The sequence below is a fragment of the Aquarana catesbeiana genome, linkage group LG07 (assembly GCF_042186555.1).
Source record: "Aquarana catesbeiana isolate 2022-GZ linkage group LG07, ASM4218655v1, whole genome shotgun sequence".
NCBI classification, from domain to species: domain Eukaryota; kingdom Metazoa; phylum Chordata; class Amphibia; order Anura; family Ranidae; genus Aquarana; species Aquarana catesbeiana.
In genome coordinates this window covers 93630524-93752419 of record NC_133330.1, presented here as the reverse complement: position 1 = coordinate 93752419, position 121896 = coordinate 93630524, and the positions used below count along the sequence as shown (strand labels likewise).

The window sequence follows — 121896 nt, the reverse complement described above, 5'->3', positions numbered from 1 at the left end:
ACATTTGCAGTGGAGTTTTCTCAATCTTTTGGTGCTGCATTTTCTATATTATCAAAAATTGATATTTGGATACCTCCCTCCTGTATCAGACAGACAATTCCTCCATGAGTCTCCTAGTCTGAATCCCCAGTGAATTCCATTGCTCCGCTTCAGAGTTTGTAGCAGAACAGGCCACCCAGCTCTGCCACAGCTGGGACCTTATTGAACACAAGTAGAATTTTCAGCTGGGCTGCCCAGAGGGGCTGCAGGCCTTTAGGCTGGGAACTTTTCTTCCTGGGCTAGAACAGGGCTGCATCAAGACCCAGACTATTTATGCACCACAGTCATACACTATTACTTCCAGTACTCAACATTGGAGACAAGTGGGATCCCTATTGTGCTGCAGACATAAATGTCTCGCTAAAGGGGCTTTTAAATAATATATATCTACTTTATAAATGTGCTCCTGAAGTTGCTTCCATACCGGCCTGATGGTTTTGCCGACATAGAACGACTTACAGGAGCACACAGTAACACATATGACCCCTGACGTATTACAGTTAGCCTTCTGTCTGCATTTTAAATGTCTACCAGTTGGCAGAAGGTCCCCTTCTATCATATATACACAAAATAACCACATCTGGTTATGCCTGCCCTAATTGAATGATTTAGTGGTTTCCAAAAAACATCCCTGTGTACCAAAAGAGCATTAAGAGAAAGGGTCCTCTTGTTGTGGTCTCTGCAAAACAAACTTACTTAGAGGTATCCTCTCTCAGGAGGTGCCAATGTGAGGAACAAATATTTCTCACCGTGTTCATCCTCTGTGAGTATTGTACACTCAATCTCGTAGGGCCTATACCTGTACTTCCCATCTCCCGTTGTTTGAAAATTAGGGTTTCCCGCTCACTGTCCCTGGCTCTATTGTATGCCTTTGCAAGCCATTTTTTGTTGTAATCTCTGTTCCGAAAAAGATTTTTGAGGACTTTAGCCTCCTGTTCGAAGTCAGCACTATCTGTACAGTTATGACGTGCCCCAAGTATTGATCAACCGGTATGTTTTTTATCAGTGTTTTTGGATGGTAATTTTTCACAAGAAGCAAACTATTTGTTGCTGTTTCCTTCCAATACAATTTAGTTTTAATGTGACCATCAGTTAACATTACCATCAGATTTAAAAACGTTATGCTATCCTTACTGTACTCACATGTGAACTTGAGGTTATAGGGATTATAATCCAAAGCCCCCACAAAATCCTTCAGATCCTCCTCAGATCCCCCCCACAACAAGAGCACGTCGTCAATGTACCTGTACCAGGACAAAATCCTGGACAGGCACACCGACGACGCACCCCTCTTATCGAATAACCAAGTTTCCCAGTCCCCCATGTATATGTTGGCATAAGCCAAGCACACTTAATGCCCTATAGAAGTGCCCTGGGACTGACAAAAGTACCTATCGTTAAATTTAAATTTGTTGTTGTTAAGGAGTAATTCTAAAATTTCTATAATGAATCTGTTGTAGGGTCTCTTATTAAGTGGTCTACTGCTCAAAATGTTATTAATAGTCTGCAGACCCCGTGTATGAGGTATAGAGGTGTACAATGCCTCTTTATCCAGAGTGATTAACAAGGTATTCGGGGGCAATGTCACATTATGCAGTAACGTTAACAAATGTGAGGTATCCTTTACATATGAAAACTGATTAGCCACAAATGGCTGCAAGATCCTATCAAAACACTCACTCAACTTTTCCGCAAAAAGACCCCACTCCTGAAAAAAATTGGATGACCAGGGTGGTCACTCACGGATTTGTGCATTTTAGGAAGTGTAAAAACACTGGTATTTTAGGGTGATCAGCTTTAAGAAACTCAACTGTCTCTTTGTCCATCAAGTTATTTTGATGGGCCGTATCAATTAGCTCAAAAAGTTTCTTCTGGTCTTTCATAATATTTATATTGGGGATAGGCATATTTTACTCTCTATTATTCAAGATGCATTGACTCATTCTAGTATACTTACATCTATCCATAAGAACTATATTCCTTCCCTTGTCCAGTCTTTATAATCAAGTCCATATTCTGGTGTTGTTGTAACATTGTAGTTCTCTCTTCCCGTGTAAAATTGTCTTCAGAAAATTGTTCCCTTCTGTACCTGATCATCAGTTCTCTCCCCACAAATCTCCAAAGCCAGATTCAACATAAGTTCTGTAAATTTGTCCTCATTGTCCTCCTCCTGATCTACATGTCCCTCCTCCCATAGATCTATCAAATCTCTCAATGTATGATATTCCCACCTCATGAGGCTCGACCAGTCTCCTAAGGGTCCTAAAGGGTTACTTGACTTTTTCCTTTCATGTAACATTTGGAAAAAAAGGTTTTCTCGCAAACAAATAAATATTTTTAACCAGGTCAAACAAATGACCTTTCATAGTGGGACAGAAGGTTAAACCTTTCATCAGGAGTGACTGTTGTACTTCCGTAAATTTATGAGTAGACAGATTTATTACTTTTAATTTATCCTGTCCCCCTATGGAATCACATACCTGCCCATCCCGAATTTCTTCATTATCGGGGTGGCTAGGGGCGTGTTGTGAACTCCTGGGGGGTGCAAAATAAGGGCTTGGTGGATTATACACACCTACTAGAGTTGTCAAATGGAGTAGTCCCACTCCGCCACCTCCCTCCATGCCTACGAATCCTCCCCTTTCTTAGTTTTTTAACCCAATTTGGAAGTCTGTGGCTTATTAACATCTGCCCCATCTTCTGAATGGGATGTATAATTGTTTTCTAAATCTTCCAAAACTTTAATTTTCCTTTTTTGTGAGTTACTCTCCCTATCTTGTCTGTTCTGAACCATCTCTCTTCCTCTTGCTCTCCGCCTTACGCTGGTAGTCTCCGTCCACCAAAACGCTGGGGTTCGGATTCAGATTGGCTGCTGTCATCATTGGTGTTATAATTATAGGTCCTACGTTGAGTCCCATATCTGTTACCACCCTGTGTTGTATTCCATTTATATGCCTTATTGGTAGCATAAACAAAAAAAGAGCGACAATTTTGAAAAAAACACAATTTTTTAACTTTTTGCTATAATAAATATCCCAAATTAAAAAAAAAAATACATTTTCCTCAGTTTAGGCCGATATGTATTCTTCTACATATTTTTGGTAAAAAAAAAAATCGCAATAAGCGTATATTGATTGGTTTGCATAAACGTTATAGCGCCTACAAAAGAGGGGATACATTTATGGCATTTTTATTATTTTTTTTACTAGTAATGGAGGCGATCTGCAATTTTTATCGTGACTGAGACATTGCGACGGACAGGTCGGACACTTTTGACACTATTGTGGGACCCGAGACACTATAAATATGCACTGATTACTGTGTAAATGTCACTGGCAGGGAAGGAGTTAACACTAGGGGGCCATCAAGGGGTTAACTGTGTTACCTATGGAGTGATTCTAACTGTAGGGGGAGGGGACTAATGAAGGGAGGAGACCGATCGGTGTTCCTATATACTAGGAACACACAATCTGTCTCCTCTCCCCTGACAGGACGTGGATCCACATTCCTGTTCTGTCACCAGCAATCGCGGGTGCCCGGCGGACATCGCAGCCGCTGGACACGTGCATTGGCTCCCGAGTGACGCGGCGGTGGCCCCCTATACTGCCAGGAAGCCAAGGACGTCATATGACGCCCACCCGGAGGGACAGATTGTTCCTGCGGACGTCATATGACAATGGGCGGGTAGGTAAGTGGTTAATGTAATTACCAAAAAAATTGATATTCCACCAAATCCTGGACTTCTTTTCATTTAGGGCCAGTTCATACCATAGAAACGCAGTCTGGATGCGTTCCAGGTGCTTTTCTGCATGCACGTTTTTGATGCGTTCCAGTGCGTTTTTGGTGCGTTTTTGATGCAGTCCAGTGCTTTTTTTTCCCCCCTCTTTTTTCTTAACCTTAAATAAGGACAAGTGTGTTGCAGTGCGTTTTTGGTGCATTTAGGTGTGTCTGGTGCGTTCCAGTGCATTTTTGATGCGTTTTACAGCGTTCCAGTACAGTCCAGTGCAGAAAAAATGCAGCATGTTCTACTTTTTTTCTGGAACTGGAACACACTGGAACTGCAAGCACTGGTGTGAACTATGCCATTGAAAACCATATAACCTACTTTCCATGTGTTTTTGATGCAGAAAAAAATGCACTGGACTGCATGTGGCCCTTACAGCCCTTACAGTATCTCACAAAAGTGAGTATACCCCTCACATTTTTGTAAATATATTATTATATCTATGTGACAACACTGAAGACATAACACTTTGCTACAATGTAAAGTAGTGAGTGTACAGCTTGTATAACAGTGTAAATTTGCTGTCCCCTCAAAATAACTCAATACATAGCCATTAATGTCTAAACCGCTGGCAAAAAAAGTGAGTACACCCCTAAGTGAAAATGTTCAAATTGGGCCCAAAGTGTCAATATTTTGTGTGGCCAGTTCTCTTCCACTCCTCCATGATGACATTACGGAGCTGGTGGATGTTAGAGACCTTGTGCTCCTCCGCCTTCCGTTTAAGGATGCCCCGCAGATGCTCAATAGGGTTAGGCCTGGAGACCTGCTTGGCCAGTCCATCACTTTTACCCTCAGCTTCTTTAGCAAGGCAGTGGTCATTTTGGAGGTGTGTTTGCTCTGCTTCAGCATGTCACAGTACATGTTGGCATTCATGGTTCCCTTGATGAACTGTAGCTCCCCAGTGCTGTCAGCAATCATGCAGCCCCAGACCATGGCACTTCCACCATCATGCTTGACTGTAGGCAAGACACACTTGTCTTTGTACTCCTTACCTGGTTGCCACCACACACACTTGACACCATCTGAATCATATAAGTTTATCTTGGTCTCATCAGACCACGGGACATGGTTCCAGTAATCCATGTCCTTAGTCTGCTTGTCTTCAGCAAACTGTTTGTGGGCTTTCCTGTGCATCATCTTTAGAAGAGGCTTCCTTCTGGGACGACAGCCATGCAGACCGATTTGATGCAGTGTGGTCTGAGCACTGACAGGCTGACCCCCCACCCCTTCAACCTCTTCAACCTCTGCAGCAATGCTGGCAGCACCTATACGTCTATTTCCCAAAGACAACCTCTGGATATGACGCTGAGCATGTGCACTCAACTTCTTTGGTCAATCATGGTGAGGCCTGTTCTGTGTGGAACCTGTCCTGTTAAACTGCTATATGGTCTTGGCCACCATGCTGCAGCTCAGTTTCAGGGTCTTGGGAATCTTCTTATAGCCTAGGCCATCTTTATGTGGAGCAACAATTCTTTTTTTTAGATCCTCTGAGAGTTCTTTGCCATGAGGTGCCATGTTGAACTTCCAGTGGCCAGTATGAGGGAGTGAGAGCGATAACAGCAAATTTAACATACCTGCTCCCCATTCACACCTGAGACCTTGTAACACTAATGAGTCACATGACTCGGAGGAGACATGGCTAATAGGGCCCAATTTAGACATTTTCACTTAGAGGTGTACTCACTTTTCTTGCCAGCAGTTTAGACATTAATGGCTGTGTTATTTTGAGGGGACAGCAAATTTACACTGTTATACAAGCTGTACACTCACTACTTTACATTGTAGCAAAGTGTAATTTCTTCAGTGTTGTCACATGAAAAGATATAATAAAATATTTACAAAAATGTGAGGTGTGTACTCACTTTTGTGAGATACTGTAGGTTACAATAGCCTATTTTGTTCTCTTTCCTGAACCTCGGTCCTGGATATCCCAGACTGTGTACCTTCAATTTACAAAACATATTTTCTAAAAACTGAGGATCCATAGTTGAAGAAGCAACAAAAAAACCCACTAATCAAAACACCAAAAAATTATCCACTGTTTGTGTTTCATAAATGAATAAATGAATGAATAAATGAATTGTAACACTTAAAGAAAGATCCTCAAGGTACTATCTGTTAATATTGAATATATATATATATACCTGTATATATATATATATATATATATATATATATATATATATATATATATATATATATATATATATCTATCACTATCAAAAAAAGTTTGTTGAATTGATGCTGGCAGATATACACATATTACTAGGTTGATGGTTGAGCCAAATCAGGTTTTTAAGTGTTAGGTTTTGAAGTTTAAATATTTATTGAACCCAGGACTAGCAGAGCTTTCATTGTGCCTCTGGTTGGGATTTGAACCTCCTGTCAATCAGTTTGTGCTGTGCAATGTTGCTTCTTTGGAACTTCATGTATGTAAATCATACTGGAGATTTTGATTTGTATAGGACAGTAGCGTGAATGATTTCCTTATGAAAGATAACTATTGTGAATAATTAGACTGCAGAGAGACTCAGATGTTTCTAGAACAAAACTTTATCACTGTGTAGATTTTACATTATGTAATCTATAATGTAATATAGTGTAATGGGCCCCCAACGTCTTCAGCTCATGAACCCCTTCATGATTTTTTATATTGTTCATCAAACCCCAAATATTTATTGTATGAAAACAATTTAATACATTCTATGCTAAATAATATTGCTATGCATAGTAGTAGTAATAGTAGTAGTATTTATAATAATATTAAATCTTGTGAAAACTTTTATTATTTTAAAAAACAACAATAGTGCTAAAATTTCTTGTGAAAAGTATTGATACTTCCTCTTGGTACCAGCAACTGCCATTATGGTTGTTACAATGCTGGTAATTTAGCAATTGTAGAGCAATCACTTTTTTTTTCACCACTGCTATTGCTATGGGTGTACTCTATTCCACAGTGTTTGAGCAAGGGGAGTACGCTCAGTACTGCGAGTGAACTTGTACATATATCCTTCCAAGAAGGGGGATAGTGGTGGGTCAAAGACACACTACACAAAGCACTCATAAATGGGGCCAGTACAACGCCCAACTGAAAGAAGCAATTCAAGGCCACTCTTGCTGAAGGCTGGCCATCCAACACTGCCTCACTACTAACCACCTCACCTTCAGGACTAGGGACTGGTGTGGAGCTCTACAGAGACCTCAATGGATGAATTGAGCCCAGTTGACCTTTCATCATTTGTTGACCACTTATTGACCCCCAGACAAGTACTGATCCCCTTTGACCTCCATCCATTTTATGAATAGTCCCATCTACCTTTGGGAGTCAACATTAACCACTTTGGCGAACCTTCTTCTAAACTATAGCAGATTTGAAAAGCTCAGCTACTGGTGGACTTAAGCATGCTTGGGTCAAAAGCAAATGGCTTTCCTGCATGGACTATAAGCATTGTTTCAGTGTTACATTTTTTTATTTGAAGAAAATCATACTGAATTATTCATGTGGCCTTGACAAACTGTATAGCTTAAAGGGTGATGCTTCCCTTGTTGTGCTTGAGGGAGTGGAGAGGATGTTGAGTGTCCATATTGATCTACTGCACTATCACTTTGCTCTTAACATCTTCCTTTCACAAAAAATACACTTGCAGTGGGCTGGTTACTGGTTATATGCTTTTTTTTTTCTCTTTTTTTTTTGTTGTTTCCAGTTTAATTTTGTTTTATATGGCTCTGGGAACACTGTATGTATATATATACTGATTTGGTGTTATGTATCTGGTGTGCAGTATTACTGTCCTGTGTAAAGATGGATGTATCATCTAAACTGTCTATTAATGATTCATGTATGTATCATGTGAGGGTCTAATAATTTTTTTTCTGATTTAAAAAAAGGGCGATGCTTCTCTGGAAAGTCTGCAGCTTCCTGTGTCACCTTCATGACAAAGCATGGAAAGGTCTTCTTTGTGCTCTCTCTTTCTTCTGTAAATCTGATTAATCATTTCCCTCTCCAGTCTGCAGTGCCTAAAACATATTTAATGACAGCATAGTGCAGTGCAATAGAACCTGACTGGCAACCAGAGCTGTCATTCCCATTCATGAATGATTTTCTGGAGTGAAGTGGATTATGTGATGTTAAAGCAGAACCTCAGTCCACCTTCCAGGTGGCTCCACCCCAGATGGGGTGCCATTATTATGGCGCATGCATGCGTCAACAGGCTCTGCCTGGACTTTGGTTCCTGGCAGAACCTGTCAGCACATCTGTGCATGCAGAGGTGAATTTTTTGTGCTTGGTTTTGGGCTTCCCTGGATGCAGTCTTTGCGCATGTTCTGGAAACACTGCACGTGTGCAGATGGTAGGGGAAAACCGGCACATGGACCCAAAGTCCTGCTGCAAATCTGTGAGCGCCGGGCGGGGAGAGCCAAACGTGATTCTCACCAAGGTAAGAAATGCAGAAGTTACTTTGTTAAAAAAAAAAAAGAACAATGTCCATTGGTACGAGAGGGTGGGGAGGCAGGGCAGCACAACATGACCTTTAGGGTGAAGATCTACTTTAATTAAAGTGTTACTAAACCCACAACAGTAACATCAGTCTGTATATGCAGTAAAGCATGCTTGTTATACTCACAGTGGAACCTAAAGGGCTAATCCTCTGCATTGTGTAAAAAGGCTGTTTGATCCTGTCTTCTCTGATCCTCCCCTTCTTGCAGAGTCCCCAGACCATCCTCTGATAGAACACAGCTGCACATGTTCAGCTTCATGTGTATTGCTAGAGAGTTTTTTTTATTCTTGGAAGAGTGCATGTGATCAACACAGGGCCAATCAGCACTGTCCAGACAGAGGGTCAGGGGTCCAGCAGCCTCATAGAACAGTCAGAGCAGAATGGAAAATCCTCCTACAAGCTTTAACCAGCTTGTAGGAGCTGCTATATACTGAAGATGAGAAAAGGTATTTAGCAGTTTACAGTGAGGATGGAAAGTATTCAGACCCCCTTAAATGTTTCACTCTTTGTTATATTGCAGCCATTTGCTAAAATCATTTAAGTTAATTTTTTTCCTCATTAACGTAAACACAGCACCCCATATTGACAGAAAAACACAGAATTGTTGACATTTTTGCAGATTTATTAAAAAAGAAAAACTGAAATATCACATGGCCCTAAGTATTCAGACCCTTTGCTGTGACACTCATATATTTAACTCAGGTGCTGTCCATTTCTTCTGATCATCCTTGAGATGGTTCTACACCTTCATTTGAGTCCAGCTGTGTTTGATTATACTGATTGGACTTGATTAGGAAAGCCACACACCTGTCTATATAAGACCTTACAGCTCACAGTGCATGTCAGAGCAAATGAGAATCATGAGGTAAAAGGAACTGCCTGAAGAGCTCAGAGACAGAATTGTGGCAAGGCACAGATCTGGCCAAGGTTACAAAAAAATCTGCTGCACTTAAGGTTCCTAAGAGCACAGTGGCCTCCATAATCCTTAAATGGAAGATGTTTGGGACGACCAGAACCCTTCCTAGAGCTGACTGTCTGGCCAAACTGAGCTATCGGGGGAGAAGAGCCTTGGTGAGAGAGGTAAAGAAGAACCCAAAGATCGCTGTGGCTGAGCTCCAAGGATGCAGTCGGGAGATGGGAGAAAGTTGTAGAAAGTCAACCAACACTGCAGCCCTCCACCAGTCGGGGCTTTACGGCAGAGTGGCCCGACGGAAGCCTCTCCTCAGTGCAAGACACATGAAAGCCTGCATGGAGTTTGCTAAAAAAAAAAAAACACCTGAAGGACTCCAAGATGGTGAGAAATAAGATTCTCTGGTCTGATGAGACCAAGATAGAACTTTTTGGCCTTAATTCTAAGCGGTATGTGTGGAGAAAACCAGGCACTGCTCATCACCTGTCCAATACAGTCCCAACAGTGAAGCATGGTGGTGGCAGCATCATGCTGTGGGGGTGTTTTTGAGCTGCAAGGAGAGGACGACTGGCTGCAATTGAGGGAAAGATGAATGCGGCCAAGTACAGGGATATCCTGGACAAAAACCTTCTCCAGAGTGCTCAGGACCTCAGACTGGGCCGAAGGTTTACCTTCCAACAAGACAATGACCCTAAGCACACAGCTAAAATAATGAAGGAGTGGCTTCACAACAACTTCGTGACTGTTCTTGAATGGCCCAGACAGAGCACTGACTTAAACCCAATTGAGCATCTCTGGAGAGACCTAAAAATGGCTGTCCACCAAAGTTTACCATCCAACCTGACAGAACTGGAGAGGATCTGCAAGGAGGAATGGCAGAGGATCCCCAAATCCAGGTGTGAAAAACTTGTTGCATCTTTCCCAAAAAGACTCATGGATGTATTAGATCAAAAGGGTGTTTCTACTAAATACTGAGCAAAGGCTCTGAATACTTAGGACCATTTGATATTTCAGTTTTTCTTTTTTAATAAATCTGCAAAAATGTCAATAATTTTGTGTTTTTCTGTCAATTTGGGGTGCTGTGTGTACATTCATGAGGAAAAAAAAATAAATTAAATGATCTTAGCAAATAGCTGCAATATAACAAAGAGTGAAAATTTTAAGGGGGTCTGAATACTTTCTATCCCCACTGTATATTTACTAAAATGATTGCATTTCCATGTTCTGTGTACTGTGGGAGACCAGATACAGTGAAGGCAGGGTCCTGGGGTTAGTAACACTTTAAACAGAGTTTAGGCAAATATATTAGTAAGTTTTGAAGGAATATTTAGCTGGATTAAACAGTAGGTTTCTGCTTTTTGCCCACAGGTTTGCTTCAAGTCATAGTGCCACGGTCAAAAAAGTACCCAGAAATTAGATATTGCATTTCATTCAGATCATCATCACAACTACGTGAATGTGTGGTAGAACATTGTAAATAAACTAGTGATTGCTCAGGTGTAGCAACTCTGTTCTGTTTTTATAGAAAGCAGTGAACATGCATAAATATGTAGTGCAATTAGTAAAATAAAAAAAAAGACAAGATGCTTGTGTCCGAGGTGTTTTTGCCCTTTATTGCGTTGTTTTATGCTTAGTTCCAGCACGGAGATCCAAGAGGCAGGGACCAGAGGTGGAGTATAAAACGGGAGCAAAAAAAAAAAGTGGTGTCCAATGAAGGGAAAGCTGTGCACAAATAAGAATGGCGCTTGAACGGCTTAGGATTCAGAAACCAGGGTTACGAACTCTGTGAAGAAATAACAGTGGTTGCGTGAGAAATATACATTTTGCACAGAGAGTAAGATCCAAAGTATATTAAGCATTTTTCAGCCTGTTTGATGGAAATATGTTATTTAGTTTATTGAATAAAATAGTGGAAGGAGCAAAGCACTTCGTACAGACTGCAGTACCTTCGGAGACCAGTTAGAATCCATGTATTAGTTACAATTATGAAAGTGCACTGCACTGCGTCATTTAGCACTTTGATGACTTTCACGGTTTGTAGAATAAAGCCTTTGTGGCTTATACATCTACAATAGATACACAGTCCTTTTTAAAGTAGTAAACACTGTGAACTCATGAGAATAAAATGGTTGTATTCAGAGGCGTAACTAGAACCTTCAGGGCCCTGGTGCAACAAACCATGATGGGCCCCCCTGCCCCCCTTCCATCCAAGCCCCGGGCTTCCAGCGTGACCCCTGGGACATGCTTCCACCGCAAACACAGTGGCCCTTTACCATGTGATCAGCTGATCACATGTAAACAGACTTGCCGGTTATCAGCAGCCCTTTCCTCCCACGCTGTGTCTGTGTTAGGAAAGGACTGCCGTTAACTGTCAAGAATGTCAGTAAATTGTTTACACTAATAATCAATGCCTCAATCATCAGTGCCATCTATCAGTGCCCAGCAATGCCGCCTATCAGTGCCCATCATTTCCACCTACAAATGTTACCTATCGGTGCTCATTAATGCCACCTATTAGTGCCCATCAATTCTGCCTATCAGCACCACCTATCAGTGCTCATTAATGCTGCCTAACAGTGTCCATCAGTGCCACCTATCAGTACTCTTCAATTCTGCCCATCAATATTGCCTGAGTTCTGCCTATCAGTGTTCCTCAGTGCCCATCAGTACCACCTATCAGTGCTCATCAATGCCACCTATCAGTGCAGCTTATCAGTGCACATTAGTGCCTCCTATCAGTGCTGCCTATCAGTGCTCATCAATGTGGCCTATCAGTGCTCATCAGTGCCTCCTATCAGTGCCTCCTATCAGTGCCCATAAGTGCCTCCTATCAGTGCCCATTAGTGCCTTCTATCAGTGCCCATCAGTGCCTTCTATCAGTGCCCATCAGTGCCTCCCATCAGTGCTCACCGGTGCCCATAAATTCCTCCTATCAGTGCCCATTAGTGCCTCCTATCAGTGCCCATAAATTCCTGCTATCAGTGCCCATTAGTGCCTTCTATCAGTGCCCATCAGTGCCTTCTATCAGTGCTTATCAGTGCCCTCTATCAGTGCCCATCAGTGCCTTCTATCAGTGCCCATCAGTGCCTTCTATCAGTGCCTCCTATAAGTGCCCATCAGTGCCTCCTATCAGTGCGCATCAGTGAATGCTATTCATTTCCATCAGTGCCGTCTGCCTTCTCAGGACAGCATGGCTCTGAGCGGAGATTGGTGTCTGTCATGGAAAAGTAGCACAACAGAGACACTAGCATTAACGTTCTATTTGCCAGTCCGTCCTCTCTGGCAGGGGATGAGAGAGGACACACAGCTGATCTCACTGCTCCCCCTTCTCCCCCCTCCCCTCTCCTGTGTGCTCCGCGGGAAATGTGAGCTCATTAGCTTCACACTAGACTGCCCGCAGAGCACACAGGAGAGGGAAGGGGGGAGAAGGGGGAGCAGTGAGATCAGCTGTGTGTCCTCTCTCATCCCCTGCCAGAGAGGACGGACGGGCAAATAAAACGTTAATGCTGGTGTCTCTGTTGTGCTACTGTTCCATGACAGACACCGATCTCTGCTCAGAGCTGTGTGTAAATAGCAACCCTGCTGGGCCCCCCCACAGTGGCAGAATGCCGGCCCCGTCGCAAGTGCGACTGTTGCGACCCTGGTAATTCCACCACTGGTTGTATTGCCTATTGTGGTTTCCAGATGCAGATATAGGGATTTCTTCAGTGCTGCATATGTTTAAATAAGATACAAATGCAATAGTCACTGTTTATAACACTGTACTAATCACTGATGCTGAATGTGTAAACCATCAGTAATGTGTATTGATCATCAGTAAAGCTACAGAAGCTGATATATCAACATGGTCACAGCCTAAGCATTGGAGCTGTGGAAAAAAGTGATTTATAAAGGGTAATAGCAGCCTTTCCCGTACATATGAAAAAGAATACAACCAACCAATCTAGGCAAAGAAGCAGCATACAAAGAGCAAATATTCAGTACAGGAACTTCCTGTACTCCCAAGTCCCTGGGCTGCCTCTGATCACAGGAGCCGGTTCCTATAGTGGTCAAACAGTGACACAGTCTCTACATAGGCTCCAAAAAAAAGGAAATAGAAACTGTTCACTATATTGAGTCTCAGGACAATTTATTGAGCCCTCGTTTCCCTCAGTCAAGAGCTTACTCATAGGTTAATGACCCCTATGAGTAATCTCCTGACCTAGTGAAACGTATTAGTGGGTCTATACATCAGAAGGAGTAGTCTGTATGTTAGATTACTCATCGTTCCTAGACTTTCAATATGGTGAGTGGTTCCTCTACCCTTTTTTGGAGCCCTTGTAGGCAAGGAAGCTGTTTTGCTCTATAGTATGCCCTGTGCAACTTGTCCTGGCACTTCCTGCCTTGGAGAAGCGTGTGATATTCTCCCTTGCTTCCAGCATTGTATTTTTTAGTGCAAGTCACCAAGGAAAAACTTAAGGACCGGGCCTCTTTTTGAGATTTGTTGTTTACAAGTAAAAACAGTTTTTTTTTGCTAGAAAATTACTTAGAACCCCCAAACATTATATATTTTTTTCTAACACCCTAGAGAATAAAATGGTGGTCATTGCATTACTTTCTGTAATACATTTGTTTTCCCAAGTGTGGCTCGGGGGTTATATTTCAGCACCATTAGCGGTAACCCCGAGCCACACTCGGGATTGCATTGCAAGATCAAAAAAAAAAAAAAATCATATATACTATAAAAACAATGGGTTAATCGGCGCTACCTGGAAACCTGTTTGCTAAGCATATACAGGAAAAACCTAAAGAGTGTTTTTTTATTGTTACCTTCTCACACACCAAAAGTATTTATCCCCTCAATGGTGTATAAGGGGGGATTTAATTACAGACACTAATGACTAGTGTAGATGGGTAGGAGGCGTTCTAAATTCCCTACACTGTAGGTGTTTGTAATTGTGCATATGGCGATAAGTATTTGTGTAACCTGTAAACAAAATGGTATATAGGTAAATAGCTGAGTGGGTATAGTAACATTGAGGAGGTACCGCTGTATATATGCTACTATGTATTATAATAGCTCTGCATAGCACTGGTAGGCAAATAACCAGTACTCAGACTTAGAGCTATACCCACCAGTTAAGTGCAACTAAAAATAGTACAATCCAGCTAAAACATACCCTATATTACAATAAACATATCACGGTGATGTATGCTAGTTCATAGGGATAAATCTACATCAACCATATATGTGCATGCATCAAGTCTGTAATGAGAATTATATAGGTGCTTCCCAGTTCATATATTGAGATCCGGACCCAGCATGTATTGCAACAGTTGAACCACAGTAGAATGCAATAGTCCCCTGCCTTTTTCACTGCAACAGGTCAGGAATTCCCAGGGGTGACTTTCGTGCATACAGTGTTGTCAAGTGACTTTTGTGCTCCCCCTTCAGATTTCCTACTCACCGACTCCTGGAACCCCTACAGGGGTATTGGGCCTGTAATACTTTAAAATGGACTTCACTGCTCCCTGTTGCTTGTGATGGGTGCCTCGGATGTATCTAGGTTGGTAGGGATGCGGCAATGCCCTCATACATCAAAAAATATATAAAAAAGGGGCTTCCATAGTATGATAAAGTAAAAAACGCTTTTATTTAAAAACCATCTATTAAAACAAAACAAAAAAGTCCCAAAGAAGTGTGTATTCCCACCCAGTAGTACGCTGGAATAGGATAACAGATCCCGGCAGAGATACAAGTAAAAAGTCACTAAGCCCAGTGTGTGTGCCGAGATGGGGGATGTGACAGCTATGTGCTGCACCTGCGTTCCACCCACTCGTCTGCAAGGAAGTGACGTAGTATGCGTAGTTCCGTCATGTGCGCTTCGTCACTTGACGTCCTCAGCGACGGTACAGAGCTATTATAATACATAGTAGCATATATACAGCGGTACCTCCTCAATGTTACTATACCCACCCAGCTATTTACCTATATACCATTTTGTTTACAGGTTACACAAATACTTATCGCCATATGCACAATTACAAACACCTACAGTGTAGGGAATTTAGAACGCCTCCTACCCATCTACACTAGTCATTAGTGTCTGTAATTAAATCCCCCCTTATACACCATTGAGGGGATAAATACTGTTGGTGTGTGAGAAGGTAACAATAAAAAAACACTCTTTAGGTTTTTCCTGTATATGCTTAGCAAACAGGTTTCCAGGTAGCGCCGATTAACCCATTGTTTTTATAGTATATATGATTGGCAGGGTACTCCTTGTGAGTGCTTTGCATAAGGGAGGCAGCAACCTGTTCTCTTGCCATATACGCTTGTCCTAAAGCGCGGTTTTCTCTTGTAATATTAAAAAAAAAAAATGTCTCTTTAACCTCCCTGGCGATTTTCCCGAGTGTGGCTTGGGGTTAAATTTCAGTACTATTAGCGGTAACCCCGAGCCACACTCGGGATTGCATTGCCGGATCCTGGTGCGGTATACTTACCTTGTCCCCAGGACCCTGCAATGTCCCCCCGCTGTGTCCGTGGGCTCTGTCATCTGCCCGATGCCTCTGTGTGCCGGGCTTCGTTCCCTTGCGAGCGTCGCGACGCACGGGGGCGGAGCCTGGCGGCAAATTCAAAAAAGTGAAAAATCATAATACATACAGTACACTGTAATCTTCCAGATTACATTACTGTATGAAATTATTTCACATCCCTTTTGTCCCCAGGGCTTTGTCCAATGCCCTGCATGCAGTTTTATATTATATATTTTCGGTTCTTTCTGCCTGGAAACTTGAGATTGTCCATAGCAACCAAAAAGTGTCCCTTTGTGTCAAAAGTGGTTTTAGACCAGCTAGAAAACAGCGATAGTAAAGTAGAACACTTGCAGAATTGAGCGATAGTGAATCGTGGGAAAATTAACTTTATTATTTTTATATTATTATTTTTCATAATTATTTATATTTATTTATTATATTATAATTTATGATTTTGTGTTTCAAACTTCATCATACCCGGGATATCTACTAGACTCTTGGTGGACAGCTTTAAGTGTGTTATTGCTAAAAATTACAGGCCTACAATATGAAACGCCAAGTTTCTATGCAAAATAATTGTACGGCTTTGAGATGCAAAAATCTGACATCATACCGCCAGGGAAGCTACGAGCTATGGGCGGAAGTAACATTTTAAAGTTGCTTCCGCCCTGCAATGGTATGGAGACGGGTGGGGGCGATCTTACCCTCACTCATCTCCATACCTAACAGGGAAAAGGACCCAATCGCCTCCTCCGCTGCCGGCGGCTCCAGTAAGCGGCGGAGGGCACCTCAGAAGCATCTTAAAGTGATTCTGAAGGGGTTTTTTTCAAATAACAAACATGTCATACTTACCTGCTCTTTGCAATGGTTTTGCAAAGAGCAGCCCCAATCCTCTTCTTCTCAGGTCACCTGCCAGCGCTCCTGGCACCTGCTCCTTGACCAGTGCCCCCAATAGCAAGCCGCTTGCTATGGGGGGACTGGTGAGTACTTGCTCCCGATCTCCGCTCTATGCATCCATTCACTCTGTCCTCATTGGCTCACTGGCTGTGATTGACAGCAGTGGAAGCCAATGGCTCTAGCTGTTGTGTCTCAGCCAATGAGGAGAGAGATACCAGGGACAGGCGAGGCTCCCGTGCCCATCGCTGGATCAAGAGGGGGCTCAGGTGAGTTTTAGATTTTAAAGACATTTCACCAGTGTAGAGGTGGTGGTAGAGTATATAGTCAAAACTTATTTTATTTGTTTAGTTTTGGATAGAGTAGGAAATAATTGGAACCTTACTCAGATCTACCATTGGTGAGATTTCTCTTAATTTACTGTTCCTGAGACACAACAGGAGAAGCTATGAAACCTCTCCAAAGTGAGGGGAAATTGCCTGTCACCACTCTAAGATTTTCCCTTGCCCACTGTTTTGGTGACAACTGTACAAATTTCGGATTTCCCATAATGCACTGCAATGGTGACAATTGTCACCAAGACAAATAGACAGAGTGAATTTCCCCAGAGGGGACTAAGGCTGGCCATACACGGTGCAAATTTCTTTCATGCAGCCAGGGGTTGCAGGAAAGAAATTTGCACGACTCCCCCGTGAACGCAGACAGTGTTGACAGGGGAATCAGCAATTGTGGGGGAAGTCCTCCCTGCTAGGAGAAGACATAGCAGCCGCTAGTGATAATCGCAAGAGAATCCAGCAGGCTGGTTGTACCCAAGCTGATCGATCGATCAACTTGGTACATTCAGCCTGCCCTATTAATAATTCAAACCATGTATGGCCAGCCTAAGGAATAAAAACTTGAAAGTTGTTGTAATCCTTCCTCACTCTATCTCAAACTAAAATGGATATAATTTAAAGGATAACTATATTAAAGTTATCCTTTAACAGTAAACTTCTTCTCCAATAGATGGCTGTAGCTTATTGTCTAATTGCAGTATAGATATGCTAACATGGTTGTTTTAGACAATTGTAGGGCCTGAGACGTAGCTAAACTCCTCAGGGCCTAATTCAAACTGACAGAGCCCCAGGACATCTCTTTATTATTAACAGCCATCATACACAGAATTGCCTAATGGAATATAACTTTTATCATGAAAGACTGTTCTATACAGCATAACGCACAAGAGAATGTTGGATTGGTGTCAGAGCTGAGGTCCCCAGGGTTCAGGACAGTTGCTACTTCTGTTACCCTTGTAGCTTCTCTACTCAATTGTGGAAATCGTGAATTAGAAGGTAATCCTCTTGGTTTGTCAAATTACTGGTTTTAGAATTTTTTTTTCAAGATCAAAGGATAAAACCTAAGTAAACCCCTAAACTTGACAGTAACTACCATTAATTAGCATAAAGTAACCTTGCCGAGACTTTGCTGTCTTTACTATACAGTAACACAGGCTTCAGTTGCTATAGTTGCCAGTCTTGCAAACATTTTAAGGGATTGAAAGTACATATGATTGCTCTGCTAAACAATGTGGTGCTATATCAGGAATCATTTCTGCATGTCTTCCACTGGGGCTCCATGACTAGATTAATTAAATTTCTAGTGATTGTTGATTGATTAAAGCATATGATGCACAAAGATACACTTTGACACTTTGATGGACATGAAATCTAAAAGAGTGATTTAAAAGCCATAAGAGGCAATGTCTCTTACTAATGCTGAAAAATGTTCTGCTGCTGGATTTGTAATTGGTTATTGGTTTTCTATTATATATCATTGTTAATTTTGAGCAAAAAAAATATACATTTTTCATTTATCAATGTATTTTCCTTGTGTTTTTGTTACAATGTGATGTGGACTGGTTTGGAAATTGTTTTGATGAAATTATTGGCTTTAGAAATATACATTTCACCATTGGACTGAGGGGCGACCCAGGCACTACATTCCTTATATCAATGGAGAAAAAAACAGATTAAATGGAAGGAAAAATACCTGTTTTGCCTCTGAGATTTTTAAGGTGCCAAGAGTAATAGCCACCAAATAATAAAATCCTGCTAAAATCTGCATATTGTATTGTACATGTATGTCAAAAACATGAAACAATTCATGTAATCTTTGTAAGCCATGAAAAATCCAATACTCGTAGAGTAGGCTAATTTGTAGCATGGGAATCTATTCTCTTTTTTTAATTTGAATTTCCTTATTATATCCCTCTATTTATTTCCTCAATTCCCTCACCTGGCTGGTAAAGGAATGGGGGACACATAAGGGTTAATTTACTAAAGGCAAATAGACAATAAACTCTGCAAGAGCAGTTGTCCCAGAACTTAGTAATGAGGTGCAGCATCACATTACAAAGAATACCCAATCACATGTGAGGAAAATACAAAAAAACATTTTTTTGCTTGTACATGATTGGATGATGGAAGTCAGCAGAGCGTCCCTCATTTACTAAGCAATGGCACAACTGCATTTATTTGCATTTTAGTAAATCAACTCCATAGAGTGGTATCCCTAGGAGCACCATCAAATCTATCATATCCAAATGGAAAGAACATGGCACAACAGAAAACCTGCCAAGAGGCCACACACCAAAACTCATGGACCAGGCAAGAAGGGCATTAATCAGAGAGGCAGAACAGAGACCTAAGGTAACCCTGGAGGAGCTGCAGAGTTCCACAGCAGAGACTGGAATATCTGTACATGGGAAGACAATAAGCCATACGCTCCACAGAGTTGGGCTTTATGGCAGAGTGGCTAGAAGAAAGCAATTACTTTCAGCAAAAAACAAAATGGCAAGTTTTGAGTTTGCGAAAAGTCATGTGGGAGACTCCCAAAATGTATGGAGGAAGGTGCTCTGGTCTGATGAGACAAAAATTTAACTTTTTGGCCATCAAAGAAAACACTATGTCTGGCACAAACCCAAAACAACACATCTCCCAAAGAACACCATCCCCCCATTGAAACATGGTGGTGGCAGCATCATGCTGTGGGGATGTTTTTCAGCAGTTGGGACTGGGAAAAGATGGATGGTGCTAAATACAGGCATATTCTTGAGCAAAACCTGTACCACTCTGTGTGTGATTTGAGGCTAGGACTGAGGTTCACCTTCCAGCAGGACAATGACCTCAAACACACTGTCAAAGCAACACTTGCGTGGTTTAAGGGGAAATATGTAAATGTGTTGGATTGGCCTAGTCAAAGCCCAATCCAATAGAAAATCTGTGGTCAGACTTAAAGATTGCTGTTCACAAGCGCAAACCATCCAACTTGAAGGAGCTGGAGCAGTTTTGCAAGAAGGAATGGCCAAAAATCCCAGTGGTAAGATGTGGCAAACTCATAGAGACTTATCCAAAGCAGGTTTTGCTCAAGAATATGCCTGTATTTAGCACCATCCATCTTTTCCCAGTCCCGACTGCTGAAAATCATCCCCACAGCATGATGCTGCCACCACCATGTTTCACTGTGGGGATGGTGTTCTTTGGGAGATGTGATGTGTTGAGTTTGCACCAGACATAGTGTTTTCTTTGATGGCCAAAAAGTTAAATTTTTGTCTCATCAGACCAGAGCACCTTCCTCCATACATTTTGGGAGTCTCCCACATGCCTTTTCCCAAACTCAAAACGTGCCATTTTGTTTTTTGCTGAAAGTAATGGCTTTCTTCTGGCCACTTTGCCGTAAAACCCAACTCTATGGAGCGTACGGCTTATTGTCGTCCTATGTACAGATACTCCAGTCTCTGCTGTGGAACTCTGCAGCTCCTCCAGGGTTACCTTAGATCTCTGTTCTGCCTCTCTGATTAATGCCCTCCTTGCCCGGTCCGTGAGTTTTGGTGTGCGGCTGTCTCTTGGCAGGTTTGCTGTTGTGAATTGATGGTGCTCCTAGGCATACCACTCTATGGAGTTGATTTACTAAAAGGCAAATAAATGCAGTTGTGCCATTGCTTAGTAAATGAGGGATGCTCTGCTGACTTCCATCATCCAATCATGTGCAAGCAAAAAATTAGTTTTTTTTGTATTCTCCTTGCATGTGATTGGGTATTCTTTGTAATGTGACGCTGCACCTCATTACTAAGTTTTGGAGCTGTGATAGCCAAAAAAGGTGGCTCTATAAAGTATTGACTTTAGGGGGTGAATAGTTATGCACAGTGACTTTTTCTGTTATTTTGTCCTATTTGTTGTTTGCTTCACAATAAAAAAAAATTAAATGATGCAAATCCTCAAACAATGCATGTTAATTCCAGGTTGTGAGGCAACAAAACACGAAAAATGCCAAGGGGGGTGAATACGTTTGCAAGGCACTGTACATGTATTTCTTTCCAAGATACTCTTCAATTTAAAGACAAATGTACTTACCTATTCCCACTGGCCATAAGCATATATTCAGTGGGTGGACTTTAAAACCAATCCTTTGCACATATGCATCCAAGGGGAACAGCTTTCTGTGCTGAGAACGTGCTCACTGTATGCTTGAGCACACAAACTAAGCTGTTACTGGCAGCTCCTGGTGCACATTTGCAATCGGAAGCTTTCAATCGTGTGACAAATCCAGCCAGTTCATTAGGTAGAATTTGCAGTATGGACTTAATGGTTGAATAGATAAATACATAAATAGGATCAGAGATACTAGCTGTCACTGTTTTCAATGCCTTCGGAGACATTGGTCAAGTGGATTAGCATGACAGCCAGGGAACTAGTATTTGCAGAAGGAGAGTTAAACGATGGCAGTCTTTTTTTTTTTTTTTTTACCTTAGTAATTTTCAGTTAGGACCAATGGCTCCTGCTGCTATCAATCTATCCAATGAGAACCCGATACAGCGGCTGGAGCTGCTGGGCTCGTTCTTGTCACTGGAAAGATCGGGTTCAGGTATGTAAAAAGGGGGCAGCTGCACCACAAAAGGTTTTTCACGTTAATGCATAGAATGCATTAAGTTGAAAAAGCTTGAGAATTTACAACTCCTTTATTAAAATATGAGAGGGTAGAGGTGCATTGAAATGTTCTTATAAGACTACAAAATAATCCAGCTTAAAAAAAATCTGCAAGCATTTTAGGACTGAGCTCTCATTTACTCTGTCATTGAAGATAATGGGCCACATTTATCAAAGTGCCTCAAAAAAACGATCAGATTTAAACCCACACTATCACACTGACACAGGATAGTTTGGAGAACGTCCACAGCGGCGCAAGGGTGCTGCCCCCCTAATCCATGCGCCTGTCCCCTAATCTACATGCAGAGCACTGGACGCATGGATTCCAAAGGGTTTTTTTTTTTTAAGCACATGATTAGAGCCTGAGGCTCTAATTGACCAGTGGTCTTAGAACCCTGTTTGGCCAGGAAGAAAAGCAATGGCCCCAGAGCAAGGTCTACAGGGACGGCTCACCCGCAGCCACATCCAGCACTCTCAGGCTCAGACAGTGGAGGGAGGAGGAGGGGAGATCAGTGTGTCACCCCAGCTAGGACTTGTCATCTGCCTCCTAAGGTAAGGAGGCCTTAGATCACTGCCTTCCTGTCCGTCCGTCTCCTGCCGGGGGGGAGGGGTGATCACTGCCTTCCCGTCTGTCTCTCACTCTCCCATGAGGGGGGGGGGGATTGTGAGGGATGGCCCCCATCCCCCGTCTGACGGTGGGGTGCCGTCGGTTTGCCCCCCCCCCCTAAAATATTGAGCACCAGCCGCCACTGTTGGAGAATATTATTTCAGATGCTCAAATAAAGGAAGTTCCTTGTTTTTTACTTAACCCCCAGTGTGGTAGATTACTGTGCAGTCAGATTAGTACATGATGGATTCTAATTGGTTGCTATGGGGCACTGCACAAATTGAACTCAGGGTTGGAGAAACATTTCCCTTGTAGTAGGGCCCCCTCTCCATACTGCAAGGGTTAAATGTTCTTCTTGTCTAGGGAAATAGGAATAAGGTGAAATCTTTGGTGCCTGGCCAGTCGCAGCTCTTCCATAGCCATGTCATCATGTACAATGCATAACCAGGGATCCTGCATTGTAAGTGAGGATGCCAAGGGCCCACCCACATTTCCGGCGCATCAGAGAAGGTTGGCTGCCAGTGAATCAAATAATATGGTAAGTAAACATTTTATTCATAATCCCCTAGACAAAATGAGAATTTAAAGTAACACTGAACTCAGGTTTAAAAAAAAAAAAAAGATTCCAAAAAAACTCCACGACAGACTCCATGGCAGCATACGTTTGGGTAGCCTTGCCCTTGCTCCTACCCCATAGGACTCCACTCCCATAAATTTTCAGGCAGAGCCAGAGGCCATGTTCCTTTTTTGTCCTTCTCACTCATACAACCATGTTGTATGAAGTTTTCCTACCCTTTGTAATTATCGGTGACCGGGTCGCATGCGGAGCAGCTGTGCGTATATTAGGAGCATCCTGTGGTCCTGTTGTGTCCAGAAGTCTTCCAGGATGGCTCTGGTGGGCACAGAGTCCCCAGCTAACAGCGGGTTGGTGTTATGGCACACGTGTGCAGAAAATCAATACCTGCAAAACTGAGGCCCTGTCAATGGTGGGCGTTTGCACCAAGTCTGATGCCCTGCTAACAGTGGGTGACCATTAAGTGTGCCCAGCATGGTTGCTGCAATGGTTGTTCCTGCTTCTGGGATCCGAGTCACTCTGCAAATGCATCAATTGCTCTGTGGATATATGAGTATGTTTGGTTTGAGGTCAGCAGAAGGGAGCAGATGCCATGCAGACTCTTATGCTGCATACACATGAGCGGACTTTTCGACTGGACTGGTCTGACGGTCTATCAGACGGACTTTCGGCGGACTTCCGACGGACTTTCCTAACGAACGGACTTGCCTACACACGATCACACCAAAGTCCGACGGATTTGTACGTGATGACGTACGACCGGACTAAAATAAGGAAGTTGATAGCCAGTAGCCAATAGCTGCCCTAGTGTCGGACTAGCATACAGATGAGTGGAATTTTCGACCGGACTCAAGTCCGTTGGAAAGGTTTGAAACATGTTTTATTTCTAGATCCGTCAGACTTTTGGGAAAAAAAAGTCCGCTGGAGCTCACACACGATCGAATTATCCGATGGAGTCCGGTCCGCCAGACCAAGTCTGCTGGAAAGTCCGCTCGTTTGTATGCGGCATTAGGGAGTAACTCCACTTATGTTTAAAAATAAAAATAAATATATAACCAAAATGAAAACATATGGAGATGACTGTGCTCTCCGGGTGATCTATGTGCATTGCAGCATTTTTTCCTTTGCTTTTCTTTTCGGCCCTGAACAGATAACTGTTTAAGCAGGGTTTGCCCTCTGTGTGGCAGGCTCTGTTAATGAATCACCTGCTGGAGTTGATGCTCTGATGTGAGAACCTGCATTGTCAGTATTCATTTAGCAGTAGTTAATCCCTTAGGGGTTTTTCTCACCTAGCAAACAGAAACAACTGTTGCATTGGGGGTTATTCACGAAAGGCAAATCCACTTTGCACTACAAGTGCACTTGTAAGTGCAGTTGCTGTAGATCCGAGGGGGACATGCAAGGAACATAAAAAACAGCATTTTAGCTTGCACATGATTGGATAATAAAATCAGCAGAGCTTCCCCTCATTTCAGATCTTCCCCTTAGATTTACAGCGATTGCACTTCCAAGTGCACTTGTAGTGCAAAGTGGATTTGCCTTTCGTAAATAACCCCCATTGCCTTTTTTGGACAGCTTAGTAAACTTCAGCAGCTGTAGTTGGAATTGGGAAGGTTATTTAATAAATTACCACATGGCTTGAATAGCAATTGTACACGTTATAATATCTTTTTTCTTAACAATGTGGAGTTCTCCTTTTCGCAGTGTCTCTGTTTAGAAGGCATTTATTTCTTGCTGTGACAGGTACTTGTGCATCTGGCAGTCTAATGCCTCTATGTTGTGCCTGCTCTATGCAAGTTATAGCTGAGTGGGGCAGTGTCTTCTTTACTGATACTGTTTCCTGGTTTGTCAGCCCTTCTGTGTGCCTCTTAAAGTTGGTATATGGAAAGCTAACTAATAGACACTTGCTATTAAAGGAGTTGTAAAGGCACAAGGTTTTTTATTTTTTAATACTATGCATTAAGATAAAAAAAACTTTTTTGTGTGTAGCAGCCTCCCCAGCACCCCCTAATTACTTACCTGAGCCCCATCTCTCTCCAGCAATGTCCACGAATGTCTAAGCTGTCTAGAACACTCCTGATTAGCTGAGACACAGTAGCGGCGCCATTGGCTCCTGCGGTCAGTCAGCCAACCACAGGAGAGAGGGGGCGGGGCGGATTGGGGCTCCGTGTCTGAATGGATACACAGAGCTCTGACTCGGCTCGGGTGCCCCCATAGAGAGCTGCTGGCTGAGGGGACACTCGATAGGAGGGAGGGGCCAGGAGCAGCAAAGAGGGACCCGATAAGAGGTGGATCCAGGCTGCTCTGTGCAAAGCCAACTGCATAGAGCAGGTAAGTATAACATGCTTGTTATTTTTATTTCTTTTAAAAACTAACCTTTACAATTACTTTAAGTCTCTTCAGATCTGCATGTATTATGCACACTGTAAACTGGACATTTGGTGCTCATGCCTTGGCAGGCAAAATCCTATATGAATTTCCTGCTTTGTTCAGGCATCCAGGGAGGAAGATGACAGTGACCAGCAGGTTGCCACAGGGAGTCGGTTACAACTCTCCCTGTGCAAGGGTTCTCTACTCTGACAATGTCTAGCTTTTTCCTTGCAGGACCAGTCAACTGGCCAATTTAACCTTCTTCAAACAATTTCTAAAAGGAAGATGCAGATGAGGAAGATCTTTAACCAGGCTTTTATACCTTCCTTTTTGAAAGCTGTTAGGATGCCTAAAATGTAAGATCCTGCAGAGGTACCTGCAATGCAAGTATTTTTTTTCCCTTTGATGTTTAAGCTCATTCTAGAAGAGTGGTGCAAATTGAAAAGAAGGACAGAGCAGCGGAATGTCTTGGTGGTCAGTACCTTGTGGCACTGGGTTGCTCAGTTCGAACCCCAACTAAGACACTTTTACCTGCACTGCAGGATGTCAGATTAGGCACTTATGAGGAAAAAGAATTCAAATTTTCCAGCATATTGGGTCACCTATTTGGTTGACGTGGCCTTTGTGAGCTTAACTATATGCATGGAGTTGTCATTGGAGGATGCTGTGTCCTTCAGGGGCATACTGAATCATGATGATTGGGTGTGTCCTTGGGGGGGGGGGGGGGGTTAGAGTCTTCTGGTGGTAACTTTATGTTGGACTTGTCCTTAGGAGGTATAGCTGTCTGCAGTTGTGGCCTGTGAACCTGCCTTAACCACTTGCCTCTCTTCCAATGCAATGGAAGTTGGGCTGAAGGTTATTAATTCTATCCTAAAGAATAATTCTACAAGTGGGACAATCTTGCCTGCATTGCAAGAGTCTAAGCAGTCCCCTTCAAGGGCTACCCTCATTTGATAGCAAAGGGCTGCATTTAGCCTGGCCTCCTGCCTCAGAGTAAATGTCTGCCAAATGAAAGAAGACTGCAGTTCTAGTCTTCAATGAGGCTAATATCACAGTGGTGTCTTACATCAGGGGGCAGACCAGAACCTACAGGGTAAATCCATTGAGGGGAGGTAGAGATGACTGTGATCTGAGTGGAGTAGAATCTCTCTAATATCTCTTTGAGTCTACATTCAGAATTTCTTGGGAAGAATAGGGCAACAAGTGGTTCCTACATCCAGGTTCCTAGAAGTGGATTTTATCTTTGTACAAGGTTTCAGAGTTAGATCTGCTAGCATCTCCTTACTGTTACAAGCTGGAAAGCTTTTCCCTAGGGGCCTGGGCCAAGCCCTGGGTGTGGATGCTGTGACAAATCAGGAAAGGTCTCACAAGCCATATGCTTTCCCTCCAGTCCAATCCATATTTTGTTTTTTGGGGTCTGTTGCTAAAGACTGTGGCAATTATTGCAGTGATTCCCCATTGGCCAAACAGGCCTTGGTTCCTGCTTTTGATACTGGGTTATCGGATTGAAGTCCTTTCTCTTGTATGAGCTCTTCTGTCGCAGAGGGCAATGCTCCACCCTTGTTCAGCTCTTCCAGTTTCTCATCCTGGAAGAAAGACTGATCAGGCTTGGCGGTCGTCTCTCTAAGCTAATATTTATAAATCCTACATAAGGATATGAATAGCATGTGTCCTTTTTAGACTGCTTTGTTTCTTTTGCTTTAGTCCTTTGGTCAGGTACTCAACTGATTTTAAGCTCTCTTAGAGGGCAGATCTCTGCAGTTCCTGTCATATCCAATGTTTCATTGGTGGACAATCCCTTACTCATCCAATACTTATACTTTGATGGGGGGGGGGGGGGGGGCTGCATCTGAGTCTCAAAGGAGAGCAAGATTCCCTAGCTGTAATTTACTACTTGTTCTGGATTTCCCTTTCAGGTCCAGATGAGATCTCCTTGCAGTCCAGTTTAGATAAAGACTGAGCTATTAAGACATGCACTCTAAGGGCCATCTAACCAGCCAGGAAGTTTGCCAAAATCAAAGCTTTAGGCTAGGAAGGATCCTTTTGGTTTCCTACAGCTCTAGGTGGGATCCCCTCCAGTCCAGTTGGAGTAAGGATTGAGCCATAATGTCAATCTCTCTAGGGCTACATCCTCAGCAGGAAGCTTGTCCAGAATCAGGGCTTTTAGGACCCTTTAGCAGTTTGCTGCTCCAGATGGGATCTCTTTCAGTCCATTTTTGAGTAAAGGCTCGGTCAGCCTCCCTATAGTTCTGTTTTCATCAGTCAGGAGGTTTGCCGGAATCTGGGCCTCATGCCATGAGGGATCCTTGTTGGGTTTCTGTGTAGCACGGGTAGTGTTTATATCCCTACTGGGCAGCAATCTGAGGTGGCTCTGACATTCTATGAGAACAAAAGATTTGTTCCTCCCATATGCAGGACCACCAAGGATAACTGGTTCCATGCCATTGATATTGGGATACTTTGAGCATGCTCTCTAGCTATAGCTTAGCTCGGAGGTTTAGAACATATTTGTCACTCTCTCTAGCAGATCCAATGGGATGAAGATATCATCCAGAATCCTCACTGGATTCCAGCCAGCCAATAAGCTTATAGAGCTTAGGGCTTGATTCCTATGGAAGCAGTCATCACACACTCAACCAGGAGTGTGTAGGCTTTGTGGGCTTCCTGTAAAAGGGTGCTAAGAATATTTGTGGGGGTTGACATGTCTTCCATTAAGGCTGTTCTGGCTCATTGTAGGGTGTAGCTAACTTCCTTATACTGTTATTATCTATCCCTAGGGTTTCTGTTGGCTAAGTGTTACGTTTAAAATACAACTTTTTCGACGTCCCACCCTTGTTTTTTGGGCTAGTTAGTTCCCAAACATATGCAGTCATGGAGTCTGTCAGGAAAATAGAAAATTTCCTATCAAATACTTACCATAATTTTCCTTTCCTGATGGACTCCATGGCAGCAGGAGTTTCCTCCCAGTGTCATGAGTAGGCTAGTTATAGAACACGGCCTCTGGTTCAGCCTGAAAATTTCTGGGAGTGGGGTCCTATGGGGTAAGAGCGAGAGTGGGCTACCCAAACGTATGCTGCCATGGATTCCATCAGGAAAGGAAAATTACAGTAAGTATTTGATCAGTGCGTTATTTTTTTGCTGCAGTGATCTGAATTCTTATTAGAAAGTAGCTGTGTGTAGCTGAATGTTCATTCTCCATGGTCCTGCTGTAAGTAGGAACGTAGCCACCCTCTCTTGCTTGCTCCTGAGATGAACTATGGACTATGGACCATGGAATTTGTAGTATGCATAGAGCAATCCCCCTGACCACAACTTACATACATTGCTTGTTCCAAACAAACCAAACTTTGAGGGAAGTCCGGGAGCTCAAGGAAGACATTACAAGGTGGAAGAAAAAACATTTAAAGGAGAAGTATGGGAATGCAAAAATAGGTAGTACATGCTACTCTCATACCTGCATTGCATTTCTTTCTTTCCTCAGCCCTTTCGTTTTTGGAGAATAGTCTTTTGAAGTGTCCAGAATCAGCCTCTAACGGTTCTCTCTCAGTTTAAAAGTTTCCAGGGGGTGAATACAGCTGCACAATCCAGCCACTCCTTCACTCCCTCCCTCTGGAGGACATGTGGGTGTGCCTGTTGAAGTGGTGCACACCCAGGCTGCTATCTAGAATGAGCACGTTCTTCACATGCCTCTGTTTCTATGGCAGCGATTCCCTAGCTAAAACCCGGAAGCAGAGAGTGTGTGATACAAGCAGTGAAGTCCTCACCTTTCCCTGGCTGTTATCTGCAAGCTGTCCTCTGCGAGACTCCAAACACCTCTCCCCTGGGCTTTGGTGTTCCTGTGTCCTCCGAATTCCCTCCCCCTCTCCCCTCACTCATTTAAAGTTCATGTCTGCTTCTCCTCCAGCCGATGGGGGGAGAGTCACTGAAAACTTCTCATGTACAGAAATGAACACTGGTGAGGTCTCTACACATAGCACTGTGTTATATCAGAAGAGGAGACATGGTGAGGAGCATAGTAACATGTGCCCTGTGTCTGTTCTCTGAAATGTACACAGTGCTATGTGTAGAGAGCATACCCGTGTACAGTACATAGGAGAGGTAGACTGACAACTTCCCCACATCTAAAGTGACCCCCAATATGTCCCCAGAGTCTCCTTTATTGTACATACAAATAATCCCTCTGCCAATGATCCCATCCCCCCACCACCATCCTTCTCCCACTGATGTCATCCTTATCCCCCTCATCCCCTGTACTCCTTTACAATCTCATCATCCCCATCCCCTGTACGCCTATACAATCCCATCATCCCCATCCCCTGTACTCCTATACAATTCCATCATTCCCATCCCCTGTACTCCTATACAGTCCCACCATCCCCATCCCCTGTACTCCTATACAATCCCATCATCCCCATCCCCTGTACTCCTATACAATCCCATCATCCCGATCCACTGTACTCCTATACAATCCCATCATCCCCATCCACTGTACTCCTATACAATCCCATCATCCCAATCCCCTGTACTCCTATACAGTCCCATCATCCCCATCCCCTGTACTCTTATACAGTCCCATCATCCCCATCCCCTGTACTCCTATACAGTCCCGTCATCTCCATGCCCATCCCCATCCCCTGTACTTCTTTACAATCCCATCGTCCCCATCCCCGTATGGCATGTGGTGACTCTGTACGACATGTGATGGCACTGTACGGCATGTGATGGCTCTGTACGGCATGTGATAGCACTGTACGGCATGTGATAGCACTGTACAGCATGTGATAGCACTGTACAGCATGTGATAGCACTGTACGGCATTTGATGACTCTGTATGGCATGTGATGACACTGTACGGCATGTGATGGCACTGTACGGCATGTGATGACACTGTATGGCATTTGATGGCTCTGTACAGCATGTGATCCTGTAATACTCTATTTACAATGAAGGAAATATTATTGCTATAGGGGTACTAGGTAATACACCGATTATGGGGAAGCAAAGCTCTGCCCATGTCTGAGGAGCTTTGGGCTTCAGTAACTTATGTAGGGAGATTTGTTTCATCTCTGTGTATCATTTGAGCCTGTTCACTGCACTGGGTATATGTGAGGGTTTACATCCACTTTAACCGCTTGCTGACCGCCGGCCATCAATTGACGGCCAGGCGGCACGGCTCTCATTGCGGGAGGGCGTCATATGACGGCCTCCCATTTAAACAGGGAATGCGCGCGATCGTGCATGCGCATCCCTGTTCCTTCGGTGGCGGCGTGTCACGAAGACACCGCTCGCCACCGAGGGGGGTGAACAGCCATTGGACATCGCTGTTTACCACGTGATCGGCCATGATGGATAGGTCCACCCCATTGTGCACGGCGCATGTGCGCGGTCGCGAGCGTGCTGCGCGTGCACGTCGGTGGCGGAGTGTTCCCGGGAATACTACTCGTCACCATTGGCTGGCTGTTTACCCACGTGATCGGCTGTGATCCATTCACAGCCGATCATAAATGTAAACACAGAGCGGTAACTAGCTGTTACCAGCTCTTCTCTCCTCACACACCGTTTCCAGTGTGAGGAGAGACGAGCCAGAAGCAGTGAGTTACCGATCTGTGTTCTGTAGTGTCTGCACAAACACCACACCTGTCCCATCACCCCCCCAATTGTCATCTGTCACCCAACAGTCACCACAGTCCCCAATAAAGTGCACCTGTCACATAAGGGACTGCCATCAGTGACCGTCAGCGGTGCACCTGTCACCCGTCACAAATCAGTAACCATCAGCGGTGCACCCGTCACCCATCACCCGTCACCCATCAGTGACCGCCAGCCATCACCCGTCACCCATCAGTGACCGCCAGCCATCACCCGTCACCCATCAGTGACCGCTAGCCATCACCCATCAGTGACCGCTAGCCGTCACCCATCAGTGACCGCCAGCCATCACCCGTCACCCATCAGTGACCGCCAGCCATCACCTGTCACCCATCAGTGACCGCCAGCCATCACCCGTCACCCATCAGTGACCGCCAGCCATCACCCGTCACCCATCAGTGACCGCCAGCCTTCACCCGTCACCCATCAGTGACCGCCAGCCTTCACCCGTCACCCATCAGTGACCGCCAGCCATCACCCTTCACCCATCAGTGACCGTCAGCCATCACTGATCACCTGTCACCCTTTAGTGACCGTCACCCATCACCAGTCACTGTCCGTGGCCTGTCACCCATCAGTGACCATCGCCTGTCACACCGTCATCACCGATCAGTGAACGTCAGCTGCCACCCATCGCACAGCCCATCAGTGACCGTCACCTGCCACCTGTCACATCGCGTCATATCCAAAAGAGTATACAGCAGTGAGGAGGCGTTCCAGATCCTCTCCATGACCGATGAGAGCAATGGGGAGTTCTCATCAGATTCCAATTCTGATTCCGAATCAAATTTGGCATTTGAACCAAATAGTGAATCAGGAAATGATTCGGAGGAAGAATGGGTCCCTCCCAAAAGGGCATGGCACTCTGGAAACCAGGATTATATTCCCAGGCCCAGTACCAGCGCCGCAACCACCAATAGGCCCCAGGAACAAATTCCCAGGCCCAGTACCAGCACTGCCGCCAGCGTTAGGCCCTGGGAACAAATGCCCAGTACCAGCGCTGCCACCGGCGATAGGCCCCAGGAACAAATGCCCAGACCCAGTACCAGTTCTGCCACATCACGCCTGAGTACCAGCACAGGAAATTCCAATCCAACTACTGGAGTGTCACTCCCCCCCAAGAGCCAGGGCCTCTACATACATGCCAGATGGTCTTGCCAACCCAACATGGCTGCCTTACAACTCGGCATCGCCAATTATTCCCCCCTTCACAGCACTGCCAGGTGTGCAGACCAACACCCAAAATTTCTCAGAGATTGATTTCTTTCATATGTTTTTGCCCGACACTATGCTGCAATTTATTGTGGACCAGACAAATTTGTATGCCCAGCAATATATTGCTAACAACCCCCCAATCATTCTATGCCCGTCCTTTTGAGTGGAGAGATCTGAATTTGGAGGAGTTCAAAGTGTTTATGGGCCTCACCCTAAACATGGGGATTACAAAAAAAAATGAAGGACATGCCTCATGGTCCACCAACCCTATCCACAATATGCCCATTTAATCTGCCCTAATGTCCAGGTCCCGATACAAGATGATAATGCGCTTTCTTCACTTCAGCGACAACACCCAGTACCCTCCCCACAACCATCCAAATTACGACAAGTTATTCAAGATTCGCCCACTGATAAATTTCTTTTCCCAACAATTTGCAGAACTCTATGTCCCCGATCAGAATATTTGCGTCGATGAGTCCCTGGTACCCTTTTTCAGGCCGGCTAGGAATAAAGCAGTGTATTCCTAGCAAAAGGGCCAAATACGGAGTAAATTTATACAAGCTATGTGAGAGAGCCACGGGATATTTGTATGCGTTCCGCATATATGAAGGAAAAGATTCCCAGCTCCAGCCCCCTGAGTGCCCGGCCTACATGGGCACAACTGGAAAGATTGTATGGGACCTGGCATACCCACTTCTAAACAAAGGATATCACATTTACGTTGACAACTTTTACACGAGCCTGCCCCTTTTCAAACACTTATACACTGCAAAAACCCTGGCCTGTGGAACCTCCAGAAAAAATAGAAAGGGCTTCCCACAATCTTTAGCGAACAAAAAGCTGCGAAGGGGGGAAAGAGCATCATTGAGATGCAACGAAGTGCTGGCCTTGAGGTGGAAGGATAAGAGGGACGTGCACATGATGTCCACCATCCATGACGACACTGCAATTGAGGTACAAAGAAGACAAGGTCCCATTGAAAAGCCAACATGTGTCCAAGATTATAATCTCTACATGGGGGGGTAGATTTTAACGATCAAATGATTCAGCCCTATTTGTCAATAAGGAGGTCCCGATTCTGGTATAAGAAGGTAGCAATTTATCTCATCCATTTGGCCATTTATAATTCCTACGTAGTCTACACCAAATCCATTGAAAGCCCCGCCCCCTTCCTAAAATTCATAGAAGAAGTTGTCACGTCCCTCATCTATCACCAAAGATCCCCCCCCAGAAGACCTTCGCTCTGAGGCTGTTTGCCGACTTCATGAGCGCCACTTCCCCTTCAGCATTCCACCATCTGAAGCAGGCCGAAGACGGCAAAAAAAATGTCGCGTGTGCACCAAAAAAGGATTTAGAAAAGATACCAGCTACCATTGTCCCCAGTGTCCCTCCCAACCTGGCCTTTGCATTGGTGAATGCTTCCAACTTTATCATACATCCATAAAATATTAGCCCATATTTTTAACCATTTCCCCATTTTCATCATCTGTGCTGATAATTTTCCATTCTTTCCCAAATAACCATGACACTGCCTTCCACGTGAACTGACCCTGGCCTGTTTTTTGACTATGCCTCTGCCTACCGTTTGGACTGACTCCACGTGAACTGACCCTGGCCTGTTTTATCAACTACTATACTGCCTACCGCTTGGACTGCTTGCACGTGAACTGACCCTGGCCTGTTTTATGGACTATGCTTTTGCCTACCACTTGGACTGATCTGTTGCCCTGCTACTGTAGTACACAGGGGTCTCACATATGTGAGGGGCTCCAGAATTGTTTTTCCGGTTGAAGAAAACAATTATTTTTGTTTTCTCCGGGTTTCGGAATTAGGGTCTGGAGTCCGGAGGCTTCATAGAGATTTGGGTGGGTCGAAGCCTCTACCCCTGTGCCCCTGTGCACAGGTCTTACCTGATTGTGGCCCTCAGCCTGCTGCTGACTTACTGCCACCATGCCCATGCCTGTCGCATGAATGGACCACACCGCTACTTGGACTATGCAAATAATTAGCTGTAGCAGGAGGCAGTATGTTTATGAAAGGCTGGAGAGCGGTACAATAATGAGTGTCTGCAGTTAACAGTGTACCAGGGCCAATATTATGGCTGTGCTGGCTGTCTCTGCCTGGACAATTTCTATGGACTGTGCTGTGCCGACTATAGACAATATTCCTGCCTGCTGCCTGGATAGTTAATATTGCTGTCGCTAAGCACCTCCCTGCCTGCTGCCTGGACCAGTGCTCTCCTCTGTGGATACTACTAAAAGCAAAGGTAATGCTTTTTTTTTTTTACCCTTTCTGCAATAGAATTTATTTTGGATTGTAATTCTTGGTATGTGCATGCTATGTGTTAGAAATATGAAGGGTTTTCAAAAATGATAGGTTGCCAGGAAATTATATATGTCATTTATGCTCCTAGAACGCCTGATGGTGCTACTTGGATGTTGGGCCTCTGTATGTGGCCAGACTGTGTAAAAGTCTCACACATGTGGTATCGCCATACTCAGGAGGAGTAGCAGAATGTATTTTGGGGTGTCATCTTTGCTACGTACATGCTATGTGTTGGAAATATCTGATAAATGGACAACTTTGTGTAAAAAAAAATGCATTTTCATTATTTCCCACATTTTCCAAAAACTTCTGGAAAAAAATTAACCGTTCAAAAGACTCATTATGCCTCATAGATTATACGTTGGGGTGTTTGCTTTCCAAAATGGGGTCAGTTTGGGGGCAGTTCTATTGTCCTGGTGCTCCAGGGCCTTCAAAAGTGTAAATGGTGGTTGAGAAATGAGATGTGTCATTTAGGATCGTAGAACGCATGAAGATGCTACTTCAATGTTCGGCCTTTGTATGTGGCCAGGCTGTGTAAAAGTCTCACACATGTGATGTCCCCATACTCAGGAAGAGTAGCAGAATGTATTTTGGGGTGTAATTTGTTGTATGCATATGCTCTGAGAGAAAAATAACCTGTTAATATGACAATTTTGTAAAAAAATCTTCATTTTGCAAAAAATTGTGGGAAAGAATTACAACTTAAAAAAATTCACCATGCTACTTACTTAATACCTTGGAATGTCTACTTTCTAAAAAGGGGTCATTTAGGGGGTATTTGTACTTTTCTGACTTGTTAGTGTCCCAAGAAATTAGATAGACCATCAGTACATCTGTGTGATCAGATGTGATCAATTTTCAGTGATTGGCACCATAGTTTGTAGACTCTATAACTTTCACAAAAACCAAATAATTTACACTAATTTGGGTTATTTTTACCAAAGATATGTAGCAGTATAAATTTTGGCCAAAATTTATGAAGAAAAATTACTAATTTGCTAAATTTTATGACAGAAACAAAGAAAAAGGCATTTTTTTCACAAAATTTACGGTCTTTTTTATTTATAGTACAAAAAATTAAAAAACCCACTAGTGATTAAATACCACCAAAAGAAAGCTCTATTTGTGTGAAAAAAAGGACGCAAATTTCATATGGGTACAGTGTTGCATGTCTGAGTAATTGTCATTCAAAGTGTGAGAGCGCTGAAAGCTGAAAATTGGTCTGGGCAGGAAGGGGGTGTAAGTGCACTGTATTGAGGTGGCTACGCTTTAAGAATAGTACATACATTTATGAATTCTTTTATGAGCCCATACATCTGTTGAATAATTGGTAAAATGTGCTGAGTTATACTTAACTGAAGTGATTTCTAAAAGCAGCATAAAGATATTTCAGAAATGGATCCCTATTTCACAAGCTGTAATTAGTGTGTGTTATATTGGTATATCTATAAAGCAGTGAATGTGATATTTACCAAACATTTGCTGCAGGCGAATCTTCCTGGTGCATGGGTTATTAAATGATAGTGATTGATTCACCAGCATTAAATGTTTATAGTGTGCAATTTATGCATTATGGATCTGAAGCTAAAACCTCCTTATAAATTCATCCTGACAATTGTGTATCAAAGAAAAAACATAACTATACCATCCATGCCGATCTTGCCATCTCCATCCTTGTCTCCAGCGGCGAGGAGGGCTGTGGTTTCCTTGACAGACAGACTTCTGGCATTTGGGGTGAAGCCTTTCAACATAAGGCTGCAGAATGGAAGAAGAGATGAAAGATCTATAAGGCTCCTGAACCAAGCAGTGCATGAACTGTGTCCAGATACAGTAGTTTCCAAACCCTGATTCTTTCCAGAACTGTCGTTAAATGAAAACAAGCTAAATTTTTGCCCCTAGAGCTTAAAATGGGCCAAATGCTTTATTTACACTTTTCACTTTACAGTATGGGAACTGCAACAAAGAGAGTAGTCCTAAATGAAAAACAGAACTAGAAGCACAACAGAAACCTGTTGGTGACCTTCTTCAGAAATTGCTAATTTCTGGGCTATCTGTGGATTCTTTAGTATTTTAGCCACCTCTGCCTACCAGGAAAATGACTGAGCATCATTTGGGTCAGCATGACAGCCAGGCAATTACCATTTTAGAAACAGAGGTCAACCATATGAGCCTTGATACTTCTCTTGTGAGAGATCTCCTTTAGGCTAGCCATACATGTTACAATCTGACTGTACAATCTTCTTCAGATCTGCTTACAGCTATGTCTACCTGAGAGAATACAAAATAAATGGGTTGTACAAATGTGTTTAAACTCAAAAGTTGCAATGGACAGCTTGACTTTCAACAAATTCCGGCTGAATGAGCCGAAATGTGAAGTGTGGATGGTTCTGTTGGCACCACCTGGCTTGACAAATATTGATTTAAAAATCAGCTGTACTGCGTTCAAAATTATCACACAAACAGTGACTGAATCCTATCAGAAGCAGTCACTGTTGGAGTATTCAGGCAGTTACAGGTACTGCAGCTGCTTGATTACAATAGCCAGCACAGGGTTCCTCTCTATCTACATTGTTTAGCATAGATAGAGGAATCTGTTAATTATCTCTTGATCAGCCTATGGGCTTAACAAGAGGAATCTAATCTAGCCGTGTATGGCTAGCATAACAATGAATGTCTCCTATATTCTCCATTTTGGTCTGTTAAATGTATCATTTTAACATTTTTAAGAAAAAACAATACCTGGTAATCCTATTGAAAATCCAGTGCTGTCCTGTTTCCAGTAAAAGGTGTTATCTCAATTCACAGCTGGAACTACACAACATTTCCCCCTATGTTAAGGATATGAAGAGAGGACCAATGTAATTATGTATATACCATTCCTGGTTGATGCCCCTGGAAGCTGGAATTTCATTGAAGTAGATACCACTACTACAGCGATCTTCACTTGATTCCAGTTCCCGCGGTAAACGCCATTCTCTGAAAGGCATCTGTGCAAAGCGCCCGACCTCCTGTATTCATAATGCATCAGGCCGAGTGCTCAGTATGGGACTCCAAAGCAAGTAGAGATCACTGGAGTAGAGGTGCAGCTTCCAGGTGCATCAGGCAGGTATGGTATATACATAGTTACATTGGTCCAAGTTAGATCAGTGTAACTATGTACAAAATGCACATTCCTGGAATTATTCTTTAACCAGTTCCCGACCGGCACGGTCTCGCCAGCCACGCGCAATCGGGTGCACGAGCGCCAACACGGGGATTTGTGTGTGTAAACACACAAATCCCCTGTGCTGTCAGAGGAGAGGAGACATGTCGTTTGTTCCTACTAAGTAGGAACAGCGATATGTCTCCTCTCCTACTCAGTCCTAACCCCATACAGTTAGAACACACTGAGGGAACACAGTTAACCCCTTGATCGCCCCCTAGTGTTAACCCCTTCACTACCAATAACATTTACACAGTAATCTGCGCATTTTTATAGCACTGATCACTGTATAAATGCCAATGGTCTCAAAAAATGTGTCAAAAGTGTCCGATCTGTCTGTCGCAATACCGCTAAAAATTGCAGATCGCCGCTATTACTAGTAACAAAAAAATAAAAATGCCATAAAAATGCCATAAAAATGCCATAAATCTTTTCCATAGTATGTAGACACTATAACTTTTGCGCAAACCCATTTCAAAAATATGTAGAACATATATTGGCCTAAACTGATGAAGAAATTTGTTTTTACAAAAAAAATTCGGGGGATATTTATTATAGCAAAAAGGAAAAAATATTGTTTTTTTTTCAAAATTGTTCATTTTTTTTGTTTATAGCGCAAAAAATAAAAACCGTAGAGGTGATCAAATCCCACCAAAAGAAAGCTCTATTTGTGGAAAAGAAAGGATGCAAATTTAGTTTGGGTACAGCATTGCATGACCGCGCAATTGTCAGTTATAGCGACACAGTGCCAAATTGTAAAAAAGTGCTCTGGTCAGGAAGGGGGTAAAATCTTCCGGGGCTGAAGTGGTTAAGATACATCTTAAGGTAGGTCCTTAAAATTGCAAAGTTTTGGTAATTCTAAAGATTGTACAATCAGATTGTTCTGTATGGTCAACAGTAGACAGTGAGATCTTGTTTTTGGGGTTCCAGAGATATACATGTCTGTGGGTAATTTTACCTGCTGAAGTCCACCTCTACTTGATAATTTTGAGAGGATTAAAAATATTGTCATTCAGTTATACAGCTATTACGCCACATTGGGCAAAACATGCTATATTTTTTTTGTTATAAAATACGCATGTTCTTTTTTGCAGGCCATCTCTTCAGCAGCCATAGAAAATATACTTTTATAGGGAAAGCCCTCTGCATTTCAAAGCTTCGTTATTTTATAATAGGTTTTATTTATGTACAGCACAGTGTGGCACTTGAATAATGTTCTAATTTACCGTTTTCAGCTTTGTCATTTACTTATTATATATTACAAGCAAGCACCTCATGATGAGCTTTTGTGCAAAACTTGAAAATAAAAGCTGATTTTGCACATGGATTTATAAAGACATCCCAGTGCACAGGAATTGTCCTTTGCAGGTTGGTAAATTGCCTGCAAATATTGGATAATTTTATGTTCTGTTTCATTCGTATTCAGAGTCCTTTTGGGGCCTTATTATAGGATTTTTGCGATGGTATCTGCATGAAAGTCAGGGTTTATGGAAATGGAAATATTTTGCTGGCTGGTATTTTCTATAAAAAGCTCAAGCATTCATCAAAGAACTTAGATAAAGTCTATGTTTTCAGTTTAAAAAAAAAAAAAAAAATCATTGGATAAATGTCACATTCACCCAGCTTGCACAAATTTTCGCCGTAGTTTCTCAAACATTTCTTATCATCGCCAGCTCCATCTAGTGGCCAAAATGCAGCAAAATTTCTGATTGAGGTATTTCAGAAAAAAAATTACTGCATTATGGTCACTGGATGGTCCTGGGAATCAAAAAATAATCATATTAGAGAAAATATGGTGATAATACATCCAGAAAGTTTTTGGCATTGGTCCTATACATTTTTTATATATAGGCCCCGTGATTACAAATTACAAGTGTGGCCATTGACTTACCAAAGCTCATCCTCCTCAATGAAACCACTCCGGTCCTGGTCCAAGATGCCGAAAACCTGTTTCATTACATCTGGGCCTTTGCTCTTAAGGCCACACATTTCAAAGAATTTCTTGTGGTTAAATGAGTCAGGAGCTAGAAAACAAAAACAAGTGGTAGGTAGAAGAATCCAAGAAAATATAAGCACAGTTGTGTATAAAAAAAGGAAGCACGGGATTGGAACAAATGTACAGCCTAAGAAGGACCAGTCTGTTTTAATCATTTGTATTAAAGCCCAACTGAGTCCAGCTGAGTCTAAATACTATACATTCCCGGTCTATCAAAACATATGGCGAGCCACAGCCTGAGTACAGAAACCTGTCCCCTGTCAGCAGCTGCACAGTAGAATCCTTGCTCTCCGTGTGGAAGCTGTGGTCTCCCTGCAGAGGTCCTACATGCCCCTTGCTAGAGCTCTGGATGCAGAAGGGAGCATGAGTTTCCCTACAGGATCCTTTTCTACAACATGCTGGCAGGGGACAGGCTTTCCTACCCAGGCATACTTACCAACTGTCACGAATTTCCTGGGACATTCCTGGGAAATGACCCAGGAAATTCTTATTTTACCGATTTTTTTTTTTCGCCACTGCCACCTCTAGAGGTCTGTGGCCGACGGAGACAATGTCTCCACAGCCGCCATTTTCCCGAAGACCAAAATAAACAATTACTGTTTAGAATTGGCCGGGTGGCTGCCAATAGAACTTGAGCTGTGGCACCGCCCACCTCCCGCCCGCTGCCGTCTGTCTGTGACCTGATGTGGGAAGGGGCAGGGGTGGGCGGCGTCACAGCTCAATTGCTATTGGCAGCCACCCAGCTATTTTGTCCCATTCTATTTAGTAATGGCTGCGGATAGAATCTCCACTGCTGGGAATGCCTGATGTAAGGAAAGGGGGGCCTCCATTGGGGGATGCCTGGTGTAAGGACAGGACTCTGCTGGCAATGTCTGATGTAAGGGGGGACTCCGCTGGCAATGCCTGATGTAAGGGGGGACTCCACTGGCAATGCCTGATGTAAGGGGGGACTCCACTGGCAATGCCTGATGTAAGGGGGGACTCCGTTGGCAATGCCTGATGTAAGGGGGGACTCCGCTGGCAATGCCTGATCTAAGGGAGGTGTCAGCTGGAAATGCCTGATGTATAGGGGGGGGCTCTGCTGGCAATGTCTGATGTAAGGGGGGACTCTGCTGGCAATGTCTGATGTAAGGGGGGACTCTGCCAGCGGAGTCCCCCCTTACATCAGGCTTTGCCAGCAGAGTCCCCTCTTACATCAGACATTGCCAGCAGAGTCCCCCCTTACATCAGGCATTGCCAGCAGAGCCCCCCCCCCTTACATCAGGCATTTCCAGCTGACACCTCCCTTACATCAGGCATTGCCAGCAGAGTCCCCCCTTACATCAGACATTGCCAGCGGAGTCCCCCCTTACATCAGGCATTGCCAGCAATAGGCTGAATAGGGAAACAGGAGGCCTATTAATTATTTCAGTATTGGGGAGATTAAGGTCACAGTGGGGTCTCTTAAATGCTTAACTTTTCAACACAAATATGAACAATTTACTAAACCTCCTTAATCTTTCCAGTAGTACATTGTACACTTTCTTTTGATATTGTCAGACTCTTAGCAATTCTAAAACAAATATAACTTCTGCCCTGTTTCCAGCTCTGCAAGTAACTGCGCTATTTTCACCTCTGTAATGTACAGCCACTTCCTGCAGGAGCCATGTCATTTAGACTCCATTTTGTAGTCTCTCAGACTACAGCAGTGATGTCAACACACTCCCGATACTGATGCTGGTGGGATTGAATGGATTGTAATTAGTATTCAATTCCATCCACTCATACCTATCTCCCCAACCCTACCCTCCCAAACAGTGAATAGGGAGCTATGGGCTGTGGGTAGTGATAATAGAGCTTGTTCTTCCTCTTTCACCACTTAAAGTAATACCTCGAACCACCCCTAACCTCTCAAAGAATCATAGGACAAGTGGTTTCGGAATATTACATAGGCAGCAAGGAGGAATTTCCTACAGGTGCCCTGGAATTGCAAACAGCAACCGAGAGGAAGAGTGGCGTCAAAGATGTTGAAAGGAGCTATATACGGTGCTAGAAGGTAACATTTACAAAATGAACATTGCAGGTATGGTGGCAGAACAGAGATAAAACATATAGTGTTGTGGGGAGGTAATCCTGGAGTGGAGCTTTAATATTTTGGAAACTGGGCAGATTAGTGAGATGGGGGGACAAAATGGTGTAGGCATGTGGTGACCTATTTTGTTTGTATTTGTAAATAACTTTTGCTTAATAATGCATATCGCTTTTGCTTTTTAATTACCACAGAGTTAGTTGCTTACAGACAGGTATTTCCTGTCCCTGTTAACTGTGTCAGAAAACCCTGATTGGAGGACTGATATGTTACATAAAGGGATGTTTCCATGAAGAAGGCACAGAGCCACATGACTTTACACACACAGGTGCTACTGTATTTTCACTCTGTAAGAGAAGCTCAGTTGGAACCTTAAGGCACATGCTCATAATTCTGAGCAAAGGCTGAATGCAGAATGGGCATTAGCACGCATGCGCAAATGTATTAGTGTGCACAAGACAGAAATTACCTATTTAAGCTGCATTATGGCACGAACAGATTGCTGAATGGTCTTCAGCTAGTTCCTGGTTAACCTACACTTTGACCTGCTATATCTGCCTACCCTTGCTCGACCCGGCTTGCCCTTGACCAATCTATGGATTCCTGCCTGCCTATTGTGACCTTGGCTTGTACTCTGACCCTGCTCCTGTCTTGTGCTTCTGTGCCTTGCTGCCCGGCTGTGTACCTACCCGGCCTGTATCCTGGCTCTGCCTCCGTCTTATGTTCCTGTACCTTTGCTGCCCGAGTGTTGATGACCTTTTGATGTTTGTTCTCACTATGCTTTTGCCCGCTAATCAAGCTTCACCATGTTCCAGTTCCTGGTTCCTGCTTGGTGATCCACGGTCATCTGCTTCCTGCCTGTAATACTGGCCCTTGTGCCACTCTGTGTCCTCACACCTCCTGTCATCACTACCAGGGGTGTTGAACAAGAGGTGCAAAAGAACACCCCCTCTACAGCTCGACCTCCACCAGGTACATAATACACCCAGAACAGAAGTAGTGATTATTAGGCAAGTATTCCTAAGTTCTTATAGTTTAATTGCAGCTGCCCATAGACACATTTAAACTATGAGCAGCTGCAATTAAACTATTAGAACACAGGAATACTTGCCTAATAGTCTCTACTTCTGGTCCGTGTGAAAATACAGCAGCACCTGTGTGTATAAAGTCATCTGGCTCATTTCACTGTCTTCCTTATGGACACCCCCCTTTATAGCTGTGGTGTATCTGAGTGGTATAGTATATCTGAATTCGTGTGACAGACATAGCTCTGTCCTATTAGTATTATCTCGCATGCACAGCTGCAGATAGCTAGGTCTGTGGTACTTTACGTGTGTAGTGGTCACCTTCCAGTATAATAAAATGGTAGTAAACTCTCACTCATCTCTGTGGTGCATATAAATCAGCATTAAAAGCACTATTAATAGTTGTACTCAGATACCACCTTACTTGCTCAGTTTGCTGGTAATCCATTCTCTGTAATGACATCAGTGGCACATGCGCATCTCTCCCGTGATTCACAACATGCTCTTTGTACCGTCAGTCCATTGAGCTGTATGCAGTGGCCATCATATCTGCTCCCTGCGGCACTGTGCTACCGAGAGACTACATTCTCAACCACGGAACTAGAAGGAAGCTTGGCTAAGAAACTATCGCGCATGCGCGAGATTATAGCAAGGGTTACATGAAAGGGTGTATTTTGTACTACAAACACAGAAAACTACACTTAAGATGGCGCTGGCTTATCTTGGTAGGAAGGAATTTTCTTAGTTTTTCTCTTAAACACAACAGTAAGGAAAATGGAATTGGGGCTAAATGTAATGTATAATATGTTAGAAGAACTTAACATAATGGCCTAATTAAAAAGCAGTATAGTGGGGGGGAGTTTACTACTGGTTTAATAGGTGAATCTGTGTATTAAAATAGATTTTATACGCAGTTCCTGTTATTCTAGTTACCCTGTCCCTTCTGATCTGGGATGCTATAGCATTGGGCCCAGGGCTCAATATTTGGCACAATATAGAGCCAGGTTAGGCATCCAGTAGCCACATCTGGTAGTTAGAGGTCAAGTTGCATGACCGATTAGATGCTACTAGGGACTAATCACAGAGTAGATAGGCTAACTCTGAGTTTCGTTATCATGCCACAATTACTGTTGGAGAAAAACTGCATTCCAGGTTGGTTGGACAATGGCTGGAGGGTCTCCTCATCACCAGAGAGCTTGTCTTCAGTTCTCCAACACCAAGACGGCCACTGTATCATAATCATCCTTAGGAGCCCCTGAAACTGGGCTTTCCTGAAACACTTATCTAGAGTTATCTCTATTAATTAATATAGTTATTATTGATAACAATAATCCACTCTTGTTGGGCCCTTTGATGATAAAACCTGTCCGTACATTGGATGCACATATGTTTTCTTATATAAAGCTTGTATTATTTCCATAATGGTTTACATCTATATACTTATGGTTAATGGTAGTTCCCCTGCTCCCAATTACTTTGATTAGATTCCTGGTTAATTTCCCAGGAAGGGAATACCCCCTGTTCACAGAGGCCCTATCCTGGGTGGAGGCACTGTAACCTTTTTATCATCAAACCCATTCTTCCCACTTAGCCAAGGTTCTGGCTCTCTTATTTACCTACAGAATTAGAACACTATCCTGTTTGGGGAGGGTCATTTCTCATGACCCCCCCCCAAAAAAAGGGCTACAATGGTTTTTATTTTGTAGAGCTTAGGAAAACAGGGTAACTTCTTAATGTTTATGATATTGGAGAGGCAATTTGATATTGGGGAGCTTAGGAAGAGCCCTTAATGGTTTGATACTGGGCAGATTAAGGAGAGCCCTTCTTAGCTTTGATATTGGAGAGATTCGGGAGACAGGCAGCCCTTAACTAATTTTCATATTGCAGATATTATTGATACGGGGGAGCTAGATGCTTTTGGTAATGTAATCCACCTCACATAATTACAGTATGGCCCCATTCCAGTGTATTTATCCCCTAAATGTGTCCAATTTCCCAATTTCTGACCATTTTATGGTATCCCTCTTCCTGCTGCCCCATTCTTAATGTAAACCAAAGAAAATCAATAATTACAATTGTTCCTTTGATAATGGCTGTGACAAATGGGCAGCAACGGGAGCTGCAAAGATCTAACTATCAGAATCCTTGAGAGAGATACAAATCTAGTTGGTGATCCAAAATGCACCCAAACCATTTTTCAGCTGAACAAACCTTTAATACAATACATATACTGCATAAGCATTACTTGACAGGACCCTGACTTGTGAAATCCTGTGTATGTAAATGTTCAAAAATAAGATGTTCCTTTAAATGTCATGCTCTAGATTACAATAGAAGTCTGATCTCTCCTTTTTTTATATGACACAATTTACAGCCTATCATTATCCAAGCTGGATATTTCTCCAGCATCATTTCATCTTTAATTGCTTTCAGGGAACAATAAAGCTTGGTGTCCCTTAGGCAGCAATTCTCTGTGATATAAAGATGTTAATCAGATGTTCCTTTAGAGTGAACACGCTCTAACACTCACTTTTTCTTTTTCAGATTTAAACCGACGTAACCAGTTGTGAAGGACAGATGGAGAGATCTTGACAATAGAAGGAGGCAGTTGGGAGGAAAGGGTGGCTAAGATGCACAAGTCAGCAGAAAGAAATATACAGCAAAGCAGAGATAAAATACCAGGCTATTTTGTAATGATGGGAGGGGATCTTGGGAAGGGAGATCCACAATTAGGGGTCATAAAACATGGCAAGGGTCTCTCAAGGACTCTCGTTCAATAAAAAAAGTGAGCTTTTGCTTTTTGGAAACCCTACCTTTTCTTATTAAGATCCCTAAATCTTTTTAGTAAAACTTGCCAGCTGTATGTAATTTCCAGGGACATTTCCAGGGTTTAAAGATTTGTTGTTGCATAATTTTGTCAGTAAAAATACTCCAGGGCTAAGCAACTTTGCCATAAATCTTTTCTTTTTTTCTCTACGTCAGATCATAATCTTTTAATCAACACCATGCATTAAAACATTTAAAATCAAAATGCTAAAAATGTTTTTTTTTCAGTCATCGTTTGCTAACTTGTGATTTGTGGTTCTTTGAGACAATATGAAGTGCAACTAGCTTAGGTATCTGTGATCACCCCCTAAGTGTCCTTGGGAAATATTGTAAAATTACTGCATCTATACTGCTACAGAAGCATCAACTATGTCATAGATTCTCTAAAATATAAACCTAAAGTTTACAAGTCCACTAAAGAAATCTGTAAGCATTAGTAAGTGCACAAGGAGTTCTTTAACTTTCCTACAGTGCAGTGGTAGGGGCACATTTCACATTTTAATTCACGCAAATTCTGCTTCAAAGGATGCAATAATTGGCAAACGAGCTTTAATGCCACTCAAGCATGCATACAGCATAACTTCTCTTACCTGCAAAGGCCTCCACAGCCTTTGAGATGTCACCAGCAGGGAGCACATCAGTCATATGCATTGCGGCTCTGGATCTGCAAGAGAATGGGACAGACTGAGAGGCAGGGTATGTTCTGCTGGACTCATCACTTCCAAGGGGCAGCCGACCTGACTGCGGCTGCTTGCAGGCAGCAACTTCCCGTGACAGTGTGGTGGTGGTGGTGGTGGGGGCTCACCCGCAGAGGGTGAAACTGCTGGCTCAAAGCCATGGGGCAGCGTGCCAGTCACCTGAGTATTTAGCAATGTCACTTTATCCTCTGTGTTTGGGACAAAATCACTTAGGATAGCGGATTTACAGGGATGTTATAGGATGACATCTCCACCAAATATATCTGTTATACTTTGGATCACTTTGTTACCAATGGTGTTGGGAGTGCAAGGGTTAAATATGATTTAATTCTCCTATCACCTCCCTGGTAAGCTCTGTATGCTTTCAACATAAATCATTTTCTTCCTGCATTACATAAAAGCACAGCAGAGGATTCTGTTCTCATTGATTAGTCTTGCTTGATTCTGCAGCAAAGGCTTTACTAGTTAGGCCGAGCTTAATCGCATACTGCATTATGTGCATCACTTAGGGATTTCACTACACACAGAATCAGCATTGACCCTCAAAAAAAAAAATCCAGAACCGAGAAAATACATTTTTAGGACTGATTGAAGATCTCTGCGACCAACACTGCAGGTTGTTATTGCATGCGAGCTCTCCCTATGCATCTGTCTTAAAGTAGCATTAAACCCAGCAATTGCACTATTTAGCTATGGATTTATATTCATGGGTTATATTCCCTACTGCTCTCTTATAATCATCCATCTCTGCATACAATGGAGTCTCATTTCTCTTGCTGCAACATGAGATAAATAGGGGTGTGCTTACTAAACCTGGAGAGTGCAAAATCTGGTGCGGCTCTGCATAGAAATCAATCAGCTTCCAGGTTTTATTGTCAAAGTTTCATTGAAGAAGCTGATTGGCTACCATATATAGCTGCACCAGATTCTGAGTGTTCCAGTTTTAGTAAACCTCCCCCATAGATCGTTTAGACTGTATTCACAATAAAGTCATACTAAAGTACAGATAATTAAAAATCCAAAATGGAAATACACGGCAGGTGCCGGCAGGGGCCAGCACAGAGGCAGGTGGAGACAAAGAGGTGCAGGCACTAGCAAAGAGTAGATGGGTGACAGTCAGGAAGGGTAGAGGGGGAAGTGCCAGGGAGGCCGATCCAGGGCTGGAGCATCCCAAGAAGTACACTCCACATTGGTGACATTGGTGAAACCAGTCAGGGACCAGCACTGCTGGAGCTTAGGGACTCTCCTAGCTGCCGGGGGAAGAACTCCTCCAGTGAGAGTGGGGGGGGAGGAAAGACAGATTCTGGTGGTAGGGGACTCAATTCTTAGAAGGACAGAGAAGCCAATCTGTAATAAAGACCTGAAGCACCGAACAGTATGTTGTCTACCGGGCGCTCGTGTTTGGCACATCACAGATCTGGTGGACAGATTACTGGGAGGGGCTGGGGAAGACCAAGCTGTCATGGTGCACGTTGGCACCAATGACAACGTCTGAGGGAGATGGAGTGTCCTAAAGAATGATTTTAGGGACTTAGGAGCTAAATTGAGGAAAAGGACCTCCAAGGTAGTATTCTCAGGAATACTACTGGTACATCGAGCCACACCAGAAAGGCAGAGGGAGATTAGGGAAGTAAACAAGTGGCTGAAGAGCTGGTGTAGTAAGGAGGGGTTTGGGTTCCTGGAGGACTGGGCCGACTTCTCATTCGATCACCAGTACTATAGAAGGGACGGACTGCACCTAAATGAGGAGGGTGCAGTTCAGCTGGGAATGAAGATGGCCAAAAAGTTAGCAAAGTTAGAGGGGTTTTTAAACTAGGTGATGGGTGGGAGGGTCCAGAGGTAGAGATAGTCAGCATGAAACATATTCCAGAGGGTTGTATTGGGGGCATTAGTGGTAGGTTGACCAAAACACAAGGTAAGTATAGTAGCAAGTCCTAGTTGCAATCTCGGAACACCCAATAAGAGGATAATATGCAACCAGTCTAAACTATGTGGAATGTTCACCAATGCCAGGAGCCTGGCGGACAAGATGGGTGAACTAGAGATACTGTTGTACGAGGAGGATTTGGATTTTGTGGGAATTTCAACAGCTCTCAACTCTCAACAGTTCAACAGCTGGCAAACATTCATGGGTATACCCTTTATCGCAAGGATAGAGAGGGTAAAAAAGGGGGAGGGGTATGCCTATATATCAAGAATAATGTACAAGTGAATGTGAGAGATGACATCACTAAGGGAGCTACAGAGGAGGTGGGATCCTTTTGGGTAGAGCTCCAAAGAGATGAAGCTAAGGGCAAAATACTGGGAGTATGCTTTAGGCCCCCTAACCTGAGGGAGGAAGGGGAAACAGATCTCCTATCACAATTTGGATTAGCAGCAAGGATGGGAAGTGTTATCATAATGGGGGATTTTAATTATCCAGACATAGACTGGGCGGAGGGAACCGCGCATTCATCTAAGGCTCGCCAGTTCCTAAATGTCTTGCAGGACAATTTTATGGGTCAGATGGTAGACGCACCAACTAGAAATAAAGCGTTACTGGATCAACTGATTGCCAACAATACAGACCTGATCACAGATGTGGAAATACGGGGCAATTTAGGGAACAGCGATCACAGGTCAATTGGCTTCAGTATAAATCACACAAATAGGAAACATAAGGGGAATACAAAGACACTGAATTTCAAAAGAGCCAACTTCCCTAAACTACGAACCTTGCTAGAAGGCATAAATTGGGATAAAATATTAGGAACACAGAACATGGAGGAGAGATGGGTTTGCTTTAAGAGCATATTAAATAAGGGCCAAATTAGCCAATACATCCCATTGGGTAATAAATTTAAAGAGCGAACAAAAGTCCTGGATGGCTTAACTCCAATGTAAAAATGCATATAAAAACAAAAGGAGAAGGCCTTCAAAAAATACAAGGTTGAGGGATCATCATCAGCATTCAGACTTTATAAAGAATGCAACAAGAAATGTAAGGGTACAATAAGGACAGCTAAGATAGAACATGAAAGACACATAGCGGAGGAGAGCAAAAAAATCCCATTAAATTCTTTAAGTATGTAAACAGTAAAAAAAGAGGACAGACCATATTGGCCCCATAAAGAATGAGGAAGGACATCTGGTTACAAAGGATGGGGAGATGGCGAAAGTATTGCATTTATTCTTCTCCTCAGTCTTCATGAGGGAATCGGGGGGCTTTAGTAACCAATACTGAGGGTTTATCCTCATGACACATCACAGGAAGCACCTCCATGGTTAACAGAGGACAGAATTAAAATTAGACTTGAGAAACTTAACATTAATAAATCACCGGGACCAGATGGCTTGCACCCGAGGGTACTTGGGGAACTCAGTCAAATAATTACCAGACCATTGTTCCTAATTTTTACTGACAGTCTACTGACTGGAATGGTACCAGCTGATTGGAGAAAAGCCAATTTAGCAACAATATTTAAAAAGGGCCCAAAATACATCCCTGGGAATTACAGACCAGTTAGCCTAACATCAATAGTATGTAAACTCTTGGAGCGGATGATAAGGGACTTTATAAAAGATTTTAGTAATGAGAACGGTACCATTAGCAGTAATCAGCATGGATTCATGAAGAATCGTTCTTGCCAAACCAATCTACTAACCTTCTATGAGGAGGTGAGTTGCCAGCTAGACAAAGGAAGGCCCGTAGACGTGGTGTATCTGAATTTTGCAAAAGCATTTGACACAGTTCCCCATAAATGTTTACTGTACAAAATAAGGTCCGTTGGCATGGACCATAGGGTGAGTACATGGATTGAAAACTGGCTACAAGGGCGAGTTCAGAGGGTGGTGATAAATGGGGAGTACTCAGAATGGTCAGGGGTGGGTAGTGGGATCCCCCAGGGTTCTGTGCTGGGGCCAATACTATTTAATTTGTTCATAAACGACCTGGAGGATGGGGTAAACAGTTCAATATCTGTATTTGTGGACGATACTAACCTAAGCAGGGCAATAACTTCTCAGCAGGATGTGGAAACCTTGCAAAAAGATCTGAAGAAATTAATTGGGTGGGCAACTACATGGCAAATGAAGTTCAATGTAGAAAAATGTAAAATAATGCATTTGGGTGGCAAAAATATGAATGGAAATGGAAAATATGAACCTCTGGGGGGAATCTAGGATGGAAAAGGACCTGGGGATCCTAGTAGATGATAGGCTCAGCAATGGCGTGCAATGCCAAGCTTCTGCTAACAAAGCAAACAGAATATTGGCTTGCATTAAAAAGGGGATCAACTCCAGAGATAAAACAATAATTCTCCCGCTCTACATAACTCTGGTCCGGCCGCACCTAGAGTTATGCTGTCCAGTTCTGGGCAACAGTCCTCAGGAAGGATGTACTGGAAATTGAGCGAGTACAAAGAAGGGCAACAAAGCTAATAAAGGGTCTGGAGGATATTAGTTACGAGGAAAGGTTGCGAGCACTGAACTTATTCTCTCTGGAGAAGAGACGCTTGAGAGGGGATATGATTTCAATATACAAATAGCATACTGGTGACCCCACAATAGGGATAAAACTTTTTAGCATAAGGGAGTTTAACAAGACTCGTGGCCACTCATTAAAATTAGAAGAAAAGAGGTTAAACCTTAAACTATGTAGAGGGTTCTTTTAGAGAGGCAAGGAGTTGAAATTTCCTTCCACAGGCGGTGGTCTCAGCGGGGGGCATTGATAGTTTCAAAAAAACTATTAGATAAGCACCTGAACGACTGCAACATACAGGGATATACAATGTAATACTGACATATAATCACACACATAGGTTGGACTTGATGGATTTGTGTCTTTTTTCAACCTCACCTACTATGTAACTATAAAATGGCTGCGGCATTTGGGTGGTGCAGGGAAACTTAATCTGGCCATACATGGAACAACACTTGGCCAGTTCAGCAGGTACTGGCCAAAATTTGATCCATGTGTGGTCTCTTCTGCTTGACAGAAGAAAGAAGAAATCTAACAATCGACTTCTGTCTACAGGGCTTGTTGAAATTTTTTTTAATGACTCCCAGCGGTCATAATACAATGTCTCAGCGGGGAGGATTCTTCTATCCACCTTGATTGTGTGGTTGGAGAGATTCTTTCATTTTCTTTCATTCAGCCCACTGGCTGAACTAAAAAAGGATCCATCTATGGCCAGCTTAACTTTCAAAATCAACAAAAGCCATTAAAAACTGGGTGGGTAATTCAACCTGCTGGTATATAAACTAAATGGAAATATCAGATTCAGAGTGCCCACTGGGAGTTCAAAATTCTCTGATGATGTGAGCATTTTATAGCCATCACCTCCATAAGTTTTAGCCACAATACATATTTCAAGAGAACCTCTGTGGTTGGAATAATAGCCAATACCGTTTTTGACTTGTTTTAAAAGTGCATGTAGGCTCTAGACCAGGCATCATCAAATGACGGACTGCGGTCCGGATCTGGACCCGTGGTCATGCCATTTAGGAGCCGCTTCTCTTCCCCAGTCTCCGTTACTGTTATTATAACAGCAGAGTGGAGAGCAGAAGAGTGAACATTTCTGGACTGAGTGTGGGAGGCACAGCATTGAATGGATTGCGGGAGCTGTAGGGGTTAACTTTTCAAGTTAACCAGCAGGTGATTGGCTGCAAGGCGGTCCTAGCAGCCAATCACCTGCTGGTTAATACAAAAAGTTAACCCTGTCAGCTCCCACAATCTGCTCAATGCTGTGCTGTGTCTCCCACACTCGGTCCAGAAATGTTCTGCCTTCTGCTCTCCGCTCTGTCTAGGGTAGGGGTGAAGGGGGGCAGAGGACACTACTCTGGATGTGTGTGTGTTGAGGTAATAATATGAAGGGGGCCATTGCAGTGTGTCGGGGGGGATGGGGGGTGGATGTCAAAAGGACAGAGCACACAACTGTGTGTTTGTGATGTAAAGGGGGGGGGTAAAATGTGAAGAGGGACATAGCTGTCTGTGTGTGGGGGGGGGGTGAAATGTGAAGAGGGACAGTGCTGGACGTGTGGGTGGTGATGTAAAGGAGGGAGGCGTGGGGGGGGGTTGATGTGAGGAGGAAAGCGCATACTATTGTGGGGGGGGATTGTGATATTAGAGGGGGGCAATGCTTTGGGGTGGGTGTTTGATGTGAAGAGGGCAGAACACACTACTGTTGGGGGATTTGTGATGTGAGAGTGGGCAGTTCTGGGGGGGAGATGTAAAGGGAGGACAGTGCTGTGATCGAAGATGTAAAGGTTGGCAGTGTTGAGGGGGGATGTGAAGGGGGTACAGTTCTGCTGGGGGGTGATGCGAAGGGGGCAGAGGACAGTACTGTGGAGGAGGGATGTGAAGGGGCAGAGGACAGTCTTGTGGAGGAGGGATGTGAAGGGGCAGAGGACAGTACTGTGGAGGAGGGATGTGATGGGGCAGAGGACAGTACTGTGGAGGAGGGATGTGAAGGGGACAGAGGACAGTACTGTGGAGGAGGGATGTGAAGGGGCAGAGGACAGTACTGTGGAGGAGGGATGTGAAGGGGACAGAGGACAGTACTGTGGGGGAGGGATGTAAAGGGGACAGAGGACAGTACTGTGGGGGAGGGATGTGAAGGAGGCAGAGGACAGTACTGTGGGGGAGGGATGTGAAGGGGCAGAGGACAGTACTGTGGGGGAGGGATGTGAAGGGGCAGAGGACAGTCTTGTGGAGGAGGGATGTGAAGGGGCAGAGGACAGTACTGTGGAGGAGGGATGTGAAGGGGCAGAGGACAGTGCTGTGGAGGAGGGATGTGAAGGGGACAGAGGACAGTACTGTGGAGGAGGGATGTGAAGGGGACAGAGGACAGTACTGTGGAGGAGGGATGGGAAGGGGACAGAGGACAGTACTGTGGGGGAGGGATGTGAAGGGGGCAGAGGACAGTACTGTGGAGGAGGGATGTGAAGGGGCAGAGGACAGTACTGTGGCGGAGGGATGTGAAGGGGCAGAGGACAGTACTGTGGAGGAGGGATGTGAAGGGGACAGAGGACAGTACTGTGGGGGAGGGATGTGAAGGGGGCAGAGGACAGTACTGTGGAGGAGGGATGTGAAGGGGCAGAGGACAGTACTGTGGCGGAGGGATGTGAAGGGGCAGAGGACAGTACTGTGGCGGAGGGATGTGAAGGGGACAGAGGACAGTACTGTGGGGGAGGGATGTGAAGGGGCAAAAACAGTACTGTGGGGGAGGGATGTGAAGGGGCAGAGGACAGTACTGTGGGGCGGGGGTGATGATTTGAAAGGGGGTTAAGGACTGCTGTGAATAAAGGGGGTGTGTGATGTGAAGGGGGTATAGTATACTATTGTAAATGGGGGGGTTGATGTGCAGGGGGGCCCTGAGAACACTACTATGAAGGGAAACTGATGTAATATGTGGGGGGACTGAGAACACTGATGTATATAGGAGAGGGCTGGGAAAAAATGTGGTTCGGGCCTCTGCTTGAAGAAAATTTTACTAGTCGGACCTCTGTGAATTTTAATCCAATACCCCTGCTCTAAACTGTCACCCTCAATGTTTCATCACTATGCTTGTGAGTCACTAACCTGTGACAAGCATATAGACAGAACACTATGAGACACCCGACCTGCATGCTTGCTCCAAAAGCAAGTCAGTGATTGCAGTTTGACTTCAAAAGTAAGTCAGCAGTTGCAGTTTACATAGTTAGTTACATAGTTAGACAGGTTGAAAAAAGACACAAGTCCATCTAGTTCAACCAATAAATTAAAAATAGACGAAAACTAGAAAACCCCCATGCACACAATCCTTTACCCACAGTTATCCAGAGGAAGGCAAAAAACCCACAGTAAATCACGATCCAATTTGAGACAATGGGATGTGTACTGTGCATAGAGCAGTATGATTGCAACGAACTTGTTCCAAACAAATGGAACATTACAAGGAGTCAAAAAAGCACCGTATGAAACAATTTAATAAAAAATAGGTCACAACCATTCGTTGATCAAAATCGACGCCTACATTAAGCGAACGAAAAAAATCTTTTGACGAACAATTAATTTTGTTTGTAGTGTTGACGTCTCACCATAAAAGTAGAAGTGATGCAGTGTGTGTGTGTGTGACCTTGTAGCCATGCCCTTGTACCCAGGACGAACGTTGGTCCTTCGTTGCAGGAACTGGCATTGCAGCCTATTAATTGGATATTAGATATTTTGCGGACTCCAAAGTGGAAGCATCTACGTACGTTCGTTGTTTCTTCAAGAACGGAAGGTTAATATTTAACATGGATGAGGCCCAGAGTTAAAAAATTGGCATCATTACACATTTTTTTTCGGGGGACCCGGACCTTCATACCATTAGGATATTGTTTAGTGTCAATTAAGTTTATATTAGTATACAATATTTAATAATTATAGATTGAGTTCACATGAGATCTTTTTATGCTTGTTCAGATAGGTAGGTCCTTTTTCCAAAAATGCTGTATATGTGATAGGATCACAGTTTTTCCTATTGACTTTCACACCAAGAAAATACAGCACAATAAGAAATCTGCATGCAATGATTTTCAATTTAAAAAGTCACTGGTAGAAAACAGCTCTTATTTAACCCTCCCCTTTGTCAAAAAAACAAAACTGCAACATGAAATTAGCCCGATTATTAAGTATCTGCTTGATGATGTTTTATGCATCTTGTTTCGAAGGAAAAGCAATTTCTGTAACTGTAACAGGATGTGCTTTTTTGGATGAAACCATGGGAAATATGTGATGAAGTGATTGCATTTGAGAAAAAGAGCTCATTATAGTGTCAGAAACATTTCTATGACTACTACGTCCTTTATTGAAATTCCAAACTAAGTGTGACGCACATAGCGAGAATTGGCCTGATGCATGAGTTTTGTGTCAGGATTGTCCATTTAATGCGGAATGAGCAAAGACTAATTTTTCTCTGTGGTAAAGGGTGACTCACAGGAGGGAGGGATGCTCAGGGTCTCAATGGATCTGCCAAGCAGAGTTTTCTCTTATAGAAACTTGCTGACATTGCAGGACACAGGGTGTTCTGCACCTCTTCACCCTCTCTGCATTGCTTGGTAATTGTATCCTGTCTACCCCTCCCATAGTCAGCGCTGGCATCACTCACTCTTTCTGGCACAGGAAACTGGCATCTGGGACATAAGCAGAATATTTATGGAGGGCTAGCAGCAATATAGACCTAAAGCTTGTTCCATCATACATTTTTTATCCCTCCAGTCTCTGGAAATTGAATGGCTTGCTTTATATCCACCTAGAATTAACAAGTAACATGTGCTAATATTTAAAGAACAGAAAACATGCAAGTTGCTTTATTTAAAGCTAGTAATGACATTCCAATATATGTGTGCAATGTATCTCTCTATGTGCTTAAGATCTAGCGATGAGCCAAACACCCCCGGTTTGGTTCGCACCAGAACATGCAAACAGGCAAAAAATTTGTTCGAACATGCGAACACCGTTAAAGTCTATGGGCCACGAACGTGAAAAATCAAAAGTGTTAATTTTAAAGGCTTATATGCAAGTTATTGCCATAAAAAGTAGTGCTAAAATCTTGTGAGCCACAAATGGGTTAATGCCTCCAATGTGAATTGCCATAAAAAGTGTTTGGGGACCTGGGTCCTGCCCCAGGGGACATGTAACAATGCAAAAAAAGTTTTTAAATAGAGGAGCAGGAGCAGTGATTTTAATAATGCTTAAAGTGAAACAATAAAAATAAAATATACCTTTAAATATCGTGCCTGGGGGTCCCCTTAGTCTGCCTGCAAATTAGCGCATCTTTATGACGTGTTTTACTGTGCTGCAGCAAAATGAAATTTCTAAAGGAAAAAATGTAATTTAAAATTGCTCGCGGCTGTAATGTATTGCCGGGTCCCGGCAATATAAATAAAAAAATAGAGGAAAAAAATCCCCCCCCCCCAGTCCATAACAAGCCCTTCGGGTCTGGTATGGATATTAAGGGGAACTCCACGCCAAAATTAGAAAAAAAAGCGGTGTGGGGTCCCCCCAAAATCTGCACCAGGCCCTTAGTGTCTGGTATGGATTTTAAGGGGAACTCCACACCAAAATTTAAAAAAAAAATGGTGTGGGGTCCCCCCCAAATCCATACTAGGCCCTTATCCGAGCAAGCAGTCTGGCAAGCTAAAAAAGGTGGGGGGGGACGAGCGAGCACCCCCCCCACTCCTGAACCATACCAGGCTGTTTGCCCTCAACATGGGGATGGTTCTTTGGGGTCTCCCCCAAAGCACCTTGTCCCCATGTTAATGGGGACAAGGGCTTCATCTCCACAACCCTGGCCATTGGTTGTGGGGGTCTGCGGGCGGGGGGCTTATCGGAATCTGGAAGCCCCCAGATTCCGCCCCCCCCCATGTGAATGGGTATGGGGTACATTGTACCACTACCCATTCACCAAGAAAAGTGTCAAAAAGTAAAAACCACAATACATAGTTTTTGACAAATCCTTTATAAAAAAAAAAAAAAAAGTGTCAGGCGATGTCCATCCATCTTCAATACAATGAAAATACTTCGCCTCCATGGGAGGCGTCCCGCGGACTGCTGTCTTTTCGCTGTTACAGCTGTTATATAAGCAAGGGTGGGGCCACGCACTGACATAACCACATGACCCCACCCCCCTCTGACGGCACCCTGCCTTTGGCCAATCATGGCTCTCACAGCAGAGCACGCTGTGATTGGCCAAAGCATGCAGGTCAGGTGCATGCTTTGGCCAATCATCAGACATCAATGCACTGCGATCTTGCAGTGCATTATGGGACGTTCTGCGGCGCTCAAATTTTCCCGCGAATGTCCCATAAAGTTCGGTATTCGCCGAACGGGCGAACACCCACTGTTCAAGTCGAAATTATGTTTGACTCGAACATCGGGCTCATCCCTATTAAGACCCTTTAGCTTTTACTATTTAATGATGATATTTCCAGTTTCATGTTCCAGAATGTTAGTGTGAGGAACAGTCTGATGGTTACCAATCAAATTTAAACCTGCCCTTCTTGGATGTGTAAGGAGGAGTGCCTATTACAAAAGTTGATCTCACTTGGAGGACTTGTGGAACATTTAATGGTTAAAAGCATCAAATACAACCAACAGATTTTAGGGAAAAAGACCCCCCCCCCTCCTCAGGGCTTGAGCAATGACTGTCTACAGCTGGCTGCCTTTAGTGCCGACAGGAGATATTTGTCTTCATCCAGCTTTAACACAGGTCCCTTAGTGCATTCTGTTGTGATTTTACCAACATTCACTGCTTAAACCCTGAAGAAGGGGAGGCCTTTGCCCCTAAAATGCAAAGGCCCTTTTTTACGCTCACCTCCTGTTCGGTTGACAACTGTAAAATTTTGAATTTTTCACTATATCTTGTCTCAAGCGGGAAGCAAAAAAACCTGAAGGGGGTTCTAATTCTTCCCCCTCCCAAAGTTTTGGCTGTAGATACACTCTAACACACCTCCATCTACTACTGTGGAGAGTGAGGATATCTGAAATCAGATGTAATCGTTTCTTAGGAAATGTTCAAAGTAAGTGCACAAAACCACTACTTGAATTTTCATTCTCTTTTGAGACTGTGATAAGATAAATAAGGAATTAGTTTGTCAATTCTGTCCAATTTTAAAATACGTTTTTTTTTTTTTTAGGCCTGCCTATCCTACAGCCAATGTGGCAAAACCATAAGGACTTTAGCTTGGCCACAATCAGTCAGTGATCAGACTGAGGATCATCAGGACTGTTCTACAAAAACAGTAACAGTCCTTTCTGATCAAGCTTTAAAATCATTAGCAATTAGAATGATGTTTACATGGTACTTTAATCGTGGAATAATTTAAACCATGGATAAATGTTTGCCCTTTAACATCAGAGCTGTGATAAAAGGATCATGGGAAATATAGTCTGTAACTAATTCATTAGTACACCCTGTACCCATGATATTTTAATAAGTGTTAATGTCACAGTGTTAATGCTAGGAGCTCTATCACTGGAACATGCTGCTCCCAGCAAAATGTTCAGATTAAAGCATTAAACCTTGCAATGGCTTTGCATTAAAATCCACACTTGCCAAACCAGAGTAAAGTTTCGTGCTCCTTACATTCTTACAGTCTGCATTTACAATCACAGATATTAATTGTCAAAAACTTGAGGGCCATTTAGGTTTCTGTGTGTGCATAGAGGTGCTTTTCTTTTATAATCTTAGGCAGGTGCATTATCACACATCAACATTTAGAATTTGGAATTGAAGTGTATTATAAACACGTTGCCTTTGCCTGCTATGGGCCTACCAATACATTACACATTGGTAACTTTGAAGGAAGGCACTCTCTTGTAGAGAAGTGTACAATAATGTTTGAGCATACCTGCACATTATGAAAAGAGACCCCCCCCCCCCCACACACACACACACACACACAGATCAAGAAAAGTTCTTGTTTCTAGAAGATCTCATTGGGCAAAAATGAAGACTTATGCTGCGTATACACAAGCAGAATGTCCGACAGAAAAGAGTCAGACAGAAGCTTTTCATCGTATATTCTGATCATGTGTATGCTTCATCTGACTTTTTTTTTTTGAAAATGCTGACGGACCTAGAAATAGAAAAAATATTTCCGACTGAACCAATTCCTATCGGGAAAACCGCTCGTCTGTATGCTGTTCCGACGGACCAAAAAACGATGCATGCTCTGAAGCAAGTACGAGACGGAAGCTATTGGCTACTGGCTATTGAACTTCCTTTTTATAGTCCCGTCGTACGTGTTGTACGTCACCACGTTCTTGACAGTTGGACTTTGGTCGGACTTTGGTTTGACCTTGTGTAGGCAAGACTGCTTGAATGGAATTCCGTCGGTGAAACCTTCAGAGTTTATTCCGACGGCAAAACCGGTCGTGTGTACAGGCCTTAAGTAGATTGAAGAAGTTAAAGTGGAACTAAACCCTTCTATTCTGTACAGTCAAAGAAGCTGTCATTCTGCAGTTACCATGGTGCTGCACATGTGATCAATTATGACCCCAGCCATTTTATAGATTGACAGTTTGGTTGAGAGAAAAAGCTAATTTGACAGTCATCATTCACAGCATGCCTTAAATGTACAGTAACTGTTTTGGAAAACAGGTAAGTTGGTGGGTTTAGTTCTGCTTTAAGTTTGACTTTTACAGGAAGAGTCAAGATTTGCATATCATTCTGTCCCTTGTATCTCTGGATCCACTGATTTCAAAGAATGTAACATTTGCCTGTGTAATATGATCATACACTCTGTTCATTGGAATTGTCCTGGTTTGTGGCAGATTTACTTTAAGAAATAAAAAAATTGATTATTTTTCTATTTTTTTTTTTTAATGCTTTCTTTTCCAATGCTTTTTTCTTAGTCACCTGATTTACTTGTCTCTCTTAGTTTGCATTTGAGCCTTATTCTTTCTTTTGCAGCTGTTTTTTAATTACATAAAATCACTCACATAGATGTATATGTCACATTATTTGTTAGCTTCAGGGTTTGTATCTGTTCAAGCATTTGGCAGGAGCGAGCACTCAAATTTCATGTGCAATATGAAAGTCATCAATTCTATCGATGAATAGTATTCTCTGACAGTTATGGCACTTTAGCGATTGTCTATCTTTCAATTGCAGTCCCGTTGTGGACCAATGTTCTTCTTATCCTGTGCTTTGTTTATTGTGTTGTGTTAAGCATATCTAAAGATATTTTGCTACAAAAGATAAAGCTCAGGGACATATAAAGATTCCATTAAAGTGGAAATAAACTCATTGATTTAACTGTAAAACAGTTACACTTAAGGCATGTCGTAAATGATAACTGTCACAGTTGCTTGTGCTCTCAATTGAAATGTCAAGCCATCAAATGGCTGGTTTCATAAAGGATCACGTGCCATCCCATAGCAACTGCAGACCAAACGCAGACTAAGATTTCAGCTTATTTGCTGTAAAGGATAGGAGGGTTTACTTCCAGTTTAATAATGCTGCACCCTTTCCTCAAGTTGTCCATCTACAGATTAATGTTAAAGTGCAATACTAACACTATACATTGCTGATAGCTCATGACACTAATCTTCTGTTATAAGCTTGAGAGGGCTAAAAGCTGTATGTATCAAAAAGGGTACATGCTTTATAACTATTGGTTTCCACTGCCTGGCCCATCTGTGGGCAGTGTCATGTTTACAGCTTTTGGCTCTCCGCGGGCCATCAGTAGGCGCTGACTGCATAGAGCAGAAGGGGAAAGAGGGCAGTGTTCTTACTTGCTGACTCACAGTGAACTCCAGACCCCCCCTTCCCCATTCCCCTGTCTACATCCATCACTTTACTGTCCATCCTTATTTACTGCATACAGAAGGGCAAAGGTGAGCTGACGTCACACAGGCCAGTGTGCAGAGCCAGGAGTTTTTCAGATTGGAAATACTATTTGATATGTGAAAGGGAGGGTGAGTTACCTAACATAAAAATCGTGTTATCCTAGCCTTCTTAACAGTCTGAGTTTAAAAAGTAGAGGCAATGTCTTGTTCTGTAATTGCTCAGTGTCACTGAATTACTTTACCCAGTATGCCTTTTTTCACACACATATAGATTTCTGCATTTTTAGCTAGCAAGTTAAGTAAAAACTCCAAGACCTTATACATTTTCTGAAAGCAAAAATAAATCTGGTATTTGCAATTTTTTACGCTGCACAATATCTTTGCATCTATTTAATAAATCCATATTTTCAGTAAAAAGTGCAACAAACACAATAGAATCCTTTTTTTTTGTACCAAATACAAATAAAAAGATGAGGTTGTGTCAAGTAAAGGATAGCAAATATTTCAAGCCTTAAAACAGTCTGTGCCCCAAAATGGTCAAAATTACAGTACCCAAAATTATCAATAGGCAACATAAATGAGGCGCCTAGGATAGTTTCTTTCACTCGGCATGCTCAACAATGCCCAAATGTTTTGCCCAATTATCGTTGACATACACAAGCACAATTTAATTGCGTGTCTGCATCCATATGTGCATTCATATGTGTGTGCACAAGGTGAGGGGGTGATTTTGAGGCAACTTTTACACTGAGGCGCTTTACAGGTGCTACAGCGCTAATGTGTAGCGCCGGTAAAGAGCCTCTCCTGTATCTCCAGTGTGAAAGCCCAAGGGCTTTCACACTGGAGCGGTGCGCTTGCAGGACGATCAAAAAAGTCCTGCAAGCTGCATCTTTGCAGCGCTGTAGGAGCAGGGTATTCACCACTCCTGCTGCAGTGGTGCTTTGTGGGCGGTTTTAACCCTTTTTCGGCTGCTAGCGGGGGGTTAAAACTGCCCCGCTAGCGGCCGAATAGGGCCACTAAAAGGACGGTAAATCGGCGCTCGCCTGCCCCAGTGTGAAAGTAGCCTAAATGTTTTTATTTATTTAATTAGATTTTAATTTTTTGACACTTTTTGTACACTTAACATTATTGCTATCACAAAGGGGGTAACTTTTTACAAAGAAATCAGGGATATATTAGATACCCTCTACTCTATTGAGCACAGACTGCGCTGGATCTGCTGTTTAGCTGGCTTTACAGGCAGGATTTAACAGGAACCCAGAAGTGCTCAGAGCTGAGTGCTTCTGGGTTCACACTGTGCAAAAGATATCTTGCATCCTACTCATAATTTTGACAGCATTTATTGTAGTCTTGGGCTCCCTGGAGGAGAGGAATCACTTTTAATACAGTCCCCAGAGACATGAGCTTGTTTTTGCCCTTAAGGACTTTTGACCCCCTTAACTGGTTAAATGTGCACTAAGCTTTTTGTTTCAATCACTGTTAACTGAATAAGGTGAAAAGATGCAACATATCCTAGCATTTTGCAGTACTGGAGTGGTTTACATGTTAAAAATGTTTTGCCTCTTTAAAATCCAGAAATCTTTTATGCCCTGTACACACGGTCGGACATTGATCGGACATTCCGACAACAAAATCCATGGATTTTTTCCGACGGATGTTGGCTCAAACTTGTCTTGCATATACACGGTCGCACAAAGTTGTCGGAAAATCGTTCTGAACGCGGTGACATAAAACACGTACATCAGGACTATAAACGGGGCAGTAGCCAATAACTTTCGTCTCTTAATTCATTCTGAGCATGCGTGGCACTTTGTGCGTCGGATTTGTGTACACACGATCAGAATTTAAACGATCGGATTTTGTTGTTGGAAAATTTTATAGCCTGCTCTCAAACTTTGTGTGTCTGAAATTCCGACGGAAAAAGTCTGATGGAGCCCACACACGATCGGAATTTCCGACAACACAATCCGATCGCACTTTTTCCGTCAGAAAATCCGACCGTGTGTACAGTGCATGAGTGTACTGGAATTTTTCAAGATGCTCTAATTACTAAAACAGCACCCATCAAAGGGGGTCTTTGTAGCTGGTAACGGGAATTACTGTGCATTGCATTATGTATCCCCAGACTGGCTTTATTGCAGAGATGGCAGTTTTTCACTATGGTGTATTCTCATGACTGATTCTTGACTATACATCAAGAATAGCAGCAGAAGGACAAACATTATCTGGTAATTGAATAAAATAGCAGTTATGTTTATAGCAGACAATTACTTAATAACCCCTTTATCCCATCTGTTATTTTTAGTATCAACTAGAATTGTATCCTTGTTACGTAAGTACTTATTACAAGGCATCCTATTTGAGTTTTAACCTTTATGTTTCTCTGCTTTGGATAATTGAGGGCACAGTGTGATTTAATCCTCATGCTGACGAGGCAGACATCGCTGTTCATGCACATCAGAGGCCTCTGCAAAGCTTTATGAGCATTGGAGTACTTTCTGTGACAACTCAGGAGACAAGATGTGTTTGTGTCTGAGCTATTCTATCCCCCGCCAGAATACACAGATTAGAATGTGTTCAGAATCACATATCGAAGGCTGGTTTTCCAGCATGACCATTTGACAGAAGCCGGCTGATAGACTGGCTTCTGTTGAACAGACAGTGGTACACACAGACTTAAAGTCTTCCAGTTCCTGCTGACTTTCAGTACGTGTGCAGCAGGATTTATATTTTCATCTGGGTTGGGCAACCATTTCATGTTTATAGTAGGCACCAAACCCTGCTCACCATTTGCTCATGGAGAGCAGGGCCGAGCCCCCATAGCAAGCTGCTTGCTGTGGGGGGCAGGAGGGAAGGTCCAGGAGCACCGGAAGGGGACCTGAGAAAAGGAGGATCGGGGCTGCTCTGTGCAAAACCATTGCACAGAGCAGGTAAGTATAATATGTTTGTTATTTTTCAAAAATAAAAAACAAACCTTTAATGTCACTTTTAGGACTAAAAAAAGTGCCACCCAAAGTTTTAAGAGCCCAAAAAGTGGTATTTTATTTCAAACTTATGTTGAATTATTGATCCAACGCATTTTGGGGGCTATGCAGCTCCCCCTTCATCAGAGCTTTAGGAATGTCGATGTGGACTCCGAGTGATGATGAAAGAGTACTAGGACTCTATGGGGGACACATCCTGTTCTGCAGCTGGTTTAGCCCTGATCAACTGCATGGCCCCTGAAATGCATTGGCTCATTTATTCAACTTAAGTTTGGAATAAAATCCGACTTTTTGGACTCTAAAACTTTAGTAAGGTGCTTTGAATTTTAGACCTTAAACATTGCATCCCCTTTCTATAAAATAATAGGGAGATAGTGCCCCATGTTGTCAGTGTTTGTTGGAACTATTGGGGACAGCTTACAATTTTGTATTGGGAGAAATACTGTTTATTTATTTTGGAATTGTTACATTTCTCCTGTGGCAGTGTTCCACCTCCCATGTCTTTTGTTTGATATAGCTTGCTTATTAGCCCTACAAATGGCCAAAGTTGAATAACAACATTCAGCCCTTTAGATGTTAATGGTGTTCAATGCAAAATTTGCAAACTTCGAGCAAGATTTGTAGAACCAGCAAGCCCCGTCAGATTAGCTCATCCCTAACTATGGCCTCTTTCATGTTTTCACTCATGTTCTTTTTGCTGTCTGTTTCCCAGCTGTAGAGATTCACCCTCTTAATTCATCCTGGTCACCATTGTCTCCACTACAAAAAGTATTGGAAAAATCCAAATTTGGGAGCTGTCACAATAAAATTAGGAAAAATCTTCCAGTGGGGAAACCTGTCCTAATGACAAATGTGTAATGGGGATATTTCTTCACTTTGGAGAAATGTTACTTCCTGCTGTGTCTCTGTGACTGTAAATGAAGGGAAGAACACAGAAAAAAAAGGGACTTAAACATTCCCTATTGTATTTAAAACTTAAGAAAATGTTTTGACCTTACATACACTTTAATGTTATCCACTACCTCCACTGTAATGCAGAGTTCATGCAGTGCTTGGGTCTCAGAGGTAATTTAAAGCAGTCAGGTCATGTCTACGTGGTCATCATACTTCTCTGTTTACATTATGTACATCCTTAGAGGTAGGGACAGGAATGCAGAATGTCCCATCCAACATCTTCAGCTTGCAGCCACTGCAGCTCAACAACTGATTTATGTGACTGACATCTGGTATGAAAAGTTAATCCATCCGCTTAATTCCCTACAAATATTGACCAATTAGGTATGAGCTGCTTTCTAGGGCTACTAGAAATATTCCAGGGAATATCCAATTTCCTTAGAGGATCAGGAAGGATTCTTTTTCCCCTTGCGGAGCAAATAGGACTGTGTTTTATTTTGTAGACAAATTGGAAAAACACTTTCTTTATATTTGTGACATGTTTCTCTTCATATAGAATAAAAAATATTCTAAAATGGCAACTTACCTTTTTTAGATGCCCTATTCTGGGCCTTCCAGCAAAGAAAAATCCTAGGTACTTCTCTTCATTTTTGAAGGGGCTGGGCAGCTGCGTTTGCCATAATTAACCCTGTCTTTACTATGCAGGCAGATCTTCATTATCAGTAACAAGATCTGAACACTCTTTTCTAGCAAAAGGTTAAAGGCGAAGAGGCTGGGCTTCTTGCACTGTATGTTAATGAGGACTGACTTGGGACAAGCTCACTCTAACATTGTTCAAAAAAATATTGCAGTCAGCCATGATACCTCCTCCTGAGGAATATCAAAAAAGTAAGAAATATTTAGATTTTTTTTTAGTTATGCTGTGTGAATGGGAACACATAACACACATATAGTGAGGTTTTCTAAATTTTGACCGCAAAAGTGGAAATGTGATTTAAGGTTTTGTTTTTTGCCTTCTTCAGTGAGTATAGGGTTCTATATATTGAGGTTTTCAATCTCTTTATTTATTCTTTTTTTTATCAGTTGAATTAATGGACTTTGTATTTTTTTACCAGCTGTGTAACTAAATTAAATAGTAAAAAAAATGAAATAAAAACCAATTGGGTAGCCAGCCAGTATAATTACTGCAATAAAGCAATCTAATTCTGTCAGTACATAGAAATCAAGTTAAATGAGCATAAGGTACAAGTGGTTCACTGCCATACATACTACCAGTGCAGCTATAAAATATCTCATATTTGAGCCACTGGATAAGACAGCATTTTCATACCCTCTTTCAAGTTGAATGGTCTTAATCCTTATAAGCTAAAAGAAATTGTGTGTAAAGCTACCCTATCATCAAAGCTGGCTGGCTGCATTTTAAGAACTAGGGTAAAGGCGAAGGAGGGCTGATGCCTATAGTAATTGATCAGGTGTTAGTTTTAAAATCCTTACCCTAAGTATGTGGCCTTATTGGCTGCTGTGGATAACACTTCTATTTGTCTAATCTTCAGTTTGTATAAAGCAGTGCCAATAGTGGGTTGATTAAGTCTGCCTCTTGTAAAATGTCTAATTTTCACCTCCTGATCTAATTCTGCGGGTTTGAGTTAAACGCCTGCTACTCTTCAGATCTTTCACAGAGTGCCAGCTGACTATGTTAAAAGGAAATCCAATCTAGCTGCCCTCCCATTCTCTGTTAGTTGTCCTCAGCTGTACCTCTGTAAACGTCCCAAAGCTTCTTGAATTTCAAAAACTTCTAAAATGCCAGCCGTAAGGTTCACTTTATTTTTTCCCATACTTAGGCCTAGCATTTGGATCAAATCTTTTTTCGGTCCTTGTTGACACCAAGCCTTCACTCATCCATATCTGCAATTGTCATAACTTCATAAACCCCTTGTCATCACATCTTCCTGATTGTCTCAGTCTGCCCTTGTTATCATTTTGACTCAAGTAAAACTGTTGGAAGCATAATCTTATTATGAACGATCTGTGGAAGCTAGTTAGAGCTTGCAGTCAGTAATTATAACATAATTGCTGATTGTCTATATTTCTGCCCCATAGGGAACTAATAAACTGACCATTACAAACTGGAATAAAATGTTGACATTTATTAAAGTGAACATGAATGCTCTAACGCGCTCTCACTCTCTCTCTCTCTCTCACTATATTTTTTTTTCATGTGTAAGTATACATATTACTATTATATTATCTTATGTAATGTACGGAGGACCTTGTTACTATGAGTTCATAAAAGTGATATTTCAGTTGAAGAGCTGACTCACTAACCACCTTCTTAAAATCTTGAGGACTAATGGCAAGTTCACATGCCATAAGAAGTGACTCTTCTACCACTGCTAAAGGGGTAGTTTTACTCCTCTTGCCGCATTCTCAATTCCATTAAGTAACTCAAACATTCAACAAGAAAAGTAAAATTCTGCTAATGACTTGGGAACAGAAGCATAGAAATTCCATCTACAGTGGGCCATGCTACTAACCAACATTCAATAATAACTTAAATACCAATTTTCGGTGGACCAACTATTAAAACAACACAAGTTTAAACTGATTGCAACATAATATCGGAGGGGGTGCTAAAAAAAACAAAAAAAAAAACAAAAAAAAACAGGTCCGAAAGCTGTTAAATGGTTACAATTACTTCTGCTAGAGTTTGAATGACTGCTATGTCTGGATGTGTGAAATACAAAATACACCTTTTCATCTCATACATGCACTTATTATCCTATATGCACTCATATATATATATATATATATATATATATACATATACATATATATATATAAAACTCGTTATTACTCATTATTCATATCAGAAGTATAGAAGTATTCACAAATTCTTTGCATGCACATGCATCAGGTTTACTATTGATTGTATCGCACCCTGGGGTTTAGTAAGAGAGCTGCTCACAAATTTACTTGCCAAGAGTAGTCATCTTGGTTGATTGATAGATATCTATTGATTTCTCCCTAAGTTTGGCCTTGTTGCACTTTTCTCTTCTACCACTAGGTGGCTGGGAACTTGATGGTACTAGATATGAGAAGGGCTAGCCAAGGTCAGGTTATGGGTATATGGGGTATCTCAGCCAATGGGCTTGGATTTTCTTGAATCCCTTGGCCTGCTGGGAGAACCTATATATTTGGGTGAGGTCAGGTGATCAGTGTTCTGTTCCATCTGGACAGCTGTCTGGGTGGATGTGTGTTGTACGCCTCAGGCTGCTAGGCTGGAGCTTGAGCCTAACCCGGGGGCATCTGGCTGCCAGGCTGTGTGAGGGCCTATCCAGAAGTAAGAGGGCAGCACAGGGTTGGGACTGCGGCTTGCAGTCCAGCCGAAAGTGATGGTTCTGTCGGCCAGAGAACCTGTCGGTGGTCGGAGGTAGAAGGGAAGCTGTCGCCACAAAGGGACCAACCGCCTTTACCAGGGACCACAATGAGTAGTGAGTAACAGAAGAAAGTACCGGAACCATATTCTCACCGAATGGGCACGGTGGAGAATCAGGAAACTTCAGGTGGTGATCAAGTCAGGGACCCAACCCGCGGAGGAGATGCTTGCAAGGCAGCCTTGTGAGTCAAGCCAGGGACCTCGCCGGTTAGCAGGGGTAAGGCTTGAGAAGTATCTGGATTGCCATGCTAGGGACTTAGCAGGGAAGCATGGGTGACACTTGAGGGAGATACCACTGCCAACCTTGGAGGAGCTTAAGGGATTCAGAGTTAGTGAATCAGTGGGTCTAGTGAGAGACCGGGAGCTCACTGTTGAAGAACTACAAGAGGCCGTTGTAGTGGAGCTGAAAGAACTGTTACGTTTGAGTTGGGAACTGTTAAAGGACAGTTATCATAGGAGACAGCATTCCTGCATGCGCAGAAGTGGTGCCTTGCTGGGGCCTTTCCCTGCACGGCTGTCCTCCTATTGAAGTCTTGAAGTCTGCCAATTGAGCCTACAACTACTTAAGGGTGTCCTGGCCCTAACCTTCTTTCCCCCAAAAATACAAAAATGACTGTCAAAAGAAATAAAACCTCCTTTACATCCAAGAAGTGTCTGGCGCCCAATAACTTTCACCATCTTTGCACCCACTGTGCCTCACAACCCACTACATATTGAAGGATGTCAGCTATCTTTGACCTGAGAGGTCCTCATTAGACTGGACAAAGCCGGAGATCTTGCTACAATTTTATGTAAGGCTGGTAAATATGTATTGTGAAGGTCTTCTACAGATAAGGAACATCAAATAACAAGCCTACAGTAGACATGTGCGATTAGTTTCGTACAAATCGAAAATTTGTGCACATTTCCATTAATTCGTACATTTGGGAGGATCCGTAATACGAATTGCTATGCTTCCGAATTTTGTACGAAATACGAAATTTCGTTTACGAATTTCAGATCCAAATTTCTAATGAACATTCGAAATCGTTACAAAAAGTTAACAAACAAAAATTCATATTTTCATATAAAAGTTAAAAACCCAGGAAGTCAGCACAGCACAGGAATGGTGGGAGCCCCTCATAAGGATAAATTCATCACAACGAACATTCGTAATTGTTACGAAAAGTTAACGAACGAAAATTCATATTTCGTACGAAATTTCAGACACAAATTACGAAATACGAATTAATTCTAATACGAAACGGAACGGAACAAAACAAAACAAATTTATTGAGGGTGCACATGTCTAGCCTACAGACCCTTTTGCTGACTATTTAGATATACCCTTTATTGGCCAACTTAAACTAATTGTATTGGGATTTTTTTAAAATAACAAACATGGTATACTTACCTGTTCTTTGCAATAGTTTTGCATGGAGCAGCCCCGATCCTCCTCTTCCCAGGTCCCCCACTAATGCTCCTGGCTGCCCACCTGCTGAGTGTCCCCATAGCAAGCCACTACATTAACACACAAAGTGCATCTCAGAACACTCCCACTCCCTTCTCACTGGCTGTGATTGACAGTAGCAGGAACCAATGGCTCCTGCTGCTGCTTCTGAGCCAGTGAGGAGAGAGAGAGACAGTACTGATGCTGTTCTCATGCACAGTGCTGAATTGACATCAGGCTCAGGTAAGTATAAGAGGGTGCTGGTGTTTGGGGGGGGGGGGAAATGCACATAGAAAGTGTTTTACCTTAAAGTGGTTGTAAAGTCTCAAGGTTTTTCACCTTAATGCAACCTTCTGTGCTGCAGCTGCCCCCCACACCCCCCTTTTTCTTACCTGAGTGCGATTCGATCTAGCGATGTGCTCCAGCTGCTGTCACTCTCCTCATGGGACAGATTGATAGCAGCAGAAGCCATTGGCTCCCACTGCTGTCAATCAAAAGCTGTGACATGAGAGCGTGGAGGCGGGGGCCAAGTTCTGCTGTCTGTGTCAATGAACGCAGCAGCGAGACTCGGGAGCGAGCTTGCATGGCTGCCTCCACTGAAAGTGGCTTTCCGTGCGGCACACGATGAAGAGGAGGGGCTAGGAGCGCCGGCAGGGCACCCCAGAAGAAGAGGATCAGGGCTTCTCTGTGCAAAATGATTGCACAGAGCAGGTAAGTATTGGCATGTTTGTTATTTTTATAAAAAAAAAAAAAAAATCAAAGCTTTACAATCCCTTTAATGCATAAAATAAAACAAACAAAAAAAACCTTCTCCTTTAGAACCACTTTACATAGTTACATAGTCAGGTTGAAAAAAGTCATTTAGTTCAACCAATAAAAAAAACAAAAAAAAAATTATTAAAAATGCAAGATTTGAAATGTGGTATAATTTCTGGCAAAAAAACCTTATGCATTGAAAATTAGCATCTTTAATAACGAAATGTAACCAATAAAGCATATCCTTTAATCTCCAAACTTTCAACATTGATCAATTGCATGGTAGGGCAATCTACTGGAAACAAGTGTTTCTAAAGCACCAACATCCTACAGCACTGAAGAACACTGAAACTGTAAGCATTTAGCTGAATTGCAAAAAAATTGTAATTGTTGAGATGTTTGGCAGTAACAAAAGATTGCTTTCTCCTGAATGTTAACGTTATGCAACAAACTATTCACAAAATATTAGGTACACTTTAAAATCTTTGCGTTTGGAAAAGCTTGAGATGATTGGAATGCTTTACTTTTTAGCTTTTGCTCAGTATAAAGAGAATAAGAGCATATATCAGATGTATTCTTTTATTAGGTGGCAAATTTTCAGTGTATTTGTATCATTACTTACAACCTGCATAAAGCGGACAACCCTCTTATCACATGTAAAACTCTTAAAATCTGATATGTCAAGCAAGCAATGGCTATCTAAGGTATTTTCTTGGTGTAAAAATATCTTATAGGATTTCTCATGTGATATTGTTACATGAACATTGTTATAAAAAGGAACCACTAATCAATACAATGTTTTCTACTTGCATAACTCAATGTGTTTTTGTAGTCTGCCAGTGCTGGAGTTATTGTTACAAAATAACGCTTGTTTCAATTTGCTATACAACACCCTGATCTTTCCTGACATAAGACAGATTCATTTGAAACAAAGCATCTCCTGAATACATAAACTTTAAATATTATATAATGTTAAATTTCCAACTACTCATTGCACACACTGAGCATGCTACAGTGTTCTAAAAGTATAAAAGTATAAAATCCCAGAAACCATCCCTCTGTTCAGGGCTCTTGTTTCTACATTTAAATTACTTCCCTTAACATGTTTTCTCTATGATTGTCTTCTGTGTACTACCCAACTTGCACCCAACAGCATCTTTTCACTTGTTCAAAAATGTTTGCATATTGTCTTCCTCTGTACATGCAGCGTAATACCCTCCTCCCCTTGTACTCACTTGGGGATGGATCAGGATCCGTGGGAAGGGCTGAGACAAGGCAACGGTGAGGTGGCCCCAAGAAGGGATTCCCTCTTAAATACTTTCTCCATCTGTTCTATTTTGAGAAGGTTCATCCCATCCTCCTCAGCATCCAGGTCCCTTGGTGTCAGATACCCTGAGACAGCAGGAAAGGGATCAGGTTTATTGACAAGTAACTCATCAAGAAACTCTATTAATACGCCTGGCAGAAGCTCAGGTCCTGGACTTGGGCTCTGAGGCCAAAGGAGGAAGGAGAACTGGTAAAGAGACAATCTACCTGAAATGTGAAGGGAGGGGGTGGGGAGACTCAACTAGCTGCTTTTGTGCACCCCAAGATTGAACACATAAGCTGTCTTCCTGCGACTTCATCTACATTTACACGTCTGATCTGCTAGCCTTTTAAAAGTCAGAGGACTGCGGGCTCCTATCCAAGTAAAATCTAGATGAGTGGTAAGTGTGCCAGAGAATAGGTCACAACTCAACAGCATCCAACACAAGTGGAGAAAAAGAACTGGGCCTAAAAAAATGGGTTGTGAATATATAAGCGTAAAAATGATTGGATTCGTTTTTTTTTTAGGATTGTTTTGGATGATTATTTTCTGAATTTACAATATCAATGGGCTCTGGAAAGATGAATGAAGAAACAAGCACACCATGGATTGATTGGTCATTTTCTATCTTGACAAACAGAAGGCGATGGATTTATGTGGTGTGATATCTGTCATTACCCGTCAGCAGCAAATCAAGAAATCAGAGTGCAGAATGAAGTGTCAATTTTGGGGCTGGAGGTTTTTGCAGACTGCATCTATGGAACGTTCTTGTCTCAGTCTGTGTTATCGGTGGGTTATGTTCCAAGAATTTGTCTCTGTCTGTACTGCAGCTTGGAGCAAGCCTGTGGCTGCACAAGATAAAGAACTCTTGGAATGGAAATGCCATGGATTAGCCACAAGTCATTCCACCCCCCTCCTGGTATTTTCAGTGTGCCAGGACTACTGAATGAATAAACTTGGACACAGGCACATAACTTGTTGTAGCTGCAGGTATGAAATACACAGCCAAGAGTCTATGGAATCCTGTATATGTCTTTTGTAAACATGAACTCAGCTAGAGGTTATTAAACACTAAGATACAAATAGGAACTTGCCATTCATAATAGCTACAAGAAGCCAGCAAGATCTACAACAGAGGTTCTCAAACCTGTCCTTGGGCACGTCTATAAGTTTGTGACAATTATAGGTTAATAATTTAATTAGAATTGAAGAATCTTGTAGAAAGAGTCAGTCAGTGATTAATGTACCTGTGCTCTATTGTGCTGGGTAAAGGTGAGATAATAACTCTACTAAAGGATATACTTTACATAAAGTTGGGTTAATGGAATATCTCTCTCTAGTTCTTAGATATGTTTATGTAAATTGGACAAAGTAATTTATATCAGATGGGTGTTTATATTTGTACCTTATCTGTTGCTGTGGGAAACAGAGAAACATTCATTATATTTTTTACAAGTTCTGTACGGTATGATATTCATTTTAAGTAGATTAAGGTAAATTAGGGTGTGTTTATTTTTATTTATTTTTTTTACACAAGACTAACCTAACTTTCACGTGGAATTCACACATTTTTCCAGTTGAATCCAATTATACAAATGGTGACTCATGGGTGAAAGTTGTGTGAATCATGTGGGGAAATATTTATAAATATGATAACTTATCTTATGCTAATCCTACATTTTTAATTTAACAGTTAAATATTATTCTAAAGGTATGATTGGGCTTCAGTTGGGAGTATGTTGCAATTGGCAAAAAGTGTCCTAGATAGATAAGAATACTGATGTAAGCTCCTGTAGGTTTGCTCACCGTCAGTCAGGTCTGTTTTAATGTAATGTAATGGGAATGTAAGAATCACTGCAGTTCACTGACACTTGGCTTCCAATACTGTACCTTGTCTACGGAGTGTTGTAATGTAGCAGTATTGGTGCTTTGAACCTAGCAAACTGCACATCCACCCCCTCCTTCCCCACCTCCAAACACATTCAAGCATTGCAGGCTTTAACAGGGTATGTGCTCATAGGAAATCAGGATAGATTTCTTGATGCTTTAGTATGGTGTAGGCTTACTTTTGGGTGCACTTTCCATGTGTTCTTCCTATACTGAAGCTGCAGTTTCACTGTATCTTACCGACAGATAATTAGCACTAAACATGTTTTCTTGGGAGTTTTGGGTGCTCTTGCACACCCATACATGATTGAGTTTCGCCAGGATATAAAAATAAATACAGGTATATCTGTAGGTCAAAAACTTTTCGGAGTCCCCAAAAATATGTATGAATAAATTCATGAGGGCATCATCCCAATTAATGGAAATGTAAACAAAAGATATAAGGGACATTCAAATATGCACCTCCTGAAAGTATCAAATCCAAAAACAAAAAAAAACAAAAAATCAATGAGTTTTGTTACTGCAATTCATATTAAAATCTATTGTATACAAACCTTAAAATAATTTGATCAGACAATTATATATATGAGGAATAGGAATGGGCTGTCTGTTCGACTCGAACATTGGCTGTTCACCCGTTCGCCGAATAGCGAACAATTTGGGGTGTTCGTGGCAAATTCGAAAGCCGTGGAACACCCTTTAAAAGTCTATGGGTGAAATCAAAAGTGCTAATTTTAAAGGCTAATATGCAAGTTATTGTCATAAAAAGTGTTTGGGGACCTGGGTCCTGCCCAGGAGACATGTATCAATGCAAAAAAAAGTTTAAGCCTGGTTTCACATATGTGCGGTGCGAATTGAAGCTCAGGTTTCACTGGGGAGATAACAATCTCCTGTTCAGCGGATTCATTGCGTTTTTGCTCAGGATTAGAGAGCAGGGAGAGGGGGAGGGAGGGGGAGGTGTAGTGAGGAGAAAGAGAAAATCCTTGTTCAGAACGCAATGCATCTGCGAATCAGATGCGTTCCCATAGGAGATAATAGGCTTGTAGTTCGCACCGCAATGCCCAAAAAACGCACACGTTTTTTGTGCAATGCGCAGTGCGAATGCAACGCACATATGTGAACCTGATGCATTCATATGAATGTATTTTAAAATGTCCTGCGAATTAGATGCGGTGTAAGCCGCATCTAATTCGCATAGGTGTGAACCCGGGCTTAAAAATGGACGTTTTTTTGGGAGCAGTGATTTTAAGTGAAACAATAAAAGTAAAATATTCCTTTAAATTTCATACCTGGGGGGTGCCTATAGTATGCCTCTAAAGTAGCGCATGTTTCCCATGTTTATAACAGTCCGGGAGCAAAATGATATTTCTAAAGGAAAAAAAGTCATTTAAAAGGGCTAGTGCTAGTGCCGGCTATTAATGAATTGTCTGTCCCGACAATACACATAAAAGTCATTAGAAGTCATTGAAAAAAAAAAAAAATGCATGGGGGTCCCCCAAAATTCCATTACCAGGCCCTTCAGGTCTGGTATGGATTTTAAGGGGAACTCCGTGCCAAAATTTAAAAAAAAATGGAGTGGGGTTTCCCCCAAAAATAGGGTCTGGTATGGATTTTAAGGGGAGCTCCGTGCCAAAATAAAAAAAAAAATGGCGTGGGGTTCCCCCAAAAATCCACATCAGACCCTTATCAGAGCATGCAACCTGGCAGGCCACAGGAAAAGGGGGGGGATGAGAGAGCGCCAGGTCCCCAAACATTTTTTATGACAATAACTTGCATATTAGCCTTTAAAATTAGCACTTTTGATTTTTCATGTTCGAGTCCCATAGACTTTAACGGGGTTCGCGCGTTCAAACAAATTTTAGTATGCCTGTAAAGTGACGCGTGTTTCCCGTGTTTAGAACAGTCCCTGCACCAAATGTCATTTTTAAAGGAAAAAATCTCATTTAAAACTGCTTGCGGGTTTAATGTAATGTCGGATCCTGGCAATATGGATGAAAATCAGTGAGACAAACGGCATGGGTACCCCCCAGTCCATTACCAGGCCCTTTGGGTCTTGTATGGATATTAAGGGGAACCCCACACCCAAATTAAAATAAGGAAAGGTGTGGGGCCACCAGGCCCTATATACTCTGAACAGCAGTATACAGGCGGTGCAAACAAGACAGGGACTGTAGGTTTGTTGTTAAGTAGAATCTCTTTGTAATTTTGAACGGGTACATTTTTAACGTGTTTAGCTCCAGCCAAAAAATCTTTTTTAAGCTTTTTGGAAAACATAGGGAAGGGTTATCACCCCTGTGACATTTGTTTTGCTGTCTTTCCTCCTCTTCAGAAGATTTCACCTCACTTTTTGTCCCAATGGATTGGAAAGCATCAGTGGAAAGGAGAAATGTTTTTCCCATATTAACTCTTACAGGAGAGAATTTCCCTTCCTAGGGGTAGATTTCATCTCACTTCCTGTTGTCTCCTTCCGTTTGCAAGTAGGAGTTGTTTGTAAGTTAGTTGTTTGAAAGTAGGGTCCTGCCCTATATACTCAGCAGAAATTTGGGCCTTAGGTGTTGCTGTGGCCACAACACTGTAAGCCCTCACAGGGCCCTGCTGTGAAATATTAGATCAAGAATTGTAATTACATGCCCCTGTTGAACAGGAGCTGAAAAATTAGGCCTTAGGCACTGGTGCTGGTGCCACAACACTGCAACCCCTCACAGACACTCTAGTTGGAACGCAGGAACGAGTCCTGCTGCAAAGTATTGCATCAAAAATTGTAATTACACGCCCCTGTTAAACAAGGGCTGAAAAATTGGGCCTTAGGCACTGGTGCTGGTGCCACAACACTGCAACCCCTCACAGACACTCTAGTTGGAACGCAGGAACGAGCCCTGCTGCAAAGTATTGCATCAAAAATTGTAATTACACGCCCCTGTTAAACAGGGGCAGAAAAAATGGGCCTTAGGTACTGGTGCTGGTGCCACAACACTGCAACCCCTCACAGACACTCTAGTTGGAATGCAGGAACGAGCCCTGCTGCAAAGTATTACATCAAAAATTGTAATTACACGCCCCTGTTAAACAGGGGCTGAAAAATTGTGCCTTAGGCACTGGTGGTGGCGCCCAGAACCAAAAATATTCTTACAAGCTATCAGCGTGATGATTGAGGAGGAAGAGGATAATTACTCAGGGATAGTCACTCAGCATCAGCATAGGCAGTCTTTGAAGGGATCTGAGATTTCAAAAAAAATTATTCGGTTACATCAGCATCAGGTGCTTGGTAGCTGGTGGTGATCCAAGACTGATTCATTTTTATGAAGGTCAGTCGATCGACCGAGTCAGTGGACAGACGCACCCTGTGATCGGTTACCGCGCCTCCAGCAGCACTGAATGTGCGTTCCAAAAGAAAAATAAAAATAGGGTCTGGTATGGATTTTAAGGGGAGCTCCGTGCCAAAATTAAAAAAAAAATGGCGTGGGGTTCCCCCAAAAATCCACATCAGACCCTTATCAGAGCATGCAACCTGGCAGGCCACAGGAAAAGGGGGGGGATGAGAGAGCGCCAGGTCCCCAAACATTTTTTATGACAATAACTTGCATATTAGCCTTTAAAATTAGCACTTTTGATTTTTCATGTTCGAGTCCCATAGACTTTAACGGGGTTCGCGCGTTCAAACAAATTTTTTGCCTGTTCGCATGTTCTGGATGCGAACCGAACCGGGGGGTGTTCAGCCTATCCCTAATGAGGAAACGCAAAGCCACACCCTCTTGATAATAGCCTTGAATAGTCTACACGTTTCACAGATGTTCTGCTTCTTCAGGGCTCAGAATGCGTTTTCATATAGATCCTTACAAATAGTGTTAGTCCATCTAAAACAAACATGCCCACTGAGAGACCAACAAGTACAGTGGGGCAAAAAAGTATTAAGTCAGCCACCAATTGTGCAAGTTCTCCCACTTAAAAAGATGAGAGGCCTGTAATTGTCATCATAGGTATACCTCAACTATAAGAGACAAAATGTGGAAACAAATCCAGACAATCACATTGTCTGATTTTTGAAGGAATTTATATGCAAATTATGGTGGAAAATAAGTATTTGGTCAATATCAAAAGTTCATCTCAATACTTTGTTATATATCCTTTGTTGGCAATGACAGAGGTCAAACGTTTTCTGTAAGTCTTCACAAGGTTGTCACACACTGTTGCTGGTATGTTGGCCCATTCCTCCATGCAGATCTCCTCTAGAGCAGTGATGTTTTGGGGCTGTTGCTGGGCAACACAGACTTTCAACTCCCTCCAAAGGTTTTCTATGGGGTTGAGATCTGGAGACTGGCTAGGCCACTCCAGGACCTTGAAATGCTTCTTACAAATCCACTCCTTCGTTGCCGGTGTGTGTTTCATCTTCAATGCCCTTGCTGATGGGAGGAGGTTTGCACTCAAAATCCCACGATACATGGCCCCATTCATTCTTTCATGTACATGGATCAGTCGTCCTGTTTCCTTTGCAGAGAAACAGCCCCAAAGCATGATGCCGCCACACCCATGCTTCACAGTAGGTATGGTGGTCTTTGGTTGCAACTCAGCATTCTCTCTCCTCCAAACACGACGAGTTGTGTTTCTAATAAAAAGTTCTACTTTGGTTTCATCTGACCATATGACATTCTCCCAATCCTCTTCTGGATCATCCAAATGCTCTTTGGCAAACCTCAGATGAGCCCGAACATGTACTGGCTTAAGCAGGGGGACACATCTGGCACTGCAGGATCTGAGTCCCTGGCGGCGTAGTGTTTTACTGATGGTAGCCTTTGTTACGTTGGTCCCAGCTCTCTGCAGGTCATTCACTAGGTCCCCGTGTGGTTCTGGGATTTTTGCTCACCGTTCTTGTGATCATTTTGACCCCACGAGGTGAGATCTTGCGTGGAGCCCCAGATCGATGGAGATTATCAGTGGTCTTATATGTCTTCCATTTTCTAATTATTGCTCCCACCTTTGATTTCTTCACACCAAGCTGCTTGCCTATTGCAGATTCAGTCTTCCCAGCCTGGTGCAGGTCTACAATTTTGTTTCTTGTGTCCTTTGACAGCTCTTTGGTCTTCACCATAGTGGAGTTTGGAGTGTGACTGTTTGAGGTTGTGGACAGGTGTCTTTTATACTGATAACAAGTTCAAACAGGTGCCATTAATACAGGTAATGAGTGGAGGACAGAGGAGCCTCTTAAAGAAGAAGATACAGGTCTGTGAGAGCCAGAAATCTTGCTTGTTTGTAGGTGACCAAATACTTATTTTCCACCATAATTTGCAAATAAATTGTTTCAAAAATCAGACAATGTAATTGTCTGGATTTGTTTCCACATTTTGTCTCTCATAGTTGAGGTATACTAACTTGAACAGGGGCAGAAAAATTGAGCCTTTGGTGGTGGTGGTGTTGCCACAACACTGTAAGCCCTCACAGTTACTCTTGGTGGGCGCAGGAATGGGCCTGCTGTGAAATATTAGATCAAGAATTGTAATTACATGTCCCTGTTAAACAGGGGCAGAAAAATTGGGCCTTAGGCACAGGTGCCACAACACTGCAACCCCTCACAGATACTCTAGTTGGAGCGCAGGAATGAGCCCTGCTTCAAAGTATTGCATCAAAAATTGTAATTACATGCCCCTGTTAAACAGGGGCTGAAAAATTGGGCCTTAGGCACTGGTGCTGGTGCCACAACACTGCAACCCCTCACAGATACTCTAGTTGGAGCGCAGGAACGAGCCCTGCTGCAAATTATTGCATCAAAAATTGTAATTACATACTCCTGTTAAACAGGGGCTGAAAAATTGGGCCTTAGCCACTGGTGGCGGCTCCCAGAACCAAAAATGTTCTTACAAGCTATCAGCATGATCATTGAGGAGGATAGTCACTCAGCATAACAGGATAGTCACTCAGCATCAGCATAGACAGTCTTGAAGGGATCTAACATTTCAAAAAAAATTATTCGGTTACATCAGCATCAGGTGCTTGGTAGCTGGTTGTGATCCAAGACTGATTCATTTTTATGAAGGTCAGTCGATCGACCGAGTCGGTGGACAGGTGCACCCTGTGATCGGTTACAAAGCCTCCAGCAGCACTGAATGTGCGTTCCGAAAGAACGCTGGATGCAGGACAGGCCAGTAGCTCAACTGCATACTGTGCAAGCTCTGGCCAGTGATCCATCCTCAAGACCCAGTAACCCAGAGGATTTTCGGTGGGAAAGGTGTCCAAGTCAGATCTTGCCCCTAGGTATTCCTGCACCATGTAAAACAGATGCTGGCGATGGTTGCTGGAACCGATCATACCTTGGGGCTGCAGACTAAAAAATTGTCTGAACGCATCGGTCAGACGGCCACCTTCTCCACTGCTCCTTCTTTGACTGACCGAAGCCTCAGCAACATGTTGTCCAGGAACAGGAGTTTGTAACCTTCCAGTCTCTGGGAACGCGTTGCACAGACCTTTCTGCAAGGCCTCCCGAAGATGTTTCATCCTCTGCACCCTCTGTGATGGCAAGAAAAGGTCCGCAACTTTACCCTTGTACCGTGGATCAAGGAGGGTTGCCAGCCAGTAATGATCCCTCTCCTTGATATAATACGAATACGAGGATCCTTCTGCAGGCTTTGCAGGATCAGGGAGACTATGCAGTGTAGGTTTGCTGAGGTATTCAGTCCGGAGTCCTCTGGGTCACTAAGGACTAGGGATGAGCCGAACACCCCCCGGTTCGGTTCGCACCAGAACCTGCGAACGGACCGAAAGTTCGCACGAACGTTAGAACCCCATTGACGTCTATGGGACTCGAACGTTCGAAATCAAAAGTGCTCATTTTAAAAACTAATTTGCATGGTATTGTCCTAAAAAGGGTTTGGGGACCCGGGTCCTACCCCAGGGGACATGTATCAATGCAAAAAAAACTTTTAAAAACGGCCGTTTTTCGGGAGCAGTGATTTTAATGATGCTTAAAGTAAAAAAAAAAAAAAGTGAAATATTCCTTTAAATATCGTACCTGAGGGGTGTCTATAGTATGCCTGTAAAGTGACGCGTGTTTCCCGTGTTTAGAACAGTCCCTGCACCAAATGTCATTTTTAAAGGAAAAAATCTCATTTAAAACTGCTTGCGGGTTTAATGTAATGTCGGGTCCTGGCAATATGGATGAAAATCAGTGAGACAAACGGCATGGGTACCCCCCAGTCCATTACCAGGCCCTTTGGGTCTTGTATGGATATTAAGGGGAACCCCACACCCAAATTAAAATAAGGAAAGGTGTGGGGCCACCAGGCCCTATATACTCTGAACAGCAGTATACAGGCGGTGCAAACAAGACAGGGACTGTAGGTTTGTTGTTAAGTAGAACCTCTTTGTAATTTTGAACGGGTACATTTTTAACGTGTTTAGCTCCAGCCAAAAAATCTTTTTTAAGCTTTTTGGAAAACATAGGGAAGGGTTATCACCCCTGTGACATTTGTTTTGCTGTCTTTCCTCCTCTTCAGAAGATTTCACCTCACTTTTTGTCCCAATGGATTGGAAAGCATCAGTGGAAAGGAGAAATGTTTTTCCCATATTAACTCTTACAGGAGAGAATTTCCCTTCCTAGGGGTAGATTTCATCTCACTTCCTGTTGTCTCCTTCCGTTTGCAAGTAGGAGTTGTTTGTAAGTTAGTTGTTTGAAAGTAGGGTCCTGCCCTATATACTCAGCAGAAATTTGGGCCTTAGGTGTTGCTGTGGCCACAACACTGTAAGCCCTCACAGGGCCCTGCTGTGAAATATTAGATCAAGAATTGTAATTACATGCCCCTGTTGAACAGGAGCTGAAAAATTAGGCCTTAGGCACTGGTGCTGGTGCCACAACACTGCAACCCCTCACAGACACTCTAGTTGGAACGCAGGAACGAGTCCTGCTGCAAAGTATTGCATCAAAAATTGTAATTACACGCCCCTGTTAAACAAGGGCTGAAAAATTGGGCCTTAGGCACTGGTGCTGGTGCCACAACACTGCAACCCCTCACAGACACTCTAGTTGGAACGCAGGAACGAGCCCTGCTGCAAAGTATTGCATCAAAAATTGTAATTACACGCCCCTGTTAAACAGGGGCAGAAAAAATGGGCCTTAGGCACTGGTGCTGGTGCCACAACACTGCAACCCCTCACAGACACTCTAGTTGGAATGCAGGAACGAGCCCTGCTGCAAAGTATTACATCAAAAATTGTAATTACACGCCCCTGTTAAACAGGGGCTGAAAAATTGTGCCTTAGGCACTGGTGGTGGCGCCCAGAACCAAAAATATTCTTACAAGCTATCAGCGTGATGATTGAGGAGGAAGAGGATAATTACTCAGGGATAGTCACTCAGCATCAGCATAGGCAGTCTTTGAAGGGATCTGAGATTTCAAAAAAAATTATTCGGTTACATCAGCATCAGGTGCTTGGTAGCTGGTGGTGATCCAAGACTGATTCATTTTTATGAAGGTCAGTCGATCGACCGAGTCAGTGGACAGACGCACCCTGTGATCGGTTACCACGCCTCCAACAGCACTGAATGTGCGTTCCGAAAGAACGCTGGATGCAGGACAGGCCAGTAGCTCAATTGCATACTGTGCAAGCTCTGGCCAGTGATCCATCCTCAAGACCCAGTAACCCAGAGGATTTTCGGTGGGAAAGGTGTCCAAGTCTGATCTTGCCCCTAGGTATTCCTGCACCATGTAAAACAGACGCTGGCGATGGTTGCTGGAACCGATCATACCTTGGGGCTGCGGACCAAAAAATTGTCTGAACGCATCGGTCAGACGGCCACCTTCTCCACTGCTCCTTCTTTGACTGACCGAAGCCTCAGCAACACGTTGTCCAGAAACAGGAGTTTGTAACCTCCCAGTCTCTGGGAACGCGTTGCACAGACCTTTCTGCAAGGCCTCCCGAAGATGTTTCATCCTCTGCGATGGCAAGATAAGGTCCGCAACCTTACCCTTGTAACGTGGATCAAGGAGGGTTGCCAGCCAGTATTGGTCCTTCTCCTTGATACCACGAATACGAGGATCCTTACGCAGGCTTTGCAGGATCAGGATGGCCATGCATCGTAGGTTTGCTGAGGCATTCAGTCCGGAGTCCTCTGGGTCACTAAGGACGACATGGTCCGCAGCCACCTCCTCCCAGCCACGTACAAGTCCATGTGTTTCTTGGGACTGATCCCTTAAAGACTGCTGCTGATGCTGAGTGCCAGGCTCCACCTCCATACTGACACAATCTTCCTCCTCCTCCTCCTCTTCCTGTGTGATCGGCGGGCACGCAGGAACACTGTCTGGATAAAGGAGGCCTTGAGAGCTAAGGAAGTCCTCCTCTTCCTGCCTCTGTTCTGCCTCAAGTGCCCTGTCCATTATTCCACGCAGCGTGTGCTCCAACAGGTGGACAAGGGGGACAGTGTCACTGATGCATGCACTGTCACTGCTCACCATCCTCGTGGCCTCCTCAAATGGTGACAGGACAGTGCATGCATCCCTGATCATGGCCCACTGGCGTGGGGAAAAAAACCAAGCTCCCCTGACCCTGTCCTGGTGCCATAGTCGCACAGGTACTCATTGATGGCCCTCTGCTGCGTGTGCAGCCGCTGCAGCATGGCCAACGTTGAGTTCCACCTGGTGGGCATGTCACAGATTAGGCGGTTCTTGGGCAGGTTAAACTCCTTTTGGAGGTCCGTCAGCCGAGCACTGGCATTATATGACCGGCGGAAATGCACACAGACTTTCCTGGCCTGCCTCAGGACATCCTGTAAGCCCGGGTACCTGCCCAAGAACCGCTGCACCACCAAGTTAAGGACGTGAGCCAAACAGGGCACATGGGTCATTTGTCCCTGTCGGAGGGCAGAGAGGAGGTTGGTGCCATTGTCGCAAACCACCATTCCTGCCTTAAGTTGGCGTGGCGTCAACCACCTCTGAACCTGCCCCTGCAGAGCTGACAGAACCTCTGCCCCAGTGTGGCTCCTGTCCCCCAAGCACACCAGCTCAAGCACCGCATGGCATCTGCGTACTTGCGTAGCCCCTTGAACGACTACGGAGCACCGCTGGTTCCGAGGAAGAGGCCATGGAGGAAGAAGAAGAGGAGGAGGTGGAGGTGTGTCACAATCATTAGCATTTTGGAGGCGTGGTGGCGGAACAACCTCCAACACTACTGCACCTTGTCCTGCATCCTTCCCAGCTGCCAGCAGAGTCACCCAATGCGCCGTGAAACTTAGGTAACGTCCCTGTTCATGCCTGCTGGACCATGAGTCAGCGGTAATAAGCACCTTACCGCTGACCGCCCTGTCCAGCGAGGCATGGACATTGCCTTCCACATGCTGGTAGAGAGCCGGAATCGCCTTCCGTGAGAAAAAGTGGCGTTTGGGTACCTGCCACTGAGGAACCGCACATTCCACAAACTCACGGAAGGGGGCAGAGTCTACCAACTGAAAAGGCAGCAGTTGAAGTGCTAGCAATTTTGCCAAGCTAGCATTCAACCGCTGAGCATGTGGATGGCTGGGAGCAAACTTCTTTCGGCGGTGCAGCAGCTGGGGCAGGGAAATTTGCCTGGTACAATCTGACGTCGGTGTACCAAAATCAGATTGCCCACAAGTACTTGGCTGTGACACACCTAATTCTACACCTTCATTCCTCTCAGTGCAGGTCTCAGAGAGGACTGAAGGTCTAGTGGGGTTGGAAATCTCAGCTGATGAGGAGCAAGGAGAGGTCCTCTTTGTTCTTTGGTGTGGGTCTTTTAGATACGCTTGCCAACAAACTGCATGGCAGGTCAACATATGTCTGGTCAAGCATGTGGTACCCAAGCGGAAGATGTTTTGGCCACGCGAGATACGCTTGAGACATATGTTGCAAATAGCAGCGGTGCGATCTGATGCACTCGTCTCAAAAAAGGCCCACACCAAAGAACTTTTTGAATAACGCGCAGAGACTTCAGCGCCCTGCACATGTGGAGCTTTGGGGTGTGATGCAGTCAATGTGCTGCCCTTAGGCTGGCCCCTGGAGGGCATCCTGCCTCGTTGGTGATGTGCCGCCTCCTCCTCCTCCTCCTCCTCCTCTCTCCTATCAGGCACCCACGTTGAGTCAGTGACCTCATCATCCCCTCCCTCCTCATCACTGGAGCAAACCTGGCAGTATGCTGCAGCAGTGGGAGCATGACTGCCAGATTGCTGTCCTTCTTGGGCACCCCCTCTGTCCGTGCTCATGTTATTGCCTTCATCGAGCTCAGTATCATCATCAGAGCCTTCCAAACGCTGGGCATCCTCCTGGAGCATGTACCCAACACTGTGGTCAAACAGTTCGAGGGACTCCTCAGGAGGACATGGTGAGGCTAGGGAAGGAGTCACTGATGACATTGAGCCGAGGGAAGAGGCCGCTGCTTTGCCAGACAAAGTACCCTGGGCATGGGTGAGAGAGGATGAGGAGGATGAGGACGGCTTGGTCATCCACTAGACCAAGTCTTCCACATGTTGCGGCTCAACATGGCCAGCTGCCGAAAAAAAGGCCAAGCGTGTCCCATGGCCACGTGCTGATGAGGATGCACCGTCTCCACGACCAGCACTAGACACAGAGCCTGCTTGCCCTCTCTTATTGGCTTGTGACTGTCTGCCTCTCCTTCTTGGCCTTCCAGACATACTAATGGCCTGTAGCTGCACTAAGCTGGGATATATATATATATATATATATATATATATATATGTACTGATACTGCAGCTAGCAAAATCAACTGCCTGCCTGTAGTATGAGAACACCACCAACCTTCTACAGGTAGCTTTAGCTGAACACTGTGAGGTGGACGCACCCCACTAACTTGTAGGTTTAGCTGAACACTGTGAGCAGGACACTGCTCTAACTGTAAATAGTCTAGCTGCCTGACTGTGGTACTAATAGGATCAAAAGAACACCAGCAATTTTCTTCAGGTAGCTGTATTTACTGTAACAAGACAAGCCTGCCTGTCAGTAAGAAGATAACAGAAACGGATCTAGCTGAACACTGTGAGCAGGACGCACCCCACTAGCTTGTAGGTTTAGCTGAACACTGTGAGGTGGACGCACCCCACTAACTTGTAGGTTTAGCTGAACACTGAGCAGGACGCACCCCACTAACTTGTAGGTTTAGCAAAACACTGTGAGCAGGACGCACTGCACTAACTGTAAATAGTCTAGCTGCCTGACTGTGGTACTAATAGGATCAAAAGAACACCAGCAATTTTCTTCAGGTAGCTGTATTTACTGTAACAAGACAAGCCTGCCTGTCAGTAAGAAGATAACAGAAATGGATCTAGCTGAACACTGTGAGCAGGACGCACCCCACTAGCTTGTAGGTTTAGCTGAACACTGTGAGGTGGACGCACCCCACTAACTTGTAGGTTTAGCTGAACACTGTGAGCAGGACGCACCCCACTAACTTGTAGGTTTAGCAGAACACTGTGAGCAGGACGCACTGCACTAACTGTAAATAGTCTAGCTGCCTGACTGTGGTACTAATAGGATCAAAAGAACAACAGCAATTTTCTTCAGGTAGCTGTATTTACTGTAACAAGACAAGCCTGCCTGTCAGTAAGAAGATAACAGAAACGGATCTAGCTGAACACTGTGAGCAGGACGCACCCCACTAGCTTGTAGGTTTAGCTGAACACTGTGAGGTGGACGCACCCCACTAACTTGTAGGTTTAGCTGAACACTGTGAGCAGGACGCACCGCACTAACTTGTAGGTTTAGCAGAACACTGTGAGCAGGACGCACTGCACTAACTGTAAATAGTCTAGCTGCCTGACTGTGGTACTAATAGGATCAAAAGAACACCAGCAATTTTCTTCAGGTAGCTGTATTTACTGTAACAAGACAAGCCTGCCTGTCAGTAAGAAGATAACAGAAACGGATCTAGCTGAACACTGTGAGCAGGACGCACCCCACTAGCTTGTAGGTTTAGCTGAACACTGTGAGGTGGACGCACCCCACTAACTTGTAGGTTTAGCTGAACACTGAGCAGGACGCACCCCACTAACTTGTAGGTTTAGCAGAACACTGTGAGCAGGACGCACTGCACTAACTGTAAATAGTCTAGCTGCCTGACTGTGGTACTAATAGGATCAAAAGAACACCAGCAATTTTCTTCAGGTAGCTGTATTTACTGTAACAAGACAAGCCTGCCTGTCAGTAAGAAGATAACAGAAATGGATCTAGCTGAACACTGTGAGCAGGACGCACCCCACTAGCTTGTAGGTTTAGCTGAACACTGTGAGGTGGACGCACCCCACTAACTTGTAGGTTTAGCTGAACACTGTGAGCAGGACGCACCCCACTAACTTGTAGGTTTAGCAGAACACTGTGAGCAGGACGCACTGCACTAACTGTAAATAGTCTAGCTGCCTGACTGTGGTACTAATAGGATCAAAAGAACACCAGCAATTTTCTTCAGGTAGCTGTATTTACTGTAACAAGACAAGCCTGCCTGTCAGTAAGAAGATAACAGAAACGGATCTAGCTGAACACTGTGAGCAGGACGCACCCCCACTAGCTTGTAGGTTTAGCTGAACACTGTGAGGTGGACGCACCCCACTAACTTGTAGGTTTAGCTGAACACTGTGAGCAGGACGCACCCCACTAACTTGTAGGTTTAGCAGAACACTGTGAGCAGGACGCACTGCACTAACTGTAAATAGTCTAGCTGCCTGACTGTGGTACTAATAGGATCAAAAGAACACAAGCAATTTTCTTCAGGTAGCTGTATTTACTGTAACAAGACAAGCCTGCCTGTCAGTAAGAAGATAACAGAAACGGATCTAGCTGAACACTGTGAGCAGGACGCACCCCACTAGCTTGTAGGTTTAGCTGAACACTGTGAGGTGGACGCACCCCACTAACTTGTAGGTTTAGCTGAACACTGTGAGCAGGACGCACCCCACTAACTTGTAGGTTTAGCAGAACACTGTGAGCAGGACGCACTGCACTAACTGTAAATAGTCTAGCTGCCTGACTGTGGTACTAATAGGATCAAAAGAACACAAGCAATTTTCTTCAGGTAGCTGTATTTACTGTAACAAGACAAGCCTGCCTGTCAGTAAGAAGATAACAGAAAGGGATCTAGCTGAACAGTGTGAGCAGGACGCACCCCACTAACTTGTAGGTTTAGCTGAACACTGTGAGCAGGACGCTCTGCACTAAATGTAAATAGTCTAGCTGCCTGACTGTGGTACTAATAGGATCAAAAGAACACCAGTAATTTTCTTCAGGTAGCTTTATATACTGTAACAAGACAAGCCTGCCTGTCAGTAAGAAGAGAACAGGAACGGATCTAGCTGAACACTGTGAGCAGGACGCACTGCACTAAATGTAAATAGTCTAGCTGCCTGACTGTGGTACTAATAGGATCAAAAGAACACCAGTAATTTTCTTCAAAATACTGTAACAAGACAAGCCTGCCTGTCAGTAAGAAGATAACAGGAACGGATCTAGCTGAACACTGTGAGCAGGACGCACTGCACTAAATGTAAATAGTCTAGCTGCCTGACTGTGGTACTAATAGGATCAAAAGAACACCAGTAATTTTCTTCAAAATACTGTAACAAGACAAGCCTGCTTGTCAGTAAGAAGATAACAGGAACGGATCTAGCTGAACACTGAGCAGGACGCACTGCACTAAATAACAGGAACGGATCTAGCTAAACTGAATACAGTGTATATATATATATATGCAACACCTGGGATGCATATATATATAGACAATACACTTTAAGTGCAGCTAACTGACTGACTGTCCTGCCTACTCTAGCTAACTCAAATGAAATGACACTGTCTCTCTCTCTCTCTATTTCTCAGCACACCGGAACACACTGCACAGGGCCGCCATGTAGGCGGCCTTATATAGTGTGGGGCGTGTACTAAATCCCCTGAGCCATAATTGGCCAAAGCCTCCTTGGCTTTGGCCAATTACGGCTCTCTGTTAAGGCGGCGCTGTGATTGGCCAAGCATGCGGGTCATAGTGCATGCTTGGCCAATCATCAGCAAGCAATGCACTGCAATGCCGCAGTGAATTATGGGCCGTGACGCGACCACACGAATTTGGCGCGAACGGCCCATATCGTTCGCAATTCGACGAACGATCGAACAGCCGATGTTCGAGTCGAACATGGGTTCGACTCGAACACGAAGCTCATCCCTACTAAGGACGACATGATCCGCAGCCACCTCCTCCCAGCCACGTACAAGTCCATGGGTTTCTTAGGACTGTAAATGATCCCTTGAAGACTGCTGCTGATGTTGTGTGCCAGGCTCCACCTCCATTCTGACATAATCCTCTTCCTGTGTGATCGGCGGGCATGCAGGAACACTGTCTGGATAAAGGGGGCCTTGAGAGCTAAGGAAGTCCTCCTCTTCCTGCCTCTGTTCTGCCTCAAGTGCCCTGTCCATTATTCCACACAGCGTGTGCTCCAACAGATGGACAAGAGGGACAGTGTCACTGATGCATGCACTGTCACTGCTCACCATCCTCGTGGCCTACTCAAATGGTGACAGGACACTGCATGCATCTCTGATCATGGCCCACTGGCGTGGGGAAAAAAAAAATCAAGTTCCCCTGACCCTGTCCTGGTGCCATAGTTGCACAGGTACTCATTGATGGCCCTCTGCTGTGTGTGCAGCCGCTGCAGCATGGCCAATGTTGAGTTCCACCTGGTGGGGATGTCGCAGAGTAGGCGGTTCTTGGGCAGGTTAAATTCCTTTTGGAGGTCAGCCAGCCGAGCACTGGCATTATATGACTGGCGGAAATGCACACAGACTTTCCTGGCCTGCCTCAGGACATCCTGTAAGCCCGGGTACCTGCCCAAGAACCGCTGCACCACCAAGTTAAGGACGTGAGGCAAACAGGGCACATGGGTCAGTTGTCCCTGTCGGAGGGCGGAGAGGCGGTTGGTGCCATTGTCGCAAACCACCATTCCTGCCTTAAGCTCCTTAACCACCTCTGAGCCTGCCCCTGCAGAGCTGACAGAATCTCTGCCCCAGTGTGGCTCCTGTCCCCCAAGCATACCAGCTCAAGCACCGCATGACATCTTTTGGCCTGCCTACTTGCGTAGCCCCTTGAATGCCTACGGGGCACCGCTGGTTCCGAGGACAAAGCACAGGAAGAGGCCATGGAGGAAGAAGAGGATGGAGAAGAGAGGTGTGTCAGAATCACTAGTAGTAGCATTTTGGAGGCATGGTGGCAGAACAACCTCCAACACTACTGCACCTTGTCCTGCATCCTTCCCAGCTGCCAGCAGAGTCACCCAATGTGCCGTGAAAGATAGGTAACATCCCTGCCCATGCCTGCTGGACCATGAGTCAGTGGTAATATGTACCTTACCGCTGACCGCCCTGTCCAGCGAGGCCAAGACATTGCCTTCCACATGCCGATAGAGAGCAGGAATCGCCTTCCGTGAGAAAAAGTGGCGTTTGGGAACCTGCCACTGAGGAACCGCACATTCCACCAACTCACGGAGGGGGGCAGAGTCTACCAACTGAAAAGGCAGCAGTTGAAGTGCTAGCAATTTAGCCAATGTATACAAAAGATATGCTGCGCTAAGGTGAAAATATCAATCTGGAGATTATTAATGCATATGAGATATACTGAAAATACCGCATAAGCGGCTTATCCAGCCACAGCAAGGCACAAAGGATATACACAAAGGATATTCACTCCCTCTCATTGGAGTGAAAGGCTCCCTGTTCCGTCCTGGCCCTTCCCCTACGTGTGTTCGACACGTGACCCTGTGTCGAACACGCGTAGGGGAAGGGCCAGGACGGAGCACGGAGCCTTTCACTCCACTGAGATGCGATGCACAGCTTATCCCTCCTGACAGGCAAACTTTGAGGCAAACTTTGGAGACTGTTATCAGATTGTTGCACTCACGCACCTTGCAAATGTGAGTACCCTAATGAAGGGAGCTTTTACTCTAATAAATATTTATAAACGATATCACACTATCCAGTTTTTCTTTTCCTTTATTCCTAACTGTGGAGTTGCTGCTGAAAACTGTGTATCTGGATTCCATCACTGAGCCGTGGGATGGCTCATAAGCGTGTTTAGACTCAGTCTCACAGCTGAGTCGCACGCTCTGAGGTGAGCAGCTGTCCCCGGGGGGTGGGGGTCACTGGATGGCACTTGAGCATGGGATTCTGAGCACTAAGATTAATGCACGCATGTTGGATTTTTTATGAACTATCTTTATGGACTTTATGTGCATTTCTTTCATATATTGGACTTTAATAATCACGTACCACATCTTGGATTTGATGGTGGAGCTAGGGAAGGGGTGACTGATGCCATTGAGCTGAGGGAAGAAGCCGCGTTGGCAGCTGCTTTGCCAGACAAAGTACCCTGAGCCTGGGTGAGAGAGGATGAGGAGGATGAGGAAGGCTTGGTCATCCACTCTTAAGTCTTCCGCATGTTGCGGCTCAACACGGCCAGCTACCGAAAAAAAAAGGACAAACATGTCCCACGGCCACATGCTGATGAGGATGCACCTTGTCCACGACTAGCACTGTTGCCTCTAGACACAGAGCCTGCTTGCCCTCTTTTATTGGCTTGTGACTGTCTGCCTATCCTTGTTGGCCTTCCAGACATACTAATGGCCTGCAGTGAGATGTAGCTGCACAAAACTGGGATGTATATATACTGATTATACTGCAGCTATCAGAATCAACTGCCTGCCTGTAGTATTATTAGTATGAGATCACCAGCAATTGTCTTCAGGCAGCTTTAGGTGCACACTGTGCAGGGTACACAGTACACTAACTGTAAATACTAAAGCTGCCTGCCTGTGGTATTAATAGGATCAGAAGAACACCAGCAATTGTCTTCAGGTAGCTTTAGGTGCACACTGTGCAGGGTACACAGTACACTAACTGTAAATACTTATGTGGTATTAATAGGATCAGAAGAAGAACACCAGCACTTGTCTTCAGGTAGCTATAGGTGCACACTGTGCAGGGTACACAGTACACTAACTGTAAATACTACAAAATGTGATCTGATCTTCATCTAAGTCACAACAATAGACAATCACAGTCTGCTTAAACTAATAACACAAAAAGAATTAAATTTTACCATGTTTTTATTAAACACACCATGTAAACATTCACAGTGCAGGCGGAAAAAGTATGCAAACCCTTGGATTTAATAACTGGTTGAACCTCCTTTGGCAGCAATAACTTCAACCAAACATTTCCTGTAGTTGCAGATCAGATGTGCACAACGGTCAGGAGTAATTCTTGACCATTCCTCTTTACAGAACTGTTTCAGTTCATCAATATTCTTGGGATGTCTGGTGTGAATCGCTTTCTTGAGGTCATGCCACAGCATCTCAATCGGGTTGAGGTCAGGACTCTGACTGGGCCACTCCAGAAGGCGTATTTTCTTCTGTTTAAGCCATTCTGTTGTTGATTTACTTCTATGCTTTGGGTCGTTGTCCTGTTGCAACACCCATCTTCTGTTGAGCTTCATCTGGTGGACAGATGGCCTTAAGTTCTCCTGCAAAATGTCTTGATAAACTTGGGAATTCATTTTTCCTTCGATGATAGCAATCCATCCAGGCCCTGACGCAGCAAAGCAGCCCCAAACCATGATGCCACCACCACCATACTTCACAGTTGGGATGAGGTTTTGATGTTGGTGTGCTGTGCCTCTTTCTCCACACATAGTGTTGTGTGTTTCTTCCAAACAACTCAACTTTGATTTCATCTGTCCACAGAATATTTTGCCAGTTCTGCTGTGGAACATCCAGGTGCTCTTGTGCAAACTGTAAACGTGCAGAAATGTTTTTTTTTTACAGCAGTGGCTTCCTCTGTGGTATTCTCCCATGAAATCCATTCTTGTTTAGTGTTTTATTTATCGTAGATTCGCTAACAGGGATGTTAGCATATGCCATAAGTCTTTAGCTGAAACTCTAGGATTCTTCTTCACCTCATTGAGCAGTCTGCGCTGTGCTCTTGCAGTCATCTTTATAGGACGCCCACTCCTAGGGAGAGTAGCAGCAGTGCTGAACTTTCTCCATTTATAGCCAATTTGTCTTATCATGGACTGATGAACAGCAAGGCTTTTGGAGATACTTTTATAACCCTTTCCAGCTTTATGCAAGTCAACAATTCTTAATTGTAGGTCTTCTGAGAGTTATTTTGTGCGAGGCATCATTCACATCAGGCAATGCTTCTTGTGAAAAGCAAACCCAGAACTGGTGTGTGTTTTTTATAGGGCAGGGCAGCTGTAACCAACACCTCCAATCTCATCTCATTGACTGGACTTCAGTTGGCTGACACCTCACTCCAATTAGCTCTTGGAGATCTTAATAGTCTAGGGGTTCACATACTTTTTCCACCTGCACTGTGAATGTTTACATGGTGTGTTCAATAAAAACATGGTAACATTTAATTCTTTGTGTGTTATTAGTTTAAGCAGACTGATTGCCTATTGTTGTGACTTAGATGAAGATCAGATCACATTTTATGACCAATTTGTGCAGAAATCCATATCATTCCAAAAGGGTTCACATACTTTTTATTGCAACTGTATGTATGTATGTATATATATATATATATATATATATATATATATATATATATATATATATATATATATATATATATATATATATATATACACACACACACATACATATACACAACACCTGGAATGCATATATATATATATACACACACAATACACTGTAAGTGAAGCTAACTGACTCGCCTGCCTACTCTATCTAACTTAAATCAAATTACACTGTCTCTCTCTGTCTATCTCTCTCCACCGCTGCAACACACTACACAAGTCTGCCACGCAGGCGGTCTTATATAGTGTTGGGCATGTACTAAACCCCCTGAGCCATAATAGGCCAAAGCCACCCTGGCTTTGGCCAATTACGGCTCTCTGTACAGACGGCGCTATGATTGGCCAAGCATGCGGGTCATAGTGCATGCTTGGCCAATCATCAGCCAGCAATGCACTGCAATGCCGCAGTGAATTATGTGCGAACCCATAACATTCGTAATTCGAAGAACAGTCGAATAGGCGATGTTCGAGTCCAACATGGATTCGACTCGATCTTAAAACTCATCCCTACTCCTAAATATTAGCATTGTGAAATGATCAACATAAAAGACACATACATAATGAAAAGTGTCCATATGGCGTACCAAAAAAATATATATATGCTCTAACATATGCAAATCAATATGGTAATACAGTCCAACTTAAAGTGATGAAAAGATAGTGAAACAAAATCTTGTTGATCCACCAAAATCCTTCACTAAAGTGATGTGTGCCAATTCCACTCCCAGGGCGTGGCTACATGACAATGCTGAGATGGTGACTCCATGTGTACGAAGGAAGCTATGAGGAGATCGCAACACTGAGTCACCTGTCATGTTTGGAATTTTAACAAGGCGGTTTTGAATCTTATGATGTAAGTGCATTACTTTTAATAAACTGATTACCTTAAAGTGTTTTTACACTATTGGAGGCTCTTTTTCAATTTCTATCCCCACATGTGGAGAGTGTTTCTGTTAAGCTTTATGGAGATTGGCATGTATAAGCAGCTCTTCAATAACATCTAATAAGGCGATATTTGCCAGACACGAGAGTCAGCATCTGGTGGGCTTTATTCTTAAGGGAGTGGAATTAACACACATCATTTTGGTGAAGCATTTTAGTGGATCAACAAGATTTAGTTTCACTATATTTTCATCACTTTAAATTGGACTGCATTACCATATTGATTTGGAGCATATATAATATATATATATATATATATATATATATATATATATATATATATATATATATATATATTTTTTTTTTTTTGGATATGACATATGGACACTTCATTATGTATGTGTGTTTTGTGTTGAACATTCCACAATGCTAATATTTAGGAGATTTGTAGATTAATTTAGTGTGCTACTGTGGAATTATTTGTCTCTTTTTTTACATTGACATTTCTTTCACCTCATTTGCATATTTATTGAATATTAAGTGGCAGCACAAACAAGTGTTTTTCATTAGCGCAGTGCGCACACAAATATAGAGTAGAGAATAGTCAAATTCCTATCAGGTTTTATTGCCATCTGTGTCCCATTTAGGAGCATGTCCTTTGCTTCCTGTCCTGAAAACACAACAGGAAGTGAGACAAAATCTCTTTAAAGAGGGGTAGATTCCCTCCCACACAGTGGTTACCAGAACAAGTATCCCCATTGGAAATGTTCCTGTCTGTCCTGTTACAATGAGAAATTAAAAATTTGACTTTTCCTTCACACCAAATAGTTACATAGTTAGTCTGGTTGAAAAAAGTCAATTCAGTTTAACCAATAGAAGAGAAAACAAAAAATAAATAAATTGTGCAATCCTTTAACCCCAGTTGATCCAGAGGAAGGCAAAAATCCCCAATAAAGCATGATCCTATTTGCTCCAGCAAGGGAAAAATAGGATTTTTACGTCATAATTACCTGTAATATCCTTTTCTTTGAGTACATCATGGGACACAGAGTCAGGCTAATATTCATATATTCATTACCTGCTGGGTTATACTTCATCATTAGGTGAATGGACACTGATAGACCAAAGGTTTTCAGACAGGAAGTGATCCCCTATATAACTCCTCCCATACAGGAAGCACTTTAGTTTTGTAGCGAGCACTGAATCCTCAAAAAAGAGGGGAGGGATCTCTGTGTCCCATGATGTACTCAAAGAAAAGGATTTTACAGGTAAGTATGACGTAAAAATCCTATTTTCTTTTTCATACATCATGGGACACAGAGTCAGGCTAATATTCATTACATGCTGGGATGTTCCAGAGCAATAGCCTTGAGGGAAGGTAGACACCCTGCCAAACAATAGCCATCAGAACTTATACGGCAGCCGGCAGTACACTGCGGCCAAAAGCTGAATCCTCAGCTGCTCGAACATCCACTTTATAACATTTCGTGAACGTATGCACTGAAGAACAGGTAGCAAGCAACCTTACAAATCTGAGCCACAGATACCTGATGGTGAAAAACCCAGGAGGGTCCTACACCCCTGGTAGAATGAGCTCTCATCCTAAAGGGAGAAGCTTTATGTTTAAGACCGTAGGCCTGAGTGTTCAATTGATGGACCCAGTTGGCAATGGAAGCTTTGGAAGCTGCCTGCCCCTTCTTAGGTCCTTTTGGTAAAACAAAAAAAAGAGTCTGATCCTCAGATCTTTGCAGATCTAGACAAATAAACCTTGATTGTCCGGACAACGTCCCAAGAATGCAGTCATCTCTCTTCCGCCGAACAAGGCTGAGAGAAAAAAGAAGGCAATATAATGTCCTGATTTAAATGAAAGGTCGACACCACTTTTGGCAAAAAGGATGGAACAGGTCATAACATGACTCTGTCATGGTGAAGGATCGAGTACGGTTCCCTACATGAAAGGGCCACCAACTCCGACACCCTTCTAGCCGAGGTGATAGCCATCAGGAAGGCTAGCTTGCATGACAGCAAGTCTAATGGAATTTCCTTAATAGGTTCAAATGGTTGTTTCTGTAACACAGACAGCACCAAGTTCAAGTCCCAAGGACACATAGGTTACCTAATGAGGGGAAGCAAGCGAGTTGCCCCTTGCATAAAGGTTCGGATCAGTGAATTGGAGGCTAAAGGCCTTTGGAAGAATACTGATAGGGCCGAAACTTGACCTCTGATTGTACTCAAAGCCAATTTGATTTCCACAGCTGAATGTAGAAAAGAGAGAATGCTACCAATCACCTATTGCCGAGGATGCCATTTTCTGGCTTCACACCAAGCAATATAAGTCATCCAGACCTTATGATAAATCTTCCTAGTGATAGCTTTTCTAGCATTCACTCACCTATACAAGGGAAATATCGTATCTTCATCAGGGGGATGCACCTTTGTTTGCAGTAAACAAAATCTTTTAAAGCGGTATCACACTATGGAGTTTCTTTTTGATATTTATATGTGAGGAGGCTACATCTTTGAGCAGTGTTTGGACTTTGCAACCTGACCCGGAATCCGTTTTGATGATTCAAAGCATGTATTGACCAAACTTAATTGCGAGCTCACACGCTCTGAGGTGAGCGGCCATTACTTTGGGGTGGGGAGCACCTGAGTGTAATCACTGCTGCAGATTGCTATATTCATAGTCACCTATTAAGTCACGTTTATTATTGCTGTATTAAGGACACTGAAAACTGATCCTGGGTGGTCAGAGTATCATGGACTTATATGCACTTGAGCACTTTATGGATCACTTTTGTATCAATATTTTATGAAATGTGTGTATATTCATGCTATAAGATGTTGCAAGCTGAATGACGACTTTAGTCAATTATATATTATTATTATTATATTCTTGAATTTGATTTATAGGCACATCACTTTAACAATTTTGTTTTTTAGGTTTTTGCTGCAGGTTCAGCAGATCATTAAGGGGATAGCGCAGCACATGATTTATTTATTTATCTGTGATTTTCACACGTTAGTATGGGACGTGATTAGTGCTAGCAGCTGTCAATATACTATTATAAGTTAGGGGAACTTTGATTTGGTAGCTCGCAAGACCTTTACTATATTTTTTTAGGCTTAAGCATGCCTGAGGAGATAAGCACACTGGAAAATCCACGGCTTTTCTTCCTCTGTAAGCCAACAAGATGTCTTGTTGTAAAGGCCTGGAATGGAACTGGGCATAGGGCACTGCCTTGAAGGAGGATACCATCCTCCCTAGAAGGCTCATACAGAGCCAAATGGAGGGTTGTCTGGTGCCCCTTCAGGGCACAGATCCTTACGGGTGGCAAGAATACTCTTGCTTGGACCGTGTTTAGAATCAGACCTAAATATTTTAGACTTTGAGCTGGTCTCAAGGCTGACCTTTCAGTATTTATACTCTGTCCTAGAGCCTGTACCGAGAGGTCGTCCAGATACCCAAGCACCAGGATACCTTGGACCCTTAAAGCGGAGTTCCACCCAAAAGTGGAACTTCTGCTCATCGGATTCCTCCCCCCCTCCGGTGCCACAGTTGGCACCTTTCAGGGGGGAGGGGGGTGCAGATACCTGTATAATACAGGTATCTGCACCCACTTCCGGGAATAGACTCCCGCAGGAGTCACGCCCCCTCCCGCACCCCCCCGCTGTCTCCTGGGAAACACACAGGTCCCAGAAGATAGCGGGGACCGTTGAAACGCGCAGCGTGACTTGCGCATGCACATTAGGGAACCGGGAAGTGAAGCCACAACGCTTCACTTCCTGATTCCCTCACTGAGAATGGCGGCGGCAGCACCAGAGGACCGAGGGACGGGTCGGTCTCGGGTGCCGACATCGCTGGACCCCGTGACAGGTGAGTGTCCTTATCTTAAAAGTCAGCAGCTGCAGTATTTGCAGCTGCTGACTTTTAAAAAAAAAATTTCGCGGGACTCCCGCTTTAAAAGATCCAGTACTGGTGCTAGGACCTTTGTGAACACCTGGGTTGCTGTAGCAAGCCCGAAGGGTGGAGCCACAAGCTGAAAATGCCATTCCTCTACTGCAAAACGTAGAAACCTCTGATGAGGCTGAAAGATAGGTACATGTAAGTACGCGTCTTTTATATCGATGGAGGTTAAAAAGTCTCCCCTCTGGAATAAGGTTACTACTGAGCGGACAGACTCCATCCGAAAGGATTGCATCAATAGATACTTGTTCAGGGACCGTATATCCAAAATGGGCCTTGTGTCCCTGTTTGGTTTCTGAACCGTAAACAGGTTTGAGTAAAACCCTGTGCCCCTTAAGGATACCAGAACCTCTACAATCACTCCTTGATGCACTAGATGATGTAGTGCCTGAAATAATAAGTTTCTTTTTGGAGAATCAGAGGGAACGCTGAATCTTAGAAACCTCTGGGGGGCACACCCCATAACTCCAGCTTGTAACCGGGGGATATAACCGAGGTGACCCATTCGTCCTGAATGGTTGTTTTCCAAATGTCTGCAAAGTGCAGCAGCCTTCCCCCCACCCGATGGAGTGGTGGCGTCCCCTCAAAAGGAGGGTTTGGTGCTGGGTTTAGAAGAATTTTGGACCCAGGGCCTTTTATGGCCCTGGCCTTGCGGCTTTCCCCTGGCCCTTTTTATGGCCCTGGCCCCAACCGCTCTGATGCTGAGACATTTGAGGAAGCAGTCCCTGGGTTTTTAAACGAGGGACATTTGGTGCTTTTCTTCACAGGAAGTAGAGAACTCTTCCCTCCAGAAAACTTTTGTATATATTTGTCCAAGTGATCACCGAATAAACATTCCCCATGAAACCGGAAACCTGCCAATAACTTTTTACAAGGAAGCTCGGCTGATCAGTTCTTAAGCCATAAAAGTCTACGCATATGTACAGACAAGAGAGCCAGACGAGAAACCTGCTGTATTGAATCCTTTAAAGCATCAACAGCAAAACACAGCGCTCGAGGAATATCCATCTTACTTTCAGGCAGATCATCCTCCTGTTAGGCCTATCAGACCGTTTGACTTGATCCTTTACGGACTGGCAAATACCAATTGCTGCAACAGCTGGCTGAATAGCTGAACTTGCCAAAGAAAAAGGAAGCTTTTAATAATAATTACAATTTCTTGTCAACAGGGTCTTTCAAGCCCTGTGCGTTAACTACCGAACAAGTTATGTTCTTGTTTAAGGAGGAGACTGCTGCATCTACGGCTGGCCTGCTCAATTTTTTAACAAACTTTTCATCCATGGGATATAAAAGGGAAAACCTTTTAGGAGGCAAAAAAGTCCTGTCAGGATGTTCCCAATCAGCATACAACGCCTGTTCCAACAGGGGGTGTAGCGAGAAAGTCTGTGCGACCTGAAAAGGTCTCAGAGATCCCAAAGAGGACCAGGGGGGCTCAGTCACCTCTGCAAGAGGAAACTTAAAGGCAGAATGAACCATTTCAGTCAGAGTCAGGATCAAAAGCCTCTGCAACTGAGAGGCAGACATCAACTGGATATCTTCTTGTCCAGATTGCTTGGAAGCAGACTCATCTGCCGGGCACTCCACCGAATCCTGAGCTTTCAGCTCTTCCCCATCCTCAAACCATTCCTGCTCCATACTAGGAAACTCCGGGGATCTGTCGCGCTTTCTGCCACCCTGTGGGATGGAGGCAATCAGGCCAGCAATCCTGTACTCTAACCCGGCTAGGGCCGAGGACAGTTCATCCTTAGTGATAAAGGGTGAAGTAGCAGCATTGACTGTAGGCACAATACCAGATAAGTGCAGCAGTTCAGATTGCCCGGGAGCCTCTGGTCGTTCAGGGGATACAACACTAGGGACACGACTAGGTTCATCAGGAACTACTGATGACATAGGTGTGCCCTTCCCTATAGTGTTATGCCCCGTACACACGGTCGGATTTTCCAACGGAAAATGTGTGATAGGACCTAGTTGTCGGAAATTCCGACCGTGTGTAGGCTCCATCACACATTTTCCATCGGATTTTCCGACACACAAAGTTTGAGAGCAGGATATAAAATTTTCCGACAACAAAATCCGTTGTCAGAAATTCCGATCGTGTGTACACAAATCCGACGGACAAAGTGCCACGTATGCTCAGAATACCTAAAGAGATGAAAGCTATTGGCCACTGCCCCGTTTATAGTCCCGACGTACGTGTTTTACGTCACCGCGTTTAGAACGATCAGATTTTCCGACAACTTTGTGTGACTGTGTGTATGCAAGACAAGTTTGAGCCAACATCCGTCGGAAAAAATCCTAGGATTTTGTTGTCAGAATGTCCGAACAAAGTCCGACCGTGTGTACAGGGCATTAGTCCCACTCCTCTTTTTGGAAGACATTCAATGCCTGCAAACAAAGAGTACTTGGGTGTAGTTAAAACACCTCAGAAGGGAGACCCTTTAATAGGATTCACCAAGCCCCTATGCAACAATCCTGCTAAGCACCTTTAGCCTGCCAAGCAACACCTGGTGACTCACGTGACCCAGATAAGGAAATGTGAACCACTGCAATTGTCTGTTCAGAGCCTGCTCTGTGTCCCACAGCTGCCTTCTGGAAGTACCACATCCTTGGCCTGCACAGCTTAAATAAGCTGGCATGTGTGCGCTCCCGGCATGCGGGTATGACTGTATTTGCGTACGACGCAAATCTTTGTGCGCCCAGATAAAGGCTACGATGCATGTGCGGGCGAAGCCACGTGCGCCATGGTCGCCAAACTGCTGAGCCCAGCGGCGCTCTTGCGAACACACATGCACCATGGTGAACCAAGGCGAAATGGTGCACCGTGGTTTGCCATCATACAGGTAAAAAACAGCCAGACACAAACAAACAAGGTACACTTTGCAAACACCCACAGCTAGCCCAGAACTCCCCCGTATGGTCTCTGCACACAGGTATCCAGCCTATAGCTAGCTTGACTGATTGTTAAAATCACTAGGACACCCCACAATAATAAAATAAAGGGGTTTCACTTCACCCGTCCAGGCGCAGGGACACTTCCACTCCACAGGGTCCAGTGCCAGAGAGGACACGTTACAGGCAAAACCTCATAGGGTCTTGAGTCTTCTTTGCGAGGCTCAGGTACTATTTATCTAAGCATAAAAGCCTGTGTCAAATGGATCCGATCAATCAATCCCTTGACTCATTTTTGGAACCGTTTGTGGGACTAGAGACCTGGAGCTCAGAAATCTCAAACAAATCGTGCCATCCACCTTGCAGACACTGGTGAAAAACTGAAGTGCCTCATGTATGGAAGGGGTTATATAGGGGATCACTTCCTGTTTGAAGACCTTTGATCTACCAGTGTCCATCCACCTGATGAAGTATAACCCAGCAGGTAATGAATATTAGCGTGACTCTGTGTCCCATGATGTACGAAAAAGAAAAAATCCTTCCTGATAGATAAATAGAGATGGTGAATCCCCCTAGTGAAGACACAGACAACAATAGAGACTGGACAGGAGGTCTAAACTCTCACTGCTGGTTTAGCTGGAGACTCTTTACCACGTGATCAGCTGCGTATAAATACGGCTGATCACGATGTAAATAGAAAGAGCCGGTGATCGGCTTTTCCTCACTCGCATCTGACAGACGCAAGTAAAGGAGAACTGATCGGCTGCTCTCCTGACAGGGGGGGGTCTGTGCTGATTGTTTATCAGCACAGCCCCCCCTCGGATCCCCCCCGGACCACCAGGGTCCTCCCACGTCCTGACCCCTCCCACTTGGTGAAAATGGGCGTGGTTTCAGCGAAATAGTGGGCCTGGCTTTAAGGTGGTGTGGTTAGTGTCTGAGATGAACAAGGGATGGAGGGAGAGGGAGAGAGGGATGGAGGGACAGCAGGGCCAGATCCCAGGACCACCAGGGAAGCCGCCCAGGACCACCAGGATGGCTATCAACACTGGACCACCAGGTATGCCCCCTAGACCCCCAGGAAAATACTAATCTGGGAGGGGCGCATGCGCGGCGAGATGCGGGATGGACGCGAGTAGCTTGAGCTCCGTCTGACCCGAACAACACAGGCTGATAATCCAGGGCCAGAACGCTCGTTCCACGGCGGAAACATCACCCATACCTGGGTAACATACCCGTGCATGCCAGCAAGAAGATCCGGGCAATTTCGCTGCCCCCAACACAATCTTACCCACTTTCTCCTGGACGCTGCAAGCAGACAGAACAGGAAGATGTCCCAAGATGGCGCCGGCACTAGCTTACATGCGGCCTCAGGGAAACAACTGCAATCTAACCCATCCAATCCCTCTCTCAGCAATGGGAATTGTGAGTACACTTCTCCCCTATCTAAAGCAGATCTTGATGCTAGCCTCACCTCCATTTTTGATAAACTGGTTGACAAAATTGAAAGTGAAGTTCACAAATCTACCACTGCATTATCTCAAGAGATTGCCAGTATAGGTAGTCGCACTGACATTTTGGAAACCAAGCACGATGAGCTCATAATGACCTGAGAAAGGATTATGAGACACTAGCTGACAGTTTTGCCTTCATGCAGGCACAAGTTGAAGACTTAGACAACAGAAACAGACGCCATAATATCAGACTGCGTGGTGTCCCAGAGACAGTTACAGATCTTATGCCCACTGTTTCCAAGATATTCCACAACCTTTTACCAGATAAACCACTATCAGCTTTTACATGTGACAGAATTCACAGAGCCTTACGCCCCAAACCTCCACCTGATAAACCACTCAGAGACATCATCATGTGCATGAAAGATTTTCTGGTGAAAGAAGACATCATGCGTGCATCAAGAAACTCCCCAAATATTGCACTTGATGGCAAAAAGCTGCAAGTTTACCCTGATATTTCACCTGCCACCTTAGACAGAAGACGCAGGATGAAGGAGATCACTAACATTCTACAAGCAGCAAGAATTAAATATAGATGGGGATTTCCATTTAAACTTACAATCCCACATAATGGCTCAACATACACAGTATACAACATTATTGAAGGGAAAGAACTGCTGGTTAAATTGGGTTTGCTTGAACCAGAGCCCCCAAATCGATTTCCCTCTACCCCAAGACCCTCTCCCATCTGGTCTACCCCATCTTCAAGACGCAATAACATGGAGCAAAGAAGATGGTGCCAACCATTTCAAGATCAAGCCACCTAACATCTACTAGCACCTTTGTCAATACTTACACTAACAAAGAAAAATTCGATCAAAGTTTTCCATAATCTTTGCCGTATCTTTCTACTGAACTCAAATCAGCATCACATCTACAGTTCTCCCACAGCATCCAAAGGGATTTTTGCTAGTTTAGCAACCTCTCAATGTTTCCACATTAGTCTGAAATATTACAAAAACTTTTCCTGCTCCTGATCATTCGGAAGATGAAGAGAAGGCAGGGGGAAAGGAAGAAAGAAGAAAAGAAAAGAAGAAATGTTTTTTCCCTTTTTTTTTTTTTTTGTTTGTCCCCCCCCCCTCCTTTTTCTCCCACTCCCTTTTCCCCCCATTCATTTACCCTCCTCCTTCCTATACTCCAATAACCATACTGTTGCCTATGTTGTTAGTTTCTAATAACAATATATGTACAAGGATCAGATATACTACTTTTAGAAAACAAAGATATTTTCTCTACTTTAATGGAGATAGATATGGTTGCCACTACAAATATTATTTTCATCTTAACTCCTGTTTTTTGGGCCATGTTTGACCTTTCTTTTTCTTTAGGCCCCCCTGGTATATATTGCTCTCACTTCAACAATAATTTGTTTAAGTTGCCTGTTATGTTCGCCGTCGCTGGATTGATCCCCAACCTGCCCATGTGGTTGACCCCGCTATCCCACTGTTGGTGGATTTTGCATTCGACTGCATGTGCAGATTTAGGACATATTTGTCCTTTGATGCTATGTTTATATTTTAGTGACAAGAATTTCCTTGTCCCTTGGTTTATACTATGTTTTTTTTTCTTGCATAAAAATTTTGCCTACATGGCCAATGCAAAAAATTCAAATGAACTTCCAGAATTTTCTGAAACTTTTCAAATAGTCTACTCTAAACAATGTCAATGTTCTCAAGGTTATAACATTTTGATTGTTTGGTATGATGTACTAGTTATGACACCATTTCACCCCCCAAGGTATTTCCTCCACATACCCTTGAATCTAAAGAGATCCCTCCCTTGGCTCACACAATCGAGCTCTCCATATACACCTCAATTTATTTTATTAAGACAGAGATTTTTACACAAGCATACCCCAACAAAATATGACCAATGGTTTTGAAAATCTTATCCCATAACACTCAGGGTTTTAACTCTCCACATAAAAGGAAAAAAGCCTTTCAACATTACAAAAGATTAGGGGCTGATATTATTCTTTTGCAAGAAACACATTTTGCTGACTCCAACCACTCAAATTATTTTGACAAAACTTATAATCAATTTTATTATACTACTTTTCAGAATAAAACATGTGGAGTCGCTATCTTCATCCGCAATACTATTGTCCTAGACATACAAAACTTATATAAAGATCCAGACAGTAGATACATTATCATTAAATGACTATTAAACAACAAAGCTATTACCATAGCCTCAATATACGCACCCAATGAATCACAATCTACTTTTTTTTCCAACTTTTTTGAAACACTAAGCAGATATAACTCCCCCCACATCATCCTTGGTGGTGATTTTAATCATACGTCACACCCGTCCTTAGACAGAAGTAAAGTATCCCCTTCTTCCAAAGCCTTCTCCAAATCCCTAAATAGATCTATAAATAAACTTCAACTCATTGACTCTTGGAGGGCCCATAATATTGGTATCAGATCATATACACATTACTCACATTCACATGATGTATATACTAGACTTGACTACATATTCTGTACACCAATACTTCTTGCCAACTCCTCCAAGGCAAATATTCACCCCTGCCCTTGGTCAGATCATGATATCACCTCATTTGAAACTTCTCACATAGGCCTTTCACCCTCTCCTTACAATTGGAGATTAAATGACTCTATCTTAACTGACCCCATAACAACACAGTCGATCACGACACATATTAATAACTACTTTACCGAAAATGTAAACGATGAAACCCCTACAACTACACTTTGGGTCGCCCACAAAGCGGTATTACGTGGTCACTTAATTAGCCTCACTGCGAACAAAAATAAAGAAAGACTTACTAATATCAAAAGTTTAACAAGAGATTTAAATAACTTATATAATAAAATACAGCACAACCCATCACAAAATCTCACTAAACAGATTCAAGAAAAACGTAGTGCCTTAGATCTTATACTGTCAGCTAACACAGAAAAATCCCTTAGATTCTCTAAAGCCAAATTCCTTTTACATAGTAATTCTCCATCAACTATGTTTGCCAAAAAACTAAACCAGGAGCACAAACCCCCACATTCTTATAAACTTAGAGATCACTCCGGTAACATGATCACCCATCCCCATGGAGTTCTTAAAATATTCTCTTCCTTTTATAAGGACTTACTTTCCAGCCCACAGCCACCTCTTGATGATAAATCTAAATCCTGGCTAGACGATATTCCCCTACCCCATCTTAGCCAACAACAAATAGAACACCTTAATGCCCCATGTACAGAAACAGAAATATTAAAAATAATTAAATCGCTAAAGACATCCACGGCACCTGGCCCCGATGGCTTCTCTTCATCATATTATAAAAAATTTGCCCCACTTTTAATCCCTCACCTAAAAAATCTCTTCAATCATATTCTTAATGGTGGTCACTTCCCAGACGAAATGCTCCTTGTCAACCTCTCACTTATTCCTAAACCTTTCAAAGACCACTCCCTTCCCCAAAATCACCGCCCTATATCGGTTGTTAATAATGATTTAAAAATTTTCGGTAGACTTCTGTCGGATAGACTGGCTACAGTTATCACAAATTTAATCCACATTGACCAAACTGGCTTTATCCCAAATCGCCAGATTGTGGATAATATCAGACTTGTAACGAACATAATACAAGATGCAAATCTATATTCTAGACAATTATGCCTTCTTAGCTTAGATATCCACAAGGCTTTTGACAGTGTCAGCTGGTCCTATCTTAACTATTTATTACCTAAATATGGGATTTCAGACAAATTCCTACAGGGCTTCAATGCATTATACCATGCCCCCCACACTAGAATCAAAATTCCTGGTCATAACTCAGAATTTTTCCCCCTTAGCAGAGGAACCAGACAGGGCTGTCCCCTATCACCTCTATTGTTCACCCTCGCCATTGAACCTTTAGCCCATAAAATCAGAAACAACATGGATATAAAGGGATACACTAAAGGTAATAATGATTTCAAAATTAGCCTATACGCGGATGACGCTCTTATATTCCTCACAGATCCTCATACATCAATTCCCTCTCTCCTTAAAGAACTTAACTCCTTTCATTCCCTCTCAGGCCTTAAAATAAACACCAATAAATGCTCAACCCTACCAATCAACTATAACCAAAATACTCAAAATCTATTGTCTAACAATTTTACATTTGTGTGGTGTAACAAATCTTTTAGATATCTTGGTGTCAACATAACCCCTATACATAACCTCCTATATAAATCTAACTACACCCCATTATTCTCTCAAATCACCTCCCTCCTCACTACCTGGTCCTCTTTCCACATATCCTTTCTCGGAAGGATATGTGCCGTTAAAATGACAATTCTCCCTAAACTTCTATATTACTTTCGAGCACTTCCTATTAATGTCCCAAAATCTAAATTATTATATATCCAAAGAATTATAAACAAGTTCATTTGGGCCAGAAAAAAACCTAGATGCAGTTATGCTCTTATGCACAGACCTCAAACATCAGGAGGCTTCGGCCTCCCCAATATCTGGCTATATTTTTTAGCAGCCAGATTAACCCAACTTACTCAATGGTTCACCCCTTCCCAGGCAACCCCATGGAAAAAATTTGAATCTACCTCTATCCTCCCACTACATTTACAAGGAATACTATGGTCTAACATCACATCTTACAAAAGACTTATTAAACACAACATCATAGTTGCTTAATTCTTCCAACTATGGAACAAATACAAAGACACTTTCAAACTCTCCTCTAAAACCCCTCCCTTAGCTTCTTTTTTGGGAGACCCCAGATTCCCTGACGCATATAGTAATTGACCTTCCTTCTCTCTATGGATCAACAAGAACTTAACTACCCTTAGATCCCTCCAATTAAAATGGGAGTTTCCCCCATTTTCATCTTTACAATCCTCACATGGTCTACCTGCCTCTGAGCTTCATAACTACCATCTTATTAAATCCTTTTATGAAAAATTTTTTGCACTCACAACATCTCATATCAACACCACATTTGAACATGTCTGCATCTCTTTATCCAGTGATAGAGGTCTCATTTCAAGACTCCACCATTACCTCAATAATTTTGATGCACCAGACAAATCAACACCGATGCTTAAATGGGAGTCGGACATGGCGACTCCATTCAGTACTGAGGAGTGGTCCTCCATGTCTGAAAATCTTCGTAAATGTAATAAAGCCATTTCTTTCAGAGAAACCCCACTTAAATTATTCTCTAGATGGTATCTAACCCCCTCTAAACTTCATACATATTACCCTTCTGTCTCCCCAAATTGTTTTAGGGGATGTTCAGAACCTGGTACCCTTTTGCACACTTTTTGGGAATGCAAATACATCAAACAAATTTGGCTCAAAGCCACTAACTTTATTGAATGCTCTTCCCAACAAATAATTACACCCACCCCCCAAATATGTCTTTTATATGCAAAAATACCAAATACCCCCACACCATGCATGAGATTATTCCACTCATTGTGCAGTTCCATCCATTGGATGATTGCATATAACTGGAAGACAAAAAACTTGTCATGGCAACAAGTCACCATGAGAATGGAATCAATTAAAATTTCTGAATGGATTTACCACACTCTAAATGATTCAACACACATTTCTAAAAATAAATGGTCTTACTGGAATACTACTTAATTGATTTTATTGCAAAACTACATGTGAAACTGCGAAATGTATGTCTATTGCTATGTATATGTACATGCCTTGTCATCATACCTCTCTTCCACTTGCCACTGTATATTAATGTTTTATATATACATTTTGTAACCTAAATAACCTTTGTATTTTTGTTACTTAAACTTCCAAATAAAACTTTTATAAACAAAAAAAAAAAAAAAAAAAAAAAAGGAAAAATACTAATCTGTGCCCAGGCAGCTGCCAGTCAATGCCCAGGCAGCTGCCAATCAGTGCCCACTCACAATGCCTACCATTGCCAGTGCCACCAGGGATGCCTATCAGTGCCTCATATCAGTGTCCATCAGTGCCCAGCAGTGCCGCCTATCAGTGCCCAGCAGTGCCCAGCAGTGCCGCCTATCAGTGCCGCCTATCAGTGCCACCCATAAGAACCCATCTTTGTAGCCTTTCAGTGCCCAGTGTCGCCTATCAGTGCCCATCAGTGCCCACCAGTGCCACCCATGAGTGCCCATCAGTGCTGCCTATCAATGACCATCAGTGCTGCATATCAGTGCCACCCATCAGTGCCGCCTACCAGTGCACATCAGTGCTGCATATCAGTGCCCATCGTCAGTGCCCGCTCATTGGTGCCACCTTATTGGTGCCGCCTTATCATTGCCTGTCAGTGCTGCCTTATCAGTGCCCATCAGTGAAGGAGAAAATGTACTTATTTACAAAATTTTTTAACAGAAACAAAAGCAAAACTTTTATTTTTTTCAAAATTTTCTGTCTTTTTTTATTTGTTTAGCAAAAAATAAAAACCGCAGAGGTGATCAAATACCACCAAAAGAAAGCTCTATTTGTGGGAACAAAATGATAAAAATGTAGTTTGGGTACAGTGTTGTATGACCGCGCAATTGTCATTCAAACTGCAACAGCACTGAAAGCTGAAAATTGGTCTGGGCAGGAAGGTGTATAAGTGCCCTGTATTGAAGTGGTTAAAGAGGCTCTACCCCTGTTTGAAAAAATAAAAGTCAGCAGCTACAAATACTGTAGCTGCTGACAAGTAATAAAAGGACACTTATCTGTCCAGGGATCCAGCGTTGTCCTCACCCGGGCCGGTTCTTCAGATTTTTGGGTCCCCGGCACTGGCATGTTAACTGTGGAAAGTAGGCTGTGACTCCTTGGGTCTTCACAGCGGGCTTCCCACTGTGCATGCACGAGCTGCTTTGTGCTTTGTGAATAGTCCTGCAGCCTTCTGGGACCTATGACTTGGCCCAGAAGCAGTGGCGGCTGGTGAAGTTTTAGGATGGGGGGGCGCCAGGCCCCGCCCTTCCTTTTTGACCCCTCCCACTTCTTGAAAATGGGCGTGGTTTCAGCAAAATAGTGGGCCTGGCTTTAAGGTGGTGTGGTTAGTATCTGAGATGAACGAGGGATGGAGGGAGAGGAAGAGAGGGATGGAGGGACAGCAGGGCCAGATCCTACACAACAATAGAAATATGTAATCATAAATAATTGCACCTATTGCATAAATGTTGAGCCAAAACATATGACGTGAATATGTACAAACTAGCAACTAGAAAATCTATAAAGACATAGCGCCAGCATTGACAAACAGTGACAGTGATTAGAAATATATAATATATAATAACACACATGAAAGTGACATAAACTGGGATAATGTGCAAATTTGCTGGAAAGGTCCCGCTGGTCAGCGATGGTAGGCTGTTTACCTTTCAACACAATCAGTCACCTGAAATGTTGCAGTTACTAGAGGTAAATGAGATGGAACCTGGATCATTGCCAAAGGGATACGTGCTTGGAAATAAAGGACATCATATTCCACCCAAAAATAAAGGAAGAAAATATGGTGAAGTACTGTGGAGAAATATTCAAATGCGCATAACAGCGCTACTCACAAGATAGAGGTTTCAAACAGGCATTCAGAATACTTCCGCGATCGCCGCTAGTATTCTTATCCATCTCACAGAGGATCCTATAACCAAAGAGGTTATGATCATAGAGGAGGTGGCTATGGTGGACAGTCCTGGCCTCCTAATTATTCCAGCCACCACCTCCCACCCAACAGGGGTCGTGGTTGGTTCCCCCCTAAATAATCAAAGAGGGGATTTTCAGAGAAGAGGCTCAGGGGGACCACCCACGATAAGGGGGAGAGGAGCCATGACCCCTCGGGGGCGAGGGAAGGATCAGAATCCACCGGAGACATGGAGACCATGGTATCCTACAACATCCCAATGGCATGGAGATGGAGAAAGAAAAGAAGAACAAGAGGTTGCAGAGGAGGGCAAAGGAAAACGCAAAAGAGAAATTTAATGGAAGGAATTTCAATCTTAGTGATGCTACTTTCTCGCAGGATGAATTAAAGATTTTAGATTTAGGTCTCAAATTTGCCTTGGATAGGAATATGAATAAATTTGATGTTTTTATCGATTTCCAGAAATTTATTAGGAAAATCAATATTAAAAAGTTTTATTCCAAAAACAACTCTCCAGTAAATCCTCATGTAGAGGAGTATTTACATACATCCTTAAAAAACAATTCTATTTTTAAACATACAATTGCCAATAATCATTTTTTGTAGTTTTCAAATCTTTGGTAGAGCAAGATTTGGATAGGCTTGCTATACAACCGAAGAGACGCAAGAGAGATTTAGAGAAAGGTTTGGAGTTACCGGAGAATAGGGATGAGCCGAACACCCCCCGGTTCGGTTCGCACCAGAACCCGCGAACGGACCGAAAGTTCGCACGAACGTTAGAACCCCATTGACGTCTATGGGACTCGAACGTTCGAAATCAAAAGTGCTCATTTTAAAGGCTAATTTGCATGGTATTGTCCTAAAAAGGGTTTGGGGACCCGGGTCCTATCCCAGGGGACATGTATCAATGCAAAAAAAACTTTTAAAAACGGCCGTTTTTTCGGGAGCAGTGATTTTAATGATGCTTAAAGTAAAAAAAAAAAGTGAAATATTCCTTTAAATATCGTACCTGGGGGGTGTCTATAGTATGCCTGTAAAGTGACGCGTGTTTCCCATGTTTAGAACAGTCCCTGCACCAAATGTCATTTTTAAAGGAAAAAATCTCATTTAAAACTGCTTGTGGGTTTAATGTCATGTCGGGTCATGGCAATATGGATGAAAATCAGTGAGACAAACGGCATGGGTACCCCCCAGTCCATTACCAGGCCCTTTGGGTCTTGTATGGATATTAAGGGGAACCCCGCACCCAAATTAAAATAAGGAAAGGTGTGGGGCCACCAGGCCCTATATACTCTGAACAGCAGTATACAGGCGGTGCAAACAAGACAGGGACTGTAGGTTTGTTGTTAAGTAGAATCTGTTTGTAATTTTGAACATTTTTAACGTGTTTAGCTCCAGCCAAAAAATCTTTTCTAAGCTTTTTGGAAAACATAGGGAAGGGTTATCACCCCTGTGACATTTGTTTTGCTGTCTTTCCTCCTCTTCAGAAGATTTCACCTCACTTTTTTGTCCCAATGAAAAATGTTTTTTGAAAATTTGGGTTTTTTTGTGGAACAAGGATTGGAAAGCATCAGTGGAAAGGAGAAATTGTTTTCCCATATTAACTCTTACAGGAGAGAATTTCCCTTCCTAGGGGTAGATTTCATCTCACTTCCTGTTGTCTCCTTCCGTTTGCAAGTAGGAGTCGTTTGTAAGTTAGATGTTTGAAAGTAGGGTCCTGCCCTATATACTCAGCAGAAATTTGGGCCTTAGGTGTTGCTGTGGCCACAACACTGTAAGCCCTCACAGGGCCCTGCTGTGAAATATTAGATCAAGAATTGTAATTACATGCCCCTGTTGAACAGGAGCTGAAAAATTAGGCCTTAGGCACTGGTGCTGGTGCCACAACACTGCAACCCCTCACAGACACTCTAGTTGGAACGCAGGAACGAGCCCTGCTGCAAAGTATTGCTTCAAAAATTGTAATTACACGCCCCTGTTAGACAGGGGCAGAAAAATTGGGCCTTAGGCACTGGTTCTGGTGCCACAACACTGCAACCCCTCACAGACACTCTAGTTGGAACGCAGGAACAAGCCCTGCTGCAAAGTATTGCATCAAAAATTGTAATTACACGCCCCTGTTAGACAGGGGCAGAAAAATTGGGCCTTAGGCACTGGTGCTGGTGCCACAACACTGCAACCCCTCACAGACACTCTAGTTGGAACGCAGGAACGAGCCCTGCTGCAAAGTATTGCATCAAAAATTGTAATTACACGCCCCTGTTAGACAGGGGCAGAAAAATTGGGCCTTAGGCACTGGTGCTGGTGCCACAACACTGCAACCCCTCACAGACACTCTAGTTGGAATGCAGGAACGAGCCCTGCTGCAAAGTATTACATCAAAAATTGTAATTACACGCCCCTGTTAAACAGGGGCTGAAAAATTGTGCCTTAGGCACTGGTGGTGGCGCCCAGAACCAAAAATGTTCTTACAAGCTATCAGCGTGATGATTGAGGAGGAAGAGGATAATTACTCAGGGATAGTCACTCAGCATCAGCATAGGCAGTCTTTGAAGGGATCTGAGATTTCAAAAAAAATTATTCGGTTACATCAGCATCAGGTGCTTGGTAGCTGGTGGTGATCCAAGACTCATTCATTTTTATGAAGGTCAGCCGATCGACCGAGTCGGTGGACAGACGCACCCTGTGATCGGTTACCACGCCTCCAGCAGCACTGAATGTGCGTTCCGAAAGAACGCTGGATGCAGGACAGGCCAGTAGCTCAATTGCATACTGTGCAAGCTCTGGCCAGTGATCCATCCTCAAGACCCAGTAACCCAGAGGATTTTCGGTGGGAAAGGTGTCCAAGTCTGATCTTGCCCCTAGGTATTCCTGCACCATGTAAAACAGACGCTGGCGATGGTTGCTGGAACCGATCATACCTTGGGGCTGCGGACCAAAAAATTGTCTGAACGCATCGGTCAGACGGCCACCTTCTCCACCGCTCCTTCTTTGACTGACCGAAGCCTCAGCAACACGTTGTCCAGAAACAGGAGTTTGTAACCTCCCAGTCTCTTGGAACGTGTTGCACAGACCTTTCTGCAAGGCCTCCCGAAGATGTTTCATCCTCTGCTCCCTCTGCGATGGCAAGATAAGGTCCGCAACCTTACCCTTGTAACGTGGATCAAGGAGGGTTGCCAGCCAGTATTGGTCCTTCTCCTTGATACCACGAATACGAGGATCCTTACGCAGGCTTTGCAGGATCAGGGAGGCCATGCAGCGTAGGTTTGCTGAGGCATTCGGTCCGGAGTCCTCTGGGTCACTAAGAACGACATGGTCCGCAGCCACCTCCTCCCAGCCACGTACAAGTCCATGTGTTTCTTGGGACTGATCCCTTAAAGACTGCTGCTGATGCTGAGTGCCAGGCTCCACCTCCATACTGACACAATCTTCCTCCTCCTCCTCCTCCTCTTCCTCCTCGTCCTCTTCCTGTGTGATCGGCGGGCACGCAGGAACACTGTCTGGATAAAGGGGGCCTTGAGAGCTAAGGAAGTCCTCCTCTTCCTGCCTCTGTTCTGCCTCAAGTGCCCTGTCCATTATTCCACGCAGCGTGTGCTCCAACAGGTGGACAAGGGGGACAGTGTCACTGATGCATGCACTGTCACTGCTCACCATCCTCGTGGCCTCCTCGAATGGTGACAGGACAGTGCATGCATCCCTGATCATGGCCCACTGGCGTGGGGAAAAAAAACCAAGCTCCCCTGACCCTGTCCTGGTGCCATAGTCGCACAGGTACTCATTGATGGCCCTCTGCTGCGTGTGCAGCCGCTGCAGCATGGCCAACGTTGAGTTCCACCTGGTGGGCATGTCACAGATTAGGCGGTTCTTGGGCAGGTTAAACTCCTTTTGGAGGTCCGTCAGCCGAGCACTGGCATTATATGACCGGCGGAAATGCACACAGACTTTCCTGGCCTGCCTCAGGACATCCTGTAAGCCCGGGTACCTGCCCAAGAACCGCTGCACCACCAAGTTAAGGACGTGAGCCAAACAGGGCACATGGGTCATTTGTCCCTGTCGGAGGGCAGAGAGGAGGTTGGTGCCATTGTCGCAAACCACCATTCCTGCCTTAAGTTGGCGTGGCGTCAACCACCTCTGAACCTGCCCCTGCAGAGCTGACAGAACCTCTGCCCCAGTGTGGCTCCTGTCCCCCAAGCACACCAGCTCAAGCACCGCATGGCATCTTTTGGCCTGCGTACTTGCGTAGCCCATTGAACGCCTACGGAGCACCGCTGGTTCCGAGGAAGAGGCCATGGAGGAAGAAGAAGAGGAGGGGGTGGAGGAGAGAGGTGTGTCACAATCAGCATTTTGGAGGCGTGGTGGCGGAACAACCTCCAACACTACTGCACCTTGTCCTGCATCCTTCCCAGCTGCCAGCAGAGTCACCCAATGCGCCGTGAAACTTAGGTAACGTCCCTGTCCATGCCTGCTGGACCATGAGTCAGCGGTAATATGCACCTTACCGCTGACCGCCCTGTCCAGCGAGGCATGGACATTGCCTTCCACATGCCGGTAGAGAGCCGGAATCGCCTTCCGTGAGAAAAAGTGGCGTTTGGGTACCTGCCACTGAGGAACCGCACATTCCACAAACTCACGGAAGGGGGCAGAGTCTACCAACTGAAAAGGCAGCAGTTGAAGTGCTAGCAATTTTGCCAAGCTAGCATTCAACCGCTGGGCATGTGGATGGCTGGGAGCAAACTTCTTTCGGCGGTGCAGCAGCTGGGGCAGGGAAATTTGCCTGGTACAATCTGACGTCGGTGTACCAAAAGCAGATTGCCCACAAGTACTTGGCTGTGACACACCTAATTCTACACCTTCATTCCTCTCACTGCAGGTCTCAGAGAGGACTGAAGGTCTAGTGGGGTTGGAAATCTCAGCTGATGAGGAGCAAGGAGAGATCCTCTTTGTTCTTTGGTGTGGGTCTTTTAGATACGCTTGCCAACGAACTGCATGGCAGGTCAACATATGTCTGGTCAAGCATGTGGTACCCAAGCGGGAGATGTTTTGGCCACGCGAGATACGCTTGAGACATATGTTGCAAATAGCAGTGGTGCGATCTGATGCACTCGTCTCAAAAAAGGCCCACACCAAAGAACTTTTTGAATAACGCGCAGAGACTGCAGCGCCCTGCACATGTGGAGCTTTGGGGTGTGATGCAGTCAATGTGCTGCCCTTAGGCTGGCCCCTGGAGGGCATCCTGCCTCGTTGGTGATGTGCCACCGCCTCCTCCTCCTCCTCCTCCTCCTCCTCTCTCCTATCAGGCACCCACGTTGAGTCAGTGACCTCATCATCCCCTCCCTCCTCATCACTGGAGCAAACCTGGCAGTATGCTGCAGCAGGGGGAGCATGACTGCCAGATTGCTGTCCTTCTTGGGCACCCCCTCTGTCCGTGCTCATGTTACTGCCTTCATCGAGCTCAGTATCGTCATCAGAGCCTTCCAAACGCTGGGCATCCTCCTGGAGCATGTACCCAACACTGTGGTCAAACAGTTCGAGGGAATCCTCACGAGGACATGGTGGAGCTAGGGAAGGAGTCACTGATGACATTGAGCTGAGGGAAGAGGCCGCTGCTTTGCCAGACAAAGCACCCTGGGCATGGGTGAGAGAGGATGAGGAGGATGAGGACGGCTTGGTCATCCACTCGACCAAGTCTTCCGCATGTTGCGGCTCAACACGGCCAGCTGCCGAAAAAAAGGCCAAGCGTGTCCCATGGCCACGTGCTGATGAGGATGCACCGTCTCCACGACCAGCACTAGACACAGAGCCTGCTTGCCCTCTCTTATTGGCTTGTGACTGTCTGCCTCTCCTTCTTGGCCTTCCAGACATACTAATGGCCTGTAGCTGCACTAAGCTGGGATAGAACACCTGTAATTTTCTTCAGGTAGCTTTATATACTGTAACCAGACAAGCCTGCCTGTCAGTAGGAAGATAACAGGAACGGATCTAGCTGAACACTGTGAGCAGGACGCACTGTACTAAATGTAAATAGTCTAGCTGCCTGACCGTGGTACTAATAGGATCAAATAGAACACCTGTAATTTTCTTCAGGTAGCTTTATATACTGTAACCAGACAAGCCTGCCTGTCAGTAGGAAGATAACAGGAACAGATCTAGCTGTACACTGAGCAGGACGCACTGTACTAAATGTAAATAGTCTAGCTGCCTGACCGTGGTACTAATAGGATCAAATAGAACACCTGTAATTTTCTTCAGGTAGCTTTATATACTGTAACCAGACAAGCCTGCCTGTCAGTAGGAAGATAACAGGAACGGATCTAGCTGAACACTGTGAGCAGGACGCACTGCACTAAATGTAAATAGTCTAGAAGATAACAGGAACGGATCTAGCTGAACACTGTGAGCAGGACGCACTGCACTAAATGTAAATAGCAGGAACGGCTCTAGCTGAACACTGTGAGCAGGACGCACTGCACTAAATGTAAATAGCAGGAACGGATCTAGCTGAACACTGTGAGCAGGACGCACTGCACTAAATGTAAATAGTCTAGAAGATAACAGGAACGGATCTAGCTGAACACTGTGAGCAGGACGCACTGCACTAAATGTAAATAGTCTAGAAGATAACAGGAACGGATCTAGCTGAACACTGTGAGCAGGACGCACTGCACTAAATGTAAATAGCAGGAACGGATCTAGCTGAACACTGTGAGCAGGACGCACTGCACTAAATGTAAATAGCAGGAACGGATCTAGCTGAACACTGTGAACAGGACGCACTGCACTAAATGTAAATAGCAGGAACGGATCTAGCTGAACACTGTGAGCAGGACGCACTGCACTAAATGTAAATAGTCTAGAAGATAACAGGAACGGATCTAGCTGAACACTGTGAGCAGGACGCACTGCACTAAATGTAAATAGCAGGAACGGCTCTAGCTGAACACTGTGAGCAGGACGCACTGCACTAAATGTAAATAGCAGGAACGGATCTAGCTGAACACTGTGAGCAGGACGCACTGCACTAAATGTAAATAACAGGAACGGATCTAGCTGAACACTGTGAGCAGGACGGACTGCACTAAATGTAAATAGTCTAGCTGCCTGACCGTGGTACTAATAGGATCAAATAGAACACCTGTAATTTTCTTCAGGTAGCTTTATATACTGTAACCAGACAAGCCTGCCTGTCAGTAGGAAGATAACAGGAACGGATCTAGCTGAACACTGTGAGCAGGACGCACTGCACTAAATGTAAATAGTCTAGAAGATAACAGGAACGGATCTAGCTGAACACTGTGAGCAGGACGCACTGCACTAAATGTAAATAGCAGGAACGGCTCTAGCTGAACACTGTGAGCAGGACGCACTGCACTAAATGTAAATAGCAGGAACGGATCTAGCTGAACACTGTACAACACATGTTACATACCTTTTGTCCTGTCCATGCAACCTACAGTATGTGGGAAGGACCACTAGATAGCTAGGGGTTAGACTTAGAGAACATGTCAACAGGATAAAAAAAGGATATAAACATCATGGTCTCTCTAACCACTTTAGGTTGTTTCAAAGCTATAATGGGATATATATATATATATATATATATATATATATATTTTTTTTTTTTTTTAAATATCTTTCTCTAGGCAATATATTTTTGAGACCTATTTACAATATATTGTATTTAAATGTATATGTTTTTTATTGGTTTGTGTATATATGACATGAATGTTGTGTTCTTGTCCTTTTTGATAATAAAGTTTATTGCAGTTTCAACAGGATATGATGAATCAGGATGAAGTAGGTGGTTCACACCCATTGGCCTTGATTGGCTGTCACTTTCCTTCTCCTCGGAAAGAGTTTATCTAACGTTGTATATATATTTGACCATCTGTGGGCTGGATGTTATGTCTTTGATGACGCCCTGGAGGAGGGGCAAAACGCGTCGATGCAATAACCGACTCACGTTCTAACCAGTGACGCTGTTTCCTGTCTTCCGTGGAACGCACGATACTAGCGGCGATTGCGGAAGTATTCTGAATGCCTGTTTGAAACCTCTATCTTGTGAGTAGCGCTGTTATGCACATTTGAACATTTCTCCACAGTACTTCACCATATTTTCTTCCTTTATTTTTGGGTGGAATATGATGTCCTTTATTTCCAAGCATGTATCTCTTTGGCAACGATCCAGGTTCCATCTCATTTACCTCTAGTAACTGCAACATTTCAGGTGACTGATTGTGTTGAAAGGTAAACAGCCTACCATCGCTGACCAGCGGGACCTTTCCAGCGAATTTGTACATTATCGCAGATTATGTCACTTTCATGTGTGTTATTACATATTATATATTTCTAATCACTGTCACCGTTTGTCAATGCTGGCGCTATGTCTTTATAGATTTTCTGGTTGCTAGTATGTACATATTCACGTCATATGTTTTAGCTCAACATTTATGCAATAGGTGCAATTATTTATGATTACATTATCACCATTTCAGTGATTTTCTCCACCATTAATTTTTAGTGCACATATTTTTTGAGTGATACCTAGTTGCCCGCGCTGCATTTATTCGTTTAATATATGTAAAGTTTTTAGCACTTTTTTGCAGCAGTGGCAACATTTTTTTATTCTATATTTATTCTGTTTAGTTGCTAGCGCTGCATTTATTGATTTATTAATAGAAATATGTGTATTCTAGAAAGTTTAACAATCAGATAAAGATACTCCAAACAGCTGGTGTTAGCGCTTCAATCATCCCGGCACCATGGTTGTTATGGTGTCAGGATGATTGAAGCGCATTATTTCTATTATTACATTGTAATATAAAATGAAATCATTCAACTCACCATAATTTAGAATCAGTGGGAGCCCTGAGTGTGTCACTAGCCACGTCGCCTGCCACCAGATGCCATAAGGTGTCCCCAGCGGAGTCCCTCCTTACATCAGGTGTCCCCAGCGGAGTCCCTCCTTACATCAGGTGCCCCCAGCGGAGTCCCTCCTTACATGCAGCCTGTGTCACATAAAATGCAGCCTGTGTCCCACCAAATGCAGCAGCATGTGTCACCACCAAATTGTAGCAGCATGTGTCACCACCAAATTGCAGCAGCACGTGTCACCACCAAATTGCAGCAGCATGTGTCACCAAATTGCAGCAGCATGTGTCACCATCAAACCCCCCCCTCTCCAGGTTACTTACTGGGTGTGTGTTGTCCTCTCCAGCGGTGTCTCCTGTGGTGAGGTCCGGTCTTCTCATACTTCCTGTTTCTCTCTCCTGGGCGCAATTGGAGAGAGAAACAGGAAGTGACATCATACTCAGATGTCAATCAAACCGCCCGGCCATAGTAATAGATACTAGCGCCAAGCGGAAGCTACTTGGCGCTTTAGAAAGCTCCGCAAGGCGGGCTAATCGCCCGCAAATGAAGCGCCACGTATGCAATCTCGTGATTGCATAGACATGGCGCTTCCCATAAGTGCACTGTGTCCGGCGTCGCACTGTGTCCGGCATCCGAACACAGTGCACTTAAGGACCTGTTTTTGTATTTTTTTTTTTAAAGGGCCAGCTTTAAAAAAAAAATTTTTTGACCTTTTTTTTATGATTGCCTGGAGGGGGGAGCGGCGCCCAGGCGCCCCCTATGGATGGGCCGCCACTGCCCAGAAGGTTGTAGGTGAAGGAGAGAATGTCTAATGGAATCACTTAGGCGATATGACCGGAGGTGGGAGCGGGTACCTGTCAAAACCACCCTTTAGGCTCTGTTTCCACTAGTGCGACTTATTTTGCGACTTGACACATGTCAAGTCGCATGACAAGTCAAAACCCATGTATTTCAATGGTCCCCGTTCTAATTGGTGCGACTCAAGTCGCAGCGACTCGAAAAAAGGTTCTTGCACTACTTTGTTCTGTCTTCGGTGCGACTTGTTCTCCATAGAAAGGTATTAAGTCGCAATGAAGTTGTATGTACATGTCTGACACCGCGACTTTGTTGCGACTTCCACGGAAGTCTACGGAAGCACATGATCTCTGCTCCTCCCAAATACATCACTTCCTATATTGATGTATGTGAGTGTGGAAGACAGCAGGAAGCATGCCTAGGGCTAGAAAAAATAAGCGACAAGTGCATGACAATGAGGAAATTATTCGGCTTGTCAGACAACGTCCGGCAATATATGACCTCAGAGATCCAGGTTACAAAGATCATGCAAAGAAGGAGAGAGCATGGTTGGAAGTGGCTCGCATATATTATGAGACCTGGGACTCTTTATCAGCCACAGAACGTTCTTCAAAAAGTAAGTGGTTGATATATGCTGCTTAGCACTTTCTGTAACCAATGGGTGTGTGTTAACAATGTGCACTGTGTTTTCTTGGTGGGGACCGCTTCTCCTGCCAGGAGATCACAATGGTTTGGCAGGAGGGAATCCCCTGTCAACACTATCTGTGTTGATGGTGGAATTTATATAGTTACTTTCCTGTAACCTGTGGCTTCCAGAAAGTAAATCTGTGTGTGTGGGCCAGCAAATAATATTTGACCAGGGTCCAAATAATATTAAATAATATTAAAGATGGCCCTGTCAACATCCTCCAGCACATGTCAAATTATGTAGGTGTCATGGGTAATATATTTAGCGGTTGTTTTAACACCATCCATATCAATTATGCAGCCTAGCAAATGAATGACCTATAGGCAGTTACTAAAGTGTTTTTTTTTAATTTATTATTTGCTTTATATTTTGTAGTGCACTCCTTACAAACTCGATGGAGAAGTCTCAAAGACTGCTACAACCGGTACTTACGCAAATTAAAAGAAGGAAGGAATGGTTCCGGCTCAAAAAGATTAGCCCCATATGCCCATGCCGGGGATCTTGATTTTTTGAAACCAGTGTTGGAAATGCGAAAGTAAGTTATCAGCAGGCATATGTTACGAATTGTACATATCAAATAGTAATGCTTACTTAAAAAATATGTGATTTGTATTTCAGAACCCAAGCAAGCTGGGAAGACAGCACACAGGGTTTGGCAGCAGAAGATGAGGCAGAGGAAGCTGCGGAGGAGGAGGAGCAAGAACAATTCCAAGACAATGTTGACAAGATGTCAGATGATGTCAGAAGAAGTCAGATGTCCACTAAAATGGCTGAAAACCAGTGTGAAGACACAGCATTTCTCACTGTAATTTTAGGCATATGTAAACAGGTACCCCCTGAGAAAAAATATGCACTCAGGATGGCTTTAATGTCAACTGCTCAATCATTTGTGGGTGAGGGGCCAACAACATTCTCAGCATATATGCAACCCCCCCTTCCCCAATATCCCCCTTATCAACAATACACTCACTTTCCAAGTACACAGTATGCTCCACCAATAAACCGTCCATACTGTGACCAGTATGGTAATATGCTGAATCCCTCAAGGCCACGCATGTTGCATCCAATTCCTGCCCCCACTACCTCTACCCTTGGCCCCCCAACCACTCACCAACTTAGGCAGCCTATACCCAGTCATGTTCCGCCTTTTCTGGAAAGGAAATATTACCCTGGTCCATCAGTGGATTTCCCTGGACCAACCAATAGTTCAGTTTCCGGGACCACTGAAAACAAAACATACGAGCAATTGTAATTTACTATTATTTTTGATGTGGGTTTAAGACCTGTTCTATATTTTTTGGTTGGTTGAGGAGGCCAAAACAACAACTGTTGAATTTTTGAGTTCATGGAACGTATTTCTTTATTTTTGCCTTCTTGCAAAAAGAGTTGTCTTGTAAAAAAGATTCAGATTATATATTTTTTATTTTTTATTACTTTTATTTTGGTGTTTTTCAGAGTGAAATATTTTATTATTTTAATATTTGTTGTGCTTGTTAAAAAGTAAAAAAAATGGTGTAGTTCACCAAAACACATAACTAAAAAATGTTGTGTGCTTTCCTGCACAAAAATCCAGAAAATAAAAATTATTTTGGTTACATTGTGCATTTTCTGCTTATCCTTTTTTCGAATTTGAGGTAAAGACATGTTATTCTGCATTTGGATGCAATGAAACATAACATACATCTAAATAATATTCCAAGAAAATGCATGACATACATTATGCTATGGCATCCTGCTGCCAGGGGACAGAACCAGCAGCAGACATAAAATAAGATGAGAATCCCTCACGCACACTGGCACCATTGGTGGTGCCCCTACTGGCACTCCATTGTGCACCTTCCAGATCGTGCATGAGGGAATCTTCAAAAAGATAGCCATCACGAATTCTAACAAAATTATGAAGCACACATGCTGCTTTTACTGCAGATATTGCATTCTCCAGTTTTAAATTAATCGGTGTATGTAGCAA

At 43.6% G+C, this 121896-nt stretch overlaps 1 protein-coding gene across 1 annotated transcript; it reads right to left on the bottom strand.

The window, feature by feature from the left end:
• Positions 1 to 10816: 10816 nt before the first annotated feature.
• PVALB (parvalbumin) lies at positions 10817 to 71342 on the bottom strand. Its single transcript, XM_073592498.1, has 5 exons — positions 71192 to 71342; positions 46054 to 46127; positions 39440 to 39572; positions 35992 to 36101; positions 10817 to 11012 (listed from the first exon to the last, which is right to left on the bottom strand). The coding sequence occupies exons 2-5, from the start codon at positions 46112 to 46114 to the stop codon at positions 10984 to 10986; spliced, it is 333 nt and encodes a 110-aa protein (XP_073448599.1). The 5' UTR covers positions 46115 to 46127; positions 71192 to 71342; the 3' UTR covers positions 10817 to 10983.
• Between the last annotated feature and the right edge of the window lie 50554 nt (positions 71343 to 121896).

What these genes read in the sequence shown, in the direction of transcription:
- PVALB (XM_073592498.1), bottom strand. Translation starts at nt 46,114, where the DNA reads ATGCATATGACTGATGTGCTCCCTGCTGGTGACATCTCAAAGGCTGTG. An exon ending in GGCTGTGGAGGCCTTTGCAG is followed by an intron (nt 39,573 to 46,053) that starts GTAAGAGAAGTT and finishes TTTGTTTTCTAG; the next exon opens with CTCCTGACTCATTTAACCAC. An exon ending in TGGCAAGATCGGCATGGATG is followed by an intron (nt 11,013 to 35,991) that starts GTATAGTTATGT and finishes ATTTCTTCACAG; the next exon opens with AGTTCGTAACCCTGGTTTCT.